Here is a 121,896-nt window from a genome sequence, read left to right as displayed (position 1 = left end):
GGCTACAATCCATAGGGTCGCAAAGAGTCAGACAGAATTGAGCGACTAACACTTGGGTTTCCCTGGTGGCTCAGATTGGAAAGAATCTGCCTGCAATGCAGGAGACCTGGGTTTGAGGAGGATAAACCAGGTCTTGCTGAGTTTACAGAAGCTAAAAGTGTACAGTTCTCTGCATCTTTGGAGACAGCGCCCAGATGAAGGAGAATGGTGCTGCAGGAGGCCCAGTCTGCCCTGGAAGGCTGGGCAGCATCCTCTTGGATGGCAGACGAGCACATGCCAGGGCCTGTACCAAGGTGGGCCCTGGGGACAGGTTACCACAGTTTGGGGACAGCCTACAAACCCTGTGGATGAGCCTGGAGCTAGAAAACACCCACCCAAGGTCATACAGCCACTCCACTCACCCAGACAGCTGAGGGCACTGGACCCAGAGGTGACCTGGCTGAGCTCCAGACACCTGGGCAGAAGGATGTCCTGGGACCACTGCAATATCTCCTCCCCCTTTTTTCAGTCCACACTCTGAGCTTGCCGGCCAAGAGGCAATTGGGTGGTCCCCACTGCCGGAACTCACTCCCTCCTCCGCTGGCTCTGACCCAGCCTCCTGTTCTGAGGAGCTCTCTCCCCCTGTGTCCCTGAGATTGCAGTGGCCTACACTCCCAGACTTGCCCATTACTGCCCCAGTAGCAGCCCCAAGTAGTATCTCTGGGAGAGAAAGCTATGCCTGATTTCTCACTGCCCACTAGGCTTGCTCTGGTCATGGAGGGGAGTGAGGCTGCTGCTCATGAAGGTAAGTAAGCTGCCCAGATGGCAGCTCTGGTCATGAAAGGGAGTGAGTCTGCTGCTCAAAACCAGGGCCTCTAGCCCAGGGTGGGACAGAGGTCCTTTGGGATGACGTCATGCTCTCCCAAAGGCCCCCCAAACTCAACCAGGCACCCAGATCCAGGTACAGAGCTGGGGATCTTCACTGACTTTCTCCGGATGGTTGTCAACCTGCCACAGAGCTCAGTAACTGGATCCTCCTCAGGAAAGTGATGCTTCTCACAGCCTTGCCCTTGGTGCTGGTTTTCCTCAGCAGGCACCAATCACTGGTTCAGAAGCAAGGCTCACAGGCACCAAATCTCCTTCAGGGGCAAGGCTCCCGGAGTTTCAATCCACCTCTTCCAAATCTCCACTGGTAACTTACCTTTCTTGTGTTTTGGACACAAAAATGGCTCCTCCAGAGCTGATCTGGGGACTGAATCAGCTTTTAACTGTTAGGTACTCTGAGCACTTTCTTTGTTCCAGGAAGTTCTGGATCCATTCATTTTTCTTGTTATTCATGTTGGGAAACCTAGTCCAGCCAAGCATCAGCACAGACGGCTTTCCTGCCCCACCCGCAGCCCTACCCTGGGGTCAAAGGAGCCCAAGGAGACTGGTGCGTGCAATAGGTGCAGCGAGAGGCGGGACAAGGGTGGGCAGGAGGGGGCCAGGCACCTGGGAGCTTGGGCGGCAGAAGCAGAGGATTTTGAGGATGGGGTGGTCCGGGGCGTCAGGAGCCCCAGGGAACAAGAGAGAGGCACTGAGTCTGGTGACTGCGCTGAGCGGCTTCCAGGCGAGTGAGAAAAGCAGTGGGTAGTGGCGGGAGGTGGACAGTGCCAGACAAGCAGCTTCCTGGGAAGGAAAGCTGGAGTGGGGCAGCACAGAGCTGGGTAGGCAAGCTTTCTGGGAGGTGGGTATGTGGGATGGGACAAGAAGGAGAGCAACTGGGAAAGATAATAGCATGGCAGTTCAGGAGGGGGAGGTGGACAGGAGAGTCACAGGAAGGATAAGCAAAGACCCTGAAACTTTCAAGCAAGAGTGTATGGGGTGGGGGGGGACGTGCAGAGGCACAGGCTGGCCTATGTGGTCTGAGAGGACAGGGAGTGGCTGGGGGCTCAGGGGAGGCTGCACTGTGGCTCTGCGGAGAGTCCAGAGCGTTGGAGATGCCATGTCAGCACTCCTTAGCCTGCATTTCTCTTCTACCCTCAGCACAACTCAGAGTCAGAAGAGATGGCTGAAAGTGGTCAGCAAATCCTGTAAAATAAACAAACCCAACTCTAAATAAAGTCACAGGTAGGTAGACTTCACCCTGAACTGGGCTGGGACCTGTGAAGATATTTGCAAGGGGTCACCAGGTCCACCTGAATAGACGTAACGACAGAGCTGTCGAGGAGCAGCTGCGGTGCACACACACCAGCAGGGAGAGCCTGCGGACACTGACTCCCCCAGGGCGGCTGGATCAGACATACTGGCGAGGCAGGCGCAGCCGCTAACCCTCTCCACACGGGGGCCAGCAGGTCTGGAGCACACAGCTCACGCAGTCTCAGATTCCAGCCCAGTGTTCCCAGGCTCTTTTGCTTGGACCTTACCACCTGGGGCTGTATGCTTATGACCTAAAATAACATTGCCTCTGGGCCTACAGAGTCAAAGTCCCTGTGCTTACAGCTGAGCAAGCCAGCTTGCTGTATTGTAACCTCCAATCACTGAAAGTGGCACATGGAATCTAAAAAAAAAAAAAAAAAAATCACCTGATGAAATTTATTTCAGATTGTGTCAACCGCCTACCTTCCTGTGGTGCTTACTCACACCCAATCCCACTGGTTCCCTTGGCAACCAAGTTTACCACCGAGGTACTTAATGCCATCTTGATATGACCCCAAACAAAAACAATCAAAGCAACAGCATTAATATAAAGATATATTCCATAAAAGAGTTTGGCAGTCAAAGAAAAGCATCACACTTCCTAAAAACACAAGCATTCTTCTTCCCCTAGTCTACAGAGAAAATTGTAAAAAACAACAAAACCAACGTCATCAACAAACACCGGCATGTACACTTCGGCAAGTGAGTGAAGGTAGCACTCCATTCCTGAACGAGGAGGACAGAACTGGCAGAACAAGATCCAGAGAGGCGTTAGAGTGTAGCCCAGCCAAAGCTGCACAGACATCCCAGCTTCCCCCGGGAAGTTATTCAGGACATCAGACAGACTTCATTTCCAAAAGCAGGCCCCCAGTAAACCCTGACATGAAGGGTGGACACAATGACCACAGATATCCCCTTCAGGGGTTGGAGGGTCACCACCAAAGTCTTCAACGAAATATATGAGCCTCTATCCAGCTGCAGGCTGGGGTCCATGGCTCAGCCCAGGGGCTGGCTACAGGGCTTCTCTGTCCAAGGAGAGGCAAAAGAATGCCAGGCCGGCCAGCCGGCCCTTAGCATACAACCTGGAGAGGAGCCCTGGCCAAAGGTCTCCGGCTGGCTGTCTCTGGCTAGGGTTCCCTGGCTTTGCAGTGAGGAGGGTCAGGATTCAAGTTCCGGGTAACAGTTTCAGTAGCACCAAGACCAGAAGACAGTGAGGCCAAGTGGGGAGGGGAGTGATGGTATGCGTATTAGGGGCACGTAGACGAAAGGGGAGTATGTGAGTGCAGCTAGGTGATGAGGGATGATAAGGAGAAGCTGATGGAGTTGGTTTGAGAGACACTCAAGGGAACTGAAAGGGATGGCGTCAGTCCCAGACACCACGTAAGGCTGTTGAGAGGAGAATGCCAGAGGAAATGAAGACGTGGTGTGAGAACATTCTTACCCCTATAAATAAACTATTTACACACTTTAGGAAAAGGAGAGCTGACGCTCAAGAGGAAAGCCACGCCCATCGCCACCCTCCCCACCCCCCGTGCCATCAGGGCATAATGCTGTTAGGCTGGAGCAGTTCCCGTCCTGGGGGTTGGAGGGGACAGGGGACGAGGCACTCCCATGGCACCAGCCACGTGCTGGCTCAGGCTTACTTCACTTGGATGTGGCTGAGGATCCTGCTCACACCCCCGACGTGTGCAGACACCGCAGGCCCCACTGGCACTCGGAGGTCCACAGAAGATGGGGCTGCCCCTGAGGCCAGCACCAACCACATGTGCGATGGAGGCCAGGGTGCAGCCACCAGAGCCGTCAGTCCCTCAGAGTCACCTCCCCCACTTAAAGACGGAGCCTCTGACTCCAGGCGGACCCCCATGGGGGTGTCAGTCACAAGTCTGTGCGGGTGACAGGGGGCCCCTCAGTCTTCAGCACCGGCAAGCAGAAACAGAGGTCACATCACGCGGATGCTGAAGGCGGGGTGCTGGCTCTGGCCAGGTGCTTCTGCTTCTCTCCCTGTGGACATGACGCTAATGCTGGAGAAGGGCTGCCGCCTCCACGGTGTGGCTCAGCTCCGCTTGCCTGCCTCCGGCTCCTCAGAAGTGGTGGCCTGCCTTCACCGCCTCAATGTCTGAGATCAGGGTCCTCGCCAGGAAGATGCCAAATATCTGGAAACAAACGGCAGCAGAGGCAGCGGCCGTCAGCATCGGGGCCCAGAGGGCATGCTGGAGAGGGTACCCCACACTGCCCATCACCCCCACACCTGCCTGCAGAGACTGAGGACAGAGAGCAGCAACCGGGCACACACCAAAGGAGACCAACCCACAGTTAAGACAGAGGAGCCTGGGGTCTGCTTTGCCATGTCCCAAGAGCCTGGAAGGGGCAAACAGCAGCACCGCAGAAGCACAAGGGACGCTCCGGCCTGCCTGCAGCATGACCCTGCATGTCCCAGACCGCAAACCACAACACGCTTTGTGCGCTGGGTGAAACTGGAAATGACAGGGTCACTGACTGGTTCTGATTCCCAAAATAACAAATCTTGAACATTTCCCATAAACCTGGATTCTACAATAAATACGAGGTTGCCCCGCCCTGGCCTGTGCTGATGTCTGAAGCTACACTCTGACCTCAGTGGCCGGGATAACCGTATGGGAAGAATGATGTTTTTCTACCAAGAACAGACTAATGTGAACTTGGTGACCTGAGGAAATTGGCTTTTTCCCCAGTTTTAAGTTCTTGTTGTGGTTGGTATTTGATGACCCACTCCTTCTTAAGTCTGAGTTCCTGCCTGCTTTGCAAGTAAGTTTTTTTTGTTTCCTTTTCCCCATGCATCTGTCTCTTGGCCTTCCTCTGAGATCAACCAGCCATGGAGCAAAGGAGGGAAAAGGGCATGGACAGCTGGTGACCTCGAGTCCACGTCAGTGACCCTCCTTCCAGGAAAGGTCAGAGCTGTACATTTTCTAAACGGTGTGTTTTTCCACAGAGCAGCAGCCTCAGTTGCTTCAGAAGTTGCTCACAAGGCTGCCGGCTTCTCCTCCAAGCCCTGGGTAGTACTGAAAAACGCCTGGTTTCTCTGATTCACTGAATTCTCGACTTTCCCTAGCTAGTTCTTCTCCCGGCAGACACTAGCCAGCCTGCTCACCCCTGGCCTCGGGCAACCCCAGCCACTAACGTCTTTCCCCGTGTGAAATCTGGCTCAAGGGGACAGGTGTGGTTACAAGCGGGGAGGAAGCCACATGGGTGGTGGGAACAGACCTGCAGCAGGGAGATGGCGATGAAGACGCCGGCCACGATGTAGATGTTCCGCGGGAGCCAGCTCTCCAGCGCCTGGATGCAGCCTTTCGTGAAGATGGACTCGTCCCATTTGCTCTTCAGCTGCAGGGAGACACGACACCGCCCTGAGCCTGTGACACGCAGGCTGTCCCCACCTTGGTTTTCTAGAGGGCTCCCGCCAAGGGCAGGGCAAAGCTCGGTGGGGAATGAGGGATCTGGGAGGGAGGCGCCGAGGACAGACAGACAGACAGAACTCTCCAGAAGTACATCAGCTGGCCTTGGCCTCTGCCCCTCCCGGACAGTGTGCGTAAGTAAAGGCCCCCTCACTGCGATCTCTAACCTTTTCTGAGGGTCTCCACAGATTTCAAGATCAACACACTCCACAGCCCGTATCTGGAGAAAGAGGAGCAGGCTGGGAGGTGCGGGGGAAAGATGTGCCTCAAAGAGAGAAACTGGGAGAAGAGGGTTCAGCGTCTTCTGAGTCAGCAGAGGGAAGGGAAGGAGCTTCTCAGGTCGTGTCCCCTAGCCCATGGGAGACCGGTTCCAGGAAGCAGAGCCTGCATAAGCAGACACAAGCCGGCCGGCTCTTTCTAATCCTGACCCCGAGTGGAGGCTCAGGAAGCACACAGGAATGGGCCACAGCCGGTTCCTATGTCCCCACCCACCTCCCCACACAGCAACCAGCTCCGGCCCCCCTCCCCTATCAGCATCACTCATGAAACACTGACAGAACATTCATTTGTTAGCGGTGTTAGGAGCTGAATTATGTCCCCCTAAAATTTGTATGTTGAAGTCCTAACCCCCAAGACCTCAGAGTGTGTCTGTACTTGGAGACAGGCTTGTAAAAAAGAAGTAAATATATTAAAATGAGGTCACTGGAGTGGGCCCTAATCCTGTATGACTGGGGTCCCCTAAGAAGAGGTTAGGACGTAGAGAGGGAAGCCCATTTGAGGACACAGGGAGGAGAAGACATTATCCGAGCCAAGGAGAGAGGATTTAGAAGGGACCAACCCTACTGGCGCCTTGACCCCAGACTTTTAGCCTCCAGAACTGTGAGAAAATAAACCTCTGTTCCCCACAACCCGAGTGCTTTGTTATGGCAGCCCTAGTGACTAATACAAATGGTGACAAAATTCATTAACTGAATTTAATTCAGAGGCTGATGCTGACACAGGCCCATCCCTGTCAAGTGGAGCTCACTGCAGAGGGAGCTGAGGTTTCCCAAACAGGAGGGTCACATCCCCAGTGTCCACGGCCAATAGGAGGGGTGTCTGCAGGTTCCCTGAGATCCCTCTCTTTCAGACCAGCTGTCATTCACAGCAGCAGAGGCCATCAGAGCAAGGGCTGGGTGAGGCCTCACCTCTTCACATCCGAGTGGAGCCTGAAGAAGCCCTTAGAGGGCTGAGCCCCACTCCTGCCCTGCTGCCACTATCTCCACTCGGCAGCGGGACCAAGCCATACGCTCCTGCAGCTCCATCCTCTGGACCCCTAGATAACAGATACCTCCTAGGATTCCAAGGAGCCTCTTCTCCAACATATAGCCTTTGTTCTCCCAAACTTCCACCTGACCTCTTTCCACTCATGTAGCAACTGCTAGATTTTGGGGTTGTGGTTCACAGAGTTTGAAATCACAGGCATCATTGTTCTCGCGAGGATGTGTGCATGAACGTGTGTGCTGGTTCCAAGCTTGCCTGGTTCCCAGCTTAGGTGGCACTTCTGGCTCCTTAAATCTCCCCTGGCTTTCCCATCCAATTTGCACTTGTGCTAAATCAGGGAGTCAGACCCTGGGGAATAGACCTAGAGAATTCAAAATTCATATGCAATATGGGGGCTCTCACCTGAGTCCTGACGTCATAGCCACACTGTGTGTTCACAACTTTTTGCTGTTAGAAAAAACAGAAAAAATTCGTCATTTTTGTACTCTTGAGAAGCTGGTGGTAGAAAGCTCTAGAAAAGTCACAACCAAACATGAGCACCAACTCCATTACAGCACACGCCCTTCCGGCACACTGCCAGCTAACCTTTCATGCTAGGACAGGGTCAGAAAACTTTTTGCATGAAGGACTAGACAGTAAATATTTCTGACCCGTCTACATAGCTGCTTTTTAACTCTGCTGTTGCAGCGTGAATACAGCCATTGACAATATATAAATGAATGGGCATGGCTGTATTTCAATAAAACTTTATTTATAGACAATGAAATTTGAATTTTGCATGATTTTCACGTGTCACACAAAATATTATTCTTCTTTTGATTTATGTTCACTTAAAAATGGCTGAAACCATTCTTGGCTCACAGGTGAGGCAAAAACCAACAGCAGGCCGGCTGTGGCACGGTGGTTGCAGTCTGCCGATCCCTGTGCTAGAGGGGAAAACCTACCCTTGCTGAAGAATTCACAGTCACCGTGGAGCTGTGCTCTGCAGCCTCTGTTGATCTGAGGAACCTGCCCAGGGCCTGTGGCCCAGCATCAACAGTGTGACCACACTGACGGTACAGTGTACAGTCCCCTCGGCTCAGACCCTCTTCAGGCAAACATTCAGTGCCCCTTCAAGGGAACCCGAGGAACCTCCCTAGGCAGTCCACTGGTTAGGATTTGGAGCTTTCACTGCCAGGTCCCAGGTTCAATTCCTGGTTGGGGAACTAAGATCCCATAAGCCACGCAGTGTAACCAAAAGAAAAAAAAAAGGTCACCCAAGAGCTCAGTTTCTGGAACTCAAGGATGTTAGTCTGCAGACCGGAGAGGAAAACCAGTGAAGAAGAAAGAACAGTAAAAATTCTGCGTCACCCCAGATGGCGATGTACCCCATCGTCCCAGGCTTCTGAGGACTGGGCATTTTCTCCAGAGAAAGGGACACCTGGGTTCATTACACTCATAGCATCTTGTTCAGGCTCTCTGAGTGATAGCCCCTCCCGGCAGGGGTAACACTGTTTTTCTCCTGCTTCACCCAGCCCACTAGAGCCAGGGTGGGCCGTGTGAAAACGTTCCTGGAATTTCTACATATAGGATTCCAGAGCTGCACGAGCCCCAGGCAAGTGGAAGGGGAGCCAGGTGCTCAGTGAGTCCGCAGGAGAGAAGTGGCCAGAGCCCTCAGGGAAGAAGGAACTGCTCATTCCACTCCGGAGGAACTGTCCACAGGTGAGCCGACTTACCGCGGGGTCGGGCACGCAGCAGGAGAAGGGCACCCCACATTTCTCACGGCTGTAGCTGGCGCCACTGCAGTTGAAGTAGACATTGAGGTCCCAGTCTTCAGGGCCATACGCCCCACAGCACTGGTTCTGCAATCACAACCCCAGGGACCATCAGAGCTCCAAGCACAGGGTGGTGTCTGTCTGAGGGACGAGGGATTTGGTGTGCCTCTATGTATCACACAGAGAAATCAAGGCCCACCCAACGCTGGGGCCATCACAGGGACGTGACCAAGGTGACCCTGGTGGTCCTAAAGAAGGGAACTGTGTCCAGGCCCTGTCTGGGCCCAACACCCCGGGTTGGCTCAGCAGCGCTCTGGCCTCAGCTCTACTCCCTCCTCACCCTGGAACTTCCCCAACTGCCCCCTAACCAGCCCAGAGCAGGCTTCTCGTTCTCCTTCCTACATGGGCCTCTATTACCGGCAAGAGAACACCTCCCATGGTCAGTGTGCCTTCCTCCCCAAGAAAAGGCCAAGCTGACCCCAGTCACCTTTCGTGTCGCTACAGAAAACAGCTGCTGAACGCGTACTCCCAAGGAAAGAGTTACAACTAGGGTGAATGGTAACGCAATCGAAGCTTTGCCCCTGACCCAGGGTCTCCGTCCTCCCTTCCCACAAGCACTCCCTATCTGGTGAAGCAGCAAAGAAAACCTCCCTTTGTCTAAAAACTCATAAAACCAAATGCACTGAGAGCAGCTTTGTGACATCAGCAGTGTCCCAACCAGATGTTGTTTTGCACTTGTCCTTAGAGCTGACACAGTTACAGCCCTAATTACAAGCCCACAACCAGGATTTCTGCTTTACTTCCATTTCTGAGGTAAAAGCCCGTCTCTCTCCCCCAACCACCCTCCAGGGCTCCAGGTGCTCTAACCAATACGCAACATTTTACCATGAGGAGAGGAAGGCAGTGGAGAGAACTACAGTGTCTTTAAGGCCAGGGCAGAGACCTGGATCCTTGATACCAGCAAGCCCCAGGCTCTGTGGAGTCGAGGGGCCTGAATAGAGAGGAAAAGGCGCAGCAGGCACTGCTGTCGGGAGCGGGCGGGCTGCCGGCTCTCACGGATGCATGCGGGCCTCTACCAACAACTCAGGAAGGATCTCTGATCACATAAATGGGTTTTGCTGGATCGATCTCAGGATACGTGAAACATGGGGCAAACAAGTTCTGGTTAATAAGGAGAACAGATCAAAGGTATTTTTAATGCTCTCTATTTTCTTCTCAAAACCCGAAGGTTCTCTATAAAAAGTTTTTGAGGAAGCTAGGCTTTTTGGCTGGAGAAGGCAATGGCACCCCACTCCAGTACTCTTGCCTGGAAAATCCCATGGGCTGAGGAGCCTGGTAGGCTGCAGTCCATGGGGTTGCTAAGAGTTGGACACGATTGAACGACTTCACTTTCACTTTTCACTTTCCTGCATTGGAGGAGGAAATGGCAACCCACTCCAGTCTTCTTGTCTGGAGAATCCCAGGGACGGGGGAGGCTGGTGGGCTGCCATCTATGCGATCGCACAGAGTCGGACACGACTGAAGCGACTTAGCAGCAGCAGCAGGTTTTCTGGTAGAGCAGAGATCAAATAACAGCCTTGCACAGGCCAGCATGGTGGGGGGTGGATTTCTCCCGGGGGAAGGGAGGCAAGGGATGGGGGACAGCTGTGGTCCCAGCCTCCAGGTGCAGCCACACACAACAGGGATGGAGGTCAGACGAGAAAAGGTCACAGCCTGGGACTGCTTAGACTAACCTCCGGGGACATATTCCAGGGAGGTTACATTCCTCTCTGTCTGAAGAAGTTTGCTCCAGGCGGCTCTGTCCTCTCAAACAGGAAGGGGAAAAGGTCCCGAGAAGGAAAGGGACAGGAATAGCCTCAGACAGGGAGTCATGTGCCTAGCTCTGCCCCTCAGTGCCCACAGGGCCCAAGGGACTGTGGCTGTCTGCGTGGTCAGGGCTGGAGAGGTCCAGGCCCGAGGGAGTGGGGGTGGTCACGAGTGAAGCTAGACTGCCTGCCTGAAGCACTTGGGGGACAGTACCCTGAGAGCAAGCCTGGCCCATCAGCACACAGGAGTGGACAAAGCTAATCTGTCCAGAGGCAGGGGTGGCACCACCCCGGCCTCCCTGCTGAGGGCAGAGCTGAGGAAGGAGGGTCCCATGTTCCCCACCAGCCTGGGCCCTCAGCCACGCACACAGACTGAAGCCAGGGCAGCCAAGCTCTATCAGGGAGAAGGCGGGCGTGGTACTTACGGCTTTCTGAAGGGAGTCAATGAGGTTCTGCAGGTCAATGTCATCCCGGTAGGATCTGATGTTGCTCTCGAAGAACTCCCGGAACCGGTCCCTCACCCAGTCCTGGAACAGGAAGGCCAGCACGGCCACGGCCAACTCCAGGAAAAAGATGAGCACGATGGTGCTGCAGAACTGTAGGGGGGACACGCAGGGAGTGGGTGTCACTGCACCTCAGCCTCCCAGCCAGACCACACCCCCACCTGACCCAGAACCTCTGCCTCCCACTAAAAGCACGGGCTTGGCAGCCAAGAGACCTGCGCTGGAGCTGAGGAGTCCCACGTGATGGGCTGGGTACCCTGGTTTCACCTCATCCCTGCTCACATCGCTGCACTATTGGTAAGAGTCAGATGAGTGAAAGAACAAGCAAGCTCCAAAACAATGGGCCAGCCATCTCCTATGAAGGAGCACCCCTCCAACAAGGAAACCCCCCAGTAGGAATGAATGGCTATCCTGGCCTACCAGGCTGTCAGCTCCTTTAGTGTAGGGACTGTGCCCCAGACACCCTATCTGACCTCTCTCCTCGCGCCTACAGCCATCGCACTTGCTAGAAACCTGTCACTCCTACTTTAGGGATAAGGAAACCGAGGTTCACTCAGGTCACATACCTGAGATGCAGGACATCTGAGTTCCCTGGCAGGGCTCTTGACAACTCTGGAGTTGCTAATGTTATCAGTACCTACTCTGTGTGCGTACGATAGTCAACTGCGTTAAAACGTCTGCAGAGCAGAAGCCCCACGGGGGTGGAGTTCTGCCAAAGCCACTGCAGCCACAGGTGCACGCCCCTCCGTCAAGGCGGGGCTCCGGCCTGCGGAGCTCGTGTTATCACAGCCGCTAGCGCTGGCCACGCCACACACTAGGCATTTATGCCATAGCCAGCAGTATCTCAAAGTAAGACACACACACACACACACACAAACATACACACATACAAGGCCTCCCAGAATGTAATCTCCATTCACAGAGAAGCAAGATAACCAAACAAAAATGAAAAGCATGGGGAAAAAAAAAATGTGTTTTGCTTTTTAATTTAAGCCCAGAATAAAAGGCTTGGTCTAATAAATTCAACAAATAATATATTGCAAAATATGATTATGTGTTTCCCCCACCAGGTGCTATTTAATTTTAGCTGAATGCATTTCAAAATAAATGTGTATCTAAATATAAAACTAACTCTTAGTAACTCAAAGTTTTGCCAGGAAATCGAGGATTCTGCACTGTACATCCAACAGATTCATACCCGCTGGAGGAGGCAAAAGATTTCCTAACATTATTGACGTCTTCTGATCTTAGCCAGGAAGGGCAAAGGTGATCAGCAGACAAACAGATGGAACTGCAGGGGGCAGGTAAAAGGTGAGGGAGGGGCAGGTGACCCTGCCCACTAGGAGCTGAAAACCAGAGGGGCCCAACTTCTCCCCTGCTGAGGGCCTACTTCATCTGAGTGTCTCCTGAAACCTTACCTTTTTCAGGGGCAGCAGGGTACAGAGGGCTGCCTCCTCCCCTCACTGCCGGATCCTGGGGCAGGCTTGTAAGAGTGGCTACCTCGCCCCACCCACTCCAGCAGGTAAAGGCTAAGCCTGTCCTACAGAGCCCGCACCCCTACCTCCCCCACTATACTTCCTCCCACCCCCACTCCGGGCCACTCACAAAGTTGAGCAGACAGATGTTCTCCCGCAGGGCCCCCACACAGCCAGCAAAGCCCAGGGTGAACATCACCACGCCCACCATCAGCACCAGCACCACCGGGTCAATTCCATGCATCCGGGTCACTTTGGTGAGGTCGGATAGCACCCCCTGAAAGAGGCAGAGAAAGCAGGGTAACATCAGCCTTGAAGAGTCGAGGGTGCCCTGGGGGGACTGAGCTGCAACTAAATGAGGACAGGGAGCTGCCTTCCGGGGCTGTCTTCTCATTAAGTGCCAGGCCAGCGTATGGCCCCTGCCCAGCTGCCCTCTTAGAGGCCCAGCAGATCTTTGCCTCCCTCAGCTCCCAGTGGCCCTCCTGCTCCCAGACTCCATCTAGGCTGTCAGTTCCTCACAGGCAGACCCCATGCTTCTTTTGTAGCCTGTAGGATATAGATGGGGTGAGAAGGGGCACTGGGGGACCCTGTGGTCAGGGCACACAAAGGCCCTGGCCTTTGGTCATCTGGCGGCTGACTCTGCATTCAGTTCATGGAGAATGCCATTATCTTGAGATGAAAACACCTTCAACACGAGCAGGCTTGTGAACAGCACAGGCACCAAGGACAGATGAAGACAGCACTGTCTGCTGACTTTTCGTGACGATGCAGATGTCCTGTATATATCTGTGCTGTTCAAAATGGCAGCCACTGGTCACACGTACTATTATTGAGCACTTTAAATGAGGCCTAGTGGAACTGAAGAAGTGAATTTTAATTTGTATTTCACTTTAATTAATTTAGATATAATCAGCCACATCTGGCTAATGGGAACCAGAATGGACAGAGCAGCTCTACAGGATTCAACGGAGGAAGAAGCAAAGAGCAGCCAGGCCAGACCCCCAGCAGGAACCGGGCAGCCAGGGTAGCCAGGCCTAGGCTCTGGGCCCGATTGGCTGAGATGCTGCTGTTCCGTTCTGGTCACACGGTGGCGCTATGAGTCATGGTTTGCACCAGCTTCTCGGTCACTAGGGCAAAGGGACATGGCACTGCACGCACTTAAAGGGGCCCAAACCTAAAGGCGGAGCTTATCCAGTTCCCAAGGCCATGGCAACAAAGCCCACAGACCTAAGTGCTCCTGCCTCCTTCTGAAAGTACAGAGAGGCTCCACTGAAGGAACAGAGGGCCCTGGGCTTTAGGCTTAAGAGAAAGCTTTAGCTCTCACTGTTTCCTGCCTGGTCTCTCCACCTCCCCAATACCCACCGACTTACAGTGCAAAAGGTGCACCAAAGGTCCACTCTGCTCACATCCGGTCTAGTCCCCTCCTTGGAGTTCCAAATGCCCCTTGTCCTTCCAGACAGTAAGAGCCTGCTTTCTTCTCCTCCCCCATCCTCCATAGGCTGGGCAATGAGGTTCATGGGTGCTAAAGATGTGCCCCTGCACCACAGGGCACCCAGGGGGCACAACCCAGAGCCTAACTCCCTGACTCAGGGGTCCTATCCATGGGCGAGAATGAGAGCTTCAGGAATCACCACAGCTGTGCCCAGGGACCTGCTGGCTCCAGAGGCATAGTCCATTCCAGAAGGTAGCCCCAGGCCTGCCCTGGACACAGCTCTGGACACGCCCCGGGATGACTCAGGGCTTCTGGAAACAGAAGAGAGGGCTCTCCATGCTCATGGGGCTCAAAATCCCAACTGGCCCAGCCTTGGCCTCTAGCAGCAAACCTGCCACAGGGAAGCCAGGCTAGCCACAGGACCCCAGGAGTTTTCATCACAAGTTAAGTAACTTCCCAGAACTGGCTCTGTAAAGGTTAATGACCACAAATCATTGCCCTGCACTGGAGGGGCTCTTTGGGGAGGAGTCCGGAGGAAGGGACAATTAAAGCTGAATGAACCTGGTGGACTACTGCTCAGGGTTCCAGTGACAGTCACACCTACCTTCTCGCTCCACGCCCATAATCCAACTCCGAGGAAGACAACTCCAGCCAACTGAGCAGGGCAGGGGCAAGAGAGAGAAAGTTAGGTCAGAAACCAGCTCCATGAACATGCTTCTCAGAGGAGGGACCAGACTGCTAGTGTCAGAGGGGGTTCCTGGCTCATGTCCACGCTGGGCAGGGCAAGGCAGCCCCTTGGTCCCTGCAGATGACAGGGACTCCAGCTGAACGGTGGGACAGTGAGGCTCTTCAGGTAAGTCACACCTGTCTTCCCTGACTGCTGGGACAAAGTCCAACCCCAGCTGGCCCCATGCTTGGGAGAGCAGAAACAAAGATCTCGGAACAGTCTCTGATCAGGAGAGACTCTGGGGTCAGAGACACTGAGCCACACCCTGCTTCTTTCCTCTTCCACAAGCCCCCTCCTCACTGCAGTGCGCTGCCTGGCGTGTAAGAGGATGTCATCCCTTGTGACGCCTTCAAGGGCTCCCAGTGCAGGTAAGGCTCTGCACAGGACTGCCACCCTTCTTGGGTCTCCAGCCCTGGAGACATACTCCAAGCACAGAAAAGCAGCTGCCAGGCTGAGCTTCCTCCCCTACCATACTTACACTCTCATGGCGGGACACACCTGTGGTGAGTGAATGCTGGGTTATGTTACTGAATTAAGAGGCCTGCACTGAGCCATGTGCCAATCCCAGAACCGCGTCCCCCAACCCTGATCTCTCATCCACAGAAGCCCACTGGTGCCAAGGTGCCTCACCTGCCCCATGACAAAAAGAGACCCTCCATATACACCCCACAGCTTCCTACACCAGGAAGGGTTTTTCCAGAGCAAACACCTCGTGGCCTCAGAAATTAAGCAGCCCCCTGTTGTTCTGCTTAACTGCCTTATATTCTGCTGGCATTGTGCTGTCATTTATCAGGACCTGGTGATAAACAACAGGGCAAGGTTCTCTGTGACTGCAAGTTTCCCAAGTGTGTTCTCCAGCTCCAGGACCCTCCTGCCCACTGCAAGCCCCAGGAGGCTGGACTCAGAAGAAAGGCCTTTGGAGAAAGCCCGGGAGTTCCCAACCTCCTCTGGATCACAGGCCACTTTCAGAAAATGTGCACATGCCCCATATTTTGGAGGGAATTTCAGAGGGTTCACAGACTCCTCATTGCTGGTTCCCAAAGCAGTCTGTGGACTTCAACTGAAAAAGTCCTGCCAAGTGATCTGATCTGCCTGCTCCCACCCCCCGCAACTTGACTAAGTACCACAGGGGCCGACAGGGCCAGGACGAGAACTCTGAACCCAAGTCCCCCTGAATCCAAGTTCCCTGACAAGCTGATGATTAATCGCTCTATCCACAACTTCATTCCCTTTCTTGTCCCACCCCGTTCTCCTTGAGATTAAGGAATATCAAAGAAAAGGGGAGACTGAAACCGAGCAGAACCCTGAAGGAACTTGCTGGGCACAAGCCCCTCCATGACCCCTGCTTCTTATTGGCCTCCCCTCCCCCTACCTGTTCCAAAGAGCAGACTCAAGCAGTTAATGATTAGAATACTGACACAGGAGTCACAGGACTCCCGATTCCTCCGGAAGGGATTTAGATAACAATCTGCCATTATCTTTAAGTTGTTCTGCAGAAATAAGACCCCCACTCTGTGGAGGAGGGCAATTACACATTGACCACAAGAAGTGTAGACCCCAGACTGGTTGGAACCGGAAGGCTGATGATTCAGATTCCTGAAACATTACCTGTTCAACACTAACCAATCAGAAGTCCACAAGCTAATCACATACCCTGTGGCCCTCACTACGAGCATCTGCCTTTAAAAACACTTGTCTGAAAGCCTTCGGGGAGTTGGGGTCTTTTGAGCATGAGTTGCCCATTCTCCTTGCTGGGCATTCTGCAATAAACCTTGTACTTCCCTTCACCACAACCTTGTGTCAATTAATTGGCTTTGCTGCAAGTTGGGCGAGTGAACCCAAGTTCCGGTCAGTAACAATTCAGTAAGCAGTGAGGGAGAAGACCCTGATCCCGAGTCTCAGTTTAGTTCATTCATTTACTCACTCATTCGTGCCATGGACACTGAGCAAATGCTAGGCACCACCTCAAGCACCGGAGACAGCACTGCATCACGCGGCCAAAGGTCCCTCTGCTGCTGGAACGTGAGCGCCAAGGAGCCAACATGAGGTTCCTTCCACCACATCACACCGATCCCCCACTTTTCAGTCCTCCCACTGGATTAGCCAGCTGATAAAGGACTTCATTTTCCTTCATGGGGTGCATGACCTTCCATTCCTGAGTGTCTGACACTGTGCGGTAAGCAAGCTGGAAGGTGACTAGTTGCTCTTTGCTGAATCCTATAGACCCCCGTCCCCACCATTCCTCACAGTCTCTGATGACTCACTTCCCTCTTTCCAAGCTGGGAGGTCAAGTCTTTTGCCTTAGCTTATCCACCCTCATCCAGCACAGTGGTCATTCCCTCCTCCACTGAGGCACTCAGCTTTGGGGACATGAAGGTTACACACATGGTTGTCTTCCACTCTCCCTGTCACTCCGCCTCAGTCTCTTTTGAGGGCTTACCCTCTTTCAGTTCAGTTCAGTCGCTCAGTCACCTCCGACTCTTTGCGACCCCATGAATCTCAGCACGCCAGGCCTCCCTGTCCATCACCAACTGCTGGAGTTCACTCAGACTCACGTCCATCAAGTCAGTGATGCCATCCAGCCATCTCATCCTCTCTCGTCCCCTTTTCCTCCTGCCCCCAATCCCTCCCAGCATCAGAGTCTTTTCCAATGAGTCAACTCTTCGCATGAGGTGGCCAAAGTACTGGAGTTTCAGCTTTAGCATCATTCCTTCCAAAGAAATCCCAGGGCTGATCTCCTTCAGAATGGACTGGTTGGATCTCCTTGCAGTCCAAGAGACTCTCAAGAGTCTTCTCCAACACCACAGTTCAAAAGCATCAATTCTTCAGTGCTCAGCTTTCTTCACAGTCCAACTCTCACATCAATACATGACCACTGGAAAAACCATAGCCTTGACTAGACGGACCTTTGTTGGCAAAGTAATGTCTCTGCTTTTCAATATGCATCTAGGTTGGTTATAACTTTTCTTCCAAGGAGTAAGCGTCTTTTAATTTCATGGCTGCAGTCACCATCTGCAGTGATTTTGGAGCCCCAAAAAAAGTCTGACACTGTTTCCACTGTTTCCCCATCTATTTCCCATGAAGTGATGGGACCGGATGCCATGATCTTCGTTTTCTGAATGTTGAGCTTTAAGCCAACTTTTTTACTCTCCACTTTCACTTTCATCAAGAGGCTTTTGAGTTCCTCTTCACTTTCTGCCATAAGGGTGGTGTCATCTGCATATCTGAGGTTATTGATATTTCTCCCCGCAATCTTGATTCCAGCTTGTGCTTCTTCCAGCCCAGCGTTTCTCATGATGTACTACTCTGCATAGAGGTTAGATAAGCAGGGTGACAATATACAGCCTTGATGCACTCCTTTTCCTATTTGGAACCAGTCTGTTGTTCCATGTCCAGTTCTAACTGTTGCATCTTGACCTGCATATAGGTTTCTCAAGAGGCAGGTCAGGTGGTCTGGTATTCCCATCTCTTTCAGAATTTTCCACAGTTTATTGTGATCCACACAGTCAAAGGCTTTGGCATAGTCAATAAAGCAGAAATAGATGTTTTTCTGGAACTCTCTTGTTTTTTCCATGATCCAGCAGATGTTGGCAATTTGATCTCTGGTTCCTCTGCCTTTTCTAAAACCAGCTTGAACATTTGGAAGTTCATGGTTCACGTATTGCTGAAGCCTGGCTTGGAGAATTTTGAGCATTAATTTACTAGTGTGTGAGATGAGTACAATTGTGTAGTAGTTTGAGCATTCTTTGGCATTGCCTTTCTTTAGGATTGGAATGAAAACTCACCTTTTCCAGTCCTGTGGCCACTGCTGAGTTTTCCAAATTTGCTGGCATATTGAGTGCAGTACTTTCACAGCATCATCTTTCAGAATTTGAAATAGCTCAACTGGAATCAGAGGCCTCTAAATGCTGGAGAACCTCACTGTTCAGTCCTGACCCCTGCCCTCCCCTAATCCTTGGATAATCTCATAACTCACACAGCTGACACACAAACCCCAACCTCCAGCCATAGCTGATCCCGAGTCAAACACACCAATGACTACTTGACCTGTCCTCTAAATACGACCAGCAACATTTTAATCTTCACGTGCTCCCAAAGGGAGCTGTGGTCTCCCAGATCCCGAGCGGCTCCTCCCAACTCCCCCGTTCTCACTAAATGGCACCACTGACCATCTACTCTTAAGACAGAAAACCTCGACCTCAGGCTTGACCACTCTGGCCCTCCAACTCCACATTCAACCTACCAGGACCTGCTATTAGTCCTACCTTCAAAATACGTAAAGAATCCTCTCTGCTCCCACCTGTCCATGCCATCACCCCTGCAGGGACCTTGCCACTATCTCCCCACAGGTCCCGAGCAACTAGAACAATGCTTTAATGATATCAGATCACCCTCCTCCTCAAAATGCTCCAATGACTTCCTTTTACATATAGAATAAAATTCAAACTCCTTGCTGTGGCTCACAAGGGCCTGGGTAGCCAGGCTGTAGCCCACATCTTCAACATTATCTCCAACCCAGCTCCCCAGCCCCCGTCCCACCCACCTACCCGCCCCCAATCCCGGCCATCTCTGCTGAATCCTAGACATTCCTCCCCACCATTGTTTCTTGAACTCACCCACTTCACCCCTGCCTCAGAACTTTGACTCGGTCCCTTAGCCTAGAATGTTCCTCCTCCACATCCCTTCCTGGCTTCCTCCCTCACTCCATTCAGGTCTCTCCAAATTTCACCTCCACAAACACACCTCCCTTTGCCATCCCGCGCAGACTGTCTCCCCACGCGTCAGTCCTGACCTCCTTCCCTGCTGGATCTTCTTCAAGGTACTCATCCTAGACCACGTGAGCTGTCTACTGTGTCTCCTCCCCTACTTAAGCCCTCTGAGGGCAGAGAGGTTTTCTATTTTGTTTAGGGTTGCCTGACCACTTTCCAGGACAGCCCACCCACCACCAGGAACCACATGGGATGGTGAAGGAGGTCTGGCCCCTGCAGCCCTCTCGCTGAACACAATCAGCCTGAGACACCAGCTCCGTGCTACCACAGCCCCGTTCTCCTCTCAAAACAACGGGGCTCCAAGAATAAGAGCTCACTTTTTTTTTTTTTTCCCATTCTGTTTCAAAGGAAGAACTAAAGTTAACTTGCAGCAGAAAGACAGGAACTGAGGTGGGGGGTTGGAGGGGTGTCACATGCCAGATCATGGGTTCAATGAACACTGGCCCAAGGCAGGAACTTCAAGGACTAACAGTTGTTTTAGAGACAAGAAGACTGAAGGAGAGCCAGACAGGGAAGTGACCTGTCTGGAAGCTCACACAGCAACCTCTTGAATGAGCCAGGACTCTGGCCAGCTTGGCATGGCTCCCTGAGGAGCCCCTTCCCTGGCCACCCCCCACCCCCCAGAACAGATGGTCTATGTAGTTGGGCTGCCCTCTTGGCTGCCAACCATCTGGGAGTGCCTTCCAGCCTCAGAGTAACCTCCTTTGTTTCTCATCTATGACCTGATTAAATTCCTTCTCAAAGAATGGAGTCCAACTCCCACCAGTTTGGGAGAAGCCCAAAGAGACAGCCTTGGACCATCAGGTTAGCACACTGTGGTGGTCACCAGGGCGAGTAGCACCACCCTCTCCTGGGTAACTGGTGCTACGTTAAACACAATATACCTAAAGAGGGCCTCCACACTCCATAACACTGGTACTGTTACCCCTATTTTTCAAATGGAAAGTTCAGATATAGGATGATTTGGTTATTGCCTAAACTCACATAGCGAGCTGGTGGAGAAGTCAAGAAACAAACCTATGTGTCTCTGACTGTCCTGACATCACGTTATCTCACTGCACAGGGCAGCCGCGAATAGTGGGCACCAGCATACGCCCTCCACCGCAAGGGGCAGTCACAAGTGCCCAGTGGTGTAGGAGGCTGCAGAAGGGGCTTCTAGGGTGTGCAACAGTAACGCCAATGGAGGATCACTCTGTGTCCAGTCAGGACCCCTGTGGGGGTCACTGTGAAGAATCAGGAATAACCTGAAGCAAAGGCCCCCTGTGTAAGAAGGTGAGAGGTTTCCTCTGGGGCATTCTGGGCTGGTCCAGCCCTGCTTTGTTCTGGAAGCCCACATGGAGTCAACTTGCTAAGTGGGCAAGCCTTTACCCAGCAGGTTCCAGACACAATGGAAGTGTAGACACCTGGCTAGGTTTTGCCGGACTGGAGGAGGATTCAAACACCAAGTAGGTTGAAAGCAGCCCCTCATCACCCACAATTTAGTGGCCCTAGTCTCTTGCAAGATTTCATTTCAGTGTGAAAGTGCTCAGGCAATTCCTGTAGGCCCCAGTGCCTTTCCTCCACAAGATCAAGACAAACCACCAGCAGCCGTAAATGTTTTCAGGCTGTTGGCCTGCCAGCCCCTGACTCTTGTAGATTCCTTTAGCTGAGGCAGGCTCCCCTGGGCTACCTGAGGGAGCCTCCAAAAAGAACCAGAAGGAAACCCAGGAGGAAGCACTGAAACCCAAAGAAGTCCTGGGCAGCGCTGAACAAACAGCATGGGTCAGTGGGTCCTGATTCCAGCTCTATCCTGCAAGTTCCTTGTGAGAGGACTTGTGTGGGTCCAGAAATTTCTCTGAACCCATTTTCCTTTGCAAAATGAAGGTGACCCCTCCTGGGTCAAAGGAGGGTCATAAGGATTCAGTAAGCATCCCGAATAACGTGCTTACCCTGGGGTACTGAGCGAGCCCTGCCTTGCCTTGGAGGCAGAGCAGAGTCCTGGGGTGGGGGGCCTTCCAGACCTTATCAGCATTTGCTGGATTGAAGACACTGCGCCCCACCCTCCAATGACTCACAGCTTTGTCCTGGCACAAGGTCAGAAGAGTAGAGTTTAAGGAAATAGGCGCCTCCTGGAGGCAAGTGAAATGGGGAAAGGATGATGGAAAGAAAACAGGGCAGGGAGTAGAAAAAGCTATAATAAAACTGTTTCAGCTCTGTTCCTAACTCATCTTGTGGCTTTAAGAAAACCACTTCTCTCTTCGACTTCAGTGGAGGCCAATGATCTCCAAAGACCTCTGTTTCTCCTGCTCCCTAAGCTCCGCCACCATAAACCATGCCAGGTGGAAACCCAATGGTCCTGGCACTCATTCTCCAGAACTGGAAATCCTGGCCTGGCAAGTCCAGGGAACACCAGAGATGCCTGTGGTCACGTGAAAGGATGCCAGAGATGGCAAGATCTTAGACCCAACCTGGCCCTGACAGCCAGTGCGCTGAGGTCAAGATGAGGAGGCCTTGCTCTTCCAGACTGCATCCACTCTGAAACATAGAGAGCATAAAAGGACTGCTTCTTTCAAAAAAAAAGCTTAAACCCAGCCACTTCTGGGTGGGAGTTTGGAAGTTCTGGGGGCCGGAAGGGATGCTGGAGCCCAGCTTCCTCATCTCAGAGGGAAACGGGCCCGGGGCGGGTCAGTGCCTTGCCCTGGGTCACACAGTTATCACACACCAGCCTTTCCTCCTGCCGGAAGGGCGGTTCTGAAAACCAGAAGCATATGTGCCCTTCCCACAGAGCCTGTGAACCCCTGTGAGGGGCTGCGCCAGGACGGGGAAGGACACCCCACAGGGCTCTGGGGCAGCTTCCACAGACACTCTGCTCCCAGATAACAGGGGCCCACGCACACAATGCCCGGCCCAGGGATCTGACGCAGGTCAGCCTTTGAAAGACAGGAAGGCGGAGGATGGTTACAGGCAGTGGCCCCAGGCGATAGCGAGAAGGAACCCCCAAACCCGCCTCACCCCTGCCCCAGTCCCTGCCATTGCTGGCACAGTTGGATGATTAACAGTGAGTAGAAAACAAGATACTAAGCTGAGGGTCGGCAGTTCCATAAGCCAAATAGTAAGTATTTTCAGCTTTGCTGGGTGGAAGGTCTCTGTTTCAGTTACTCAATTCTGCTGTTTTCGCAGGAAAATGGGCAGGGCTTGTTCCAAAAAAAGTCATATGTGCAAAAACGGGCAGAGAGCCAGGTTTGGCGTGCAAGCCATAGTCAGCCACGTCCTGCACTAAACTATCATACCGAAACCATCTGAACCGAGACAGGATTTCCTTCAGCTCAGCCACGTGAACCCCAGGACATCCTATAATTCGGGTCTCCAACCCTGGTATGTTTCTATATTACTTCAACAGGTCTTAATAGCCTAAAACTACAAGTAATTCAAATAATATGTTTCCACAACGGAATATCCCACAACAATGAGAATCAATGATCTACAGCTACGTACCACAGCAAGAATGAATCTCAGACAAAAGATGCAAACTCAAAAGACTTGATATGGATTGAAATTTATGTCACTCCAAATTTCACATCTTGAAGCCGCAGCCCCAGTGTGATGGTATTTGGAGACGGGGAGGTTAAGGGCGGTTACATGAGGTCATGAGGGTGGAGCCTCCACGATTAGAGGAAGAGAGACCAGAGCTTGTGTTTTCTCTCTCTCTCTCTCTCTCTCTCTGCCATGTGAAAACACAGCAGAAAGGCAGCCACGTGAAAGCCAGGAAGACAGCCCTCACCAGAACTTGACCATGCTGGCACCCTGATTTCAAACTTCCAGCCTCCAGAAATGGGAGAAAATACATTTCGATTGTTTAGGCAACAAAAGCAATGGCATGTGGTAATGGCAGCCCAAGCTGACCAAGACAGGAAGAATGCTCGGGCAGAAAAAGTGTATCTAGCATCCAAACAAAAGTTACCAGATAGGCAAGAGGTAAAACATGACCTATAAAAAGGAAAAAAAAATCAGTAACTGGAAACAAGACAGGAATGAGAGAGAAGATGGAATCAGCAAAGACTTCAAAACAGATACTGTAAATACACTCAGATTTACAGGAAAATAAGCAAAGAGAGAAATAGAAAATATTAAAAAGATTAAAATGGAACTATTAGAAACAGAAAAACCAACATTAGAAATGAAAAATTCACTAAATGGGTTTAACTGCCAGTTAGACACTACAGAAGATGAGTGAACTCAAAGAGAAAGCAATGGGAACCATCTAAATTAAACGATGGAGGGGGTTAAAAAACAAAACAAAAAACTGAGCAGCATCTCAGTGACCTGTGGAACAACAAGAAATTCAAGGGGGGGACGGGGTATATATTTAAAGAAATAATAATTGAAGTCATCCCAAATTTGATGAAAAATATAAACCCACAAATCCAAAATGCACAATGGACTTCAAACAGAACACAAGAAAACACACCAGCACACATCATGATAAAATTGCTGGAACCCAGTAAAAAAGAGAAACTCCTGCAGTAAGCCTGGAAGGGAAAGAAAAGACACTTGTATAAACAGAACACATTTACAAGATATTTAACCAAATGAAATGAAAACATCTCAAAATGTGTGGGATACAAGAAAACATGGAGCATCACCAAACACAGGCATACCTTGGACATATTTGGATTCGGTTCCAGACCACCACTCTAAGACAAGTCACACTAAACTGTTCGGTTTCCCAGTGCATATAAAGATTATCTTTATACTATACTGTAGTCTAATAAGGATGCAATAGCATTATGACTAAGAAAAAAATGTACATAATTTAAAAATACTATACTGCTAAAACATGTTAACCATCATCTGAGCCTTCAGCAACTCATAATCTTTTTTACAATAGTGATGAATCACAGATCCCCATAACATACAATAATGAAAAAGTCTGAAATATTCCAAAGATTACCAAAATGTGAGAGACATGAACTGGGCCATTGCTACTGGGGAAAATGGTGCTGATAGACTTGCTCGACTTGGGGTTGCCAGAAAACCTGCAATTTGTTAAAACCGCTGTGTCTGGTAAACACAATAAAATGAGGTACTTACACTATAGGAAAAAAGAAAGATCTAAAATCAGTGACCTAATCTTCCACCTCAAGATGACAGAAAAAGAACAGCATGATCCCAAAACACATAGAAGAGAGAAAATAATAAAAAGCAGAAATCCACGCAACAGGCTGGAGATGGATGGTGGTGATGTATGAAGAGCAACATGAATGCACTTAATGCCACTCAACTGGGCACTTAAAAATGGTTATAATTCTAAGTTTTGTTACATAGGTTTTACCACAATTTTTAAATATAAAAAAATTTTTAAACTTTTTAAAGAAATTCATGAAATTAAAAACAGAAAAAAAACAAACAGAGAAACATCCCCTAAATTAAAGGAAGCCAGATCCAAGAGTGAAATTTAATTTATAATGACAGAAGGCAGATCAACGGTTGCTGGAGGAGGGGTGCGGGGAGAATGACTACAGAAAAGAGCAAGGACCATTGCAGGAGTGATGGAAATCTTTGATATCTTTATCGTGGTGATGGGGACTATACAGAGTATACAGCTGCCAACTCAGTGAACTGAACATCCGAAATGGGCACATGTTATCCTATTTAATTTACACCTCAATAGACGTGATTTTTTTAAAACACATTTCTGGGAGGGGAAAGGTAAAACAAGGTGGGAGTAGGACACTCCCCCACAGATGACAAATCTCCCCATCAGACTGGGCCATGCTGACTATTTGCCAGAAGCAGAGTTACTCAGCCTTGACACCACCCCGTGAGTGTGTAATAATCACACGTCCCAGGCAATAATCACAGTACACATACTGCCCATCCTTGCAAATTCCTCCTGGTGGTCCCAGCCTCAGATGCACCTGAACCAATGAGATCAGGAGCTGAGGGCCTGCAAGGATCAGCCACTCCCAGTTCAAGTGGAGTCTATAATTAAGCAATCCTTGCCCTCTGTCTTGGCAAGCCAAAATATGGAAAAATACACAAACACACACATACCCGTGTGCGCCAAACGATAAGGCGATCTATTTCCTCTGAACTGGGGCAGCCCTTCTGGTGAATATGATTATATAAATGTGTCAGGCCAGTCAAAACAATGGATACACCTTCTGACCCATTTAATCTCACCCTTGGGAACCTATCCCAGCAAATAATTTCTCGTCCTTTCCCCAAAGGCAAGAATCTGTGTTACAAAAGCTAATCACAGCGTCCTTATCCAGGATAGTAGAAAAACAACCTAAATGTCAGATAAGGGAATTTTCAAAGACGTGGTCAGGAAGTCTACTTGGCAACCTGGAATGCTCTATCCTAAGTGATGCTAATACAAAAATGCAGACTGCAAGATTATGAGGATACTTTCAGCAAGTGAAACTGTGAGTGACCGCAGACAGGAAAATGTAGCCTGTAGGAGGGAACACAGTAAAGCTGGGAGGCCTTGTGTAGTTCTCCAGGCAAATACAAAAGTTCAGTATATAAAACTGGAAGGGGAAAAGGTACTACTTCTCAGCAGTGAAAGCAAAATACTCTACAAACATTATTAAACACTAGACTTTTCCATTCTGATTGCATTAAACAACCAAGAAATGGAAGCAGAGAAACCATCTGTGTGGAGATCAGGCCTTGGGGTCCAATATCACATGGACAGAGTTCAGCTCAAATAAGGGCAATTCTCTAGTGGTTAGAACGATCCAGAGTCAACAGCCCATTGTAGGGTCAGACAAAGAGACTGTCCACCCACAGAGATGCCACAAACAGGAGCGAGGGCAGGGAGCTGCTGTTAGGTCCTTCCACGTTAGACTGGCTTTGCCTCTCTTGGGCAGGGTTAGGATTAGGGACTGTCCTGTTTTGCCTGGGGCAGTCCTGGGGCACATCTGTTGTTCCAGCAAAATTCTTAAACACCTCTCTTTCATTCTTTAAAGTTTCCCAATTTGGACCACAAATTACATGCTTACCCTACTCATGGGAGGCATCTGTTACTTTGAAGGAAGGGGCCTCAAGCCATGCTGGTCACAGAACACAAATGTCCATGTTTCTCACCCAGAAACAGGCTGCACATGAGGCTCAGAAGCGAATTCCTGCATTTTACAAGCAAGGAAGCTGTGGCTCATGTCACTGAGAAGGCCCAGGGCAGGGGCTCTCTGTGAAACAGGCTGATCGTCTGTGCCTACCAGGGGCCTCGGTTCTACACTTTCAATCCATCTCTGAAATAGATCCTGGCAAGGGCTTCATCAGAACCTTTGCAGATTAAACTCAGTGTTTGTGGTGGTAAGCAATCCTGGAGTTGCCAGCATCATAGGAATCATCCCTCATTGAGGATACACTCAGTAAAACCAGGGAAGCCCAAATTCTGTCCAGAATCAGGTGGCGTGAGAATGAACAAAGACAAAGGCTGTATATGCCTCTCTCAGCTTCCCTTCCTCTGCAAGTCAAAGTGAGATATTTCAAGAATTTTAATCATAGTGAGGCTTCCCTGGTGGCTCAGTGGTAAAGAACCTGCTTGCCAATGCAGGAGACACGAGTTCCATCTCTGGTCCGGGAGGATCCCACATGCCACAGAGCAACTAAGCCCGCGTGCCACAAATACTGAGCCTGTGAGCAGCAACCTCTGAGCCCACATGCTGCAACTACTGAAGCCCTGGAGACTGTGCTCCTCAACAAGAGAAGCCACCGCAATGAGGGGTCTGCACATCGCAACTGAGAGTAGCCCCCGCTTGCTGCAACTAAAGAGAAGCCCGTGCAGCAATGAAGACCCAGCACAGACAAAAATAAATAAATACTTTTTTAAAAAGGAAACTTAATTGTAGTAAAGTACTGGAAAAGGTCAGTTTTCATTCCAATCCCAAAGAAAGGCAATGCCAAAGAATGCCCAAACTACCACACAATTGCACTCATCTCACATGCTAGTAAAGTAATGCTCAACATTCTCCAAGCCAGGCTTCAGCAATACGTGAACCGTGAACTTCCAGATGTTCAAGCTGGTTTTAGAAAAGGCAGAAGAACCAGAGATCAAATTGCCAACATCCGCTGGATCATCGAAAAAGCAAGAGAGTTCCAGAAAAACATCTATTTCTGCTTTATTGACTATGCCAAAGACTTTGACTGTGTGGATCACAATAAACTGTGGAAAATTCTGAAAGAGATGGGAATACCAGACCACCTGACCTGCCTCTTGAGAAATCTGTATGCAGGTCAGGAAGCAACAGTTAGGACTGGACATGGAACAACAGACTGGTTCCAAATAGGAAAAGGAGTACATCAAGGCTGTATATTGTCACCATGCTTATTTAACTTATATGCAGAGTACATCATGAGAAACGCTGGACTGGATGAAACACAAGCTGGAATCAAGATTGCCGGGAGAAATGTCAATAACCTCAGATATGCAGATGACACCACCCTTATGGCAGAAAGTGAAGAGGAACTCAAAGTCTCTTGATGAAAGTGAAAGTGGAGAGTGAAAAAGTTGGCTTAAAGCTCAACATTCAGAAAACGAAGATCATGGCATCCGGTCCCATCACTTCATGGGAAATAGATGGGGAAACAGTGGAAACAGTGTCAGACTCTATTTTTCTGGGCTCCAAAATCACTGCAGATGGTGATTGCAGCCATGAAATTAAAAGATGCTTACTCCTTGGGAGGAAAGTTATGACCAACCTAGATAGCATATTCAAAAGCAGAGACATTACTTTGCCAACAAAGGTCCGTCTAGTCGAGGCTATGGTTTTTCCAGTGGTCATGTATGGATGTGAGAGTTGGACTATGAAGAAGGCTGAGCGCCGAAGAATTGATGCTTTTGAACTGTGGTGTTGGAGAAGCCTCTTGAGAGTCCCTTGGACTGCAAGGAGATCCAACCAGTCCATTCTGAAGGAGATCAGCCCTGGGATTTCTTTGGAAGGAATGATGCTAAAGCTGAAACTCCAGTACTTTGGCCACCTCATGGGAAGAGTTGACTCATTGGAAAAGACTCTGATGCTGGGAGGGATTGGGGGCAGGAGGAGAAGGGGACGACAGAGGATGAGATGGCTGGATGGCATCACCGACTCGATGGACGTGAGTCTGAGTGAACTCCGGGAGTTGGTGATGGACAGGGAGGCCTGGCGTGCTGCGATTCATAGGGTCGCAGAGTCGGACGCAACTGAGCAACTGAACTGAACTGAACACATAATATGAAACTAACCATCTTAACCATTTTTAAGTAAGACTACTCAGTGGCATTAAGTACATTCACAGAACTGTCAAACTATCACCTCCATCCACAGATATCTTTCCATCTTGTAAAACTGACACCCTTTTCAACAATAACTTCCCACTTTCCCTTCCCCCAGTCCCTAGTTCCCACCATTCTACTTTCTGTCTCTGACTACTCTACGTACCTCATATAAGTGGAATCATAGAGTGCGTGTCCTTTTGTGTCTGGCTCATTTCACTTGGCATAATGTCCTCAAGGTTCACCCATGTGGCAGTACATGTAGGAATCTCCCTTATTTTTTAAGGCTGAGTAATATTCCATGGATGAGATGGTTGGATGGCATCGCCAATTCAATGGACATGAGTCTGAGTAAACTCCAGGAGCTGGCTATGGACAAGGAGGCCTGGCGTGCTGCAGTCCATGGGGTCGCAAAGAGTCAGACATGACTGAGCAACTGAACTGAACTGAACCGAATATTCCATGGCACGTATAGACTACATTTTGTTTATCCATTCAACCTTCAGTAGACACCAGAGTGGCTTCTACCTCTCAGCTATTGTGAATAATGCTGCTATAAACAAGGGTGTGCAAATACCTCTTCAAAATCCTGCTTTAAATTCTTCTTGATACATGCCCAGAAGGAGAATGCCTGCATCATACGGTAATTTTTTTCACTTCTGGAGGAACCATCATACTTTTTTTCCACAGCAGCTGCACCATTCTCACCAATGGTGCATAGGGATTCCAATCGCTCTGCATCCTCGCCAACATTTGTTATGTTCTTGTTTTTAATAATACGCATTCTAAGGGGTGAGAAGTGGTATCTCATTGTGGTTTTGATTTGCATTTCCCTATGTCAAAGTGAGAGTCCACCCTAGAGACAGATCTAACACAACCAAGGAATGATTATAAATTTAAAAAACCAAAAGAAGGGTAAAAAATGTTAGTGTCCTCAAAATGCTGTGTTGGCAGCATTTCCCTGACATCCCTGTGATGAAAACCCCATGAAGCCCAGCTCCATGCTCACCTAGTAAAACACGCAATTCAGAACAGACACAAATACTGGGGCATCCGTGTTTCTTGCCTCCAGTAAGTATTACATGTTCCATGGAAAAATCTTGGTCCTGAAGTTGGAAAGAGACAGCTTAAAGAAGAGTACTACAGGTATTTGCTATAAAGAATGTTACTGTGAAAATAATTCTGGATGGGGCAACCTGCTAAATAAAACCTCTGCTTGTTCCAGCACCTAGAACTGGTCAAAGAATCAACAAGTTGCTTCTTCATATTCAAACCTGCCTACTGAGCCCAAGTCCACCATTAAGGTTGTCATCCTGCTCCACTGCTCACTGTTAATTCATCAAAATCAAACAAAAACTCTCGGCAATTTGATCCAGCAAAATAATCCAAGGTGGAAGAAGACATAAATTAAACAAGATTGGCTGAGTTGGTAACTTTTGAAGCCAGTTGATGGGAGCATGGTGGTGGTGGCGGGATGGGGTTGGGGGATGTTTCATTATATTGTTTTATTTCTGTATTTTCTCCATTTAAAAAAGAAAACTCCTCTGAGAAGGCATACCATATTACACATTTTCAGAAACCTTGTGAAGCAGGAAGCAGGCAGGTGAGAGAAATTCATAAAGAAATTAGCTCAGGTGGGAGTCCAGACTGGCACCCAGGAGCCCCGGCTGCACCATGTACTTCTCGAAGGGCTCTACACCCCAGTTCTCAGACCTCACTCCACATTTCCAGCCCCTGCACAGAAGACAGCAAATCTTTGCCTAGAACTCAGCAGGGAGAGGCCAGGTGGCCTCCCCCTCTCATTTTCCCAACCAAGCTCTCCGTCCTTGTTTTCCTGACTGTTCCTTTTTGTTCCATCCCATTCTGCCCCAGTGGACACCAACTAAAAAATGATTAGCTGTCGACCACACACATTGCCAATTCTGCAAAACTCTGATAACACTGCAGCCCCCTTCAATAACCAAACAGACCTGCTACAATTCTGGATTCATGAACTCTACAATTTGAATTTGCTGCTGCCAATGTATTATACTGGGTAGGTTAGTAAAGCTTCCCAAGAGCAAAGAATCTGTTCTGAAGAGGCTTTGAAGGAACGGAGATTCCCAGGCCCTCAGCCACGGGGGCCACAGGAGAATTTCACTCCAGATGCAGAAATCAGGATGAGAGTCAGAGGTTGAGATGTAAGGCCAACAAGCACAGCTGGCCAGCTGGCTGAGGGGTACAACAGCTGGGTGGACAAAGCCGAAAAGGTCAAACCACCGGTCTAAACCAGGTGGCTCTGAACTGTGCATCTGGCTGGCGGGTGGGGACTCCAGGTGGGGCCAGAAGGCTCCCCTCCACACAGGTAGCAATGCAGGTCTGGACGTCACACATCTCAGCGAGGGGCAGCCACAGCCCTCCCATTAGGAGGGGTCCACAGGAACCACCTCAAATGTTCAGCACTGCTCTACTACAGAGGCAATGAGGTGCTTGCTAATGAAAGGTTGTCTGGGACCAGAAAAGTCCTGGGGTAAACAGGCAAGCCACTGAATCCCACCCTATTTCTCCAGGACAGAAACCCACCCCCCCACCCCACCCCCCAAAATTTGGGATAAATCATCAGGAGATGATGCTGGAAAAACAAGGGTGAAAAGCTGAGAAGTGCAGTAAGTCTGCCTTATTGTCAAGTGTTCCAGTCCAAATAGGAAATGTCAAAATCCTCAGCAGAGGCAAATGTGGCATCATGACCACTCATCCTGTGCCTCCGTCTCCATCTGGTCCCCCCAGACACAGACTGCAGACCCAGACACCAGAAACAGTGCTTATATTAAAGGGAGGTTTTAAAAAGTCTCTGTGTATGGTCATGTGGTCTTGTTCTTCTGCACAGAATCAATGTCTGCCTCTGTCTGAACCAATCCCACCAACATGCTCCGATATCTCTCTTAACCCCTTGACTGTCTCCAGCTAGTACCCAATTTCTCTGCTCTTCATTAAGGCAAGAGTCCTTGAAAGAACTGTCATGAGTCACTGGTCTCCACTCTCTCACGTCCCATTAGCTCCTGGGCCAACTCTAGCTGGGTTTCCACTCCCCAGCAGTTCTGGTCAAGGTCACAACCTCCACCTTGTCAAAGCCAATGTCAATATTCTGTTCTCACCCTACTCCTCTCTACATGAAGGGCTTCCTCTTGAGACTTCCATGACACAAAAATATCCTGGTCTTCCTTTGACCTCAGGCCACTCACTCACAGCCAACTTTGGAGTGGACTCTCCTCCTCAACCCACCTCTAGCAACCCCACCTCCATATTCAGACTCCTCCTCTCCTCTCCTTCAATAATCTGGTCACCCTTTCCTCTGATGGTGGCCAAGACTTTCATTTCCAGGAAACTGACAACTCCATGTGTCTGGCTAAGAGATCTTTCTAACTCTTCTGCCCCAAATTTCATCTCAGAACTTGGGACCACCATCCATCTCTTCACTCTTCAGAATCTTTCCAAAATCAGATGACACCATCCAACTTATAACCTACCAAGCATTATTAAAAGGAGCAGAAAGTAATTCCAGCTACTTACTGGGAACCACTGAGTCCCACATGACCTGGCTTCTTTGTGCCCATGTCCTAACCTGTGTCCCCTATGCCCTGTACTCACTCAGATCCAGCCACATGGCATTCCTTTTGTTTCTTGCACATGCCAAGCTCATTCCTGCCTCAGGACCTTTGCTGCTCTCCCTAGCCAGCGCTTTCTTCCCAAGACCCCACATGGCTGTGTATTCATTAATATTCAGGTCTCTGCCCACAAGCCTTCTCTTCTGAATGTCCTTCCCAAGCACCCTGGCCAAGTGGCTTCTCCTTCCCTGCTCTGAGGCTCTTAAGCTAATACCTCTTCCAGTTGAACCCCAGAATTACAAGGGCAGGGCTTTACTATCCTTGCCCACCCTTACCTCCTAGAAACCAGGACAGGGCCTGGCCCACAGTCCAGTGTGTGCAAAGGACCTTACAGTTGATGTCTCCTTGGGGCATTCCTGGAGTGTGGGTGGAGGGAAACTGGGTCAGAGCCCCAAGCATTCCTGACCTCCCAAGGCTGAAGAAGGGCACCTTAATCTGGTCTTTAAGCACTTGGCCTTCCCCATCACAGCACTTTATGGTCTATCTTATAATTTACTTGTTACTGGCTTCCTGAGGGTAGAGCCGTGACTGCCACCTCATGGGGGGCCAGGTAAACCCAAAGTACGTGAAGAAGCACGGTTTACTAATTAAGGACAGAGAACACGGCCGCTCTCAGCCACTCACCCAGAAGACGATGTTGTAGCTGAAGAGGAGGTACTTGTACCAGCAGCTGACCTCGGCGTTAGAATATCTATAATAGTGCATCTTCTGAGAAGCAGGATCTGTGGAGAGAGGAAGAGTGATGAGATGGCAGGTTCAATTTTTCAAACCATCTCCCCAAAATCTGCTCCCCAAGGAAGGAGCAAAGGCAAGATACAGACTCCTTAAATTCCCAAATTGTCCTGTGTTCTTTCAGTAGTCCAGACATAGGTTTAATATCAATGCCAGCTATAGGTTAGACAAAAATCAGCAAAGTCAACTTTTCATACACAGCCAAAAGAATAAGAGGAAAATTTTTGAAAGAATGGAGAATAGCAATTTCTAAAAAGTGTCTTGTGGACTTCTACTGGGAACTTCCCAAACATTTAGGTCATCACCTCTTCATTGGGTATTTATTCCCCCACTTCACAACAGGGAAACAAGTTCAGAAAGGTCATGTGACTTGCCCAACAGCAAGACAAAAACCACAGCGTTCAGGACCCACACCAAGGCAACATGGGGGTGGAGACAGTGGTCCCCACAATCCACGTTCTTTCCACCCACTGCTACCTGGGGCTAAGCAACCAAGAGTTGAGGGAACCAAACGAAGAAATGAGGGCTCGACTAGTGAGAGTTGAGTTTGGGAAGAAGAGATGAAGAGCAAGTCTGGGCATGACCTAACAGTGGCCAGTCAGGAGAAGTCGCATTTGTTCATCTAATATTCTCTGAGACAACCTCGCAAGCTCAGCCCTCAAGAGGTAAGGAAGGCAGAGCACCCTGGCCTGGGTGGAGAGGTCCTGCGAACTCACAGCAGCCAGTCTTCACCCCACTCCCCTTCCCCTGCCTAACCTCCCACCCTCTAGGACCACTGTTTTGGCTTCCTTGGGCTACAGTAAAGCTTAGATTATAGAATTCTGAACTGCACAGGGTGAAGGGTGGGGCCAACTCTCCTTTATCTGTGTCCAAAGCCTACAAAGGAAGGTGCCCTCAGAAGGAGTGCACTCCGAAGGCCTGGTCCACCTTCACTATGTTCATTTTTGAAACACGATGGCAACCCAGGTGGACCCTTAACTCTTCCACTATCCGCTGCTGCCCAACAGTGGCTGAATGTTGGGGAAGGCGCCTTAAGCTGACCCTCGGGTGGGATCTGAGGCTCACTGGAAATGCCCACCCCTAGCCCCGAACTCACCCTACTTCCCAGGGTGAGGAGAGGAACAAGAGGTAACCCAAGGCCTAGGGCAAAAACAAACAAGGCTACTCTGGCAGGGGGGAGACAATCCACTCACAGCTGCCAGTAAGAGACCAGCTTCTGCGCCTTGCCGCGGAGCAGCCACCACAGAATCCCTTCCTGCTGAGGCAGCCTTGGCGGCCTGTCCCCTGGTCTGTAATGTTCTGAGAAAGTGCTGCCAGGCAGGCACACGAAACCACATCCCTCTGCTCCACCACCCTTCCCGCAGAGCAGAACCAACCAACAGGCAGAGACTGGACACCACTGCCCACTGGCCCCCTGCCTCCCAGAGGGACGGGAGTATGGTCAAGGCCCAGCTGGGAGTATCCAACCTGCCTGGCCTGAAACCAGCCAGGGAGGGGGCAGTGACCCAGCAGCCCATCCCCACCTCCCCGTCCCACCAGCAGAGCGGCATCTCTACAACACTTCCCTCCCAGAATACACATGAACACAACTCCTGGTAAGGACACAGAAGGCCTGAACACAGCCTGGGCCACACAGGATGGCTGCAAGGAGATGAACAGGAACTCTTGGACACAGTCCTTCCTTCGGCCACATGACCTGACCCTGAGCAAGCGTCTGCCTCTGAGGGCCTCAAATAAAATGGGGCCGATCCCGAAGATCCCCAGAGACTGGGGAGGGCTACTCAGGCACAATACCCCGAAGTTCAGGAATCCTAAGGGTGCTCCTTAGAGTTATTTAACCTAACCGTAGTAAAGAACTCTCCTTAAAGCTCTGAAGCAGTAAACAAAGCCAGGCTCCCTTCCTTCTCCTGGATCTTGGCTCTACAAAGACACCACCTAATTACCACTGGCCTGTATGCCTTCCATAGCAGGGCAGACCTCATCCCTGCCCCCTAGCCCAGGGCCTCTGAACAATGATGACTCTGAAGTGACACGGACTCTCCACCCGGAGATCCCTGATCTCCTTCTGCTCCGGCCACGTACATGGGGACAACATGGAATGGCCACAGCGAGCTCCTTGTCATGCACGCTGCAGGGAGCCAGTGCTCTGGAGTGTGGGTTCTCTGCAGGGGGCTGGTTTTCTCACCACCTGTTCCCTCTCTTCCACTGGGCTCCCAGGGTCTCACCCCACAAAGACTCAACCAGGAAATAACTCTGCCTTTATAAATGTCAGGGTTCAAACCCACACACAGAGAATCTCAATAACCATGATATAAACCCCAAGCCTTCACTCCATGGTAACTTAAACACTCAGAACTATACTAGCCAGATCCATGCTAGGGAATGATCAGAAAGAAACACCCTAATCATCCATGAGATGATGTATCACCCTCAGATATGTCCCCTTACATGCCTGCCACTCACCCCCAGAACACTTGCTTGAACATTGCATCATTTTTGTTGGACCAAAATAACCATATGAGGTCTTGGGGTAGGGTGTTTTAATGACACTTATTTCCCCATTCCAACCCACAGAAGAGGAAGCTGTTGAATGGAAACAGTGCAGTTTAGTCTTTCTTCACCCCCTTGTTTACTCCTCCCCATGGGGAGAGAAGGCGCTCAACCTGACTGGGGGGTGGGGAGAGGGGCCCCGCCCCACACGCCATCAAAGGAGCAGCAAGGAAAAGCTGCCTCTTGCTCTTGACCCACCAGCTCTGTCCTGGGACCAGGGTGGGTAGAGAAGCAGGTCCTGAGCTTCAACCAGAAGATCCAGGTCCCCACATAGGCAAGTTCTGAATTTAACTGGAAGGAGGTAAGAGTGAGATCTGTTTGGACTCCAGCCTAAGCCACATCCTCCAACACAGAGCCTTGGGTTTGGGGCGGAATGAAGGCAATGAGCATCTGAGGTCTGGCTTGGCAGCTTCAGAACCTCAGGGAAGGAGAAAAGACTGATGAGTGCTCCCCCACCAGCCTGAGGTGTTACCCACATTTCAAAGAACCCCAGAAGGTGACGAGGATGGTGGTGCTGTAACTAGAACCAGATCCAACCCAGAAGCCAGCCAAAATGACTCCAGAGTGACTATGGTCCCTCACTTCTCACCATAGTTGCTAACCCAAGTAGAGTCACATCAGAGGAAGGCGAAACTCAGCTCTCTACCAGCTAATGAATTCAGTCAGCACCAAAAGCATTTACCCTAAATACACAGACTAAAAATTCTGCTTCTTAACAGAAGATAAATTTTCGCAGCTACTAATGACCACCACAACTGAAAACTCTCCAAAAGCTATGTTGTGTTTTCTGTAGAGAAAACAATTATTTAATTCCAAGTCCTCAAACTGTCTCAACTCCAAAAGTTATTATAACAGAATAAAGCCTTTACGTGGCAAGTAGGAGGCATTGGGTTTGTCCAAACATCAACTTCTTAAAACAAGGGGGAAAGTCAGAATTATTTCAGTGTTAAGATAGCTGGTTAGCCACCTGAGAGGAATTGAATAATACACTAAAGTCTTTCTAAATAGTAAACACACACACACACTCAAGAACAGGGTATCCTTCACATTTAAGCTAACTGAAGTACAAAATTATCAATATAGAACAGATATGCTTTTAAATTCCCATATAACAATTAAAAGTAACATTAAAATTAAAAAGGAAACAAATGATAAATTATCTGCAGCTGTAGTGATTATGACAAAGGGTAAATACTATTTCCAACACAAAGAAATTCATACTTAATAGAAGACTGATGTTAGACCAATGGACAAAGGATATGGGCATTATTCTAAAACTGAAGAACAAAACAATTCCTAGATGGAAAACTACTCAAAGTCACTGGAAATGAAATTAAAGACAACTCACAGATATTGTTTTACACTTTTTATTTTAACAAAATCACCACCGCTATTGCTGGCAGTCCCATGGTGAGGCTGTTGCATTCATAGCTTGCTGGGAGTGGAATAAAGTGTTACTACCCTTTGGTAAGCAATACAGTTAGAGACATTAAAAAAAAAAGAAGTCCTACCCTTAATCCAATAAACTCATGACTCAAGAGTTTGCCTCAAGGAAAGAAACCAAAAGAAGAAAAAGAGAATATGAGTTAAGCATTCAAAATCTAAATATCCTAGCTTGCAATTATGAAACAATTTGTAAGCATGTGGCTAAAGGTCAAAATGGAAGCTAAAACCATGAAAATGGCTTCGGGGGTTGGTAGGCTTACAAGTGATTTTCTAAAAAGGCTTCTATTGTGCACTTACCATGACCACCTTTGTACTAAAATGTAAACTGAGGCCACTGCTGGTGGAGGGTGCCGGCCTCACAAGCGTGATGACCTCTGCAACCACTGTAAACAGGGCTCATCTACTTTGGGATTATATTAACTTGTAAGATTGTTGCCTCCTCCGTCTCTCGGCTTTATTTAATTAAAAAGGTAGCACATGCTGAACTGTAAAATACTTAGACAATTCACAAGTGTACAAAGAGAACTGGCGATGAGAAGCCACTGACAATGGCTTTCAAATTTTTTACGATGGCCCCCAGTAAGAAGCTCTTCAGGAGTCCTGCCTGGAGAGTCCCATGGACAAAGGAGCCTGTCGGGCTACAGTCCACAGGGTCGCAAAGAGTCAAACACAGCTGAAGCAACTTAGCACACACAAGAATCACACTGAACAATCAATCCAATACACACATACTCCCATACACATCTGAGCTCTGTGAAACAATACTTGCCCTTATCACAGGCCACGTGTTCCAGATTTGCTATTTTCATTTTTTTTTTTAATTATTCCTGAACATATCCCTGCAAGAATCAATGATTGTAAATGCTGTGTTCAGCAAAAACAAAAACAAAAACAGATCCTAGGCCCCAAGGCCCCAGTCCCTTTCCAGGGGCTCCCTTAACTTCTAGCTGGTCTTGATGTTAACATTCCAAATGTCTTAGAAAATTCAGTACATGCTATGCTTGTATTACTATTCCCTGGTTTTTCATTGTCAGGTGTTACCTCACCACTTCCTGCCCTGAAGACGAAAATGTAACTCTACTCCTGTACAAGCCACCTGTCCCAAACCACTCCCCTCACACTCCTTTCCCATATCTCCACTCCAATCATACCCACGGCGACACTAATTTTCAGAGTCTACATTATTAGGACCCCGTGAGTCATCACAGCGAGCCATGTAAGCCATGATTACTTTTCCTAGACTTTTTGTTCTCTAGAGTCAATAATTCTCATTTTTTTCTGTTTAATTTTCTATGAATTTATTAATATTCAACCCCCAATTCAATGCCAGTTGTCCAAATCTCCTCTCAATAAGTTCACTCACATCAGATGTTCTATTTCTAGTTCTTTTCCCAGAAGAAATTTCTCCTGGAACCTTCTGAGCTACTTTAATCTGGACTGGTGCCCAGAAGAACTCCCTTGGCCTCATTTGGGATACAGCCTATGAAAGAGCCAGTCTTTGCTCATCTTTGTGGAAGAAATCTTCAGGGCAAGAAGAAAATTTTTCAGACCCTGTATGTCTGAAAAAATCTTTACTTTACCTTCATTTGTGAATAAAAGTTTGGCTGTGTATAGAATTCTAGGTTGGGAGCCATTTCTACTGAGAACACTAAAGGCAGTGCCCTAACATCATCTTCATTCCAGGGTAATGGGAAGTCTGAAACCACTCAGATTCCTGATTTTGTACTTAACCTATTTCTTTCTCTCTGTAAACTTGTAAGATCATTCTTTTCTTCCCAGCACACTGACATTTCAAGGTACTGGCCTATCTTCATCCACTCAGCTCAACATTTGATGAGTCCATCTGATATGGAAACCTATATCCTTCTAGGAAACTTTTTTCCGGGTGATTTTCCCACTTGCATTTTTCTCTGCCACTCCTATTAATGGATATGGGAACCTGAGCTGATTCTTTAAACATCTTACCTCTTCTGCTCTATTATCCATCTCTTCTTCATCTTTCTTGTCTATTTTCCAGAAAACTCTTTCAAATTTATAATTATTCTAATGGTTTGATATTTTTGCTCTGCCCTTATTCTTTTAAAATTTTAATTTTTTTGTTTGTTTCCTAAATGTTCCTTTTGTATAGTATCCTACTCCTATTTCATGGGTACTTCTCTTATCTCTCTGAGAAAATGTCTAATTTTTTTCAAAATATTCTCCAAGTAGAATATTTATTTCAAGTTCCTCCCCCTGCCCCATTTGTTTTGCTTCCTTTCACATTAGGTGCTTTCTTCAGGTATTAGCAATCATTAGTAATCCTCATGACTAAAAGTAAATGCCTAAGAATTGAGTAGAAGCACTGAGTCCCTGGGCACATAGGTGAGTTTCTGCGCAGGGCGATCCGGCTGGCCCACCTGCTACAAAGTCTCTGCTGTCGGCATCTTTAGGTCAGTCAGGTTCCTCAGTGAGGTCTGTTAATCTCCTGCTTGGAAGGTAAGGGGCTGGCTGTCAGAGTTCTAGAAGCCAAGCCGGATACAAGGCTTTACTAAGAACAACTGGAATCTCCCAGGCCCTTGGTTTTTTCCTTCATCACAAGGAACCTCCAATGTTCTGCTAAAGGGAAAATGCAGTCACCAAGCACCATGGAGACAAGAAAGGGGTTTAACCACATGAACTGCCTTCAAACAGTTCTTATATTCAGCCAGCTTTGACGCTCCTCCCCTCCAAGCCCCCTAAAATAATATGGTGTCACCAACTCCTACATTTAAAGTGGGTCACTCACCCATCTAATTCCTGATTTGAACATTTTTTCTTGCTTTTGCTTCCTTTGCCATTCTCCATGTCCTTGTAGAGTGATTCCTTTTTTAAAATTCCCTTTATCTTAACTTTTGTGGGGTTTTAGGATAAAGTAAAATTAGATGTGTTCACTAAATCCACAGATCTCTGGGAAGACTTCAGAAATATTTTAGTTGCCATCTTTTTACTGAGCTAAGTAAAAAAAAAAGGAAAAACAGGAAGTATAATTTATAACCATATAAAAGGACAAATGAGATTTTGCGGATGTAATCAAGATGAATAATCAATTTACTTAAAATAGGGAAACTATCTGAGTGGGTCCAATGTAATTAGATGAGCCCTTAAAAGCAGAGCTTTCTCCCAGCTGAGGGCAGAAGTAGTCATATTCCAAGTATGAGGATGCAATGCATTGTTGCTGGATCTAAGACAGAGGAGCTACCTGCAAAGAGCAGAGAGAAGTTCCAGCAGTTCAGGGGAACCCTGGCTGATGGTTAGCAAAGGAAACAGGGCCTCAGTACTAAAACAAACAACAAGGAACTAAATTCTGCCCCAAATCCTCCAGAAATGAATATAGCCCTGCCAACCCTTTGATTTGGGCCATGTGACAGCCCCAGGCAAAGAACCCAGTGGAACTGTGCTGACCTGACAACACTATCCACCCATATCCCAAGCTAAAACTCTACCAAGTTATTCTGCTGGCTCCTCCCTACCTCATTCTCCAGACCTGGCCATTGACCAAGATTCAACCTTTCCACCTGACCTTTGAGGCTCCCAGTACTTGTATCTGCCCACAGGCCAATCCCCAGGAAGGGCAGCCATATTCCCAACAGAGTTGGGGGCCCTGCTGCACCTCCAAACAGTGCACCATAGGCCTAACAGCGCATCATAGGCCTTCGACTCTCCAGGTCCTCAGAGCCCACTGTGTACTGGGGAACATTCACAGGCCAAAGGAACAGGGAGGCCCAAGGGGAGAAGTGGAGAAGTCTAGGAAGAGACAGGCTACTTTCAAGGGAAATAGGTAAATGAGATGGTCATAAGGCAGGCCAGTAGGCTGCCTCACTGCCCAAGGGAATCTCACACACAGGAAGGATGTCATATCATGCCTCAGCCTAGGGGCACTATCACTCAGAGGGGAAAGAGGGCCTCAAGTCCACAGGCTCCCCACTCGGTTCCAACTCACCCTCAGAGCCAGAAGTGTCTAAGTCCTACTCTAACCCATACCCCTTAGGACCAACTCTCCATACCCAGGGTCTGCCACAAACAATGCAAAAATGGACAGGGTGGCAGCAACTACCGCAGGAGTCCAGAAGTTTGCCTCTTCACCATGGGAAAACACTACAAACTCAGCCGGGAGTTAGGCTGGGCCCCTCAACCCCCTACCCCCCACCCCGCACCATCCCTGATCACCGGGTGACAAGCCCTGCCACACAGGTGTGGGGGAAGGGAGGTTCCCAGAGTTCGGAGACTCTCAGGCCCTTGACTGCCCAACCTGGGAAGGCCTCCAGGTGGAAGTCCAGGAACACCTGGGCTGCCAGCTCTGAGCCCCACCGGGCTCTCCAATGGGCCTGGGATTCTAAGAGCTTGGCTTCCTGTCTGAAACTCTGTTTTTAACCAACACAGCATTATGAGCTTCCACCACCAAAACCCCACAACCCCCAGACCTGCTGAGTCTGAGAAGCACCAAGGGGCCCCTCGCTAATCTGGGGAGGAGATATCTGTCTCCCTCAGTGCTGACACCAGGAAAGAAGCCAAGGGAGGGAGGGAGGTGGGGCAGAGGAGGAAGCAGTGAGGCGAGGGCTCAGTGGGAGACATGCTGGGCCTCGAATGGAGGTCACCTAATCCAGCGATTTTCAAACTTACTATTTTTATTACTTTTTAAGCTACAGGAGCTTTTGTACAAAGAGACTCTGACCCAGAAACCCAGCATGAGGTGTACAGAGCAGTTCTCTTCAAGTGGCTAGGGGGAAGGGGAGGCTCTATGACATACATGCTTGAAAATGACGGGTCTGGCCCAGCTGATCCCAAATTCAGGGATCAGGGGAATCACTCAAGGAGCTTTTTCCAAACTGCACATGGAGACTCGTTCAGTAGTGAATGTGACAGACCTGGAAAGCCACATTTTTAAGAGCTGTCCTTCACAGCAGACAGTTTGAAGGGACTCCCCCCACTGGCCCAATCTGGAACTATGTGTGCACCAAAATAAATAATATTAATGCATTTTAACTCACTGAATAAAGAACCCATGACTCCATTCTAATACATATAAATGGATAAATAATATATAAATGGAAGAGAAGGGAAAGTTCTTTACAGCAGAAGGATAAATGTAAAAATTTATGTAATTAAATCATCAGCATTCAGTAACCATAGAATTCTAGGTTGGGGAATTCTAGTATGACAGAAATAACTGATAATGGGTTAAGTCTGTTCTGGCTATTATAACAAAACACCAGACTGGACCAAACTGACAGACCAGGCAGCTTCTGAAGCACAGAAGTTTATTCCTCATAGTTCTGAAGGCTAGGAAGTCTAAGATTAAGACACCAACAAAGGGGGGTTCAAGCCTCATCCTGGTTCAAAGCTGGCACCTCTTCACTGTGTCCTCACATGGTGGAGCAGCAAGGGAGCTCTGAGGGGTCTCTTGTAAGGGCACCAATCCTGTTCTTGAGGACTCCACCCCCATGACCTAAGCTCCTCCCAAAGTCCTAACATCATCAAGCCAGGCACCAGACAGAATTTCAATATGTGAATGGGGGAACACACAAAGACCTTTAGACCATAACAGGCTCTAAAACTAGTCAACGAAAGTTTGATTAGAGACAGCATGTTTACATGGTCTCAAAGTATCTCCCCATAGAACACTTATTAATTACAAAGAGCATGATAGTAACTCAGCAATGGAGAAACCTTACAGATATCACCTTTAACCAAGTGACCACCACAGTCATCACCAGCAATGAGTCAAGCCAACGGCTGTCCCTCCTGCCAGGATGCACCGAGGACATGTCATTTCCGTGGTGTTCCTGGCGAAAATGCATAACCTGAGTCCTATCTTGAGGAATGATCAAAAAACAAACAAAACAAATGAAGGGAGAGTTTACAAAAGTAACTCGCCTCAAGTAAAACGTAAGAAGTTGTGGCCATTTTTCTTTAAAAAAAGAAAAGAAGAGAAGAAAACACTGGGGCAACAGACAATCCTGGGGCCCACAGAGAGATCTTGAAAATGACACATCAGGCAACTCATGCCTCACCTGCCTGCCCACACAGGTGAGGGCCGGGCCGTCCGCAGCGGCTGCCGCTCCACCTCTCAAAGGACTGCGGAAACAGGCCTGGCACCGGCCTGGCCTCCAGGGGCCTTCCCTCTGCCGCTGAACGTGAAACCACCTGTTTAAATGTGGACGGGGAGCCCTGAGCCCAGATGATCACAGCAGGCCTGTTTCTGAAAGCCCGATGTGCACATGAAATGTCTGCATTCAGAAGCAGATGCGCACAAGATGCGGTTTCTGGGCCCAGTTTACGGCGACATCTCCAACATGGACAAGAACCTATGAACCCTGCATGCTGGGACCTCTGGACTTCAGGACCCAGAGGACTGGGTCTTCTGTCCACCCTGAGCTTCTCCACAAATGGCTTGAGGCAAGGCCACACCATGAATGAATGAAGCCAAGAGTCCAGCAACCCATCAGTGTACTAACTCGCTCTGCGAGTCCCTGGGAGGAAAGGCTTTTATTGTGGGAGATGAACACCTCGGGACCTGTTTCTACACGTCCTGGCTGCTGCTGCTGTTGCCAGGCACCTAGAGTGGGGCTGTGGAGACCAAGAACTCAAGTGAGCCCTGCACCTCATGGGAGGGGCTCAGGACACGCTTCCCTCTGCTAAATGCTGTCAGGCAGGCGCAGGAGGGCAGGATGCGGCCCAGGAAGGAAGGAGGAGGCGGGAAGCTGGTCAGGAAATGTTCCCTAGAGCAGCAGCTTTAACCACTACAAGTCGGCATGGTGGCAGCCAAGAGTCTCAACAGAGCTCTGGGTCAGGCCCTGTGGATGGCACCAAGGCGCCACCGGGCCGGCTGCCCTGGCAGGGCCAACACAGCTGGGGAATGGGACGCTCCTAACAGCCACGGACGTAATGAGTGACGAGTGGGCCTGCTCTCGGGCAGAAATAAATTCTGCTCCAATAACTGAGTCCTGGGCAGCCCTTAGGGGAGCTGCTCCAACTCAGTGTGAGGATGTGACCTGAGTGTCTAATATGGGTGGGAAATGTTCTCTTCGCAGAGATATCCCACCCTCCCCCCCGCAACACAAACTATATAAAACTTAGAATTAAACACCTTTTCTTCCATTTCTTCATGCCTGAACGACATAAAGACTGTGGCTCTAAGATGTTCAAAATCCTTATATCCAAAATTGCACAGTTCACTGCAATATACTTTTTAAGACAACCAACCAACCAACCCACTTGACTCCCGAAGTCAGCGCTGGAGGGCCACCCCCTAATCCTGCCCAGGGCGGACAGGGCTCACCAAGCCAGGGCAGAGCCTGGCTCCTGGCCTCTGAGCAAGGCAAACAGCCTGGGGTCAGTCTCACAGAGGGAAGAAAGCAAATTTTCCCAACAAGCTATAAAAGGTGAAGCCTGCTGGAGAAAAATAAGTAAAATGAAATGCACTGAAAATGTAGAAGAGAAGAGGAACAAGCAGGGAGGGGAAGGGAGAAGCAGATGTTTTTTTAAAAAACACAAATCAGTGATGGGACTCGAATGAAAACAGCTGAGAAAAATCTGCAAAGAGATTAGAAGCTTAGTACCTAAAACAGTTCCAGACCGCCAGGGGCATCCCCAGGCTTGGGGCCCCACACTCACCCCCACAGGCCCTCCATCCACCTCTACCTGAAGGCAGGGGGAGGGCAGGCCATCTTAGCAAAATCAGGAAAATCATTTCAAACATTTTTCCCACTAAAAAAAAAAATACTACAAAAAATAAATTTACAGTCCGTTTTCTGGACTATTTATTTAAACTTCAACATATACCAAAAACCTTTTTATAGAATGCTTCATGTGTCTACAAAAAGCAAACAACATTTACAACCTGATTCTGATCATGTCGCCCAGCTGGGACGGATGGGGTGGGGCAAGTGGCACCAGATGGCCCAGGAAGGCTCTTAGCCCCCTTTCACAAAGGAGGGCTCCAATTACCTCCTCGGCCCGGTGCCCCAGAGTTGACCTTGCTGACAGGCTTGGAGGAGGCACCCGCAGCTGCCAGCTCAGGCGGCTTCCATGGTTCCCAGACCCACCTCCCAGACACCCCCAGTGCCCAGGGCTACCTGCTGCGATCTTCGTGTCCCAGAGACGGAGCCAGGCCCCTTTAAAGTAGGCAACTTTAAGCAGGGAAGGAGGGTGCAGACAACTAAACCACAAAAGAGAGAAAACAGTCTTGAAGGTGGGGCAGGGCAGGACGGAGGTGTCTGAGACACAGCCTCTCAAACTTGAAAGTGCATGCAAATCACCCGGGAATCTTGTTAAATGCAGATTTTGCCTCAGCTGCTGTGGGGTGAGTCTGCAGGGCAACAGGCTCCCAGGTGTTGCCAGCCTGGCCCACTGACAAGCCTGCGGGCAATACCCTCAACAGTGAGGGTGTAAGAGGCCTTGAGTGAAAAGCAACAGCGCTAACTGAGTGAAAGGACCTTTAGGGCAAGTGACAGGGGAAAGCTCACCCATCTTAACTAGGGATGTCATCAGCTTTCTTGGAGGGATGCTTTAACTGTGGAATTTGTTTGGTATTTTAGTGCATCCTCACAGGTTATTTTTATTCCCATTTCACAGCTGTGGAAGCTACTCTAACCAAATGTTTATCAAAGCTGGGCTCCCTGCCCCTTGGATGTCTTCCAAGAGCACAGGCCTCCTGTGAGGCAGGGCAGGGCGGAAGCACAAAGGCCAGAGCTGTGACAAGGAGGCCGATCCCAGCCCAGCAGACAAAGGCAGGAAAGCCAGGGGACACAGGAGGCCCCCCAGGGGGTAGAGGTTGGGTGAGGAAAGGCAGATAACGGGCCAGAAACCCATTTTGCCTCCTGGAATTTTTAACAAAATAGAGACAAAATGTAACCTCAGCCTCCTACCCCCTATTCCCCTAACTCCCACTCCCACCTCCCAGAACTAAAGAGGATATTTAAATACAGAGGGTATCTCCGTCTTATAAGTTTTATTTCTACTTTTAACAACCCGGCCTCATTTTGGCAGGACATAAAAAACAGCCTTCATTGCCTCCTCCCAGGTTTGCCAGAGAGGGAGTGTGGTATGTCCAAGAAAAGGGCGAGTGCTACTGCCCAAGGCAGGGCTGTCCATCTGCCTGAGCGGGTTGCCAACGTCACACTCAGCCCCTGAGGGCTGCTGTGTGCTCTTGGGCCCTGGTGGGTGGGTTTCCCTGTGAAAACCACAGGCATCTGGGGAGGCCACCATCGCCACTGCCAGGCCCTCAAGAACCTGAGGGAAAAAACCACGGGAAGAGATGCCCCGTTAACCCCGTCCAATGACATTTCTCCCAAAAACGTACCCAGAGGTGGCGAGAGGGGCTCGGTGTAGTGAACAAGCATTTTGGACTTAGTTTCATAGAACTCAAAAAGTCCCAGCTCAAAAACAACCAAAGTTCATCTGAGCAACCTTTCCATCTTCCAGAGACCTACGCCCATGGAAATGAGTGACCAAGGTCACCCGGAAGGCCAGCGGCACCGCTGGGACCCAGCGCTTCGCCTTACCTCCCTGTGCTTTTCCGGAGCAGCATGCTGCCTCAATCACGCTTTTCCCACCCTCGTTTGGGCCCAACTACCCTAAAAACTGGGCTTCCCTGATGGCTCAGTGGTAAAGAATCCACCTGCCAATGCAAGAGACAAGGGGTTGATTCCTGGTTTGGGAAGATCCTCTGGAGAAGCAAAAGGCAACCCACTCCAGTATTCTTGCCTGGAGAATTCCATGGTCAGAGGAGCCCTGTGGGCTACAGTCCACAGGGTCATAAAATAGTTGGACATAACTTAGTGACAGAACAACAAACAAAAAACCCTAAAAGGTGCATCTGTGTTTCAACATTTATGACAGCGAACCTAGCTCTTTTTACTGAGTCTGGTTCAACATTTGCTGCAATAAGGGCACTCCAAGGGGGCAACCCTGTCCAGGCCTGGGACCTGCTTCCTAATTTAGGAGGTTGGCTGATACGAGTCAGGTAAGACAGCCAGGCTGATCTCAAGATGGGTGGGTTTTGGAAAGATAAAATGATAAATACAGAAAGTAGTGAGAGCTCAGGAGTTCTCATACCAAATAACTCTATGTCAAAGGCAGGGAGACAATTACAGACTGCAGTTAAGAAAGTTGGAGATTTGTGAGCTGGGGTGGGCACACTTTCAGAAAGAGTAACCCTCAGCTTAGGCTGTGACCTCACACTGGGTAAAATCAGACTCCCCAGGAGGAAGCTCAATTTGCCCTCCAAAAACTGAGGATGAGAGACATTCAGATGCAAAGGGGCAGAGATGATGGGTGTGGGGGGGGGGTGTGGGTGGCGCATGCCGTGTGTGTGTGTGTGTGTGTGTGTTGGGGGGGGCGCGTGCACGCTATGTCATGTCCAACTCTTGCGGCCCCCACCAGGCTCCTCTGTCTGTGGAATTTTCCAGGCAAGAATACTGAATACCACAACCATAGAGACCCTTCAAAAGAGAAAAAAACCCCCAAAAAACAAAAATCACTGTTTTCTCAACTACCCTGCCACTAAATGCTAAGAGTTTGTCCTGACATGACTCTTTCATGGAGAAGGACCAGGAGGTAAAGGAAGATCACATTTTGCACTTGGGAGTGGCTTTTTCTGCCAAAGACCAGAAGGACGGTGCTCCCAAAGGCATCCATGAATTCAGTCCTTCTCCCTCTCTTACACATCTTCAGTGGCATGAACAGGCGAGCCCTTTCTCTGTCCCCACTGTACAAGCCAGCAGCACTGTGATCCAATAAGATGGCAAGACCCTCTTTAAACAAAGAGAAACCTCAGCACCACTGGGGAGCCGGGGGTACAGCTGGGGGAAGTGACGGTATAGCAAGCAGACCGCATAGCATCGGCTCAGTGGGAAGATTCATGTCATAAGGGCTTCCGCTGGTGCTGTGTGCCCGCTGCCTGCTGCCTGCCCAGCCTGCCACCGCCTGCCTGAGATTCAAGAGCCCAGAGATGGCAGAACAAAGAAAAATGGCTGTGGCTCAGGCAGCGAGGAGGCTGCAGGCCGGCCGGCCAGCAAGCAGGCTTTTCTGCAGCTGAGTACTCTAGCGAGGCCAGGGACACGGGGCGCTGAAGTACAAAGGAAAGTGGGGGCCTCAAGACTGACAGCTGCCCAGGCACACGCCTGGCCCCCACCCAAGGATGCAGCTGGGCCGAGAGAGCTCAGGCAGAAACCCACTCCCAGAGGCAGTGGGCAGGTGGCTGGGCATCCTTACTCCTTGCCCAGTTGCTCAGTGCTCTTACCCAGGGAGGTTCCAGGCAGAACCTGGGGACTTGAGAGGGAGGAAGGGGAGTCTTGACAGAAGTACCCAAAGGGCAGGATCCTTCCAGACTTCCAGCGATGGGGAGTGCTGAGAGAGGGCAGGGTCGGGCTAGGCAGCTCACGCAACATCAGAGAACAGGAGAGGGGCCCTGGAGTGGCTAAGATCTGTTCATCAAAGGACTTCTATTAAGCATAATGGGCTCCCACTGCCAGGAACAATAGCTGCACTGGCCACCCCCTCTCCTCCTCCCCTCCCCTCCCCCCAAAATTGTCCACAATGGGAGGCAGCAGGAAATGGGGCAGAGCCCATGAATAGCTCCACTGTCAGTCCCTAGGCCCCACCTCCTCAGCCCCACAGGTCAGCCCTAGCTGCCACCCGGCCACAATAGAAACTTGTGTGCCGCCAAGCTCCAGCCCCCATACAATAGAGCTGTGGGCATGGGAAGCTGTGGACTCCTCACGGGGCGGCATGTAAGGGCAATGGTGGGAGAGAGAGGGCAGAGATGTGGGCCTCAGACTCACCAGGGCAGGGTCATACCAAGCACATTGCTTTTTAGGGGAGCTATCTGCCAGCCAGTCCTAAAATCTCCTCCCTTCTTGCCCTGCCCTGTCTAGGCATGAGGTCGCCAGAGCCAGACAGGGGAATATTACGGTCATTTCAGGGGCGCACGGTGGCCACAGGGGTGAAGAAACTGCCAGAGCACTCCCAGGACCCCCAGAAGGATTCCCAGTAGACATGAACCCTCAAACCCACCCCAGTAAGAAAACCTCACCTGTCCTCACCCCCTGCATCTGCTCTTCAAGGAGGCTGCCTGCTCAAAACAGAAAAACTCATCTATTATTTACACCAGGTGCCTTCTAGACAGGCTTTTAAAATCACAGGGTGGCAGTCTTCTCCAGAGCAGCCTGAAATTGCCCAAAGCCAGGCAAGGCTGCTGGGCAGCTAGGAGATGCGGGATCTCAGGGCGGTGGATGGTCTAGTGAGACCTGGACAAGAGGCCTCACACCAACCCCTGAAACCCAAGGAGGATCTTTTCTTCTAAAAACTGATCCCCAGTTCCTTGTTTGTTTCTGCAAGACTCCAGGTTTCATACCCGGCTCAATTCCTGCAAACTCCTAGGGTCACTCAAGCCCACGTATGAGAAGTTCCCCACGCCTGGCCTCCCCAGACCCTCCCTGGCTCTGCCTGCCTCTTCACACTCTTATAATCACACTTTTGGGTGCACAGGCTGCACGGCCCACGGGGCACAGCCAAAGGCTACAAACACCAGGTGCTCCAGAGGCAGGACGACCTGAGCTGAAATGCTCAGACCACATGGGAACGAGCCAGCACCACGGCCCCTCCAGCTCGAGGGTATGACGGCATAAACACAAGATCCTTCCATAAGGAAAACTCAGAAATGTTCATTCTCCCTCTTGGAATCAAAACAGCATGTTTCTTTTCTGGTCAAGCACCCCAAGCCTGGATGCCCCACCTAGCCATCTCTACAACAGACCTCGGAGCGTGTACATGCAAGGCATTCCTTCCTGCTTGGCTTGTAGCAGCCGAACACTGAGAGCAACCTCAATGTCCATCCATAGGAGGCTGATAAAGTGAACCATGATTGACCACACAGAGGAATACTATGCCACTGTTAGAAAGAATGGCCTGAACTACGTGTGCTGAAATCGAACAATCCCGAGATAAACTTGAGGGTAGAAATCAGAACACCGTTAGGTGTGTACGGCATGGGGACAGACAAGAGGACAGACACGCTTCGCTAGGCACCCAACACCTGGTGATGGTTATGTGGCCCCAGGGGAGCAGACGTGAAGGAGCCAGGGGTGGAAATATTAATTTTCACTACATATCAGATCTTTGAAATAAATATGTATTTTAAAAATAAAACATGTATTTTTAAAAATGAAAAAAGTTAAAACTGAACTGACATTTAAAACCCCTCGTTTATAGCACAAAAAATTTGGCTTGTAGCTCTCTGCAGGCGGTTCCCTAGAACAAGAAGTGGCAAAGGGTGGGGGTGGGGTGAGGGGGTGCCAGTCTTTGAAATAAAGACAGACATACCAACTCATAGAGCTCCCTGCTCACAAGTCCTCCCCAGGTCCCAAAATAGAAAGTCTTCCTAGGAAGACCAAGAGCGGATTCTGACCAAGGCAGAAAGGAAACCTAAGTTATTCCATACAGAGGACCATCTGTAGCCAGGTCCACTTCATCTGTGATGAGACTGTAAGACCCCCAGGATCAGGGGGCGCTGAGTCACAGGCATCCCAGGCCTAGGCAGGGACCCTTCTCAGGGCCCTCCCCAATCATCAGTGAGGCTCAAGGTCCTCGTGTTACGAACCCATCCCAATTTTAGCAGCTGAAGAAAGCTATTTCAACAGATTTCTAGGCCTGGCCCAACTCCAAGGACAGGCTAAAAACAGTTTTTCCAAAATCCCAGCTCTAAACTCCAATCCCTTAACCACTAAACTCCCTGCACCTTTCAGGAAATGCAAGCTGCAAAATGGAGCTGCGAGATGGGTGTGCACGCTTGCTCCTTACTAAAGGGATACATACATGTTGTTTAAAAGCCTACTTTAACTGACACATCAATAAATACTCTGCACTCAGAAGCACTGATGTATTTCCTCCGAGTGATTTTCCCCCTAAGGGACAACAGAATAACTAATCTCAGTCTCTCTCTGGCTTCTGAGGGGTATGACACAATGCCTATTAGAACCAGGATGGGCCAGACCATTGGAGTGAGGCCACTTGGAAGGCAGGGAGTGAGTGCTTCCTGGATGGAGCTGTCTCTACCTAGCAGAGGTCCCCTGCCCCACCCCCAGCCCACCACAAAGATCCCCTAAGGACTTGCAGAGTGCCCAGGCCACAGAGAAAGGTGGCTAGAAATGGGGGAGGTGTAAGTTTGGATCCCCTACTCTGTAAGAGGCTTTCTGATGAGTGTTCAATGTTCAACAAGGAGGCTGGAAATAAATGAGTACAAATGAGACTTCATGACAAGCAGAATCACGCAGGCAGCCAGAGCCCTCGGACCTCAGCTACTGGAAACAAGTTTCTGGGCCCCTCTTCAGTGGGCCCTCAGGAGCTGTGGTCCATCAGACCAAGGCTGGCCTCTCCCACAGTCTTTCTGCATGAATGGGAGGGCTCCCACACCCAGGTAGGCACTGATGCTCAACACACTGAATCCTACAGCATCCCAGCTGGCACCTCCCCCCTTGCCCCTCCCCGCATCTGTCTTCACACAGAGAGAGCATCAGGACTCCCCAGCCCAGAGAAGCCCCAGAGAGATCTGCACACTGCACCCCTGCACCAGGGTACACGCCACTGGCTCCTCCCTACTCCCTTGGGAATGAATACCTCAAGGCAACTCCTGGCTCTTTTGTTGTTGACAGGCCCCTTGTTTATATCATTACTTATATTTCACAGGAAGCAACGAGGACAAAGGAGACGATGACAGCAGAGGCAGGATGGGTGCACAGGTCCACTGTTCCCCTGCTGGGGTGGAAGCCAGCCTTCAGGAAGTGGAGACGGCTCCGAGCCCCACAGCCAGCAGGTCTTCTCCACACTCCCTTTTCTTTCTCACAACAGCGGGTGGCGTCATTCCTAAAAAGCTGGCTACTGAGTCGCGAACACCTCCAAGAGTAGCAGACACACCCAACAGGGTCATCTGTGCAGGTGTGAGCAAACAGACAAGGTCAGAGAGAACCAGGAGGATGGGAAGGCCACAGACAGCGGAAGGAAGCAGTTGGGGGTAGGGGGGGATCCGGCCAGAAGGCCCTGGAGCTGCAGCAGTGGAGCAGGGTGGGGAGGGGAGAGTCACCCACTGCACCTCCCTTGGCCCAGGTCAGGCAGTTCAGTTGTATCCAAGGCCTGTGGGAGAGAAACAGATCCATAAAGTTGTCGGACTGGTTTGCCCAGAATGTGGAGAACAGGAAACACAAGGTAGAGAGGCCGAGGGAAGAGGGTCAAGTAGGGAGGGTTGTCTAGAGTCAAAAGGCTGTTATCTGGCTCCCAACACATCTGGCAACAAGGGCAGCCAGCACTGGTGGGCCACAGGGAACCAAGGCCGAGGCTTCACCCAAGGCTGTTTCCTGGGTGCAGAAGGTGGTCAAGGGGCCAACTGTGAGGGAGCCAGGGGCCAAGGAGCCAGTAAATGCTGAAAAGAAAAGGACTAGGGTTTCTGGAACCCTAGAGAGTGATGCCCACAAAGAGGGTACCACTCTTGAGCGACAAGCGTGAGTAGTGATGAGCTCAGGCCAATGCGAGAAGCGTGGGCAAGACCGAACAAAGGCTGAAGCCTCATACACTGACAGTCTCTTTGACGGAGCCAGTCAGGCTCCTCTGAGCCCCCTGCCCCTTCTGTCGCTGTCCTGGTAGATTCCAGTTTTAGCAAGAATCCCGCTAAGGCAGTTTAGCCAGGATCCCCCAGCCCTCCACTGCTGGTCACCTTGCACATCTGACCAAATCCTCACCCTCCTAGTGCAGCATCCCCCACGTTATCTGATCACCCTAGCCTGACTTCAGCAAGAATTCTGTTAGGTCTGTTAACAAAGAACTACCCTACCCTCTCATAAATTCTCCATCCATCCACCCCTCCCCCTACTCTGCTCCCTGGCTATAAATTCCCACTTTTCCCTGTAATATTTGGGGGTGAGCCCAATCTCTCTCCCTTACTGCAAAACTCCATTGTTATAGTCTTTACACCTATCATGACAGTCCTGAAGAAAGTCTACCTTACTGTGTTCGCAAGTGTCAGAATAATATTTTTTTTTTCCTTGAACAATATGGAGCTCTAAGTCTTCCTGGACCTGGAGTGTGAGAACAACTGGGGCTGGCATTTCGGGCTGGACGCTGGCCTCCCCCAAGAATCCTCAGGGACAGATCATGTCTGCCTGGCCAAGAAGTAAAGGGCTGAAACCAGCTACAGAGTAGCCAGACATCAGGGAGGTCACCTGGAGAGGAAAACAGAGTCTCTTCGCAGCAATGGTCACTCAAGTGGGCAATCGGAGCCTTTCCTTGGAGCAGCTGGTGGCTGCAGCCGGGAGGCCTGGAAAGAGCTAGGTCCTGAGCAAAGCTTGAATGGGCTCTCCAGACTGGGCATCAAAACACACCAAAAGTCACACCATGGCCTGAACTTGAGCAGGGTGTGTGGGACCCAGTAGCCCCTCCAGGGGAGACCAAATCTGAAGCTGGGGCGATCATATTCCTTATTCCCACCTGCCACTTTCCAATAAGCCTGAGTTTCCCATGGTGCCCTGGGGGGCTTCTGATGCATAATTGCAGACCCTGACTTAGGACTGTATCCAGGGATATGCTGCTGCCCTCGGCCCTCCCAGGCTCACCACTCAGACCTCAGGGTATGGATTGAAGAGATTCAGGAAACACTCATGTAATTCCAACTGCTGTTTGAGGGCCCTTCTCCTGAGGATCAGGACTACACATTCCTCCAACCTTTTTTTTTTTTTTTTAAACTTTTTGGGCCCTGCAAAATAGACTGGCACAGTCCCCAGTGGTTAGTACAGGTGGACAGGGAAAAGCCAGAGAGGGGGGAGGTTCATCAACCCTTTTCTCGGAGTCAACCCTTACTCAGCCCCAAAGCGTGACTTCTCCCCAAACCTTACCCATACAGGAAAGCCTGGCCTCAGCTCTCCTCAATTCCAGGGAGACACAGAGGCAGCACCAGGAATGCACCTCTGACTAGGATCCCAAAGGCCCCACCACCACAGCTCACAGCCACTAGACACAAGCGGACAGAGCCCAAGAAGGGAGAGGCCAGTCCCTCCAGCTGTCCAACTGATGGACATCAGGGCTCCAGGAACTTCTCTCTGGCTGTTGAGTGAGGGAGACAGAACAGACCTCCAGAAGCCTGCCCAGGCCCACCGTATTTCAGATTACCAGGCCTGCTGCCTCCTAAGAGAAAACCACAGCCCTGCCCAGCCCCGCCCAGCCCCACTGGACCCCCACCAGGCCCAAGAATGGAGGAAGTGGGGTTCCCAGAACCCGCAGCTGGTGAGCACTTTGCTGGGAGCCATCAGAGTCATGGCAGCAGTCCTAAAGCAGAGTATATCAGCCTAACTCAAGAGCTGCACATACTGCATTGCAAACCTGAAGTGTATATGCTTCGCAGTAACTCCACCACGAACAGGGAGGGCGGATTCTTCTCACTTTACAAATGAAAACACCAAGTCCAAGAAAGGGAGAAAAAAAATTCAAAGGCTTGTCTAGATCACTCAGCTACAAAGTAGGTACAGCTCGAAAGCTGGCCTCATCACTGTCCACTCTGTGTGACGGACAACATTCTTCACTGGTACATTCAACCAGCAAGGGCACTGTTTCCCACTGGCCAGGCCAGACCCTCTACTAGTCCAACACACCACTTTTCTGTCTGAACCAAAAAAAACAAGCTGTTAAAGGAGAAAACAGATGTTGACACATTATGAATTACCCCCATTGCTATAATGAAGATAAGACAAACCAGGAATGCTGGCATTCACTTAGACCAAAGACTTTCAAAAAACTGGTGTATGTAGTCCCCTGAGCACTCTGATGACCAGCCAAAATCGAGACCATTGCTGTAGATAACCGTTACCTCTCCCTGTATTCCTGATAAGAAAACAGAAGCCCTGAAAAAGGAGGAAAGATGCCCAAAGATAGTGAGTTAACCACAAGCAGAAGAACCTGAGGTCTCACCACCTCCGCCAGGGTTTCCTGGCCTTGCTGGAAGTCACCAGGGAAGAAGCAGGCAACAAAGCACAAAAGCAGGGTGCAAAGTGTAGCCAGCTCTTAGACACCCTGCAAGGGTGGCCCAGGTGGGAAAATGCAATTAACAAAGGGGTTCCACCTGCTTCACAGGCCAGAGAACCACCCCAACCCCACATCCAAGCCTGATCTCCATGTGGCTCCATCCTTCAGGTAACATCACCACTTTACCTTTCCACACCCCAAGGCCTGCAAGCTCAGCCTCGGAATCTCACTGGTGGAAGGGGAAGGGCAAAGCCTATGGGGTATTTCTGCCTGCTCCTGCTTCCAGGAAAGTTGGCTGCCCCTACTCGCCACATACAGAATATGAGGAAGACAAGAAATCCAAGGATTGATGTGTCAGGGCAGAGACAGGGAGCAGGAGCCTGCTTCCCATCCCATGGGTAATACCATCCTTCCTTAAAGGCCACAGGACCCAGCGGCAGTAAACAGGGATCCTGGAACCCAGTTCACAGCCCCGAATGCCAGGCAAGGAGCTAAACAAGTGCTTAATGAGAATCCCTGGCTAGGGTCTCTGCACCAGTCCTTGGGCCCACGAACTGATGACTGAATAAATGAATAAGCAAAAGAAGAACCCAAGGAATTCAAAATACCTTGTCCAGGGTCAGAGGAACAAGTTGCTTCTACAGACCACCTCTTACTATGCTAATAAGCATTTTTGTTCACCATACCTCTGCCCTTCAAATGTGACACCTCAATTCATCTCTAACCTAAATGACATTTCTTTGACTAATTCATGATTGGTGTTCCTGGTGACACAGAAACACACAACACTCAGATCTAGACCTTGGAAATAAGTTACAGAGACAGCACAGTGTTGGGCAGGTGGCAGACATCAGTGCTGCTCCCCAAATGTTTCCAGTCCTCTTTTGCTCCCCACCCTGCAGGGAAGTATGGCCATGTGACTGCTTTGGCTACTGAAACGCCACTTCTAGATGGAAGCTTTAGGAGCCAGGGTGAGATTCACTGTGCTCCCTGTCTCCAGGTGCAAGTAACTAGGAGCGTTCCAATTAATCAGCATGGGTCCCATGGTGAGAACAACATAAAGCAGATATGCGATGGATGTGGTGTGAGTAAGAAATAATCCTTCACTGCTTCAGGCCTCTGAGATTTGAGGACTGTTACCACGGCAAACCCTGATCTATCTAGACAGCTACAGGCAATGACTCACCCCCCAGTCTTCTGTGCAGGGTAGTGCTGGTCTTCCCATTCCCTGGCCTTAGGGAGATAAAAGCTACACTGACAGTCAACCAGCAGGGGTTCAGAGACACCTGCTTTGTGCCCAGACAGATGAAATGCTTTCAGAAGCAGAGGATATGAGGGGACCTGCACTGAAGAATTTACTAGCTCCTCTGTGGGCCAGGCTCTTCAGTGTACTAATCAACTTGAATCACTTCTGAGAGGAGGCTTTATCTAATTTATCTAATTAGATATGAGAAAACCCAGTTCACATTCAGACCTCACTCGGTGACCTCTCTGGGCCATGGTTTCACCATCTGTAAAGTGGGACATTAACATTACCCACTGCACTGTGTTCTTTCAAGGATTAAATGAATGAATACACACAAAGCTTCTTCGATAGTATGTGGTATGTCTCAATAAACATTGTCTTAATAAACACGATTACTGCACATTTAAACATTCCATGTAATTGCTATAAGCTTGTCCGTAACTCCTCCAGTTTTTAAATCTGGCAAAGGTTTCCCAGGACTGGCACAGTGGCACTTTGTAAGCATTGCCAAGCTGAATTCTGTCCCAGTAAAAGTTGGAAGTCAAATCCCTGAGCACAAGGTAACCCTAGCGTGAGGCCTCAGGAAATGCTTCCACAACCCAGAGCTTCTAGAACTCCCAGTTTCCTGGCCTCTCTGGAAACTTCACTGCCACCAGGACCCATGGGGCAGAGCTCCCTCCCCTCCCCCAGGGAGAATGCCTTCTGTCCTCCCACTCCCAAATGCGGGATGGGAGGGATGGGAGGCACCCTCACCCGGCCTCAGAGATTTGCACAGCTACCCAGCTGGCAAAGGATGGAACTTTCCTAAGCAGTCAACCCTTCCGCGGTTCCTTCCTTTCCCTGCCCTTTCTTGCTAGTTGTTGCTAAGTCACTTCAGTCGTGTCCGACTCTGTGTGACCCCATAGATGGCAGCCCACCAGGCTCTCCCGTCCCTGGGATTCTCCAGGCGAGAACACTGGAGTGGGTTGCCATTTCCTTCTCCAAATTTTCTTGCTAAAGGCAGCAACAAACCTCAGGATGCACCAGTGGGCTTGAACTCGAGTGCCTGAACAGTGCTGCTAAGCTGAGACTGAGTTCAGCTTAGTAAACACTACAGAGAATCTACTACATGTCCAGCCCAGGTTCTAAGACCGCATAGAACTGACAGCCAATCAGGGAGCTGTGAGCCTAGAACAGTGCTTGCAACAATGCCTGGCACCCCACAGATTCTCAACCACGCTTTGTTGAATGAACTGAAGACCATGTTTAGTGGTTCAAGCAGTGGAGTTCAGAGATGTGAGGATGCAAGAAGACAGAAGGGGAAATCCATCTAGTAGCCTGGGCTTCCAAGGCCTGACCCCCAGACATCATGGATCCTCAAGATAAGACAAAGCTTGGAGATAGCAGAGGAGCTGGAAGGACATGTAGGGCCATCACGGAGGAGTATGAGTTTCATTCTGAGGGTCCTTGGAGGATCCCTGGAAACAAGGGCGCTCGGCCTTCCACAGGGCTTACTGAACGATAGAGGTGATGTAGGGGTGCTGGGGTGCTTTGATGACCGAGGCACCAGCTTTCGCTTCACCAACAGGGAAGGGTGACCCAAGCACTCTGCAGGCACTAACTTCCTGTACCTTGAGGTCAAGGGGAAGGGGAAAGGTTACCCTGAAGGATTTAGCAAGCAGCTCCACCCACTTTTATCAACCAGAGGGCAACCCCCATTTCAGAAGAGGGGAAGAATCCTATGGAGCTGACTATGGTTCAGAGAGCACAGCTGCACAGGCTCCAGTGCAATGCCCTGCACTCAGGGCCCAGGTTGACCTGATGCCCCTAGACCCCACCACCAGGGACAGCCTGCGAACTGGTACACTGCTGCCAGATCAAGCTGCCAGGCCAACACGGGGGCCAGCCGCTTCCCCACTACTCCCAACAGCACGGACTGCTTCCAGCGAGAGACCAACTTCGTGTTCCCCCGGATTCGTGTCCCAGCGGTCCTGATGCACAAGTCCCTACACAAATACACACACACACCCTACCTACCAATACCATCACCCCTACCGGGCAGGAGCAGTGGCCCGGGACGAACGAACTCCACAGCCACAGACCCAACTCGACCGAAGTTCCAGTTTTATCAGGAGTTGGGTTTGCTCCCAAGCACAACCCCAAACGACCAACACAGAGAAGCAGGATCACCACCTACTCAAACTCCGACCGCCCCAAATCCGTGAAGGGCAGAATGGGACTTAGGGCCAGGGTGGGCGACTGGGAGCACACTTGGGGGGCAGGGGAGGGGACCGCCCTCCCCGGTCGGCGCCACCCTCCACCCTCTAGCCCGAGCTCCGGGCGGCCGAGGGTCGGTGGCGGAACCGAAAGGAGTGCCCATCCCAAGGCTCGCGGCTGGGGAGGGGAGCAGAGCCCACGACCACGGCGATCTGATCCCTCCCTCCCCGAGTGCTCCCACCCACGCCCGGCCCCAGCAGGCACCCGTCCGGGAACGCGGACAGGGAGAGGGCGACAGAACCCCGAGCGCCAGCTGGGTCGACCGCTGTGGCTCTCACTCCGCTCGGCGCCCGAGTTCGGCTCAGCGGGGTCCGGGCCAAGGCCTCAGCCCCTCGCGGGTGATCTGAGCAGACAAAGCCAGCGCTGGCCGCCGGGCCGCCCCGGGGCAGGAGCGAGGGCGCTGGAGGGACCGAACCTGGACCAGGGGATCAGTCCTTGTCCCCAGAGGGCGCTGGGGGGAGTGGGGGGGATCGGCTTCAGACAATGAGCGGGGCAGGGCCCGACGCTCCAGCGGGGGCTCGGCGCTCTACTCACCCGGGCGCGGTGGCGGCGGCGGCGGCGGCGACAGCAGCGACGCGGCCGGGCTCGGCCAAGGAAGTTAGAGCAAGTTCGGCGGCGCGGGGCGGTAGGGCGCGACTCAGGCCGTCCGAGCGCGGGGGCGGGGCGCGGAGGGCGGGGCAGGGGGCGCGGCGCCGGGTGGCTGCTGAGAAAGGGGCGCCGCTTCCCTGGGCCGCCCGGCGCGGCGCCGCCCTCCGCGCCCCGCCCCCGCCGATAGCCCCGCCCCCGCCCCGCCCCGCCCGGCCTTCCAGTCCGCGCCTGGGCTGAGCCCGCGGGGCCCCGGGCCGCTTCGAACCGTTCTGGGCGGGGCGGGAGGCGAAAGCGGCCCTGGTCGGCGCCCGCCGGGTGGGTTCGTGGCGTAGGCCTAGGCGGGACCCGCACCCCGCGTTTGGGGCCTCCGCAATATGCGGACGCCACGTCGGCGTTGTCACTGACCCGACCGGAACCCAGCCTTCTTGAGAGCGCGAGCTCTGGGGGCCACATTTCGCGGCGGGGCACGACGAGGTGACCGGGTAGAGAGGTGAGCCCAGGGTTAGAAAAATGGCTGAATTGAAGATACTGAAAGGCGTTCCTGCCGGGCCTCAGAGGCTGGGAGTGGGGGTAGGATTCCAACCTAGAATAGTAAATTAACGTTTATTCCTTTACACACCCACCGGCAGGTAAAGACTGGCTTCTGGTAGCTTTGGTGCTAAAAATACCAGGCTTTCTTTGGACCACCTGCCGAGATTTGTCCCTCACCTTCATCCTGAGAAGATGGCTGAGAGGGTTCTTGAGGGGAAAGCGGGGCTAGAGGTACAGCCTGTGGTAGACAGGTATTCACAGTGCTGACTGGGCTCTGGTGGTAAAAAGGCTGACCTTTGGGGGTCTCAACCCACCTATCTGAAAAATGAGACCCAGGCACCGCCACTGAGCCTAGAACTCATTCAGTGGGGAAGAACTAAGCTATTCTGCTGGGCAGCAGGAAATTCGAATCTGTTAGAACTGGGCCGAGAGACTGGTTGCTCCACCTTATGGTAAAAGCAACCAACAGGTTAAGTGCAATGTAAGGAGGAGATCTTGTAAAGGAACCGTTGGATCCATTCTCAGTTTTTTCTTATTAAGGGGGATGCAGCCAGCCTTTGACACCCAGACAGCTCAGAGACCTTCTTGGAGAACTGCCCATCCGTTCATCTAGAGGAGATAGTGGGTGTTTGATTGAGTGCCCGGCCCTGATTTGATGCTCAGGATACAGCCATAAACAAGACAGCGGAAGCCTCTTACTCCATAAAGCTGATTTTTGGTGATGGAGACATAATTGCAAGTTGAAGTAAATGCTGGGAGAAGAACAAGGGACTGGGTTAGAAAAATAGGAGCCATTAATTCTTTAGGTGGAGCCAGCAGGAAAAATGTCTTTGAGGAGTTGATGTTGGAATTGAAGTCAAGAGAATGAGGAGATAGTGCTGGGAAAAGCCAGGGAGAGACATTCTCCCAAATCAAGAACAGCTTGTGCCAAAGTCCTGAGAAAGGTAAGCTGTGAATGTGTCAAGGAGCTAGGGAGGAAGAAAAACAAAAATAATATGGCCAGAGTATGGAGCCTGGGAAACAGAACCAGGATGATATGGGGAGGTGGGTGGGGACCAAGACATGTAAGACTGTGTCTAGGTTCAGTTCAGTTCAGTTCAGTTGCTCAGTCGTGTCCGACTCTTTGCGACCCCATGAATCACAGCACGCTAGGATTACCTGTCCATCACCAACTTCTGGAGTTTACTCAAACTCATGTCCATTAAGTCAGTGGTGCCATCCAGCCATCTCATCCTCTGTCATCCCCTTCTCCTTCTGCCCCCAATCCCTCCCAGCATCAGGGTCTTTTCCAATGAGTCAACTCTTCACATGAGGTGACCAAAGTACTGGAGTTTCAGCTTCAGCATCAGTCCTTCCAATGAACACCCAGGACTGATCTCCTTTAGAATGGACTGGATCTCCTTGCAGTCCAAGGGACTCTCAAGAGTCTTCTCCAACACCACAGTTCAAAAGCATCAATTCTTCGGCGCTCAGCTATCTTCACAGTCCAACTCTCACATCCATACATGACCACTGGAAAAACCATAGCCTTGACTAGACGGACTTTTGTTGGCAAAGTAATATCTCTGCTTTTGAATATGCTATCGAGGTTGATCATAACTTTCCTTCCAAGGAGTAAAGGTCTTTTGATATCATGGCTGCAGTCACCATCTGTAGTGATTTTGGAACCCCAAAAAATAAAGTCTGACACTGTTTCCACTGTTTCCCCATCTATTTCCCACTAAAGTGATCGGACCAGATGCCATGATCTTAGTTTTCTGAATGGTGAGCTTTAAGCCAACTTTTTCACTGTCTTCTTTCACTTTCATCAAAAGGCTTTTTAGTTCCTCTTCACTTTCTGCCATAAGGGTGGTGTCATCTGCATATCTGAGGTTATTGATATTTCTCCCGGCAATCTTTAATCCCAGCTTGTACTTCTTCCAGCCCAGCATTTCTCATGATGTGCTCTGTGTATAAGTAAAATAACCAGGGTGAGAATATACAGCCTTGACATACTCCTTTTCCTATTTGGAACCAGTCTGTTGTTCTATGTCCAGTCCTAACTGTTGCTTCCTGACCTGCATATAGGTTTCTCAAGAGACAGGTCAGGTGGTCTGGTATTCCCATCTCTTTCAGAATTTTCTATAGTTTATTGTGATCCACACAGTCAAAGGCTTTGGCATAGTCAATAAAGCAGAAATAGATGTTTTTCTGGAACTCTCTTGCTTTTTTGATGATCCAGCAGATGTTGGCAATTTGATCTCTGGTTCCTCTGCCTTTTCTAAAACCAGCTTGAACATCTGGAAGTTCATGGTTCACGTGCTGCTGAAGCCTGGCTTGGAGAATTTTGAGCATTACTTTACTAGCATGTGAGATGAGTGCAATTGTGCGGTAGTTTGAGCATTCTTTGGCATTGCCTTTCTTTGGGATTGGAATGAAAACTCACCTTTTCCAGTCCTGTGGCCACTGCTGAGTTTTCCAAATTTGCTGGCATATTGAGTGCAGCACTTTCACAGCATCATCTTTCAGGATTTGGAACAACTCAACTGGAATTCCATCACCTCCACTAGCTTTGTTCATAGTGATGCTTTCTAAGGCCCACTTGACTTCACATTTCTGGATGTCTGGCTCTAGATGAGTGATCACACCATCGTGATTATTTGGGTCGTGAAGCTCCTTTTTATACAGTTCTTCTGTGTATTCTTGCCACCTCTTCTTAATATCTTCTGCTTCTGTTAGGTCCATTCCATTTCTGTCCTTTATTGAGCCCATCTTTGCATGAAATGTTCCCTTCGTATCTCTCATTTTCTTGAAGAGATCTCTAGTCTTTCCCATTCTATTGTTCTCCTCTATTTCTTTGCATTGATAGCTGAGGAAGGCTTTCTTATCTCTCCTTGCTATTCTTTGGAACTCTGCATTCAGATGCTTATATCTTTCCTTTTCTCCTTTGCTTTTCGCTTCTCTTCTGCTTCTCTTCTATTCACGGCTATTTGTAAGGCCTCCCCAGACAGCCATTTTGCTTTTCTGCATTTCTTTTCCATGGGGATGGTCTTGATCCCTGTTTCCTGTACAATGTCATGAACCTCTGTCCATAGTTCATCAGGCACTCTATCAGATCTAGTCCCTTAAATCTATTTCTCACTTCCACTGTATAATCATAAGGGATTTGATTTAGGTTGGGGACCTTTCATTAAACCATTGAAGGGTTTTATGCAAAAGACTAATGTGTTCTGATTTTCTACTGTGTGAAGAATAAATTGGGTGGGTGGCAGGCAAAAATGAAAGCAAGGAGACAGTTAGACTCTTACGGCAGCCCTGGCCCAAACTCATGGTGGTTTGGACCAAACTGATGGCCACACTAAGGTCAGTAGTTGAAAGATGCTGTTTTGGACGTGGACATCAATAGGATGGATGTGGGGGAGGCAATGGAGAAACCAAAGATGACTTTCAAGTTTCTGGCTGGAGTAAGTGGGTGAACAGTGCCTCATATTGGGGGTTAGGGTAGGCTGGAGGAAAGAGACTACAGCTCAGACAGGCACATCAAGAACCCTGTGTTTATGTTGAGCTCGTGATGCCCATCAGAGATCCAGTTCAACTGTCCAGTCACTACACACCCAGAAGAGAGGCATGGGCTGGAGGTGGGGCTTTGAGAGACATCATTCTAAAGACGGTAAGTGCCTTGGGATCTGAGGGAGTCACCCAGGCCAAAGAGGTAGATGTAGAAGAAGGGGGGGTTCAAGAGAGACCCAGAGGAGTCAGAAGAGCCAGAGCAAGAAAGAAGACTGAAAAAGACTTCTTTTTCAAAAGGCTGAGGAAGTGAAAGGAGAACCAGAGAGTGCTGTATCCCAGAGACTGACAAAGCAGTGTTTCCAGAAAAGAGTGGTCAGCTGTGTTAGATGCTGCTCACAAACCAGATAAGATGAAGAAAGGGAAGGAGCCTTTGATTCTGGCAACACGAAAGTCGTTGGTGCGCATGATAAGGGCAGTGTTCCTGGAGTAGTGGGGTGGCTGCCACGCGATGGTAGAGCGGTTGTGTTTGGACAGCTTATCCAACAGGGAACACAGAACTGGGAGAGGTCTAGAAGGGATGTGGAAGGATAGGAGGCCTTGGCAGAGAATGCTGGATGACCCTAACAGCCATTCTCCCCTATTTCCTTTATTATAGACTTTCCAATTCTAGCTGGCCACATAGCTTCCTTGACTAAAACCAAGTTTCTAGGACTCCCTCAGGGCTCCGCATGATCACATGACTCAGTTCTAGCCAACAGGAAGTAAATGGAGGTGAGCATGTGCAACATGGGATAAGTAGCTGTAAAGGGAAGTGGTGTGCTGGCCTCAGCCATTGTTTTCTCCTGCCCAATGGAATATGTAAAGATGTAGCTGCAGCTCAAGCAGGCTTATTCAACGCTGAAGTGGAAGCCGTGTGTTGAGGATGTTAGGGCAACAAGTTTTTGGGTTCCTGATGTTTAGGGATTTGCTGTATCTACTCTGGGCTACCTACTTCACCCTTTGTTTTCCAGTGCTTATAGCCATATCTAATTTTAATTTTTGTTAGGATATTTGGATTTTATTCAAATGTGGAAGGGAGTAGAACAAGCTTGCAGAGTGATAGGAATGACTCAGGAGAGATGGCAGGAGTGATGATTCGGAAGAAGAAGTAGAAGGAGATGGGATGTGGGCAGGAATGGTGCTGTCCCCTCTGGTAGAGGGATGCCCCCACCATTATTAAGGGGGATGTGGAGGCAGAGAAGATATTTCCAGTGAAGGTTGGGATTGGAAAGATGATCATCCACACCTGATGATTTCTGCTTAACCCTGGATGGTGAAGAATGTCGTGAGCCTAGAACAAGGAGGAGAGAGTAAAGCCAACTTTGTGAATCATGGACCCCATGATGTTAGTGGTCCTGCCAGCCTGAGGAGCCTCAGAGAGACAGCTGCTTCTTGGCGCAGTTGGCCACACTGCTGCAGCACATGAAGGGGGTGAGGGAAGTGCCCATAAAGCCAGCAAGGCCGCCCCCCCACCCCCACCAGGCCTCGCTGAGAGTTACCGTGACACTCACCTGCCATTCCCAGCTGCCCTTTGAGACCCACCAAGCTTTGCCTGACCCATGTTTACAATCATTTGTTGCGGCTTTCAGAGAGCATCAGGGACACTCAAAACAGAGCAGGCCCATTTTCTTTTCCTTTTTTAAAAACTAAAAGGAATCACAGTGGTTATCATTTTGAAGTGTACAGAAATATCAAATCACTATGTTGTGCACCAAGACTGACATTGTTGTAGGTCAATTATATGCTTCAAAAGCAGACTCACGGGAGAAAGAGATCAAATCTGTGGTTACCAGAGTTGGGGCCTGGGGAGGAGGGGGATTGGATGAAGACTGTCAAAGGGACAAGCTTCTAGTTGTGAGATAAAGTACTAGGAATGTAATTAACACCGCTGTATGTTACATATGAAAGTCATTCAGAGAGTAAATCCTGAGTTCTCATCACAAGGAGAAAAATTTATTTTGTTTCTCTTAATGTATGAGTTAATGGTTGTTCACTAAAATTATTGTGGTAATCATTTTATGATACTTGTAGATCAAATCATTTTACCATATACTTTGAACTTACACAGTGCCATAGGTCAGTTACATCTCAATAGCACTGAAAGAAGGAAAAAAAAGTACCATGTAACCTAAAGCGAAGAATGGAGATATGGACAGTCCCAACTCATAAAAGGGCTGTATTTTAATGGTGATTTAGTTTCCGGGCTAGCCCCTAGAACTGTAATTGCCAAGAATATAACTGAATTATTGCACCTACTGCAAGCCTGAGGTATAGATTATGGGAACAGAAAATAGTACAAGGAGGGGTAAAAGAAAGAAGCTGAGAGTACTTTCTTCTCCTGGACCTGGAGTGGCTATAAAATTTAAATGGAAGAACTTGGCATTACCATCCTCTGACTTCCTCCTTTAACCCTCCCATCACCCCCCTCCCCCACTGCCCCACTCGGCCCCCCGCCCTGCCCCAGTCTGCTCCTTGTCCCAGGGCTGCTTTTGCTCACGATGGGCTCCACCCTAGCACTTCTGTGTGTGTGTACAGGACAAGAGGTGGGGAATAAACGGAAACACCTTGAATATAAGAGGGATTTGGTGTCCAAGTGTTCCTAATTCTCAGTCTCTTGATCATGAGCAAAATATTTTACGTCTCCGAGCCTTACTTATTTGTGAAGTCAAGATAATAGAACCCACCTCACAAGCTTGTAGTAAGAATCAAATGAAATAACGTTTGTAAAACATCCTCTAAGCTAGAAGAAACTCTGTTTTCTTGGAAAGATGCCTTATTAGGGCCAGACGACCAAGGGTCCTCACTTTAGTCAGGATGTTTTGGTTGGAAGTGACAGAACCCTACCGAAACTAGCTTAGGCCAAAGGAGGGAAAATTATTAGAAGGATACTCAAGTCATTCACAAAATCAAAAAGAAGAACTTGAAACTCGATCGATTCTGGATATTAGGGGCTGATCCTGTGGGCTACACAGACCAGGAGCCCTTTTCTGTCTGTTTCTCCTAGTGCTCAGAGCTTGCCCCATGTTGGAGATGTGACTCCAAATAACTCTACACTCTAGGAATCCCAAGGAAGGCCTTTAATTGGCCAAACTCTGGTCATGTGCCCACTCTTGAACCAATCACTGTGGCAAGGGAGAGAGGTTTCCCTAGTTCCACCAGGTACAGGTCAACATGTCCATCCCTGTGGTCAGTAGAGCAACATCTTTGCCAAAGAAGAGGTGGTGGGTGCAGGACCAGCCTAATTCTTGGCAGAGTTTTACAGTATATATATGCCTGGTATTGCTTAGGCCCTAAGCAATCACTGAAAGGTTTTAGGCAAAATAGTACCATTATTACACTTGTGTTGAGAAGACCCCTAAGGCTGCAGAAGGATTGGCGGGAGCAAAATTTTAAAATAGTTACGAAGGAACCTGTACAGTGGTTCAGAAAATTGATAATGAGGAAATGGTAAGAGGTGAACAGATTCAAAATATATTTAGGAGGTAGGACTGAGGGGGGACTAATAGGATGGTGACTAATAGGAATTCTGGCTGCATGGACAGTGATGCTGTTTACTGAGACCAGGAATCCAAGTGACTCTGTGTGTATTTGGTGAGGGGGTCACAACTTGGACCTCTTCCCTTTGAGAGATCTCTGGATAGAGAAAAGAGGTCCAAATTGCTGTTTGACATTCAGGAGAAACACCTAAGCAACATTATATATTTATGAACTGTATTAATCAGAACTTGTGTTTGGTTCCTGTAACATCAACCCAACCACACTGCTTTAACTAAATGGTAGTTGTTGCTCTTTGTTGCTCTATTTATTGAAAATTCTGACATAACGCCAAGTTTGAAGGTAAGCAGAGCAAGACTGGTCATTCAGGGCCCAGGTCTGCCCTGTCAGTCTGCTCTGGCTCTCCTTATTGGGAAGCTTGCATCCTCAGAGTCAGCTGTGGTCATACAGCGGCTGCTGCAACTCCAGCTTCCCAGCTGCGTTCCACATATGCAGGAGAAAGAGCAGACTGGATGAAGGAGCAGCACCTGTGTTAAGGAGAGCAGCCCTCTCCCAGAAATCCCCACTGCCTGCTGCTTATGCCTCATTGGCCGAGTCTGATCCCATGGAAGTCCTTAGCTCCATGAGAGGCTGGGAAATGTAATTTAAAGAAATAAGTCCAAGCCTGTTTGACAGAAAGAAAAGGAGAATGATACTTGAGAGAGCTGCACAGAGAAGCTGATTAATAACTATGAAAGTAGAAGAAATTATCCTGGGACTGGGAGTTGAGAAGGGAGAGTAACTGAGGCCGAATCCCGATGAACGTGGGGCCAACCAGAAAGAGAAAAGAAGAGGGATTAATTAACCTGAGAAAGAGCATCAGCAAGGCAGGTGCAAAGCCAGAAAGGTAGTATGTATACAAGTCAAGGGAAATGAGGGTTTCAGGAAGGAAGGAGTGGCCCCCAGTTTCCAGTGTTGCAAGGAGGACTGCAAGACGAAGCTGAGGAGTAACGAGGATCGGCAGCTTCAGAGAGCTGGGTTAGTGGGATAATTGAGTCAAAAGTGGGCTGGAGACTAAATGAGGCTCAGAGTGAGATCGTTAGCTGGAAGATGATGGGGGTAAGAGGCTGAAGGAGAGGTTTGTTTGGATTTTTTATGAAGAGAGAGACTTGAAGACGTTTAAATGATGCAGGAAAGACAGTAGAAGAGGAGAGATTGAAGAGTCTGAAGGAAAAGAGATGATGCTTGCTGGAGAAGGTGGGAGGGACTGGGATTCAGGACAAGCGGGCAACCAAAAACTGAAGAGCCGAGTTGGATACAGATGTTTGTGGGTTTAGTGGGGGTCCCTGAGTGAAAGCAGGCTTTTTTTTTCCTTCTGAAAATAGGAGAAATAGGTCACCTGTTAAAAGAAAGTGGCTGTTTGGTGGGATCCAGGGATTTTTAGAGAAACAGTAGAAAATGAGAGAAGCTTCTGAGGAAGGCAGGCAGGAAGGTTTGAGGATGGTGAACCAGAGTCAGAGTCACGGCTCAAATGAGACAGCCTTCATCAGTCCTCAGCGACTGGGGTATGTCCCGGTGTAGAGAGCACAGACCGGAAAATTGATCAAAGTGTGGAGGGGGTTGCTGGAAAGGCATAATAGAAAACAATGGTACAGAGGGTTGAAGACAATTGAAGAGAAAGCACTGAAGTGTTGCATCATGAGCTGTGGATGTTGGGGGAGAGAAGGATAGCTGGAAGGGCCAGCAGATGGAGAGAAAGGAGAAGATGGGAGTGGAGCTGGAGGGCCGTCATTGACTACAAAAGACAGGAGTGGTTGCATGAGGCTAGGTCGGACAGAGGGATGTATCCACGGGTGGGAATGATTGAGCTGGAATGAAGGAATCAGTGACCCTTGGAGTGAGGAAGTCAGGGTCAAGTATGGCAGGACTCAGGTGAGCCGGGCCCTAACATCTTTCACCCTGAGCTGTCTTGAATTAAGGTTGCCTTTCTTGAAAAGATCAGGGAGCTGTGGAGAAAGGTAAAAAGAAAAGAAAGTAATTTGTTAGCCTGTCACCCAATGCCTACCCAAATATCTGTTTTAAAGAATTTGTAAATTTCCAAGGGCTTCTTGCTCTGATATGCAGCGGCCACCGCGGCTGTGAGTCTTCTGTCCTCAGAAGTATCTCTACCAGACCATAGAGATTTGTGATAGGATCCCATGTGTGAGCACAGGACACAGTGGAGCATACTTTAATGGTGGAGGGCAGGACTGTCATAGATGATGGTAACGGGGAGTCCTACCTATCTCTCCTTAGTTGTCCAACCTATAAACTGAGGGTGGGAGAGAGGAGACAGTTGTTTAGCAGGTAACCTCCCAGGGCCCTTCCAGCCTTGACTGCCTGTGAGTCAACCCTACTGTAATTTCTCCAAATGGGTAAAGACAGTTTTGCCAAAGCAGGAAGGTCCAGATGTTTCCAATAAGACGTCAGAGGGAGGGTGCCAATCAGTGAGATTAAAAGTAAGGTCAACCCCAGCTTTGCCCCTGAAAGCTGTCTACTAGGGGAACTGTGGACTGTGTGCAAATGTGAAAATCACTTGACAGTGAAGAATTATTCCTTCTGAAATAATCTCATGTGAACTGACTTTGACAAAGCTATGCGTTTGTAAAACAACGTGGAAAGGTAGGCTCAGAGTGAGTCACTCACCCCATAAGACGTAGAACCAGAACTGTTAGTTTTATGTCCAGACCTTTGTGTCTCAATCTTCCACCCCAGACTGGAGAGTCATGATCACATGGATTTGGGGATTCACTGAGCCCCTGGGACCCCTATGCTCAGGCTCTGCCAGGAGGGACCCTTGATAGGAACCCCAGGGAGGGGGACAGAGAGGCACCTGCCCCAGCTGCCTGAAGCAGAGCAGAGCAGAGGTGGATGCTGTACCCATCACAAGCGCTTCTGCCTGGCTGCCTCACAGCTCTGGGGACTTTCCCCCGGTTCCGTGGGAGAAGCTGGCTGTCCCTGGGGAGCAGTGCGTGCTAGCTCCTGCGCGTGCACACACTGCCATCTAGGGGCAGCTAGCTGAACTGGCTTTATGGAACCACTGCTCTGTGTGTTGGGGCAGAAGAAAAGGGCTTTCGGTCTGGTCTGAGGCTGCTTCCTTCCTGGAGCACTAGTTCTCCTGGCTCCCCTCTCCTAGTTACCCACTCAGACGGGACTATGCGCCTCCTCCTCCGAGTATCCGAATCTCCCTTCCCTGTAAATGTTTCTTCCCTGCTTCCATCGTCTCCACAGGCTCTCTGAGGTCTGGCCACACTTCATGTTCATCACCAGACTTGCCCTCTCTCATGAGCCCCAACCCCAATCTGGAAGGAGAACTTGATTCCATGCTCCCCTTCCCCCAGGCCTTGAGAAGTTCATGTCCCTGAACTCTGCACAACTCCACAAGCCTGGTCCCCATAACCACATCTGAGCAGGTCCCCGTAACCACGGCTTTGACCACTGGCCTTCTTCACACTCAGTGATCCAGTCTGTCACCTCTAGCTCAGGGATGGCTGCACAGCCTGCCCTTCAGGTCCCAGTATTGGAATCTGCCCTTCAGGACCCAGTGTTGGAATCCGTTGAATGGCTTCTGGCCGAAGGAAGCTGCCTCACCCAGAGTTCTTAGACCCAGAGCTTGCCAAACCCTCTTACCTCACTCTGGACAAGTGATGAGTGATCCTGGCTCTGGCCTCCCCATGGGGTCAGATGAAGCCAGAGTTCAGTTTCAGTTCAATTTCTCCCTCCACCCTGTCCTGCTTCCCTTACTTCCTGCACACAGGTCTCTGGATTAGCTTCTGTTTCCAGTGCACTTGACCACAGCACATATTATCACCTCAACTCAGAACATCTTCTGCCCATTCCCTTTGTGTGAGAACACAGAAGGAAGAAACCAGCCAGCCCCACCGCTCAGCCAGGTCCTTCAGAAGAATGGGCCTGGATGTTCCCATGTCACCAGCTTCCAGAGTGTCACTCACACTCTGGCCCTAGTGTCTCCCTTTCTTTCTCCTGCTCCAGCTACTTCTGGCCAATTGGTCCCCAGTTTCCTTGGGGGGCTCTGCCTGCTGCCCTCTGTGAGTCTTCAGCCCTTGCCCTCTTCCTCTTTCAGAGAGGCACATTTGTGTACCCCAAGAGTGAGAAGCTGATTACCTTGGTTGACTGTCACCCTCTACATCACTTCTTGGACAAAACTTTTGTGCTAGCTTTGCAGGTTGGTCTGCCTTACATACCTGACCAGTCCATGGGGCCCTAACTCAGAGTCCAGGACCCACCTCTGGTCCAGCCACTCTGTCCAGGACAGTTTGGGGTACAGAGCTCTGGTGAGGGGACTCCAGTGGAGCTGCTGCATGAGAGCCCCAGGAGAGGGCAGTGATGCGTGGCAAATGAGTGCATAGTGCCTCTCTTGTCTGCTGCTAGGGCTGCTGCCTCGAGATAATCAAGTTTGATCTACATATTAGCATTTGCAACCAGTTTGAGTATGAGTATGCAGATCCGGTTTTGTGATGATTATAGTCTTATGGTCGATTTTTAAAGGTGTTTAAAACATTTATGAGACTGAATCATCAGAATTGGGAAGAGTGTCATTGATTACACTTAACTTCAAATGTTCAGGGCAATCTACTTTGTTAAAATTATAAAAGGTCAATTTGTTAACTGTGGGGATTTGTTGTTATTTAGTCGCTAAGTCGTGTCCGATTCTTTGCGACCCCATGGACTGCCGCATGCTAGGCTTCCCTGTCCTTCACTGCTCAAAAAAGTCCTTCACTACCTCCAGGATTTTGCTAAGTTTTGAACAAAATCCCGGAGGTAGTGAAGGACAGGGAAGCCTGGCATGGGGCAGTCCTTGTGGTTGCAAAGAGTCAGACATAGTATGTGAATATTTAAAGAAATGTTAACTGTTTCCACTTTCCCATGTTGCATGTGAGACAAAGTGTGGCGCTGGCTGTGTTTCTCTGTGTACACAGAGTTCCTTGGGCATTAAAGAGTAAGCTGTGGGGAGCCCAAGGAGTGCTGAGAGTCAGTCCAGGGAGCAGGACACTCTCACTGTCTGTGCACCGGGGGTGAGAAGGTGTCTGTCCTGTGCTCTGCCTTGTGGCCCAGCTGGGGCCACTGAAGGGGGCTGACCCTGTGCTCTAGGGTAAGGGATTCACTGCTGGTGGCCCCCCAGCCCTCACCCCACACAGGCCTGAAGTTGATTCAAGGTTCTTTTGAGTCATGAATGTTGGGGAAGAGATGAATGCCAGATAAGGGCAGCTGAGGCCCCTGCCTGGCAAACGTGTCAAAGGCTTTCTGCTTGAAAGGGCAAGCCGCACAGCCCACCCAAGGAGCTGGCTGTGTCTCTAGGCCCAGTTCCCCAGCCCCTCTGGCCCTCAGGGCCCTGGCCTCCTCCTCCTCTTGAGTATGGGCAGTGCCAGGATAAGGGCCTGGCAGCAGGCTAGTCTTCTCTCCCCCTATACAGGCACAATTAGAAAGAGCACAGGGAAGGCCCAGTGCCAACTGGATCCACTGACAGGCAGAGCAGCTCTCCCAAGGGCTTGTCTGAATTTGCATTCTTCTCCAGGCCTCCTCTCCCCTTGCAGGCCCATTGGGCTTACCCAGCCATACTGATTCTATACAATTTAATGTGCCCTGAGCTTCATGCCACATCTATAACCCTCTTGGAGGGGCTGAGGGTGAGGGCGCAAAAAACTTTTGGTCAGTAAATCAGATACGGAGGTTTACTAAGCAGATAGGATAATGCTATTTTTATTATTTCATTAAAAATATTTAATTAGTTAATACATTCACATGTATTAAAGTTCAAAAAGGCTTTGGAACGGACATTTTCTTCTCACCTGTGTCTCCAGCGCCCTCTTCCTCGAGGCAAATACTGTTACTGGTCGTTCGTGTATTTTCCCGATAAGGGCAGCAGGCTAGTCTTCTCTCCCCCTGGACAGGCACAATCAAAAAGGGCACAGGGAAGGCCCTTATCAGGATGTTGTGGAAGACGCTGTCGGTTGAATCCTCAAATCCATTCTGTTTTCTTTTTCTAGGGATAGAGTCACCAAAGTTTGGCAAGGTATAAACCTATCCATGAGAAAGACTACATTTTCCCAGCCACTGTTACAGTTAAGTACAAGCATACCTCATTTTATTGAGCTTTGCTTTGTTTATCTGTGTATGTGTGTTTACAGATTAAAGGTTTGTAGCAATGCTGCATCAAGCCAGTTTATAGGCGCCATTTTTTTTCAACAGTATTTGTTCACTTTGTGTCTCTGTGTCGCATTTTTGGTAATTCTCATAATATTTTAAACTTTCATCGTTCTTATTTTTGCTATGGTGATCTGTGATCAGTTATCTCTGATGCTACTACTATTGCATAAAGATTACTACTTGCAGAAGGCTCAGACGATAGCGTTTTTAGCAACAAACTTTTTAAATTAAGATATGTACATTATTTTCTTAGACATAATACTACTGCACACTTAACAAATTACAATATAGTGTAAATATTACTTTTATATGCACTGGGAAACCAAAAAAATTCATATGACTGGCTTTTTTTTTTTTTTTTTAATTTTGCTATATTTACTTTTTTGCAGTAATCTGAAACTGAACCCATGAAATCTCCAAGGAATGTATGAGCAGCCCTTAATCCTGGCCAGCAGGATGTGAGCAAAAGTGATACGTGCTTCTTCTAGGTCATACCTTAAGAGAAAGAAGTACGTTTAACCTTTGACAAAATTCAACATCCTTTCATGATAGGATTAAGTATGATTAAGTATGGAAGGATCTGTTCCATACCGACAGATTAAGTATGGAAGCATTATTCCTCAACCCACAGCTAACGTCATACTCAATGGTGTAAAGTTAAAAGCCTTTCCTCCTAGGATCAGAAATAAGACAAGGATGCCCACTACCACCATTTCTATTCAACATAGGACTGGAAGTCTTAGTCATATCAATTTGGCAAGAAAAAATAAATAAATAAAAGGCATCCAGTCAGAATTTCATCAGAATGAAATCTGTTTACAGATCACATGATATAGAGAACTCTGAAGGCCACCCCGAAACTGCTAAAACTCATAAATGAATTTAGTAAAGTTGCAAATATAAAACCAATATATAAAAATCAATTGCATTTCTATACACTAACAACAAGCTATCTAAAAGAGCAAGAAAGCAACCTAAGCTTTCTAGTTAATAGATAGCTAAGCTAATAGACATCACTGGAGAAGGAAATGGCAACCCAATCCACTATTCTTACCTGTAAAGTCCCATGGACAGACGTGCTTGGCAGGCTACAGTTCATGGCGTCACAAAGAGTCAGACACAACTGAGTGAGTGAGCGCACAGTAGACACCTGTAAGCACATTGCACACAGCAACTACAGAACACATTCTGCTCAAGCGCCTGGGAAACACTCTGGGCGCTTATTTGGCTGCTCCATGTCTTAGTTGCAACACATGGCACGCAGGCTCAGTTTCTGTGTGGCATGTGGGATCTTTGTTCCCCAACCAGGAATCAAACTTACATCCCCTGCATTGCAAGGTGGATTCTTAACCACTGGACCAGGGAAGTCTCCCTAAAAAACATTCTTAAGTATAGACCATATGTTAGGCAATCACATAAATCTTTAAAAAGTAAAATAATTGAAATCATACAAAACTTATTCTCTGATCACAATGGAATGAAATTAGAAATCATTAACAAAAGGAAATTTGAGGAATTCACAATTATGTGGATATTACGCTTCCCTGTTAGCTCAGACAATAAAGAATTTGCCTGCAATGCAGGAGACCTGGGTTCAATCCCTGGGTTGGGAAGATCCCCTGGAGGGGAATGGCAGCCCACTCTGGTGTTCTTGACTGGAAAATCCCATGAACAGAGGAGCCTGGTGGGTCTCATGGGTCCATGGGGTCTCAAAGAGTCAGACATGACTGAGTGACTAGCACACAAACAACATACTCCTAAATAACTAAAAGGTCAAAGATGAAATCAAAAAGGATATTAGGAAATATTTTGAAATGAATGAAAACAAAAACACCGCATACCAAAGTTTATGCAACCAACACAGTGCTTAGATGGAAAATTATAGCTGTAAACATCTATACTTAAAAAAAAAGGAAGATCTCAAATCAATAACCTAACCTTGTACCTCAAGATACTAAAAAAGAAGAGCAAACTAAACCCAACACAAACAGAAGGAAGGAAATAATAGAGATTAGTGCCAAAATAAATGAAATAAAAATGTAGAAAAAACGTTAAGAGGAAATCAACAAAACCAAAAGCTGATTCTTTAAAAGGATCAACAAAATTGACAAATCTTTAGCTAGACTAGTAAAAAAAAAAAAAAGACTCAGTTTATTAAAATCATTAATAAAAAGGGCCATTATTTTATTTTCAGAAATAAAAAAGATTATAGCAAAAAAGAAAGCAATCTCATTTACAATAGCATCCAAATAATTAAATAAACCAAGGAGGTAAAAGACCGGTACACTGAGAAGTATAAGACATTAATGAAAGAGCCTAAAGAAGATACAAGAAATAAAAAGGGAAGGAAAAGAAGAAGACACAAATAAATGGAAAGATATTCCGTGTTCCTGGATTGGAAAAATTAATATTGTGAAAATATCCATTCTACCCAAAGGAATTTACAGACTCATTGTAATCCCTATCAAATTTCTAATGGCATTTTTAGGATACCTTTTAGGGAAACTTATCGTAAAACCCTAAATAGCCAAAGAAATCCTAAAAAAGAACAAATCTAGAGGCATCACACTTTCTGATTTTGCACTATAGGGAACATTCCATGCAAAGATGGGCACAATTAAGGACAGAAATGGTATGGACCTAACAGAAGGAGAGATATTAAGAAGACGTGGCAAGAATACACAGAAGAACTATACAAAAAAGATCTTCATGACCTAGATAACCACTATGGTGTGATCACTCACCTAGAGCCAGACATCCTAGAATGCGAAGTCAAGTGGGCCTTAGGAAGCATCACTACGAACAAAGCTAGTGGAGGTGAATTCCGTTGAGCTATTTCAAATCCTAAAAGATGATGCTGTGAACATGCAGCACTCAATATGCCAGCAAATTTGGAAAACTCAGCAGTGGCCACAGGACTGGAAAAGGCCATTTTCATTCCGATCCCAAAGAAAGGCAATGCCAAAGAATGCTCAAACTACCACTCAGTTGCACTCATCTCACATGCTTGCAAAGTAATGCTCAAAATTCTCAAAGCCAAACTTCAACAATATGTGAACTTCCAGATGTTCAAGCTGGATTTAGAAAAAGCAGAGGAACCAGAGATCAAATTGCCAACATCTGTTGGATCATCAAAAAAGTGAGAGAGTTCCAGAAAAACTTCTGCTTTATTGACTATGCCAAAGCCTTTGGCTGTGTGGATCACAACAAACTGTGGAAAATTCTTCAAGAGATGGAAATACCAGACCACCTGACCTGCCTCCTGAGAAATCTATATGCAGGTCAAGAAGCAACAGTTAGATCTAGACTTGGAACAACAGATTGGTTCCAGATCGGGAAAGGAGTACGTCAAGGCTGTATATTGTCACTTGCTTATTTAACTTATAGGCAGAGTACATCATGTGAAATGCCAGGCTAGATGAAGCACAAGCTGGACTCAACATTACTGGGAGAAATATCAATAACCTCAGATATGCAGATGACACCAGCCTTATGGCAGAAAGCGTAGAGGAACTGAAAAGCCTCTTGATGAAAGTGAAAGAGGAGCGTGAAAAAGTTGGCTTAAAACTCAACATTCAGAAAACTAAGATCATGGCATCTGGTGCCATCACTTCTTGGCAAATAGATGGGGATTTCCCTAATAGAAACAGTGAAAGACTTTATTTTCTGGGGCTCCAAAATCACTGCAGATGGGTTAGGGTGCAGCCATGAAATTAAAAGACGCTTGCTCCTTGGAAGAAAAACTATGACCAACCTAGATAGCATATTAAGCATCAGAGACTACTTTGCCAACAAAGGTCAGTCTAGTCAAAGCTTTGGTTTTTTCAGTAGTCATTTATGAATGCAAGAGTTGAACTATAAAGAAAGTTGAACACCAAAGAATTGCTGCTTTTGAACCGTGGTGCTGGAGAAGACTCGAGAGTCCCTTGGACAGCAGGGAGATCCAACCAGTCAATCCTAAAGGAAATCAGTCCTGAATATTCATTGGAAGGACTGATGTTGAAGCTGAAGCTCCAATATTTTGGCCACCTGATGTGAAGAGGTGACTCATTGGAAAAGACCCTGATGCTGGGAAAGATTGAAGGCAGGAGGAGAAGGGGACGACAGAGGATGAGATGGTTGGATGTCATCACCAACTCAATGGACATGAGTTTGAGTAAGCTCCAGAAGTTGGTGATGGACAGGGAAGCCTGGCATGCTACAGTCCATGGGGTCCCAAAGAATCGGACATGACTGAGCGACTGAACTGACGGACTGCATGTTTGTGGTGATCCACACAAAGGCTTTCGCATAGTCAATGAAAAGGAAATAGATGTTTTTCTGGAATTCCCTTGCTTTCTCTATGATCCAATGGATGTTGGCAATTTGATCTCTAGTTCCTCTGCCTTTTCTAAACCTAGCTTGTACATCTGGAAGTCCTCAGTTTACATATTGCTGAAGCCTAGCTTGAAGGATTTTGAGCATAAAATGAGTGCAATTGTACAATAGTTTGAACATTCTTTGGCACTGCCCTTCTTTGGGATCAGAATAAAAACTCACCTTTTCCAATCCTGTGGCCATCAGCAAAAGGTTTTGTAGCCTCAGCTCTGGGGGTTTAATTCAGAGCTCTTTTGTCTTCTTCAAAATGTTGCTACTGACCTGTTTGGGATCCTATAACATCATATTTCTGTAATTCTGTTTTACCCCATAAAGTGAGGGGTAGGATCAAGATTTTAACTCATTGAGTCTATGGTGGGAGTATTTCAAGTAGGAAATGAAACCAGCGTGTCTTGCTGGATGTAGAGAGTAGTTTGAGGCATTATTTGTTGGAAAGAAGCTCTGCCAGGAGAGGAGTTTCCAGGGACCTGGCCTCTGCCTCTGGCTACTCCGTGACCTCTCCCATTCTAAGTATGGCTGGGCCAGCCCTGAGCATGTACTTGTGTAATGAGAAGGTTCTCTCGCCAACTCTTTGGTTCCTCTGAATCAAGAGAGACAGGATAAGTGTTCATTTCTTTTTTTCTTTCCCAGGTTTTAAAATGAGTTAATTTTCTAGTATCATCCAAAGACTTTTTAATTTTTTTTTTTTAGCGTTTAAAATTTTTAAAGGATTGTTGTTAACTTATGAATTTAAACATATCTTATATGTTCTAATCCATCTTAACTAAAGATGCTCATGTTGTCCCATCTTTTGCAAGAAAGAACACTTCATGGTAGATCTTGAGTCCTTTCTTTCTACAAGCCTTCAGTGGTTTTGGAGCACTTGCTTGATAACTGATATGACAAGATATTCCAGGTGAGCTTGTACACATTCTTTGCCCTAAGCTTGTAATCAGCCATTTCTTTGATGTTGGAAGATGACAGTGTGGGCTTATCTGCCGGACGGAGGAGCCTGGTAGGCTGCAGTCCATGGGGTCGCTAGGAGTCAGACACGACTGAGGGACTTCACTTTCACTTTTCACTTCCATGCATTGGAGAAGGAAATGGCAACCCACTCCAGTGTTCTTGCCTGGAGAATCCCAGGGACGGGGGAGCCTGGTGGGCTGCCGTCTCTGGGGTCGCACAGAGTCGGACACAACTGAAGCGACTTAGCAGCAGCAGAAGAGTTTTTTCATGTTTCCGGACTGAACACCATACTAACTAGGGCATGGGTGTCTCTTGTCTAGCTTTTAAACAGATACTCTGTTCAAGGCTCAAGATATAGATGAGGAAAATTCCTTATACTTCTCTAACATGTCACAGTTGTTTCTCAATTTAAGGCAGTGGTTTTCCACCTTGACTGCATACTATAACCCCCTAGGAAGCTTTTTAAAAAACACTGGATCCATTCTGGATGCACACCCAGAGATTCTGGTTTAACTGGACTAGGGTTTGGCCTGGGCATTAGTTGTAAAAGTGTGAAGCAACCGGATGGTGCACAACCCTGGCTGCACAGTTTATCATTCCATATGTGTTTTTACACTTTACTTCGTATGTATGAAGCTTTAACATTACTGTTGGTCAGTCTTAAAATTTTATGTAAATTGTGTGCTACTGAGTATAGCCTTGGGAAGCTTGGTTTTTACCTAAGATTGTTTTTATGCATCTCAGTTGATACTTAGATCCCTGGTTCATTCATCCAAACTATTATGTTAACAGCTTATTAAAACCTTACTTCTACACCATCATTTTATGCTCTCTTTTACTGCAAAATTCATGAGCAGTTAGTTGTTCAGGTCAAAGATCTTGGAGTCATCTTTGACTCCTCTTTTTTGTGTGTGTGTCCCAAATTTATTCATTTGGAAATCCCCTTAGCTCCATCTTCAATCTTCAAATACATCTGACAATTTCTCACCACCTCTACGGCTACCACCAGCTTCCAGCGACCATTATCTTTTGCTTGGATTATTGCAGTAGCTTCCTAACTGGTCTCCATGGCTGATCTTCTATCATCGATCATCGCAAAGCAATCAGAATAATGTAAGTCAAATCATTCCTCTGCTCAAAACCCTCCAAAGGATTCCCATCTCTCAGTAAAATTCAGACGTTTTACCATGGTCTGCCAGAACATGGTGTACATTTCCACCATCTATCTCACCACCTTCTCATCTTGTTACCAAGGCCAAGGTCATACTGCTTGCCTCATGCCAGGCCAATAGATCGAGAGAGGGATTGTTGGGGCAAGGAATAGCGACTTTATTTAGAAAGCCAGCAGACTGGGAAGGTGGTGGGCTAGTGTCCCGAAACCGTATTACCTGAGTTAGAATTTGGGGCTTCTGAAAGGAGAGGCAGGTGGCTGGTTGTTGCATACTTCTTGATGCAGGGATCCTTTATGACTGCCACTGTCCACATAGGTGTAGCTACAGTGTTCCTGTAAACCTCCAGGAAGACAGGTGCTATTTTCTGTTCTTCAACTTTTTAAAAGTCAGAGCCTTGAGACTGGACTATTCTGTATTTTTCAGGCTATAGGCAACACTCGTTCACAAAGGCGCAGCACCAGCATGACTTTGCACAGGCAAAGAGCACGGGAGTTGGAGCTAAAGGAGTAGATCCAATGAGTCAGGGTTGTTTTTCTCTCTTAGACCGTCTCATCTACCTCTGCCCCCTCATTTATATTGTTACAGCCACACTTGCTTTCTTTTTATTCCTTGACTATAACAATCCCATCCCCACCTTTAGGCCTTTGGATCTGCTGTTTCCTCATTGATGTGAGAAGGGTAATGCTTTTGAAAAATCAGTGTATTGAGAAAGAGAACAAAGAACCAGGTAAATAAAGCAGGCTCTCCCATTTTCCCATGCCTACGTACTTTCCCTCTGAGGTTCAGAGGCTTGATCCTATCTGAAATGACCTCTTTACTATCCTGTGCACCGACCCAGATCTTCTCCACCCTGAAGATTCAGCCCAGGCTTCCCCTACATCCATGTCCATGCCATCCCCGACCCTTGCCATCCAAAGACCATTTTACAAAAATCATCACCGACTACCAAAGGCAGTCTGGTTCTGGGTAAATTCTCTTTTAAGGTGTGAGCGCTGGTCTAGACTTGATGCTAAATTCTTTGAAGATGCTTCTCAACCTTGGTTGCATACTGGAGTCACCCAGGAGCTTTCAGAAATGTTTTATCTGTGTCCCACCCCCGAGATTCTGATTTAATGGGCCTGGGTGTGTGTCCAGGGCATCAGAATCTTTCCAACTTCCTCAGGTAATTCTATCGTGCCAACATTTTAAGAACCATCAGCTTTCCTGCAAGGACTCTCTCTCTGCAGGTAGTTTAAATTATTATGGATTCTTGATTAGTTTATAAAATAAAGAAAAGGGAACATGCTACTGCTTGTCAAAGGCTGCTGAAGCTTCAAGTCCGAAGTACACAGATATTAACAGGTTTGATCTGTAGGGTCGTTAGATTCTTGCTTTTCAAAATGTGGTCCATGGGTCAGTAGAACATCATTTCCAGGAGCCTGTTAGAGGTGTGAAAACTCAAGCCCCGCCCCTCCTCCAATCTTGAGAACTGTGTAACTTTCAGTACAAATGATTTTGTCCAGCCCCCACATTAGGAGACCCGAACAAAACTATGCTCCCTAGCATAGTTTTTAGCACTCAAGGTTTCTTGGGGAGATCCAGCCCTCTGAGTCCTTGCCTGGGGAAGCTCAAGGCTGTCAAAAGAATTTACCCATTGCTCCAGCCAAACATCTGACCATAGGCCTCTGACCTACATTTCCTTTTTTTTTAGTTGATGTATACTTTTTTAAAACTTTTTATTTTATATTGGAGTATAGCTGATTGACAACATGGTGATATTTTCAGGTGGACAGCAAACGGACTCCATTTTTCTTCCTTTTGCTTTTTGTGACCTCCCTTTCCTTAGAGCATTTACTTTAAAAAAAAAAGAAAAAAAAAACCCTCACAACTGTAAATGCTCTCTGTCCCTTTAAGATGTGTATGTTATCTCCTGAAACCCAGGAGTATCTTCCTTAAGGACCTGGGGGCATCCCTCTGAAATGTCCTCAGCAAGACAGATAGGGCTCCATCTTCCAGTCTCTGTGGAAGGATGGAAACCTAACCTGCTGAACGAGCCAGTTAGCAGAGACAGCCTGATCACAGTGATCAGTCCCCCCACCTGCTGTTTGTAATTTTCCACCACTTTGACTTTGTTCAAATCCCAGCTCATCTCCCCTCCCACTCCTTCATGTTCCCTTTAAAATTCCAGTCACCTTTGTGCATAGCCTGGCTGAATTCAGTTCTGCACTGAAGCCTCTGCCCTAACTGTAGGGGTTACCAAGTAAACTCCATCTACACTGCCTTTAACTAGTGTTTGGCTTTTCTCTAACCTTACTCATTTAACAAGATCTTTAGGTGATTTGCATGTATATGAAAGTTGGAGAAGTACCGTTTCGTATTTATCATTCCCTCAATGACTTGTAATAAACAGCCCTCAATGACAGATAGGAATTACTATGCCCATTCTGCGATTGAAAGCCTAAGGTCAGAGCTTTGCTTAAAGTCACACGGTTAAACTAGAACTTGAGCTCACCTCATAACTCAGTCCAGTGCTCATTCCATAATGCCATGCTGATTGGGGAGAGAAGACACAATGCATTCGAGGACCCAGGAGTGAAACAGCTGATGAAGAAGATCACAATAAGGTTGGTTCCTCTCCAGGCATCCATTTCAGCGACATCTTGCAAGGCTCTGCTTTTCTTCGGTTGTATGAGAACTGTTTCAGAATCAAGTGTCTCCTAGGCACCAAAGAATTCTCATCTGGAAAATCCTATCATTACCTGGAGTCCCAGGGGTCACAGCTAATAGGGGATGAGTCACTGTGTTGACCCTCTACAAGTACTGAAGAGCGCTGCCTCCAAGCCCAGCACCTCATGGGCTACTGCACACACCATACAGCCACCACATGAAGTCAGACCCAGTCCTGGTCTTAGTCCTGAACTAGCCAACCCTCCTCACTGTACGCTCAGTGCTGATATGCCTCCCTTCCCAGCTTTATGTCCACCCTCCATCTTCATTTCTTGCTTTCCTGGATAAACACTGACTCCCTTCTTCCTGGCAGGTTTGGCCCCTTAGGTAAATTCAGTAGTTCCCCCTTATCCATGGTTTTGCTTTCCACCCTTTCAGCCGCCTGAAGTCAACTGCCCTCTGAAAATATTAAATGGAAAATTTCAGAAAAAAAAATTCTGAAGTTTTAAATTGGACACCGTTCTGAGTAGCATGATGAAATCTTGCTCTGCCCCGCTGTCCTGCGTGGGATGCACAAGCATCCACATCATCTGCTTCTGGCATCCAAACCCCACACTGTCATGGCTCAGTGATCCAGGATCACCTGAAGCAGATAGATGATCCTCCTTCTTACTTACTGTCGGGTCAGCAGTCGCCTGACCCTACAATGCCTACGTCATTCACCTCATTTCATCTCAGCACATACCATCTCAGCATCACAAGGAGGATAAGTATAGCACATTAAGATACTTTGAGAGAGACCACAGTCACGTAACTTTTATCAGAGTATAATTTTCCTATTTTATTATTGTTTTTAATCTCTTGTCTAATTTATACTTTATAATAGGTATGCATGTATAGGAAAAAACATGGTATACATAGGGTTCAGTGTCTTCCATGTTTTCAGGCAGCCAGAGGGGTTCTTGGAACATATACATGTAGAGGGGGACCACTGTACTCCTCTTCTCTGGACTCCCATCGCTGCCTTCCTACTCCTGGGCTGGTCTGGTGCCCTGAGCAGACTCTCTAGGGCAGAGTCCCCTTCAGGCTTTTGTGGACATCATACTCACACGACAAAATTTCAAACATAACAAACTAATGAGTTAAGTTACATTTCATCTTCTCTGTCCTTTTTTCCCTTCAGTTACCAAATTAGGCCAAAAGACCATCAATAAGAAAGCAACTACCAATTTTAAATGCCAAGTCATTTCTCTAGAAAAGACAGAAAATCACTCACGTGAATGACAGGATGAACTTTTCTGGTCATTTGGAAATCTCCTAGATCATTAGAACGAGGGGAACTCCTTTACCAACCATACCCCATACACATGCAGAGTACTGATTTTTCACATTCAGTGTCTTTGACACCAATGATTTAATAAATTCAGCCATTATTATGGTAAATATTTTTATTGTTAGTTTTATCAGAAATGTGTATATATGGACAATTTTTGATGCTTAGTTTTATTAGAACCAGAACCATGCTTTCTAGAAGATCGTTCCTTCTAGAAAATCAAATTTCCAAGATTAGAATGGAAGACAATGAGAAAATAGATTTCACTTTATTATTTACCTTTGTGATGTGTCATCCAAAGCACATCAATTCTTTTATGTATTACTTTAACATTATAAAATAAATCATTCATTATTACTGTGAAAACATGAGCCCAAAACTTTGTATCTTTAATCAAGTCAATCATCAACTTTTCTAAGATTTTTAAAGACATGAAGATAAAAATCATTTCAAATAATAGCACTCAAACGCCATGTACATTTGTGATGAAGTGTAACAGTCAACTTTAAGCCTCAGATTTTCCAGGTTTTAGCTGAAATAAGCCTTATTAGCTTCTTAGATTTTTATCAGTCTTGTTTGGGGGCTTATTAGACCTTATTTTGCCTTATGAGACCTACACAGAGTACAATATTAAAATATGTTAATGGTCTATACTGAGAATATGGCATAAATGGGGTTTATAAATCCTTAGGGACAGCAGTGGAACCACAACACATCCTGCAAACACGGGTGAGAGCCCTAGTTATCCCTGAGCTGGGCAGTTTCACACAATCATTGTTTCTCTGAGGCCGAAGTCTGTGGTCTGATCTTCCTAGCAGCTTCCAGAACAGAAGTCAGGTTTACTTTGTCTCCAAATTCTTTTTCTCGGTGCTCGAGAAGAACGCCCTAAAAGGAAACAAGAGACTACATCAGTCCTTACTCTGAGAAATTCATGAGACAGACTCTGAGTGCCAGCTGTCCATTAAGCCCTATGCCTGGGGCAGCAAGGAACAGAGATCCAAATCAGGATGGGCTATGCCCTTGAGAAGTGCAGTCTTTTGGGGAAGGTGGATCAGGAAGTCTCCCTCAAAATAATCAGGACTCTACATGCAGCACTTTGGGAGCAGGAAGTCAGGAGTGATTAATGTAACAGGGCGATCAAGGAAGGCTTCACAGACAATACACTATGGACGGTGAAGGGAGAGGTGCAGAGAAAAGGACATTCCAGGCAGAAGAGAACAGGAGCTTGCCCAGAAAAGCCTGATGGTGTGGAAGTGGAACTCCGAGGTCAGGCCTTGATGGGCACCCAATGACGACCTGAAAAGGGTGACCCTCCCTTCAGTTTACCTACGAGTCTTAGTGCATTTAGTGAAGCATAATGCACTAAGACATGATATGCCCCAAAGTACCCTGAAGTGGTAAAAAAGACAAAATAATATGCTGGAGATCAGCATCAAGGAATCCTTGTTAGAGAGTTCTCCGACACATAATAAATTAAACTCAAATTGAATTTGAAAAGTAAACACTGTAAACATGTTCTTTTTACCATTATTCGTAAAGACTTAATAAAAAATAAAAAGTACCACCACCCTGTGGGAAGGGTGATCTCCTTCTACTACCGGGAAGGACATCAGGAAATTAAATTATATTTACTTGCTCATCAGAGCAGTTTGCAGACATTAGAAACACTGAGGAAGAACATATGATGACATGAGGAAATGTTCATGATATACTGTTAAGTTAAAAAAGAATATCTAATTTAGTAAGATATCATTTTCTAAAAAAAAAAAAGGCTCCTCAGCTCAGCTCTGTTCTAACAAGTTGACCCTGTTAACTGAGCTCTCCCCACTTTCTCCATTTTCATATTTCCTACGTTGAAAGTGCATTATTTTAAAAGTAAGTATGCTTTAAAGATTATTACAAAGAAAATCCCTATTGAGTGGCACTTGGCACAGTGGAACTGCAAAAACTCTGCTTTCAAGAAACACAGAGGTGAGTCCTCAAGCTGGGCCAGCCTGGTCTACCTTCCACCAGGAAGGAAGAAGGCAGAAGCTCCAGGGGCACCAACAAAGTCAAACAACACACCTAGCAACATCAGAGTGGGCCAGCCAGGCTTAGGGAGCCTGTGAGCACCAGGTGAGTCACTGCCAGGCAAGAGGAGGCTGGCAGGGGAGCCGGGCCCTGCCCTGGGGGCTGAGAGAGGCAGGGATAGGAAGAGAAGGAATCCTAGGAGTCCAGAGTGGGGAGAGGCTGAAGGATCCTAAGGAAGTGGCCTGCCCAACTGCAAGGGCACCCGGAAGGGATCTTTGGGAACCATCTGCAAGAAGGAGCTATGGGCAAGGGAAGGGCGGCATCTCTGCAGCAGGAGAGAGTCACTTCCTCTGCACCACATACTAGCTGTGTGTCTTTGGCTGAGTTATTTCATAGGCCCATTCTCTTACATGTAGGTGGGAATAAAAATACTGACTACCCCAGAAGTAGTAGAAGAGAAGACATGAGATGATGTAGATGAGCATCTGGCACAAGGCAGGTACTCACTGGCAGTCCCTGTCACTAAGACACGTTGATATATTTACCAGAAAGTTAGCAAATAGGTTAATGTTATACCAGACACCAGATCATGCTAGATTCTCAGACAAGCAATTGCAGATACCCAAGGTTTAAAAGAAAAAGACTTGAAATACAGCTTAAAATTGAATGCTTTCTGGAGAAATATCATCTGACATCCCTTATGTGGAATCTAAAAAGAAACGATACAAAGGAACTTACTTACCAAATACAAAGAGACTCAAAGATTTAGAGAATGAACTTACGGTTGTGCAGGTGGGTGGAAGGGATAATTAGGGAGTTTGGGATCAACATGTACACACTGATATATTTAAAATGGATAACCAACAAGGACCTACTGTATAGCACATGGAGCTCTGCTCACTGTTATGTGGTAGCCTGGATGGAAGGGGAGTTTGGGGGAGAATGTATATATGTGTATGTAGAGCTGAATCCTTTTGCTGTTCACCTGAAACTATTAATATCACAACACTGTTTGTTCATGCTTTCAAACTGTGGTGTTGAAGAAGACTCTTGAGAGTCCCTTGCAATGCAAGGAGATCAAACCACTCAATCCTAAAGGAAATCAATCCTGAATATTCATTGGAAGGACTGATGCTGAAGCTGAAGCTCCAATACCTTGGCCACCTGATCCGAAGAGCCCACTCATTGGAAAAGACCCTGATGCTGGGAAAGATTGAAGGCAGGAGGAGAACGGGACGACAGAAGATGAGATGGTTGGATGGCATCACCGACTCAATGGACATGAGTTTAAGCAAGCTCTGGGAAATGGTGAAGGACAGAGAGGCCTGGTGAGCTGGAGTCCATGCGGTCACACAGAGTTGGACGATTGAGCGACTGAACAACAACTACTTGTTAATCAGCTACAACCCAATACAAAATTAAAAGTTTTTTTAAAAAAACTGAAGGCTTTCTGTTCCCGCTAGCTTATTCTTCCCTACCTGGTGAAAGTATGCAGTTAGCAGTGTCAGTAGGGATCTCCACCATGAAGACCGACCCTGTCTTTTTGGCTGTGCCACAAGGCTTGTGGGATTTTAAGTTCCCCAACTAGGAATTGAACCTGTTCCCCCTGCAGTGGAAATACTGACTCCTAACCACTGGACTGCCAGGGAATTCCCAATCCTGTCTTTTTTACAGATGAGCCCAAGTATTAATGTCATGCCTAAAGTTGGTGCGACAGGCCTAGAGGTTTAGAAGTCAGACCTTGAGTCTCTGGGTCCTCCTGCCAGGCCCTTGAGCCGGCACCCACTGCACCCTGTCCTAGCTCTGTACCTGCTCGGCCTCTGCTGGCACTGCCCTGAGTCTGACATGGAACATCTACCCACCACCTCCTGGGCCCACAGAGTCCTCATCTCTCTACACCTTCTCCTCCTAGGCCCCTGTTTTGGATCCCCACGGCTGGGACCCAAGCCAGAGTGTACATAGAATTGTGCCCTGCCACCAGGACCCCCATGCGGAAAGCACCCTGCCCACCACAGCTCCCAGCTGCTCCCCCAGCGAGGTCTGTTTCCATTCCTTCTCGTCTCTTTACTATCCGCCCTCAATGACAGGGAACACTGCAAGGGAGTAAATTTTTCACAGAATAAAGACTCTGCTTTTGTTCTAACATGGAGAACAGAACTCGACATCAGAATACCTGGGTCAGGCCCCCACAGTGCCACTGAGGAGCTGCCCTGGTTGGTGTGCTCACTCACCGCCCTCACAAGTTACTCCTGCAAGGCTCACACTATGCTGTGATGTTACCGTGATGGGGGAGGGGGCTCCTGTGCGAGGTGCCAAGAGAGCAGGAGGAGCCCGCTTCCCCATCCTCATCATCCCTGGCTTTCTGGAAGGAAGGCTGGGAGACTCCGATTAGGGAAAATCACCCTCCCACCAACAGATTGGTGTCTTATGCTCACAGACCCCCAAGTGAATGCTAGGAATTTACCTGCTTTCCTGGTCCCATCACAAAGACTCCCCCAAGAATGAAGCCCTCGCCATCCAGGTTTCCAGAAAAGCCTCCATTCCAGGCCCGGAAGAAGTTTTGCCAGACGCCCAGACGGACAAATCCCATGAACATCATCTTCCGTCTTTGTGGGCCATAGAACTTTTTCTGCAGGATTGAGGAAGACAGACCCCATGTGAGTAGCCCGTATGCCTGCCTTCCTGCCTTCTGCTGGTTCACATCTTCCACCCCTGACACACACACAGCTCCCGCCCAAGAGCGCTCTAAACTGCACAGGACCAAACAGAACCCTGCAGCTTGCAACTCTGACTCTAATCTCTTGCTACAGACGTACAGGCTTCTTGGGCCCAACCAAGTGATAACAGTCCTACACTCTGCAGAGGCGAGTGTAGGGGAAAGAATAAGGGCACAGTGAATTACGGGACAGGGGTTGGTGCTGGGCACCCCCCTACAGGGTGGGGGACCCAGCAGAGCTCTTAGCTATTTTCAAGGCTCCCATTCCCGGGTCACAAGTCAGGAAGGGCTCAAGTAAAATCTGAAAGACAGTTTTTAAGTTTTTTTTTTTTCACTCGTGCTCTGCTCAGAGGGCTGGGGGAAGCTGAATGGGAGGCCAACTTCAGCTCCTGGCCAGACAGGCTGGGAGCCACCAAACTCTTCATGCATGAGCACCATCCCCAGCAGTCTGTGTCTGACTGGCTCACACCACACATACGTTTTCATCCAGGAAGATTTCTCCTTTGAAATAAGGCTGGAAGTCCTTAACTTCATTCTTGATGTGCTCCTTTACCACTGCATAGAGGGGGACGCCCAGCTCGTCCAACTTGGGCTTCAGGGAGGACAAATCTGTAGCCTCCTGCAGAAAAATGGAAAGGTCAGGGGCACGAACTCCTGGGACTCTGTGGCCAGCCAACGCTGTCTCCTACAGGCCCAGAGTGTAGGAAAGACAAACGCACCAAATGCAGGAGAACAGACTCTCATGCCCACTGTACTCACATGATTAGCAAGACTGAAATCCCCGAGTTTCGGATCCAAGGCTGAGGGAGGCAGCGGAGTCACCACCTCCAGCCCTCAGCCATCCAGCAGGAATGCCAGCGGCTCCCCAAGAAGGAGACAGGTGGGTCTAATTTAAAAGTGTGGCCATGCTTCCCCAGGTGCCAAGGCTGCACCATAGGTGAGGCTGCCCACATCTGTACCAGTGACAATCCAGACACCTCATTTCAGTAAGCAAAGCCCTGTGCTGAACATCAGGAACATGGGCATTGGAGCTGGTACAGGACAGAGCACAAGACTCACAGGCCTTGGATTGCCAAAGGAAGGTCAAGCATGGTGCTAACCCTAGGATAAGGTGAACTCTTACATGAAGAGAAACAGAGAATTAGACCAAAAAAAAAAAACCTGGAATAAATGACAGACCGCGCCAGTGCTGGTCCTGGCTGGAAATGCCCCAGTCCCCACTTGCTAGGATCCCTTCCTACGAACAGGTCCTCCAGTGCACTCACCTCCCGACAGAGGAAGCAGCCTGGCCTCCGCACAGCCATAATCACAGCTCCATTCTTCTCCCAGAGCGCCTTCGCTTTAAAAGTTACTGCATCTGAGGAGAAGAAAAGAGAATTCAGTATCATTTCCTCTTGGCTGCCCCCGACCTCTAAGCACCTCATAAACAGCACCAGGCCTAACAGAGGACCTGGAAAAGTACTTCACACGTTGAGGAAAAAATCAAACAGGAAACACAGACAGGCAATATTCATCTTTTGGAGGAAAATGAATCCAGTGGAAGAGCCCTACTCCCTAAACAGAAGCCCCCTCCCCCATAAAAATCTAGTTGTGAACTGGAATATCCCAAACTGGAATATTTCTGGAAAAGTAGTGTATGCCTTTGCTGGTCTCGGTGGACCTTGTAACAGTGCTTTAGGGCTAACACATGGCCAAAACTTGAACAGGGTCTTGCACTAGGCCAAGAAAATCCCAACTCTGAAGGAAGTATTTAAAGAAATCAACTGAACTTTTTTTTTCTAAATTTAACCTCAATATGTTAAGTCCAGTGTTATCCACAGGAGAGGGTAGAAAATGCCCAAGAAGGAGATGCTCTGGGTAGCAGGGCAGTGCAGCTCAAGCCCGGCTCTGGTCAGACTGAGTCGCACCTAGGCGCGAGCCCAGGCAGGCTGTCTCCTCCCTGAACCTCCCTTTCCCATCTGTAAATGCAGACACCTAGCAGCTCCACTTTGGGCCACAAGGAGTATCAAAACAAGGATATAAAAGAGCTCACTGCAGCATCTCGTAATAGAGTCAGTGAGGGCTGAGTAAGCACTATCCCTTATTATTTCAGTGAGGAATCCATGTGCCTGTGAAATGTTACCTAGGAAAATAAAGGTGGGAGAGGGTTGAAATCAAATCATACGGGGAAATTCTGGGTTGAACATAGTGAAACAGAGCTCTCTGTCTCCACGGCTTCTTAGTCCCTTACCAAGGGAACCTACATCATAAATCTGCAATCACAGTTCCTGCCTTCCCTTCACACTTCCTCACTTACTGAACAGAAATGATGGTCTCCTTTTGAGGGGTCAACCTGGAGACCACCCAGTCAGTGAGCCCCAGCTCGCACCTAACTCTCATGCCCACTGAACCCACAGTATGGGCATGACTGAAAGCCCCAAGCTTCAGGTCCAAGGCCAAGGGCACAGCAAGGCAGCTGAGTCACCACATGTGGCTCTCAGCCATCCAGCAGGGACTTTAGTGGGCTCCCCAAGAAGGAGACAGGCGGGTCTATTCTAAAAATGTGACTGTGCTGTACCAGAGGTGAGGCTGCCCACATCTGTACCAGTGAAAATCCAGACACCTCATTTCAGTAAGCAAAGCTCTGTGCTCGCATCAGGAACATGGAACTGGACACACAATATTTCTCAAACTTATTTGACTCAGGAGCTCCTGTTTTTGAAGATCCATGCCTGTGAACATGCTAAGTCACTTCAGTCGTGTCTGACTCTTTGCAACCCTATGGACTGTGGCCCACCAGGCTCCTCTGTCCATGGGATTCTCCAGGTAAGAATGCTGGAGTGGGCTGTCATGCCCTCCTCCAGGGGATCTTCCTGACCCAGGGATCAAACCCATGTCTCATGTCTCCTGCATTAGCAGGCGGATTCTTTACCACTAGCACCACCTGGGAAGCCCCAGGTGCCTTGAATTCCTCAGGACACACTCTGGAAGGTTTGGTTGAGTTGACCGTGGTGCACTGTTACTAAATATTACGGAACAATTATCATTACATTTAGAGAGACAACATGAGAAAATGAACAATGCTTTTGATAAGAAAAAGCTAAACTGTAAAAGAAATCATGTACACTAAGATCACAAATACATATTACAACATGTACACCTGGAAAAGAATGTTCAAAAATTAAAAAGATTATTGTGTTAGGGTAATGGTAATTTAAAATTTAAATTATCAGTAATTTTAAAAGTGTTATTAAATTTTTTCTAATGTTACACTGCCTTCTCAGTGAAAACAAAAAGAAGGAACTACTTTAGAGAGAAAAAAAATAAGTAGGCCTGCATCCCAGTGCCCTGGAAAAGTACTGACACCGGTGGGGTCACCACTTACCCTTCTCCAGTGTTTTCAGGTCTATGTCCTCCAGATACTCCAATGCTGCTTTCTGGGGCTTGGCCAGAAACATGTCTGTGTTGGCCAGGAGCAGTGCCAAGGCAGCGACTCCTACGGCCCCCGCACCAATGGACCACATTCCCATGCTGAAGAAACTGGGATCCTGGAGGAAAGACATTTCTGGGGATTGAGAGGAAGGAAGAAGATGTTACTGCTCCCACAGGACAGCTGTAATCTGATCTCTGGGACAGGGCTCTGGCTGGACAGCTAATCAGGGTGCCAGAGGCCAAGGGAGGGGGAGCTGCAGCATCAGAGATAGGACTGGACAAGGGCTGCTATCAAGGGATCTGCCACCATAGGAGCCTGGGGGGTTATGACGGACATATGGAGGTTCCTGACCCAAGGAGCTCACTTCCAGGTCAGGAGCCAGACAAGAGAGTGACAGCCTCTCTTGCTGCTCCCTCTCCCATGCCCAAAGCTGTCACCTCCTGGTCTGATGGTGTTCCTCCAGGTTGCAACACCCAGCACTTCTCTCCCTCCTCCTCAATGCCTGTCAATGCCTTCAGTCCAGGAGTCACAGCTCCCACCTCCCTGGGGAGGGAGCAGCTTCTTGTGTAATTAGATTACTCAGAGCGTGGATCCCCTTCTTGTTACCCTATCCTTCCTCCTCGCTGTGAACCCCTCAGGCACAGAGAGACCAGTCCTCCTATTTCATCCAGCCCCCAACAGTGCCCAGCAGGACCTCACTCAAGGCAGACAGGCAATCTGAGTACATTTCTCCCAATTGAGAAGACTTTTATTTTCTGATCATTATACAAATAAAACAGGCTCGAAGTGAAAACAAGCAAATAACTAAAAAGGAGCATTACATAAAACCATAATTAACGCAAATGTCCTCTAAATATCTACCCTTACTATATAGTTTAATAGAGATGGCTACTATTAATCTGACATTTCCCCCTGTGAACAGAACTACACAGATGTCTGCTGAAGGAACAGGGTCACAGTCTGAGAGAGTAGGCATCGTGTAAGAAAAGAGCATGGTGCTGGGGTGGGGGAGGGGGGGTCTGTTTCAGAGGGCTGGGCAACAGATGTCTGTGTCAGGCATGGGGCTCACCGGTTGAAATGGAGGCGCAGGCAGGTCCTGTGGAATCTAGCCTCATCCTCAGCTCGTGCTCAGGGGCTGCACTAGGGCTTCCTCTATTTGGGAAGCCTTGTGCTTCTGGGTGCAAGCTCCTCGAAGCAACCCACCTCTGTAAGAGTGGCAGATACCCTATCCAGCCTTCTTTTCCTGACAACCACTTACAGTATCTGTCTTTCCATTTGGCCCACTAGCCATCCTAGGATCTGACTTATACTGGAGCCTTCCTCCCTAAGTACTAGCATGACTCTATTTGCTAGGATCACTGGGACTGTCCTGGGGTGTGTATCTATGTGTCTGTGTCTCTGTGGCCCACCTGACTTCATCCCACCTAACCAAAGACTTGACTCCCCCCGCGAGACTCTACTCAGGAGAGGACTTCTCCAAAGGTTTAAGCAAAGGCCCAGAAATTCGCATGTCATAGCCAAAGGAGGGGGCTGGGAGGGATCCACTGCCAAGAAGTGAGGTTGGGAATAACTTGGTGGTGATGGTTTTGGGCAGAAAAGGTAAGCCAGACTAGTGTTTAGGTCAGCCTGAGAAGTTTAGACTTGAGTTCAGACATAAAAGGGGACTTCCAGGCAGTGGGTGTGGGGTGTGAACTGGCAATAACCAATGAAAATAGCCTTTAAGAAAGAGGAATCTGGCATCTGTACCAGAGGGAAGAGGAAAAAGAAGGGGAGGCTGTATGTGTCTATTTGTGTGTGTGTTGGGGGAGGGACCAAGTGAACTGGGAGAGAAGCATATCGTATAACCTCAAAATGTGCTCTCATGGGCTGGCAGCATTGGCACCAGGGAGAACCACAGAATTTCCAGTCTTACCTCAGAACTAAGGAATCACAACCTGCATCTTCATCAGATGTGGCAGACAATTCACAGGCATATTGGAGTGTGAGACGCATTGTCTTAGAACAAAGAATTCCGGTTTCGTGCTTGGCTGGACATAAGCCACAGAATCAAGTGCAGCTATGAAGGCAGGCTGGCCTTGGAGAGCTGGGCCTTCCTCAAGGGCCAGCTTCAGTTGCCACAGTGACAATAAGAGTCAAAAGCCAGGACATGTCTCCACACCTCTGCCCGGAACGTCCTGCCTCATTCATTCTGTTTTTTTAAGACCCAAAGACCTCTTCCAGAGGTCTTCCTGGGTGCTCCGCTTATCCCCACTTTCCCTCTAGAGAGGATTATTCTCCCCAGCCTGCGTCCACATTGCACCATGGTCCTTCTGATGTGTTCACCACACTCATTTGGACCCGATTTCAAGTTGTCTCTCTTTTGACTCTGTTCCTCAATTCATCTCTGAATTCCCAGTGAACAGCACAGGGCCTGTTTGTGGTCCACAGTAGGTTTTTCATAAACGTGTGCTGAAATGAATTTGACAAGACTGAGTGATGGAAATGGTGATTTATGGACGACCAAAGCACTTGGGCCAAGCAGGAAAGAACATTCCACAGGCCGACTTCCAATTTTTTTTTTTTTTTTTACGTGGCAAAGTTATACATTATTGGATTATGGTTCATAGAACAATCAGGAGGAAAACCACAGCTCTCACCTGCCTGCTATAAACAGGAGATTCTCCAGAGCGTGGTGCAATTTCTGTACCTTGACGTATTTCCAAAGCCTCCCTGGACTCCTGATAAGTGTGTATGATTCAGATCCACATGGTACGGTCTCTGATCACAGATTCGATACCATTTCTGCGTCAGCTCACAAAGGCCAGCTTACACCTACCCTTTCAAAGGACTCACTTCAATTCCTGGGACACATCATTGCATTGTAGGAAGTCCGGGGACCCTCACACTCAGCTCTGCATCCTTCTAACACAACACTGCTGTTCCTGGAGACAAACAGGCTCCATCTCTCCACTGCCCATCCATCATCATTGAGCCTGTTTGCTCCTGAGTACAAGGGAATCAGGCTCAAATAGACTCAACATTTATTTCCAAACATTTATTCAGCACTGATCTATTTAATAAGTGGCAATTTGGGAATTTTAACTAAATGATAAACAGTCCTCTAGGAGCTACAGGCCTAGTACACCGGTAACAGGGTGGAAAGGTGAGGGGGAAAAAGAAAGGTGAGAGACCACACCTCAGGCAAGGTATCAACACTGCGCTAGGGCAGTGCAGGGATGAAAACGCTTCTGTCTGGTCTGGGGAGCCACAGAAGCACCTAGAAGGAAGTGGCTTTGGAGAGACTCAGAGAGCAGGATGGAAGAGCTAGGCCAGGCTGGGGCTCAATAAGCCTGAGAAACAGCAGACTGGCTGGGTGTGAATGTCCTACAGGCCCCTGACTCTCTACCTCCACTTCATGAGCTGGAACACAAGACAGGGGCTTCAGAACTCCCAGGAGCTTTGTTCAGCACCCCATCCGCACCTCTAGCCGTGATCCAGAAGGCATGAGCACAGAGTCACCCCTTCGGGGAACTCCGCCCTCAACCCCAGGCCCCGAAGCACTAAGATGTGAGAGTGTTATCAGCACCAGAGGGGAGAGGCGGGCCTCTCTGCGAACATATGCTCCCAGTGGGCCTCGAGCAGCTGGCCCTTCTGCCAGAGGGAAGTAGAGTGTATAGATCCACCTCCCAGCCAAGCCCCCCTAAGTTGCAAAACAATTCCCAACCCAACAAGCCTTGGGGTATGTGCCATGAAACCTGAATCACAGCTATTTCCACTCACAAAAAGAAGCCTGGAGGTAGAGAGAAGCTTAATATCTGCACAGAACAATGCCGAATCATGTGAACCTCTAAGGCTACTAACTGGAGAGAGAGGGTGGCCGGTACAGCAGCACTTACTTTGCTAAGTCTCTTCAGTTCGTGTCCGACTCTGTGTGACCCTATAGACAGCAGCCCACCAGGCTCCCCCGTCCCTGGGATTTTCCAGGCAAGGACACTGGAGTGGGTTGCCATTTCTAAGCTCAGTCAGGTCCAACTTAGTGACCCCATGGACTGCAGCCCACCAGGCTCCTCCATCCATGGGATTTTCCAGGCAAGAGTACTGGAGTGGGGTGCCATTGTCTTCTCCAAGCACTTACTTAGTACCATCCAAAATGAGTGCCTCAATTTCACCCTCTCTCCAGTCTTACCATGCACACAGCCTCCCGTTACGCAGCTGACAACACTCAGGTTTAGAGAAGTTCAGTACCTCCTTCCAGTCCCAGAGCTAGCAGGCAGCAGTGCTGTCTCCTGGATCCAGACCACGAAGACCCCGTATCTTTCTACTACCCAGGCCTCTCAAAGCGTTCACTGGTGGGGTTTCTGGAGGTCAAGGGGCCTGGTGTCTTTTGTCTTAGAATTTTAAAAGATCAGCTTATTTTTTCATTCATCACATACAGTCAAACCACATGTCGAAAGGAAATTCACCATGTGACAGAGGTCTCTTCTCTTTCCTCCCCTCTCTATCCCCCTTCTGTTAAGGAAAGGGTCAGTGCTTCTCTGAAAGATAATAGCGAGGCTATTTACAGAAGAGCCAGCCCCCACCTGACACCACCACAGTATTCGGTTGCCACTGTGGGACTTATCTGATCCGGGCTCTCCCACAGGAGAAGGTGAAGCCTGATAAGACCACAAACAACAGCTGGGGCAGCTCAGAGTGGCAGCGCTGGGCTGGGATGAGCATGGGGGCAGGAGACACAGCCAGGCTCCTGAGGCCCTGCTGGCTTGATCCCTCTCCCAGCCTCCTTTCCCTCAACTCCAAAATGAGAGGGTTGGACAAGGTGAATGGCAAAGCTTCCAAAGCACCCAGTGACATCACAAGATTCTTTCAGGAACAGCTCACTTTGGAGCCTGTGCATTCTGGGTTCCTGATCATGACCCTACCTCCACCCCCCTCCAGTCTCAAGTTCAGAGTATTTCTTCCCCGGTGCCCAGAGCTTCACAAGGCACCTGCCCTCGACCACATATGGTCCCGTATACCCAACCTTTCAAACCTGGGAACCAGGCACTCACCATCCACCATGCACAGTGTGCACACCCCGGCTCCTGCTGACCGGCTAGAAGTAGGCAAGGAGCAGGTGGCAGGGGAAGGCTGGAGGCTGGGCTCTCGAGTCCCGCCTTTGGCCCTAAGCTCACTCACTCCATAGGCAGGACCAGGCCACCCAGAAACCCTAGGGCACCTTCAGCTGCCAATAGTCAATCTCCAAAAAACATCAATATGGACAGCTGCCAAGACCCCCTAGTCCTTCAAAACGCTGAGCAAATGTTGAGTCATTTGCAGTCATGCAGATTATAACATTTATCAAGTGCCAACAGACTCCCTCTCTGCTTTCTGGAGCAGGCTAATGAAGCAAAGTCCTTAACACAGACCTTAACACAGAACTGGGGTAACAGTAACTAAAATAAAAGGAGATGTCCCTTTCTCCATGGCTGCTTGTGTAACAGACAAACAAGCCTGACTCCACGCTGGCTCTATTCCTTTAGCTCTAACCCTTGTGCTCTGTGCTTAGTCAGCTGGTACTTATTGCACCTTTGTGAAAGAACATTGCCTAGAGCCTGAAATATACATGAAAGGTGTTCTCAAGGCTTTGATCTTTAAAAAGTCGCACAACAGAAAATAACAATTGTCTTGTTGATGGTTTAAAGGAACACTGTGACCGGACCTACTCTGACAGCTGCAAGAACAAAGAATATCTGCATCAAGAAATTTGCAACAATCAGCCATGTCCCCTCCCCTTTCCATATAAACGAAGGCTGAATTCTAACTCAGGTAACAGGATTCTTTGCAACTCAGGTAACAGGATTCTTTGCGACACCAGTCCACTGTCTTCTTGGCCTAGAGGCTTTCTGAATAAAATCGCTATTCTTTCCCCTGACACCCTGTCTCTCGATTTACTGGCCTTTTGTGCCGTGAGCAGTGCAAGTTAGGCAGACAGCCTCCTTGCCCCATCCTCCACCCCACACCACTGAGGCCACTTACCACTGTCTCTTCTTCACCTCCCTCTGCCTTCCCTTCTTTTCCTGCCACTTCGAGACACCTTGAAACCCACACTCTGTGCCTCAGTGACCTCACCTATGGCCAGTGCTTCACCCACCACCTTGGGATTGACTTCCATGTTCCATGTGCTGCTCTGGACTTGAAGTTTCCACTTGAGAGTTCTATAGTTTATCTCTGTGACCCAAAAGCTGACATCCACTAAAGTCCGTTTCTCTTCCAGAGTTCCTTTTCCCCAGCTCAGTGAATGACACAAGCATGAAGCCAACTGTGCAAGCCAGAAACTGAAAACTGCATTTTCTTCTTCATTCTCCCTCATCACCCACACAAAATCAGGAAGTTCTGTCCATCCTATGCAATGGGTTCAGTACCCGCCCTCTTCTCACCTTCACTGCTGCTGTCCAGAGTGAAGCCCCTGTTACTTTGCACCTGGCCTCAGTAACTACAGATCTGAGGTTGGCTGGCTCCAAGCCCTCTTCTGCTTATTCTCCGTGCAGTGGGCAGATCAACTGTTACACTCCCCAGCCGGATCGCATCCTTCCCTTGCTTTCAGTTGATCACTGTAAACAAACTCTGCAACCCACCACCAGGGCGCTTCACAGTTCAGCTTCAGGCCACCATTCTTGCCTCACTCCCAGCCATTTCAGTAGCCTCCTTGGTCACTCAATGTGCAAGGACTATAACATGTCTTATCAGGCCTCCGCACTGCAGCTCGTGTTGTTTCCGTTATCCAGAATGCCCTCCCCACCAGGCCAACTAGGTGAAGGCACAGCTCAGGTTAACACTTTCTCCCCAGAGCCTTTCCTGAAAGTCTTGACAACTGACTGCTCCCTCACCTCTGGTTAGACTGCATGCATGTGTGCAAACACACACATAACTTCTGCACATTGCACAAGCAGATGGACTTAGTGTATTTAGTTATTTACATGTCTATCTACACAATACGGTGGATCAATCTGAGGGTAGGAGCTGCCATCTTTATCCATTCCTGCAAATTCAGCATTTAACATAAATCCTGTCAATTGCTAGGCATTAAATGTCTGGATGCAATGATCTCAATTTTACCCTTTGAACTCCACAGTGAGGCAGAGTTGGAACTACTTTGTAGCTTGTTTGACCTTAAAGAAAATACCTGAGCCTGGGGCTTAGGTGACCTTAGGTGGGTTCCTAGCTCCTCTGCTCATTGAGTGATCTGACGCAAGCTCTAAAGACACTCTGAGCCTGGGTCTCCTCATCCATACACAGGAGGGAACTGACAAATTTATGAGGTTGTCTCAGCTTTGCCATCCAAAGACTCTGAACTACTGCATGACTGCACCTCCAGGGTTCTGACTCCAGAAAGTTATGGGGACACGTGCCACTACTGCTCCCCTGCTGGGTGTGTGCAGCCTCACCCTCCGCTTCCCCAGGCCTCATTCTGCCTGTTCAAGGAGCTGCCTCTGGGCAAGAACTGATAAAAGTCTTACTAAAACAAGGTATCAGCACTGGGTGGGTTAATTCATGCCCGAAACAAGTAGAGACAGCATCATATTCCAAACATTAAGGGTACACCTGCCCAGCCAAGCCCCACCCAGGGAATCTTCCCTACTCAGAATGAGCTGGCTTGAGGCAGAGACAGGGCAGGAAGAAGAAAGGGGTCCTCAGGAAGACAGAAGAAACTAGGAGGCTGGAAAGCATGCTTCATCTTCTTTTCTTTGCTCTTGCTAATGCACATTCCTTCAGAGTTCTAGTTCAGCCCCTCTTTCACGAAGTAAAAGAAGAAATTAAGGCCCAGAGATCGAACCAGCTAGTCCCAGGTCACTTCTGGGAAAGAATGGTTAGTGACTATGCTGGGTCTCAGGGCTCCCAACTCCCAGTTCATGGCTATTTAGCTTGCATTGGACACACCTGCAGAGGCTGGAACAGTGTGGGGCTCAGGAAAGGGGCCCATAGATCCTCAAGTAGGCTCACTGGTCTGAAGAAGGCTGAAAGCAAAACTGCTCCTGAACAGAGCCTGGGAAATCATGTGGCTAGAGAGAGCACTAATCTCTCCCAAGTCCAGTGCTTTGCAAGCAGTTTATAATTCAAAGTCAAATGTTTTCTTGAGGGTCACATTGCCCATTCTTGACTGAGAAGCCATTCTGTACCTCTCCTCCCCACGGTCACAAGGTCGTCTCAATTCTGGATGATAAAAAGATAGCCTCGAAAATGACAATTTAGCAGCCTGGTGTCATGGCACCTACGGCCCCAGGAGCAATAGGGGACGCACTCCCACCCACCCTCGTCATCAACCACTAGGGAACTAGCCAGGTGCAAGGAGCTCTCACCTACTTGCCTCAGTCTCCAACTTCCTGCTATGCTCCTTTGGATGACTGTCTCCCAGATGCCAGATTCAAAGTTCTGATCAGATGCTGAATGCAGAACAAGAGAACATCTCAGTTACTGGGAAACTTGCCAGTGTAAGGAATGTGAGGACTGGGAGACATCTTTTCCTCTCATCAGTATCCTGAGGCTTCTCCCACCCCCTACCCTGCAAAACCCCTGGCCATTCTGCCCTCTGCTTGCATAGCCTCCAGTCTGGGCTCAGTTATATGAGTGTGGATGGGAAGGCAAGCGCAATCCATGAAAGACACTGGGCTTCAGGACAAAAATCCTATTTCTTACTCTTTGATTCAGAGAGTTCAGCTTGTCCCTCTGAACCTCAGTGCTTCTTTAAAATAAGGGCACTTTCAGGAAGAAAATATGAGAAGAGCAATGAGGAATGAATTGCAAAGCAGCACTATTCTCTTCTTTGCAGGGCTCAGCTTCACTCATTCTCCTATAAGGGCAGGAGATGTGAAGCAGAACAGACACCAAACACTGAACATCTGCTCCAGCTGTGTCACTGCAGGCCTGCCTCCTGGGCATAAGTTCTGGGTCTGGAGGGAACCCTGGCTTTTCTCTGGCCCCTCTGCCCACTCTACAGTGCATACTCCAGGCTGCCCTTCTACAGCCCGCCAGCACCAGAAAAGGCAAAGGGCCCTGCCCAGCTGTAATCTCCCTGGGCCAGAAGCTACTGAGCTCACGGGTGAGGCTGGTTCCCTCCAGAGAGTTCTTGCCACACACGCCTCAGCAGAGGGACATTTGGAGTGTTTCTGCTCAACATTTCACAAAAAGGCAAGTACCCAGCTGGCAGGAGAGCTGCCTTATTTCTGGGATACTAACAGATCCTGGGGCTTCAAGCCCCAGAATTCCAGTCCTCACCAGACTTTCCAAGCACTCTTTACGTGACAGGAGCAGATAAAGTAAGAAGTGTCTTCATTCACCTCAGGAACACTGCATAAGATCTCAAATAAACGGCATGCCTTTATAAAGAAGGGCAAGATAAGAAGGTTCACACCAAGAATAACTCAAACCTAATTCAAATTGCTGCAAGCTGTAAGAAGCTGGACAGGGCTCTGTATTAGCAAAATAGGAACGATTCCCAAATTACAAAAGGTAACCTACAGAGTTGTAGAACTGAAGGATTAAATGCATGCGTGGTGCTTTGTAAGCTACCTTACAAAGAGTGACAGAATGTGAGGTGTAATTCTTACTCATTTCTAGATTAGTCAGTGGTTGCCCCTAAAATGTTGCTTGTACATGAAGATGGAGGATTCCTAATGGCTGGATACGTTCCAAGGAGACAGGGTTTCTCATCTGCCTGACTGAGCCGAAACAGGAGCATCCGAGACTTCCCAAGCTGGCTCCCGGACAAGGCTTAGCTAAATAAATCCGAAGTAATTATTTTCTGTTTTTAATCATCTGCCAACTTCAAAGGAAAATACATTAAAATTAAAAAAAACAAAAACTAAACGGAGGGGTAGGGAGTTGAGTTGTGGAAACAGCCTAGTGTGTAAAGAAAAAGAAGCCCAGAGTCAGCTGGGGCTGAAGCCCAAGCTGGCTTCTGGCCTCTCTGGGGGTGCTGTCTCCCCACGACCCTGGCCAGGCTGGGCCTTAACCACCTTCTCCAACTGCTTCAGCTCTGATCCCTGCAACAACTTCGAGGTGCGACTGTCTGATCATCAATGCCTTGATTTTTCATTCCCACACTTCAGCACAGTGTTTTAAAATCCGTACGGTTGGGCTCTTTTCAGTTGCCGTTGTAGGAGGGAGGCAAAACAGGTGCCTCTGAGATTATGAAAAAAGCGAGAAATCGCTACCCATAAAACAGAGAGCCCCAATGATCAGGTTCTTGGCCTCTACCTGCACATTGCCAGCTGGTCCGCCCGCCACCCCCTGGGAAACAACCCCAGGCTCATCCTGGCTCGGCCCCACAGGACAGACGCGCCAGGACAGAGTCCGTTTCTCAGTTCTTTGTGCCAATAATCTAGGCAGGCCTGTGCAATCAGCCTCTCTCAAAGCCTGGGGGCGGTGAAAAGGGTGATTTTTGGCCGAACGGATCAGCGCCGGTCCCGAAACCTGGTTTTCTGACCGCAAACGCTGGGTTTTTTTCGCGGAGCGCGGGGTACTGGGGTGGGAGGGGCGTCGTCCTCCGCGGGAGTGGGGGCCGCCTCGGGCTCAGCAGGTGCGGCCGCAGTCGGCCGGCTCGGAAACAGCTTCCCGGGGGCCCCGAAGCTGATCGCCGGGCGGACCTAACGAGTCCGGCATCCAGCTAACCTGCGCGCGCCAACCTGCCTCGCTCGCCCCGTCCTACCTCAGTTACCTCACTTGCCTTCGCGGACGTCACGAGCCTCGCAGACGCCCAGCGCGCCGCGCGTACGACTCTCGCTCCCCGGCCTCCCGCCTCCTCTAGCGTACGATGCCGGGTGGGCTGACTGATAAACCCTCCCCGGCCCTAGGGGTCCCAGGGCTGGCCCCCGCGCCTGCGCAGGTTCGCGCCTGCGCTGCCGCGCGGACCACGCCCACGTGACCCACCCCGCCCACCGCGGCTCGGTGCCTGCCGCGCTGTGGCGCTGTCTCTCACTCCGAACGCGCGTCTAACCCTCTGTGGCTCTCGAGACCTGCTCTCCTACGGCCCCTCGTTCTCGCAGGTCCAGCTTAGCTCAGTCCTTCGCTTATGGTGACCCTAGACTCCTGACTCATTTGTCAGGAGCGCCTTCTGGAGCAAAAGGAGGCTCTCGACTGCCCTATTTGGATCTGGAAGCCCTGTAGCCCGAGGACAGCCCCTTTCAGTCAGTTCAGTCGCTCAGTCGTGTCCGACTTTTTGCGACCCCTTGGGCTGCAGCACGCCAGGCTTCCCTGTCCATCGCCAGCTCCAAGAGTTTACACAAACTCATGTCCGTAGAGTCTATGATGCTATCCAACCATCTCATCCTCTGTCTTCCCCTCTCCTCCTGCCTTCAATCTTTCCCAGCATCAGGGTCTTTTCCAATGAATCAGTTCTTTGCATTAGGTGGCCAAAGTGTTAGAGTTTCAGTCCTCACCGTTTTTGAGCAGTTAATTTTTCAAGGCTTTTCTGTCTTTGGGGGTTTTTTGTTTCGTATAGGGAGCGAGAAGCTTTAGGTCGGACGCATTGTGGTGAGTGTCCCTTCAAGCTTTAGGAGCAAATTCACAATTGCCAGCCTCTGACCCCCATCCCGCAACCTCATTCACCTTCAGAGTGCTGTCTGTTGGGTAGAGGGTGGTGAGTGGCAGCCTGGAACACTGGCTCCTGGGATGTTGCCAGACTTCACAGATTCTGAAGTCAAGGTCTAGTCTGACCCAAATGGTTCTTCCATACATTCGTTTACTTGTTCTGTGTTAAATGTTCACACTATTTTATAAGAGTCCGCGATTGAGAGAACACCTTTGCAGAGATAGGAAGAACTGATTCACAGGACAACACTTAAAATATCACTGGGACAACTGATCAGTCACAAGTAGCTTGCAATGAAACAGCATAGCAGGGCTGACACACTCACTGTATTCCCCACCCCCCACCCCCCCCCCACTCCCCGAGTTCACCTGGCACTACCTACTGCTGTGCAAAGTCCAGAGGTCTGGTTCACCTTCCCAACCCTCCCAATTCAGACTCTAAGTATCTTGTAAATTTATGGGCCATTTAAGTCTATGGTCCCCAACCTTTTGGCACCAGAGACTTTCATGGAAGACAGTTTTTCCACAGATGTGGGGATGGGGTGGTGGTGGTTTCAGGATGATTCAAACACATTACTTTTATTGTGCACTTTATTTCTATTATTGAAGGAAATGGCAACCCATTCCAGTATTCTTGTCTGGGAAATCCCATAGACGGAGGAGCCTGGCAGGCTACAGTCCATGGGTTTGCAAAGAGTCAGACAGGACTGAGCAACTTCACTTATTTCTATTATTATTGTATCAGTCCCACCTCAGATCATCAGATCCTGGAGGATGGAGATTCTTGCTTTAAGAGACCTGTCCTTCAGCAGATGGTGAATTCCTTTTCTTCTTCGTTAGGAGCCCAGAGCCTGGCCCAAGGCCAGCACTGAGGTATAGATGGTAAGTGTTGTAAAAGAGAAGGTGTTTCTAGGCTGGAGGTGAGAGCGATCTGTTTGGGTGATCTTGCAGATTTCTTGCAGAAGTAGGTATTTGAAGGCCTGAAAATATTTGATATAATTTGGTACAGTGTAAATGTAGTCATAAGAAGACAGTTTACCCCCGGAGGGCCTTTCTCACTCCTGTTAATAAATACCTTCTTACCCCCATGAAGGGGAGAGGGAAAAGGCTTAATCTAGCCATCCTGAAATAGGATATTTAGTCAACAGGGAGAAAGGTTGCAGGGAAGAAGAGCCACTTAGAACAAAACAGGAAACCATTTCCCTTGGGTATGGGTCCCTGGAGACTGACTATTAATGACAGAACCATCCAGGGGTTGTGGGTTTCAGAATCCTGAGGTGGAAAGCTCCCTGAGGCTGCAGCTCTGGATAATTACCAAATGCAAAAAGCCAGGATTATATTTACACTTTTGTAGCATTCCAAAGCTCTGGATTTCAAAAGCCAAGCTAGATCTGATAGCTAATGAGCACACTCCTCACACTCCCAACTGGTCCAAGAAGGCACAGGCTGAACTCCTTAAAAAGTGGTCATCAGATCAGAAGAATAAGTTATGAGCAAGTAGGCACAGGAAAACTCACAAAACTCAAGGATTAAAAACACCAATACCAATCTGCCAAGCTTTAAAGAGAAAAGTAGTTCTGGTGTCCTGAAGACCATGAAATAACCTAGGTTTTGAATTTAGGGGAGTAGAACTGAAGGTTGACTAGGAGCTTTGTGACAACTTAGCTGTTACCCTCTCGATAGGGGCAGGGAAACTGTTCCGTCCTTCACGAATCCCCTGGGGCAGGCAGAAAACGTTGCTAACAGGAGGCAGAGATTTGTAAGTAAAAATTTGTGATTCTTTCCGTGTCACAGCCGCCTGTAGACTGACCTATCTTCATCTGTTCACTCAGCAGTAATCCAGGCCAACAGCATAACATGATTCTTTAAGTTGGTGGTCCTGCCAAGTGTCTGGCTCATTGGGAACAGTTCTGGAACCAGCTAGCATCAACATGAAAGTAAAGTAAAAATAGGTGCTTGATTTCATCTTCTCAGGCCAGGTTCTTGTTCTGTGGATGCATAAAAGTCAAATCAAGATCTGGAAACATGTATGAACCACAGAAGCAGATGTGCGTGGATCAGCTCCAGCTATCTTTCTACTTGCCAATATCTCCAAATTCCACTCTTCCTTATTTTTAAAAAAGTATTATAAAGATGCTCTTCCTCCACAGTGTGCCTCACAGCAAAACCTCTCTGGAGCCCTCAGTAGACAATACCTGGTTCACCAGATGGATCAATGACTAACCCAGAGCTGGATGGTATGCTCGATCGTTCTGTCCCTCAGTTGACGAAGCAGGGCTGCCTTGAGTGTCCTCACTTATGATATTTGCTCCATCCACATTTATTCGATTAGAGAGCTTTAGTTCTAAAGCTTGCTTCTAAAGCAAGTAACAGAGACTGAACATGTGCTGCCCTGAGGTGCTCCTGTGGTTCAATATAGTCATCAAGTATCCAGGTCCTTTTGCTTCTTTGCTCTGTTAGCCATGTGTTGGTTCATGTTAAGTCTGTTTCCTCTTATGGTCAAAGGATGCTTTCCAAGATCCAGCATGGGGAGGGGCCAGTTAGACTAAGAAGGGAACAAAGTCGAGAGACTTACTCTGATTGGCCAGTCATGGTAGACAGAGTATTTCTGTGCTCTGATTGGTCTAAGTCTGGGTTAGTGTCTCTCTCATACATCACTGCATGCACACTTTAAAGGATAAATAGAAGTGAAATTAATGTGTTAAGGTATTCCTAAAACATCTTCACATCAAAAGTTTAACTCTTCTCCATTTTTAGACTCGGAACCGTTGATGTCTGCATTTGTCACAAAGAAGGGAATGCCAAACCACTTCAGTATTCTTGCCTTGAGAACCTCATGAACAGTATGAAAAGGCAAAATAATAGGACAGTGAAAGATGAACTCCTCAGGTCGGTAGGTGCCCAATATGTTACTGGAGATTAGTGGAGAAATAACCCCAGAAAGAATGAAGGGATGGAGCAAAAGCAAAAACAACACCCGGTTGTGGATGTGACTGGTGATAGAAGCAAGGTCTGATGCTGTAAAGAGCAGTATTGCATAGGAACCTGGAATGTCAGGTCCATGAATCAAGGCAAATTGGAAATGGTCAAACAGGAGATAGCAAGAGTGAACATTGACATTCTAGGAATCAGCAAACTAAGATGGACTGGAATGGGTGAATTTAACTCAGATGACCATTATATCTACTACTGTGGTCAGGAATCCCTTAGAAGAAATGGAGTAGCTCTCATAGTCAACAAAAGAGTCCAAAATGTAGTACTTGGATGCAATCTCAAAAACAACAGAATGATCTCTGTTTGTTTTCAAGGCAAACCATTCAATATCACAGTAATCCAAGTCTATGCCCCGACCAGTAATGCTGAAGAAGTTGAAGTTGAACAGTTGAATGCTGAAGACCTACAAGACCTTTTAGAACTAACACCCAAACAAGATGTCCTTTTCATTATAAGGGACTGGAATGCAAAAGTAGGAAGTCAAGAAACACCTGGAGTAACAGGCAAATTTGGCCTTGGAGTACAGAATGAAGCAGGGCAAAGGCTAATAGAGTTCTGCCAAGAGAACTCACTGGTCATAGCAAATGCTCTATTCCAACAACACAAAAGGAGACTCTACACATGGACATCACCAGATGGTCAACACTGAAATCAGATTGATTATATTCTTTGCAGCCAAAGATGGAGAAGCTCTATACAGTCAGCAAAAACAAGACTGGGAGCTGACTGTCGCTCAAATCATGAATTCCTTATTGCCAAATTCAGACTTAAATTGAAGAAAGTGGGGAAAACCATAAACCATTCAGGTATGACCTAAATCAAATCCCTTATGATTATACAGTGGAAGTGAGAAATAGATTTAAGGGACTAGATCTGATAGACAGAGGTTTGTGACATTGTACAGGAGACAGGAATCAAGACAATCCCTAAGAAAAAGAAATGAAAAAAAAAACAAAGTGGCTGTCTGAGGAGGCCTTACAAATAGCTGTGAAAAGAAGAGAAGCAAAAAGCAAAGGAGAAAAGGAAAGATATATCCGTTTGAATGCAGAGTTCCAAAGAATAGCAAGGAGAGATAAGAAAGCCTTTCTCAGCTAAAAATGCAAAGAAATAGAGGAAAACAACAGAATGGGAAAGACTAGAGATCTCTTCAAGAAAATGAGAGATACGAAGGGAACATTTCATGCAAAGATGGGCTCAATAAAGGACAGAAATGGAATGGACCTAACAGAAGCAGAAGATATTAAGAAGAGGTGGCAAGAATACACAGAAGAACTATACAAAAAAGATCTTTCCAACCAGATAATCACGATGGTGTGATCACTCACACTCACCTAGAGCCAGACATCCTAGAATATGAAGTCAAATGGGCCTTAGGAAGCATCACTACAAACAAAGCTAGTGGAGGTGATGGAATTCCAGTTGAGCTATTTCAAATCCTGAAAGATGATGCTGTGAAAGTGCTGCACTCAATATGCCAGCAAATTTGGAAAACTCAGCAGTGGCCACAGGACTGGAAAAGTTTAGTTTTCACTACAATCCCAAAGAAAGGCAATGCCAAAGAATGCTCAAGCTACTGCACAATTGCACTCATCTCACATGCTAGTAAAGTAATGCTCAAAATTCTCCAAGCCTGGCTTCAGCAATATGTGAACCGTGAACTTCCAGATGTTCAAGCTGGTTTTATAAAAGGCAGAGGAACCAGAGATCAAATTGCCAACATCCACTGGATCAATGAAAAAGCACAAGAGTTCCAGAAAAACATCTATTTCTGCTTTATTGACTATGCCAGAGCCTTTGACTGTGTGGATCACAAGAAACTGTGGAAAATTCTTCAAGAGATGGGAATACCAGACCACCTGACCTGCCTCTTGAGAAATCTGTATTCAGGTCAGGAAGCAACAGTTAGGACTGGACATGGAACAACAGACTGGTTCCAAATAGGAAAAGGAGTACGTCAAGGCTGTATATTGTCACCCTGCTTATTTAACTTATATGCAGAGTACATCATGAGAAACATTGGGCTGGAGGAAGTACAAGCTGGGATTAAAGATTGCCGGGAGAAATATCAATAACCTCAGATATGCAGATGACACCACCCTTATGGCAGAAAGTGAAGAAGAACTAAAGACCTCTTGATGAAAGTGAAAGAGGAGAGAGAAAAAGTTGGCTTAAAGCTCAACATTCAGAAAACTAAGACCATGGCATTTGGTCCTATCACTTCATGGGAAATAGATGGGGAAACAGTGGAAAGGGTGGCTGACTTTATTTTTCTGGGCTCCAAAATCACTGCAGATGGTGATTGCAGCCATGAAATTAAAAGACACTTGCTCCTTGGAAGGAAGGTTATGACCAATCTAGACAGCATATTAAAAAGTAGAGACATTACTTTGTCAACAAAGGTCTGCCTAATCAAGGCTATGGTTTTTCCAGTGGTCATGTATGGATGTGAGAGTTGGACTATAAAGAAAGCTGAGCACCAAAGAATTGATGCTTTTGAACTGTGGTGTTGGAGAAGACTCTTGAGAGTCCCTTGGACTGCAAGGAGATCCAACCAGTCCATCCTAAAGGAGATCAGTCCTGCGTGTTCATTGGAAGGACTGATGCTGAAGCTGAAACTCCAATACTTTGGCCACCTGATGCAAAGAGCTGACTCATATGAAAAGACCCTGATGCTGGGAAAGATTGAGGGCAGGAAGAGAAGGGAACGACAGAGGATGAGATGGTTGGATGGCATCACCGACTCAATGGACATGGGTTTGGGTGGACTCCGGGAGTTGGTGATGGTCAGGGAGGCCTGGCCTGCTGTGGTTCATGGGTCGCAAAGAGTTGGACACGACTGAGCGACTGAACTGAACTGATTATCCTTGGGGTATTAGAAACACTGATAATGCAGTATTTCTTAAAAACAGTTCCACTATTGTCTTCTGCTCAAAATCAACAGGAAGTTTTGATAAATAGATGTTTTACATCTTAATGGCAGTCCTTCAAAACACATGAATTGTGATAACAATCTCTTATTGCTTTGGAATTTCTTTTATCTATATCAAGATATTTGGGGAATTTTCCTTTGCTTTATAATCCTTTGGCATGGATCTTGTGAAATATAATAGACTTCATATGTGTGTGAGGGGTCATTGGGTGATAGCTTTATTTCTTTGCTCTATAAACCTCTTTTATTTTGATTGTTGCTTTGCAGGAAAACAGAAAAATGAAGTCATTCCTTTGATAACAAAATTTACTTTACTAATATAAATTTATTTTTCAGTTGCTTTTTCCATGAAAACTGTGTTCACAATGACTTTTTCACTTTAGTGCCAAGTCACTATGTAATCTCTTAGAAGATTTTTACACAGCAATTAAACTCACTCATGGAGGGTAAACAGTGTGCACTTGTAACTCAATGAAGCTTAACTCATATAACATCCAAGTTTTATAAGGAAATGTAAATGTCTGAAGTGAAGTGAAGTGAAGTGAAAGTCACTCAGTCATGTCCGACTCTTTGCAACCTCATGGACTATACAGTCCATGGAATTCTCCAGGCCAGAATACTGGAGTGGGTAGCCTTTACCTTCTCCAGGAAATCTTCCCAACCCAGGGATCAAACAAGAGTCTCTTGCATTGTAGTCAGATTCTTTACCAACTGAATTATGAGGGAAGCCCAAAGGCCTGAAAGTAGTTGTGCAAGTTACATGAAAAAACAATGAGACAAAGTTTATCTTACTAAGTATCAAAATACACCATAAAGCCATTCAGGTGAATACAATGCTTTCTAAAACCTCTGCTTTATCTATAATTATATCCCAGTTTTCCATCCTGCTATTAATTTCCTTCTCACTTTTTTTTTTTTTTTTTCTGGACACTAAGGTCCAAGTGAGCTTCCCTGGTAACCAGTATTCTGAATATTGTCACACATCACTGCTGGAAAAGTAACACTTTTCATGACTCCACAGTAAGAGGATGACCGGAAGCTCTGAGTTTGGCACTTTCTTAGACTTGGCCCTATGTACTTCTTCCCTTGGCTAATTTTAATCTATATCTTTTCCCTATAATAAAATATAACTGCTAGCATAACAGCATTCAGTGAGATCTACAGGTTCCCCAAGTGAATTATCAAACCTAAGTGCGGTTTCAAGAGCCCTAAACTTGAAGTTGGTGTCAAAAGTCTTACTCCCTCAGACACATATATATGTATAGGTGAGTCCCTTCCTGCCCACCTGAAACTATCACAACATTTTTAATCAGCTATACTCCAATATAAAAAAAAATTTTAATAAAAAATATATATTTAACAAAAAGAAGTCTTGCTCCCTCAAACTCCTTACTGTCCTTGATAGTTTCAGGGGCATCTGGGTTATGCTAGCATAGTAAAACCAGCTAAGAACTTTTCTATTGATTCACTTTATTAAGTTATATTTTTCTGAATCATTGTCCATTTCAACTACATTTTAAGATATATGTATTCAAAGTTGACCCCAGTCTGTGTGATCACAAAGAGTCAGACACAACTGAGTGACTTTCACTTCACTTCACTTCACTTCCTAATGATATTCTAAAAGAAGTCTGCTTTTCCTCTAGTTAGATCCCATCTCTCAATCCAGTTATCAATTTCCTTCCTTATTTTTGCTTGAATTAAAAAAAAAAAAAGTTGCATCTGACAGGAGAGATTTGTGTTGTACCAGCATATGCCTTGGAAAGACTTAAGTAATGCAAAAGATTGCCTTTTTTTTTTCTAATCTACTGACAAGCTCTAATAACCCAAAGAAATGAAGGAGAAAGCAGCTGCCTCACTGCTTGGATACTGATTTGTTCAGATGTTTCAATGCCTCATGCTACAATAAAACCACAAAAATTTTCTTTAAAAACAGTTTTATCAACTTTAGTAAAGTACAATTTTTTATTAAAGAATTGAGATAAAATTCACCAGTTTTAACTGATGAAACCCACATATACAGTCGTCTACGACCACCCGCACAATCGTCGAATGGAACACTTCTGTTACCCATGATCAATAGTTCTTTCATGGCCCTTTGTGGTCAATCCCTTCCCCAGACCGCCAGCCTCAGGAGGTCACTGATCTGCTTTCTATCACTATAGTTTTGTTTTTTGTAGAATCTCATGTAAATGGAATCATATAATACATAGTATTTTATTTGGCTTCTTTCTCTTGGAATAATGCTTTTGAGCCTTTGTGGCTGTGTACACTAGTACTCTGTGGCTTCCCTGCTGGCTCAGATGGTGAAGAATCTGCCCTCAATGCGGGAGACCCAGGTTTGAACCCTGGGTCGGAAAGATCCCCTGGAGAAGGGAATGGCAATCCACACCAATATTCTTGCCTGGAGAATTCCATGGACAGAGAAGCCTGCCAGACTACAGTCTATAGGGCACAAAGAGTTGGACATGACTGAGCAACTAACACACACACACCAGTACTTCATTCCTTCTTGTTGCTAAGAAGTGTTCCATTGTATATGTATGCCAGACTTTGTTTTTCCATTCACCAGTTGATGGATGTATTTGGGTTGTTTCTGGCTTTTTGTCAGCTATGAATAAAGCTGCTGGGAACATTTGTCTGCAACCTCTGGACATCTGTTATCACTTCTCTTGGATCAATGTCTAGGAGTGGTCATATGGTCAGTGTATGTTTAACTTTATAAGACAGTCTCAAACTGTTTTCTAAACTGCTTGTATGATTTTTGTTCCCACCAGCAGTGTGTAAGAGTTCCAGCTGCTCCACATCCTCACCAAATTTGGTATTTTCAATCAAGCCCTGTAGTTTTCTCCACTGACAGCACACTTGCCATTAGACCCTTGAAGCCATCTTCAGTGCTTTAGGGCTTACAGTCCAGTCTCTACAAAGACCCTGCAGCAATCCGGGGGCAGAGAGGGCTCAGGCCCTCCGTCTTGTTGGGTAACTCCAATTCCATCTCTTCCATTAGTCTTAGAAATCTGGATCTGGCTTTTCTGGCCTCTCCTTCCTCCCAAGTATTGGCTTGTTTCTCCCAATGTAACTCTGCTTAACTGACTAGAAACAGAAAACTTCTATTCCTCACTCTGTTCCCAAGAGTTAGGCTCTCTTATTCCCTGTTCCTGATGAACCGGAAGGAACAGCTGACATCAGCTGTGTGTTTGTCCCTCTCTGCATCCCACTCTGGTCCTGTCTCTCTGACTCTTCTTCATCTAGCTACATGTAGGTCTGTTTTGATACACTCTGATGCTGTATGTGCATAGCACAAGTTCTAGAAGGAAACCCCATAAACTCATAACAATGGTTCCATTCTGGGAAGGAGAAAGATTTACTTTTCAACATGTAGGCTCATGGTGGTATTTTTAAAGCAATATAATTAAAAAGAAAATAGCTACACTGATAAAAAAAAAAAGTTTCCTTGTATTCCACATTTTGGGCATCCTTCTCCTCTAGGAGCTCTCTATAGTTCTTCCTAGCTCTGCCCATGTCTCATTGAATTATTAATTATTATTTTTAAAAATCATTTACACTTTCTGGAGTCTAGAGAAGACACTCAGAACTCCCAGGCAAAAAGAATCCTGTGTAGTAAGACAGGCTGCTCCATATTCATTAGAGGTTCTCTGGGGAGACTCAATTTCTTCCTAAAAACATTTAGAAGGAAGAGCATCCCATAAAGAGTCTAGATTGGCTTAACACTGTCTAATTTTTGTCTCTTTTCTTAGTGTCTCATTCAGTATAGTCTATGTCCCAGAAAGAAGAACCGTGGTTGAGATGATAAAAAGCATTGTCTCCCAAACCACAGATAACCAGTTTTGGACAATAGTAGGCTGCCACCAGCCAATCCTTCTGGGAGAAGATGAAGGCTTCCTCCCCGCCTGCAGTCACCTTGCCTTATGTTCTCTTGTTGATATCTCAAAGTGCCACCAGCTTCCCCTTATTGGCACACTGCCAAGACACCCAGGGACCTGTCTGCAGCCAGTGCATGCTGTTTCTGCCTCCCAGGAATGTTAATGAGCATCAGGTCAGCAACTGGGATAGCCAGGGGTGCTGCAGGAAAGAGCCAAGAGGTGAATATTCCTCACACGCTCCTCAGCCTCACCACAGGAAGCCTCCCCTCTAAGCAGGCAAGGCCTCCTCTTTGCTGATTGAATGCCTCCTCCCTGCAAATGGCCATTAAAGCAATGCTTGTGCCACCCATGAATCAATGCCTTTTCCATCCTTGGTTCTGGGTACACAGCTGCACAGTGTAAGCCCTGGTTGGACACTGTGGGCAGCCAGGAAGACCAGGAATGGGACTGGATCCACCCAACAGGGACACAGCGGCCCTCTTCTGGGGTTCTCATACTTCATCAAGAAGGCTTCTCAAGTCTCAGCCTCAGCCTCAACCGTCTGCTACTCAGCCATCCTGCCACTCATATGTGTTTCCAAACATCAAGATATCTTTGCATGTGCTGTTTCCCCCAGTCTAAACTGCCCTTTCTTATGCTTTTCTGCCTGTGAAACTCCTCCCTGTTCTTCAACACCCAGGTCAGTTGTCATCTGCGCAGTGCTTTCCTCTCACTCTACCTGAGTTAATTTCACTCTTCTGGGCTCCTGAGGATTGTTTTTATTTCTGTTCCCACACTGCCTACCTCTCTCTGCCTCCCCAACTGGAGTAGGACCTCGAGGGTAGAGACTGTGTTCATCACAGCCACACTCCCAGACAAGGACTTGGAAACTGTTATTAAGAAGAATGGCTTGGCTCTCCCACTACTATCCTGAGATAGGCATTCTCATTGTGGAAACGAACCCAGAGAGGAAGGTTTCAATGGATCAGCCAGGTTTCACTACAGTTTTCTCCAAAGAGGATTCTGTGATTAGTGATTTAAGTTACTTCTGCACACCAACCAGAAGGCACACCTTTACTGAAATGTTAAGCATCTAACAAACACCCACCACCCCCACTGAGTCATTGTGCTGAAGTCAGAAGTTCCAATATTTAGTAACATGCCTGTCAGCTTGATCATTGGCCAGACCTTTCAACCACGCTGCTCAGGAGAGAAAAGGCAAACCTTTCTTCCAAAGGATGCTGTACGGCTCCTAAATATTTTTCCCTGGGGGTGTAGTATACATGACTGAATTTGAAGAATGTTTTTTCTGAACACCTGGAATGTAGTCTTCCATATTTTCCAACAAGTAAATGCATAGTTTCATCTAGCAAACGATTTATATTAATAGATACTCATCTTTGCTGAAAGGGTTTCCTAGATAATATTGTGACTAAAGTTCATAATGATTCCAGGACTTTCTCTGCAAGGCCCCAATTTAGAGCTGTTCTAGGGGTACAATTTAAGGCTATTCAGTACAATTTAAGGCTGTTCTGTACCTTCTGGGGGGTGCAGCTTTGGGACTCTATTGAATACCAAAATCTTAGCTCTGAGTGTCCAAACTTCCCAAATTAATGTCACCCAGCAGTCTCTGAAACGTTAATTTCAGTTAGTTCACTCCTCAAAAGGCTTCATGTTTATTTATTTGTTCGTTTAAAGAAAGTACTAATAAAACATGCAACCAAGTTGATTGTATGTTAAACCCAAGAGTCAAGCTGGATCTTTGATACTAAGCAGGGTCCTGTGTGGTTCCTGGGCATAAAGACTTTTTATGTTCCCCATTTCTTTGATTATAAGAAATAGCCTTCATTCAGCCTCCATGGCCTTCCCTGAGGTCCAACGGTCAGATTCAAGCAGGAGAAACAATAGTGCAGTCTTGGGCAAGGTCATGGTTCTATATCAAGGGATGCGCTGTGCTTAGTCGCTCAGTCACGTCCGACGCTTTGTGACCCCATGGACTGTAGCCCACCAGGCTCCTCTGTCCATGGGGATTCTCCAGGCAAGAATATTGGAGTGGGTTGCCATGCCCTCCTCCAGGGGATCTTCCCAACCCAGGGATGAAACCCAGGTCTTCTGCATTGCAGGAGAATTCTTTACTGTCTGAGCCACCATGGAAGCCCATCAAGAGATACCCTCGATAATATCTTTGAACTATTTTGTAAATACTGAAGCCCCCTCCAGGTAGGAGAAGTTAAGATCAATGATGGCATGCTGCCCCACAAGCATACTTTAACCCTAATCCTAACTCCAGACCAGTTGGAACCTGAAGGTTGATGATGCTGACTCCTACATACTTCACCACCAACCCATCAGAAGAATGTCTGCAAATTGATCACACCCTCTTTGAATCATAAAACTTCTTACCATCCTCTCCAAGTTGGGACACATAGTTTTTTGAGGCAGGATCCCACTGTGTCCCCTTTTGTCTGGCAAAGTAATAAAGCTACCCTTTTCTACTTCACTCAGAACTGTCTCCAAGGTTTGATGCAGCACCGGTATACAGAGAACATGAGCTTTCAGCATCATTTTGGAAAGATATTTGCATACCTATGTTCATAACAGCATTATTTACAATAGCCAAGAGGTGGATGCAACCAAATATCTATCAGCTGGTGACTGGATAAACAAAATGTGGCATATATATGCAATGGAATATTCTTCAGCCTTAAAAGGCAGGAAATCTTGTCACATGCTACAACACGGATGAACCCAGAGGACATCATACTTAATGAAGTAAGCCAGCCACAAAAGACAAATTTTGTATGATTCCACTTATATGATGTATCTGCTGCTGCTGCTGCTAAGTTGCTTCAGTCATGTCCGACTCTGTGCGACCCCATAGATGGCAGCCTACCAGCCTCCCACGTCCCTGGGATTCTCCAGGCAATAACACTGGAATGGGTTGCCATTTCCTTCTCCAATGCATGCAAGTGAAAAAGTGAAAGTGAAGTCACTCAGTTGTGTCCAACTCTTAGCGACCCCATGGACTGCAGCCTACCAGGCTCCTCCACCCACGGGATTCTCCAGGCAAGAGTACTGGAGTGGGGTGCCATCGCCCTCTCCATATGATGTATCTAGAGTTGTCTAATTCACAGAAAGACAAAGTGGCTTGGTGGTTTAATGGAGTTTACAGATCTGGAGATCTGTTGCACAACAACATAAATATACTTTACACTACTGAACCATGTACTTGAAAATGATGAAGGCAGTAAACTTTATGTTGCCCATTTTTTTAAACCACAAAGCAACAATAACAATAAAACAAAGCAAAGGTTCTTCAGGATCACTGGGTTTGTCCTTCTATTTTACAAATGGCCCAAAGATTTGCCTAAGGTCATCATCCACATTCGGGGTGACCTGACTCATGGCTGGATGCTTTTCTTATTCGAGCATCCTGCCTCTCCATCAGCTCTGGTGAGTTTCCCCTCCTCCTTCATTGGGGAAAGGAGGAGCCCAAGTCAGTGGTGGTCCCAAGCAGAGTTAGGGCAGGAGGACAGGCCCTTCAATGCACTAAACTCTCATCGGTTCCACTCTCTTCTCTTCATCAGCCTCATGGGTAGCTCATTTTTATTGGGCACCAAATGTATACCCATGGAAACAAGTTGGGTGGTCTTTGGCTTCTAAAGATAACAGAAGCCTAAACTCTTCCTAAGGAATGGCACTATACCTGGAAGATGTTCCCTGTGCCCTGGATCTGGAGTCACACTCCCAGCAGACACTACCTTATCTCAAATCAGAGTTCTTCTGCTAAGATAAGGGTTGAGTGTTGGCTTGGGTCTGCATACACCTCTCTGCTCAGGCTTAAGGAGATTCCACTACAACCTTGGATATTTCCTAAGTGTTCTCACTCCAGAACTTGAGCTTCTCTAAATGCAATATTCTTTGTTAGGTATTCAAGGCCCTATCTTCTCGTTGTTGTTCAATCGCTCAGTCATGTCTGACTCTTTGCAACCCCATGGACTGCAGCACGCCAGGCTCCCATGTCCTTCACTATCTCCTGGAGCTTGCTCAAATTTATGTCCAATTGAGTCAGTGATGCCATCCAACCATCTCATCCTCTGTCGTCCCCTTCTCCTCCTGCCCCCAATCCCTCCCAGCATCAAAGTCTTTTCCAATGAGTCAACTCTTCCAATGAGGTGGCCAAAGTACTAGAGATTCAGCTTCGGCATTAGTCCTTCCAATGAATATTCAGGGTTGATTTCCTTTAAGATTGACTGGTTTGATCTCCTTGCTGTCCAAGGGACTCTCAAAAGTTTTCTCCAGCACCACAGTTCAAAAGCATCAGTTCTTCGGCACTCAGCCTTTCTTATGGTCTATCTCTCACATCTGTACATGACTACTGGAAAAACCATAGCTTTGACTAGACAGACCTTTGTTGGCAAAATAATGTCTCTGCTTTTTAATATGCTGTCTAGGTTGGTCATAGCTTTTCTTCCAACGAGCAAGCGTCTTTTAATTTCATGGCTGCAGTTACCATCTGCAGTGATTTTGGAGCCCCAAAACATAAAGTCTGTCACTGTTTCCATTGTTTCTCCATCTATTTGCCAAGAAGTGACGGGACCGGATGTCATGATCTTCATTTTTTGAATGTTGAGTTTTAAGCCAGCTTTTTCACTCTTCTCTTTCACCTTCATTGAGAGGCTTCTTAGTTCCTCTTCACTTTCTGCCATAAAGGTGGTGTCTTCTGCATATCTGAAGTTATTGATATTTCTCCCAACAATCTTGATTCAAGCTTGTGATACATCCAGCCTGGCATTTTGCATAATGTACCCTGCATATAAGTTAAATAAACAGGGTGACAATATACAGCCTTAATGTACTCCTTTCCCAATTTTGAACCAGTCTGTTGTTCCATGTTCAGTTCTAACTGTTGCTTCTTGACCTGCATATAGGTTTCTCAGGAGGCAGGTAAGGTGGTCTGGTATTCAGAAGCAAGAAAAAGTGGGAAGAATACACAGAACTATACAAAAATGGTCTTAATGACCAGGATAACCACGGTGGTGTGGTCACTCACTTACAGCCAGACATCCTGGAGTGTGAAGTCAAGTGGGCCTTAGGAAGCATTACTACAAACAAAACTAGTATATATAATGGAATTCCAACTGAGCTATTTAAAATACTAAAAGATGATGCTGTTAAAGTGGAGCTCTCAATGTGTCAGCAAATTTGGAAAGCTCAGCAGTGGCCAGAGGACTGGAAGAGGTCAGTTTTCATACCAATTCCAAAGAAGGGGAGTGCCAAAGAATGTTCAAACTGCTGGACAATTGCACTCATTTCACATGCTAGTAAGGTTATGCTCAATATCCTTCATGCTAGACTTCAGCAGTAAGTGAACTGAGAACTTTCAGAACTTCCAGATGTTCAAGCTGTTTAGAAGAGGCAGAGGAACCACAGATCAAATTGCCAACATCCCTGGATCATAAAGAAAGCAAGAGAATTCCAGAAAAACATCTAATTCTGCTTCATTGACTACATGAAAATCTTTGACTGTGTGGATCACAACAAACTTTGGAAAATTCTCAAAGAGATGGGAATACCAGACCATCTTACCTGTCTCCTGTATGTGGGTCAGGTAGCAACAGTTAGAATCTTACATGGAACAACTGACTGGTTCAAAATTGGGAGAGGGGTGTGACAAAGTTGTATTGTCACCATGTTTATTTAACTTCTATGCAGAGCACATCATGCAAAATGCTGGGCGGGATGAAACATAAGCAGGAATCAAGATTGCCAGGAGAAATATCAATAACCTCAGATATGCAGGTCAGATCAGATCAGATCAGATCAGTCGCTCAGTCGTGTCCAACTCTTTGCGACCCCATGAATCGAAGCATGACAGGCCTCCCTGTCCATCACCAACTCCCGGAGTTCACTCAGACTCATGTCCATCGAGTCAGTGATGCCATCCAGCCATCTCATCCTCTGTCATCCCCTTCTCCTCCTGCCCCCAATCCCTCCCAGCATCAAAGTCTTTTCCAATGAGTCAACTCTTCCAATGAGGTGGCCAAAGTACTGGAGTTTCAGCTTTAGCATCATTCCTTCCAAAGAAATCCCAGGGCTGATCTCCTTCAGAATGGACTGATTGGATCTCCTTGCAGTCCAAGGGACTCTCAAGAGTCTTCTCCAACACCACAGTTCAAAAGCATCAATTCTTCGGTGCTCAGCCTTCTTCACAGTGCAACTCTCACATCCATACATGAACACAGGAAAAACCATAGCCTTGACTAGATGAACCTTTGTTGGCAAAGTAATGTCTCTGCTTTTGAATATGCTATCTGCTGCTGCTGCTGCTGCTAAGTCCCTTCAGTCGTGTCCGACTCTGTCCGACCCCATAGACGGCAGCCCACCAGGCTCCCCTGTCCCTGGGATTCTCCAGGCAAGAACACTGGAGTGGCTTGCCATTTCCTTCTCTAATGTGTGAAAGTGAAAAGCGAAAGGGAAGTCTCTCAGTCGTGTCCGACTCCTAGTGACTCCATGGACTGCAGCCCACCAGGCTCCCCCGTCCATGGGATTTTCCAGGCAAGAGTACTGGAGTGGCTTGCCATTGCCTTCTCCAGAATATGCTATCTAGGTTGGTTATAACTTTCCTTCCAAGGAGTAAGCATCTTTTAATTTCATGGCTGCAGTCACCATCTGTAGTGATTTTGGAGCCCAGAAAAACAAAGTCTGACACTGTTTCCACTGTTTCCCCATCTATTTCCCATGAAGTGGTGGGACCAGATGCCATGATCTTCGTTTTCTGAATGTTGAGCTTTAAGCCAACTTTTTCACTCTCCACTTTCAATTTCATCAAGAGGCTTTTGAGTTCCTCTTCACTTTCTGCCATTAGGGTGGTGCCATCTGCATATCTGAGGTTATTGATATTTCTCCTGGCAATCTTGATTCCAGCTTGTGTTTCTTCCAGTCCAGCATTTCTCATGATGTACTCTGCATATAAGTTAAATAAACAGGGTGACAATATACAGCCTTGACAAACTCCTTTTCCTATTTGGAACCAGTCTGTTGTTCCATGTCCAGTTCTAACTGTTGCTTCCTGACCTGCATACAAATTTCTCAAGAGGCCGGTCAGGTGGTCTGGTATTCCCATCTCTTGAAGAATTTTCCACAGTTTCTTGTGATCCACACAGTCAAAAGCTTTGGCATAGTGAAGAAAGCAGATGTTTTTCTGGAACTCTCTTGCTTTTCCCATGATCCAGCGGATGTTGGCAATTTGATCTCTGGTTCCTCTGCCTTTTCTAAAACCAGCTTGAACATCAGGAAGTTCACGGTTCACATATTGCTGAAGCCTGGCTTGGAGAATTTTGAGCATTACTTTACTAGCGTGTGAGATGAGTGCAATTGTGCGGTCGTTTGAGTATTCTTTGGCATTGCCTTTCTTTGGGATTGTAATGAAAACTGACCTTTTCCAGTCCTGTGGCCACTGCTGAGTTTTCCAAATTTGCTGGCATATTGAGTGCAGCACTTTCACAGCATCATCTTTCAGGATTTGGAATAGCTCAACTGGAATTCTATCACCTCCACTAGCTTTGTTCGTAGTGATGCTTTCTAAGGCCCACTTGACTTCACATTCCAGGATGTCTGGCTCTAGGTCAATGATCACACCATCGTGATTATCTGGGTCGTGAAGATCTTTTTTGTACAGTTCTTCTGTGTATTCTTGCCATCTCTTCTTAATATCTTCTGCTTCTGTTAGGTCCATACCATTTCTGTCCTTTATCGAGCTCATCTTTGCATGAAATGTTCCCTTGGTATCTCTGATTTTCTTGAAGAGATCCCTAGTCTTTCCCATTCTGTTGTTTTCCTCTATTTCTTTGCATTTTTAGCTGAAGAAGGCTTTCTTATCTCTTCTTGCTATTCTTTGGAACTCTGCATTCAGATGTTTATATCTTTCCTTTTCTCCTTTGCTTTTCACTTCTCTTCTTTTCACAGCTATTTGTAAGTCCTCCCCAGACAGCCATTTTGCTTTTTTGCATTTCTTTTCTATGGGAATGGTCTTGATCCCTGTCTCCTGTACAATGTCACGAACCTCATTCCATGGTTCATCAGGCACTCTATCTATCAGATCTAGGCCCTTAAATCTATTTCTCACTTCCACTGTATAATCATAAGGGATTTGATTTAGGTCATACCTGAATGGTCTAGTGGTTTTCCCTACTTTCTTCAATTTCAGTCTGAATTTAGCAATAAGGAGTTCATGGTCTAAGCCACAGTCAGCTCCTGGTCTTGTTTTTGCTGACTGTATAGAGCTTCTCCATCTTTGGCTGCAAAGAATATAATCAATCTGATTTCGGTATTGACCATCTGGCAATGTCCATGTATAGAGTCTTCTCTTGTGTTGTTGGAAAAGGGTGTTTGTTATGACCAGTGCATTTTCTTGGCAAAACTGTATCAGTCTTTGCCCTGCTTCATTCCGTATTCCAAGGCCAAATTTGCCTGTTACTCCAGTTGTTTCTTGACTTCCTACTTTTGCATTCTAATGGCAGAAAGTGAAGAGGAACTAAGAGCCTATTGATAAGGGTGAAAGAGGAGAGTGAAAAAGTTGGCTTAAAATTTAACATCCCCAAAACGAAGATCATGGCATCTGGTCCCGTCACTTCATGGCAAATAGAAGGGGAAAAAGTGGAAGCAGTGACAGATTTTATTTCCTTGGGTTCCAGAATCACTGTGGATGGTGACTGCAGTCATGAAATTAAAAAACACTTGCTCCTTGGAAGGAAAGCCATGACCAACCTAGACAGCATATTAAAAAGCCAAGACATCACTTTGACAACAAAGGTCCATATAGTTGAAGCTATGGTTTTTCCAGTAGTCATGTATGGATGTGAGAGTTGGATCGACAGAAGGCTGAGCACTAAAGAATTGGTGTTTTTGAATTGTAGTGCTGGAGAAGACTTTTGGGAGGCCCTTGGACAGCAAGGAGATAAAATCAGTCAATCCTAAAGGAAATCAACCCTGAATATTCATTGGAAGGACTGATGCTGAAGCTGAATCTCTAGTACTTTGGCCACCTGATGCAAAGAGCCACCTCATTAGAAAAGACCCTGATGCTGGGAAAGACTGAAGGCTGGAGGAGAAGGGGGTGACAGAGGATAAGATGGTTAGATAGCATCACCATCTCAATGGACACGAGTTTGAG

General features: G+C 47.8%; 2 protein-coding genes and 2 long non-coding RNA genes across 22 annotated transcripts; 2 read left to right on the top strand and 2 right to left on the bottom strand.

Moving 5' to 3' along the window:
• Positions 1–2,539: 2,539 nt before the first annotated feature.
• Positions 2,540–59,110, bottom strand: TSPAN14 (tetraspanin 14). 10 transcript variants are annotated; one of them, XM_055537748.1, is made up of 10 exons: positions 44,035–44,801; positions 42,959–43,091; positions 32,826–32,923; positions 14,425–14,475; positions 12,519–12,665; positions 10,836–11,006; positions 8,567–8,692; positions 7,254–7,298; positions 5,398–5,517; positions 2,540–4,310 (listed from the first exon to the last, which is right to left on the bottom strand). In XM_055537748.1, the coding sequence occupies exons 1-10, from the start codon at positions 44,065–44,067 to the stop codon at positions 4,239–4,241; spliced, it is 996 nt and encodes a 331-aa protein (XP_055393723.1). In that variant the 5' UTR covers positions 44,068–44,801; the 3' UTR covers positions 2,540–4,238. The 10 variants fall into 10 exon arrangements, with proteins under 10 accessions (XP_055393723.1, XP_055393741.1, XP_055393744.1 ...); XM_055537766.1 differs by lacking the exon at positions 42,959–43,091 and adding an exon at positions 39,694–39,899; XM_055537769.1 differs by lacking the exon at positions 44,035–44,801 and adding an exon at positions 39,694–39,899 and having other exon boundaries at positions 42,959–43,068.
• On the top strand, positions 45,130–46,559 carry LOC129621389 (uncharacterized). The gene is made up of 2 exons (XR_008699322.1): positions 45,130–45,249; positions 46,371–46,559. It is a non-coding gene; the product is annotated as an uncharacterized LOC129621389 (long non-coding RNA).
• Positions 59,111–67,471: 8,361 nt separating the features above from the next.
• Positions 67,472–73,575, top strand: LOC129621360 (uncharacterized). Its single transcript, XR_008699245.1, has 3 exons — positions 67,472–67,611; positions 72,621–72,695; positions 73,170–73,575. It is a non-coding gene; the product is annotated as an uncharacterized LOC129621360 (long non-coding RNA).
• A 9,790-nt stretch (positions 73,576–83,365) lies between these two features.
• PRXL2A (peroxiredoxin like 2A) lies at positions 83,366–102,228 on the bottom strand. Of its 10 annotated transcripts, none has more exons than XM_055537663.1 (7): positions 102,064–102,227; positions 99,707–99,790; positions 91,344–91,523; positions 89,245–89,336; positions 88,458–88,598; positions 87,728–87,892; positions 83,366–84,138 (listed from the first exon to the last, which is right to left on the bottom strand). In XM_055537663.1, exons 3-7 carry the CDS (start codon positions 91,519–91,521, stop codon positions 84,025–84,027), a joined length of 690 nt encoding a protein of 229 aa, XP_055393638.1. In that variant the 5' UTR covers positions 91,522–91,523; positions 99,707–99,790; positions 102,064–102,227; the 3' UTR covers positions 83,366–84,024. The 10 variants fall into 10 exon arrangements, with proteins under 10 accessions (XP_055393638.1, XP_055393674.1, XP_055393683.1 ...); XM_055537699.1 differs by having other exon boundaries at positions 91,344–91,506; XM_055537708.1 differs by having other exon boundaries at positions 91,344–91,506; positions 99,711–99,790.
• Between the last annotated feature and the right edge of the window lie 19,668 nt (positions 102,229–121,896).

This window comes from Bubalus kerabau, chromosome 1, assembly GCF_029407905.1.
Source record: "Bubalus kerabau isolate K-KA32 ecotype Philippines breed swamp buffalo chromosome 1, PCC_UOA_SB_1v2, whole genome shotgun sequence".
Taxonomy (NCBI): Eukaryota; Metazoa; Chordata; class Mammalia; order Artiodactyla; family Bovidae; genus Bubalus; species Bubalus kerabau.
The sequence above is the reverse complement of the archived record's forward strand: the minus strand, read 5'-3'. Positions and strand labels throughout refer to the sequence as shown.

What these genes read in the sequence shown, in the direction of transcription:
- TSPAN14 (XM_055537744.1), bottom strand. Translation starts at nt 43,358, where the DNA reads ATGGTGTGGCCTTGCCTCAAGCCATTTGTGGAGAAGCTCAGGGTGGAC. An exon ending in TCACCTGTGTGGGCAGGCAG is followed by an intron (nt 32,924 to 42,958) that starts GTGAGGCATGAG and finishes CTCTCTCCACAG; the next exon opens with ATCCTGCTTCTCAGAAGATG. An exon ending in TCGCCATCTCCCTGCTGCAG is followed by an intron (nt 4,311 to 5,397) that starts GTCTGTTCCCAC and finishes GTTTGTTTCCAG; the next exon opens with ATATTTGGCATCTTCCTGGC.
- PRXL2A (XM_055537671.1), bottom strand. Translation starts at nt 91,521, where the DNA reads ATGTCTTTCCTCCAGGATCCCAGTTTCTTCAGCATGGGAATGTGGTCC. An exon ending in CCTGAAAACACTGGAGAAGG is followed by an intron (nt 89,337 to 91,343) that starts GTAAGTGGTGAC and finishes TCTTCTCCTCAG; the next exon opens with ATGCAGTAACTTTTAAAGCG. An exon ending in GCTGCTTCCTCTGTCGGGAG is followed by an intron (nt 88,599 to 89,244) that starts GTGAGTGCACTG and finishes ATTTTTCTGCAG; the next exon opens with GAGGCTACAGATTTGTCCTC.